Below are 144,179 nucleotides of genomic sequence, written 5' to 3'. Positions count from 1 at the left end.
GGGGGCTCTGTGGTTTTGCTGCCCATCTTCGTTGTTACATTCCAGATATGGAAATATATTCTGACTGGAGCAGATTTACTGGGGCATTCGGGAGAGAATGACTGTTTTGCAGTTGGTGTTAAGGGTGAATTACCATATAACATGCACGGGAACTATGGAATGAAATATCCAAATGTATGAGCGCCTCTGTTTATCCTTACAAACACACTCTAAAATATTACTTCATAAGAGGCTGCAAGAAAGAAGCCAGAGCAAAAGGAAAAAACAGAATCATCCATGACTGTCAATTAGAAAGTGATGCAGTACGTCAAAAAAGTAGACTTTATGAAAGCCAATTATGCACTGCAGTCATTTATGCATAGTACCAGCTTGTAACTATTGCTATATGTAAAAGGATAGCAAATAATTAACATAAAACTGGTTAGTTATTACTTCAGCCTGGAGCCAAACCATGTTATAGTTGATTTACCATAAAGGCTTATCTGCACTCGCACCGTTCCCACCCTTGCTCTGGTACCAGAGCGGCTTCAGTTGCGGTAACAACTGCAGAAGCTCTTGTTCGACCAGGCAGGGGCATTTTTACTGCCATGTGGCCTAATCTGGTTGTGCAGTCATGTGTGCACAGTGCAGCGTACGGATGTATGTTTTACAGCTTTTCCTTAGAAATGGCTTTAATATGCACGCCAACAGTCAGCATATAAAAATAATTTCCATCGAGTGATTTTGGGGTATAGAAAAGACAGATTTCAAGGCTTGTTATTATGCTACTGTGATGGGCTTTAAAAAGGAAACATTTTTCCTAGCATGTTATAAATATCTCATCATGCCATTACAATCACAGGCTAGGAAACTATCACAGCTACACATGAGAAAGGCAACACTGCAGTAATATAAAATCTCTCACTCTCTTTTGTTTTCCTCATGGAGAGCTGCAAGAAGGAAAACCTGCTAAAGTCCAGACATTTTCTTGCCCTTTTTTTAAAACCAAAATTGCTTGTTGTTTACGTTAGAAAGTGAGGCTTTGTTTACGGTGTGTTCTGTGCTGTGAAGCATATGGAAATACAGGCAGTCCCTGCTTGAGAAGGCTCCTTTCTCACTGAGCTACTCCAAGGCTACGTATTCACAGGGGGACCCAGATTCAGGTTTGGGTGACTAACCCAACACACGCACATGTCTCAGAGGACTCAGGCATTTGAAAACATAAGCCTAAGTTTCTAAAAGTAAGCAAGGAGTTAAACAATAAACCATATCAGGTAGCCTGTTTATTACCATATGGCTGTTTCCACTGCTGTTCTCCATAAAGTCGTGCCAACACTTTCATTTTAAACACTGTTTTTCATTAGTTTATATAACACAGCTGTAAATATTTTTTCAGGCTGAAGCTCGGCATTCAAAGTCACAAGGGAGAAACTAGGAAAAAAACCCCATCCCTGGCTACGCTGCTTTTGAATGATATAAAAGTGAAACTGCTGGGAGTGTTGCATGGGATGGGTATGTTCTACTCAATAAAAGCTTTGGATTAACAAGTGGAGGATGTACAAAGCCATCTCAGCAGAAGTCCTCCACAAGGCAGCAGTCCTGGAAAAGGCCAGGGAACGGGCCTGTGTGTTGAATCTTGAACTAGAATGGAAGAGCTCAATAAACAAAATGCCAATATAGTAATGCTGAAGGAATATAATTAGTCACCACGTTCTTGACTTCTGCTCTCTGTTATTTCCATTGTAAACATGGATCGTCTCCATCAAGCATGGGGAGAGCTGTGGATACGATTGTGTGTCCTTGTATAAGTAACACGGATCAAAGATCTGATCACTGAGGTTGAGATCATACAAGACAGCTAAGCCATCTAACAGCCTGGTAGAAAACTAGCCTCTTTTTTTTTTGGCCAGCCTAGTTTTCTGCCAGGTTAGTGAGCTTAGTCACTCCGGTGAAGCCTCCAAATGCTGGAACCAACGCAAGTGAAATGGCCGGAGCAAAGACCCTCTTCACAGCACCTGTTGACGTAGCTCAGCCCCTTTGCGTGACCAGCCTGGGAGCATCTTCCAAGGGGGACATCTTCTCGGTAGCAACATTGAGCAGATGCTTCTCCCTGCTTGTCCTGGAGTCTGTTCCACCTCTCTGTTGGGCTGGCACAGCTGTTTGTGCAGCCAGGTGGTGAACTGCACCGGGGAACATACATCGTTTTGCTGGGTTATTTCCTAAGGTGGTTTACTGCATGGTTACACAAATGGTTGGGCTGGTGCAGCTCAGGAGGCTGTAGGGAGGCACGAGTGATCATCTGATGGGGACAGGGTAAACAGCAACTGCTTTAGCCAGTCCAAAGCGGTACTGACACCAGAAGCCAAACCACGGGCTCAAGTTATTACAGTTCTTTCCATTGGCTTCAGTGAACAATAATTAGTGCCCCTATTGCAACCCCAAATCTCGGTGAGAGTGAAATCAGTGAGCATTTTTTTCCCATGATTTCAATGGAATTGCGTTTAGAGTAAAAAAATCACTTAAGTTTTGATGTTGTTTGTGAAGCTCCCATCTAAGGGCATTTGGAGCGGGTACTAAAAGGCCATTTGGGTAGCAACCCATAGAGTTTTTCCCATTTCCTGGCTTATTCACTAGCTTTATGTCATTATTGATACTCTAGAAGAGCAGCTATTGGTCTCTGCTGTGACTAGGGATGATGTAAAATAATATGAAAGTAAGACCCTTCAATCTGAACCAAAGGAAAAAAAAACCTGTGGCTGATAGAGGCTCTTGTGCGTCGGGCTTAGCTGAGAATGCAGGCTGGGAAAAAAGCACTGGATGTCTGGGACATGTCCACTGAAAGGAAGCATCCAGCCCTCCTCTTCCCCGTGCTTGGCCATGTACTCCGTGCTTGTGTAGCTTTAGCAGTTGTGCAGAGAAAGTCCCATGCTGGCTCCCCTAAAAGCCATCATGGACTTGCCCATCTGGGCAGGTCAGTACATCCATTAAAACCCCACTTGCATCAAACCAGAATGGAGAACAACTCTCTAAAATCATCGAAGGAGGTCCAACACCTGGGGATTAACACAACGTGCCCTTTAGGCGTGTAGCTCATGCTTACAGCAGGATTACTAAAACCTCACTTATTTTTGGCTTGTTTTGGATCTAGGTGCCAAATATCCAGTGTAAGTATCAAAGTTTTGGCCAGGAACTCCCTAGGCGTGGCGATACCGAATGATAATTCCTGCTCGAACCTGCGAGGGTTTGGCTCTTTGAAAGGAGCTTTCAGCACCCCTAGGAAAAATCAGAGGAAACAACTTGATGTCTCTGGGAAGAAGATTTGTTTCTCAGTCCCTACATATGAAAAATGCTTATAATTACACCTAACCTCACAGAAAAGCTGTGAAGCTTAATTAGTGCATGCAAAGCCCATCAGTGTGTACACGGTGAAGACTGTTGCCCTGGCAAGGGAAGGGACGAGGTGGCCCAATAACTCTGCAGTGAGTCAGTGATGTTACCTAATCCATAGTACAGCTGTGCCACGCAGGATACTTGCTATAAACACACTGCCTTATCGCCTATTTACCAGGGAGAACTGGTTCAGCTAAAATAAGAACAGGAATAAATCTGCGTCCGACAGCACCTCAACCTTACCTCTGCTTATGCTCCGGCACTCTCCGTCCTGGGTGAAATGAACTCGAGAGGATTTTTTTTTTTCCTTGAAGTATTAATTACTTAATTGAACAAAATGAGGGAGGGTGGAAATAACCCAGAGAAACGTGGTTTTGTGCAGTGTTTCAACCAAAGTTTCCAAGCTGAAGTACAGCAATAAATGTCAGGGACCAGCTGCTTCCTTTCTTATATGAGTCCATGTGGAGATGGTGATTCCCTCCAGATTCCCCCTTGGGAAACACTGGCTGAGAGCATTATTTACAAAAGAAATAAAGGATGTCAGCAAACAGAGGTGGACTTCATATTTTTCCCTTCTCATTTTCCCCTTTCCAATCCACCAAGTGCCGTGGCTTCATTCATGGAACTCATAAAATCATTCGGCCCGCGGAGGCTCTGGTTCCAGTCCTCTCTGAAGTCATGTCCTGCTTCCCACCATCACGCAGGAAGGAGAATGAGGCCAAATGTTCAAAGCATAGCAGAAGGGTTCAGCAGACGTTGGTTCTCCCTTCACCCTGTCCGTAGGGACACGTTATGTGTCCTGTGGCACATCAGTGTTGCTCATGTGTGATATGAGGATGAGAGCACCTTGTCACCTCTGGAGGATGCCCCGAGTTCCTTAGTGCTAGGTAAGTGGGCGATCATTAGAGAGAGATGCTTATGAAGTGCACAACCCCAGATATCCTAAGATTGCAGGCAATGAGGGCTTTATGTATTATTTTGACGATTACGTGGCACTTATATTGCAGGAGTGATAAGACATGCTAGAAATTGTACATACTGATAGGGAAATATAGTCTCTGTCACTAGGGGACACTTTTAAAAGATAAAGGAGATGGAGCCTGGGGGAAAGTAATACTCTGTCTTACAAACATATACCAAGGAAATGATGAGAGCTCTTGCACACGCTTATAGATCACACCCAGGGAAATACACTCGTAGCAGAATTGTTAATCTTAGCTTTCCTGCTTGGTTGTGTTTTGTTTAGAAATCCAGTTTTTGAGTCAGGAAAGGCTATCAGAGTCAAAATGATAGAGGGGGGAACGGGCTAATTAGTAAGGGGATAAGAAAACTAAAGGAGATGGGGATAAAAAAGGAACAGAAAGAAAGAAGGTGAGTGCAATAGGAATGGAAAAATGTATCAATGGAGAACACTAGCACGGGGAGATGACAGGGTGCGGAGTTAGAAGAGCAGCATAAAGCAGGGACAACTGCCATTGGTAGTTTAGGAAAAGAGTGAAAAATAGCCAAAGTTTTAAACATGTGTAAATGTTGGGCTCAGGAGCTCTAGAGGCATCAGAAAGGAACCGGTGACCACTGGGACTGAGGCAGGAATGCTACCCGAGCAAGGACAGAAGAGGATGCTGCCACCCCCCTCTCACGCTGCTTCCCCATCAGCACCCTTTCATTAGGTCTGCTCTTAGAGTAGTTGCTCCTAAGGCCACCAGTCTTGACCCGAGCAGTCCTGCACCCCAGTGCTAAGAAATGTGCAAAATACAGAGTCAAATCTATTTGCAGTTGTCCTTCATTTCAGTGAAGTCCCAAACTAAATTTGGGGCTATGTTTGGGTTTTAAGAGGAACTGATGCCAGGGTCAGGCGTTTCTTAGGTGCAGTCTTCCTCATTTACAAAAAAGCTCTTCAAAGTCATGTCTCCCTGAGCACTGCAAGAAAGCCAAACCTGCCTTCCCAACACCATTCCCGACTCTTAGTTTCTTCCTTACTTCCACTAGAGATGACACATCACCCCTTCTCTGATTTTTTCTCCTTTCTTTCCATTTCCCATGCACATGCACCCTTCAGTCTGTAATCGGTCCTAAGAAAGCTCTTTGGCACGCAGGATGATGCCTCCCACTCGCAACACTCTGCAACCACACTACCCCTTCAGCCGTGTCATCGTTACTGCTGCAGTGCCAACCGCCGAGCAGGAGCAGGAAACCGATCCACGTTTAAAGTAATGCTTTAAAATTGGGAGAAGGGGAGAGAGGGAGAGAGAGGCATGGTTATTTTTAACCTGGATCAATTCCCTTACCCACTTCATGCTGCAACCTCATAGACAGTTGCACCGGTGGAGCAGGCAACGGCAATGAGCTGGTGGCTGGGGAGTGTGTGCTGCTGAACCTTCCTTGCCAACAAGACAAGGGTAGCATATGCATGTGCTCTGCTCTGCTCAGCCCATGACGTGCCAGCCAGTGGCTTCTGTTGCTAACACCTCAAAAATGTACCCTTCATTCCTCCTTCCACACAAGGAGTTCAAGGCAGCCAGCAGCTGGAGGTGAAAGCTTTTATCCCTGCAGAAAACCAGGGGTGTATAAGCTCTACATGACATTGTTTTAGCTGAGCTGTTGGCCTGTCACACAGATGAGGATCTGCTTGACTGTGCTGACTGCTCTTACAACATTATCTCGAGTTTCGTGATATCAGGTGATGTTGGTAGGGGCCAGCTGTTGGAATCAGATGACCATATGTGAATCTCAGCTTTCTTTTTCCTTTCTTAAAGTAAGCTCGTGGCAGGAAAATGAGGGAAGCCTGACAGCATGACACAAAGGCTGAAGCATTTGAAGGCCCATAAAACACGCTTCAAATGTACACATTTTGTAAAATCTCATTATTTTTTGAGGCTTGATTCATGACAGCTGAATCCTCGGGACTGGCAATATTCATATAATGTAAAAGAGCTATAAACATTAAAGAAGTAAAAATGCACAAAGCTTCTACATCACCCACCAGCTGCAGCCAAGCTATGCCTCATCGGGATTTATTGCAGCATCCTCAAGCAGAGCAAGTGGTGAAGTGGTACTATTACTTCTGATTACGAATGGACTGGGTAAGAGCATCGGCGCTATAAACACCCCATTATAGAATGGGCTGCACAGTACAACACCTACTATATTAATAACATTCAATTCTTCAGTTTTAAAAATAGTGCTTTCAGGAAGAAAAGCAATTGCATTCTAGTCTGACACCTGAAAGGAAATGTGGGAAGGAAATAACTGTAACTGGCACAGCTAATAATGGGTTATGATGTTACCCTCCTGGGAACCGGGGGGAATTGTCCTGCACTTTAGACGGGAATTAGCCTGATTTCTCAAACGTAAATCTGTGTTAATCCTTCTAAAAGTTAAAAAAAGCCCAGGTGAGCTTTTGGTTCCCATGGAGCTCCTCTGTGCCATTTTGACGGAAGAAAAGGGTCAGAAAGCTGCCTCCATGGTTTGTCCGAATGTGCATCTCATACAAGGGAGCCAGAGACATCCCTGCCATGCCCACGCAGTCTCTCCCTGCCTGCCAAGGGCAAGAAGAGGCTGGAGCAACCTGCCCTTCGGTAACCTTTTCCTAATGTAATGGTCCCTCGAGGCCTTTGGCAACTCAAAGATTAGAGGGCTCATCTGAACACAGAAGCTGCACCAATTTAACTCATACCATGGCTTTGATTTGCGTTCCCAGAGCCAGTTCAAGGTGCCTAGCTCTCTGTTCCCATCCCTCTGCCAGAGGTCTGTCCCTCCCAGCAGAGCTGGTGGCCCTCGCTGCGGGTGCTCATCTCAGCTGCTTTTGTGCAAAAAACTGGGCAGTTTCCCATGCACCTGCCTCCATCAGCCACTTGTGGGGGGACGCTGGACTTTCTCCCCAGAGGAGCTGGGCCACGGGGAGGTTCGGTTCTGCCAGCTCACTGTGGGATAATGATGACCAGCACAAGCGCGGAGTAAACACCTGGGGTGGGGACTCCTCGAACGTAGCAGCGAGCGTTGTCAGCCTTTGTCAGTCAGCATAGCTGCTTCCACAGCCCCAGGGAGTTCAAACCCTCCTCTCCCACACCCCAGCAGCATGCCCAAGCCACACCGCTGTGGGATAGCTGGAGGAGAAGGGGACACTCTCTGTCTCATCCCATGATTTATTATCTGCTGATAAGAAAGAAATCAAGATTCAGGCAGAAGGAGCAAAGAGAGGCCTTAGATATCACATCCCACTGGTGGATCTCAAAGTGGTTTTGGAGGTAGATAGTTTTATACCCATTGCATAGACACTGCACCAATAGCATTGAGTAGGTGGTTGATTTGCTGAAGGTCACCTAGCAAGCAAATGACAGAACTGGGAAAAAATGTCACCTTTCCAGTGACCCACTCACTTCACGACAGTGCCTCCAACTAAGAACCTCTCTGGCAGAGACAGACCATAGTTAAATTCTTGCATATTCCTCCCATCCACTGGGCAGGCATCAGATTTGAACCGAACCTGTCCTATCTCTGCCTAGGCCCCCTTCCACCACACAGATCATGCACAAGGGGCCTTATATGACCGCACTTGCACCCATACACCCGCCCCGGAGGAGTGTGATGGGACGCATCCAAGCTTCGAGATGCACCATTTTATCCAGGCTAACGTGGCATCTTCGGTTCAACTGATGCAACATTACACATGGGCTACAACGGAAGCCCCCATGACCTCTGAGAAATAAGATAGCTGAAGGGGGGCCCAAAGGTTTGTTTAAACCTTTGTCCCCTCGCTTTTTCAGACTAAGTAGTGGATTAGCACAGCTGAAGATCCAACCTATTTTTTAGCAAGTGTAGATTGAATTAATCTGTCTTAACTCCAGTTGTATAATGAGAGGCTTCTTTAATGGCAGGAAGTCGGCTGTCCCCATATTCTTCCCTGAGACAAAAGTTCTGGGCACTGCTAGATGAGAAAATAGCTATGGCTTTTTCTAAAAAGCCAGTGAAATAAAATCACTGGAGGAAGTATTCCAAACCCCTTCAATACAGCAAACTGTGTGGGCAAAGCAGTACAAGCAAAGATTACACCATCCCCAGAAACAACCAAACAGCTCTGTGAAGGTAATTACCAAGTATGATGTAAACAACTGGATAGGGGTATGTGTAAACACTGCTGCTAAACCAGAATACTGAGCATGTTATCCTGGAGAACAGAATGAGAGCATTTCAAGGCATATGTTAATTCATCAGCTCTCACCATTATTCCTGATCACAAGTGCTTGCGTTTCAATACTGTCTTGGGAAGCTGTGAACATCAAAGCCCAGAGATGCACACACACACATCCAGGTCCACCAGCTCTGCTAGGGAGGTATGAATCTCCAGCAAGCAGATGATAACAAATAGCAGGAAGCCCATGAAACTACATCTTAAGCCAGCTCTGGGAACGTAAATCAAAGCCACGATTTAAGTTACTTTGATTCAGCTCCTGTGTAGAGACTAGAAACTGAAAATCAAAGTGGGGCTTGGTACCTTTTTCAAGGAGGTAGCTCCATGGCCTAAATGAAAAGAGTTGGTAGCTCCCTCAGAAGCGCGGGTCCAAATCTCAGCCGAGATGTGGGGAGAAGCTCTTTTCTCTTTTCAGAGCTGGCTACACAAAGGAGTTTACTTTGAAGTGTGGTGTCGCAATGTAATTGCTTCATATAAACTAGTATGCAGGAGCAGTCTCCAAATGAACACACAGCTTTTACTTCCTGAGTCGTTGTTTCTGTTTGGAGAAAGGGAGGGAGGATACTTCAGCCTGTACAGTGAGCTGGGACCCCATGGTACCTGGTGGAGCTGCTGGGCTGCGGGATGGCTCCCGTGGCACCCGGTGGGGCAGATGACAGGGTGTAGCCAAAAGTCACTGATTTCCACCCAGATGTTCACACCGTCAAACCCCTGTGATTCACCTTTTGGGTGGTATCATTGTTCAAGTTCCCAACAAATCACTACAAACAAACCAGCTCTCCCCAAGGTAACTGGGCTGGTAACTGGGCGTAGGTGGCAATCAGTGTGGGGATATTTGGCGTGTCAGTGCTGGACAGCTGCGAGTTTTCCAACCAGGCACAACTCTCCCACGTAATTTTGGCTGCCATTTTTCCGGCTTCCTCTTCCTCGCCAGCAGCAGTGCCAGAAGAATGAGGATGCAGAGGAGGAGCAGAAGGAGCTCAATATGGCTGAGCAAGGTGCTCTCCTGGCAGAACTGCCTTTCAAATGTCTTCCCTCCTCATCATGCGCTTTCCATCCCCAGTGGGAGAGGAGTATGCTGTGGGCCACCACTGGCCCACAGGACCTGCTTCAGGGTGCGAAGAGGCACTTTTCCACAGGCGGTTCACCTGAAAGCCACCACATCAGACTGCCTACTCAAAAGCAGACAGCCATCACCATCCAGAAAGGTGTCATCAGGGCAGCATGTGAAAGTCCCCAGGTCCTGAGGTGTTGTTATTGTCACCTATGAGGGTCCCTAATTTCACTGGCTTGGCTGGAAGCACAGCCCTTGCTGCTGTTATCCCTGAGACAAGGCTTGGAGTTAATAAATACAACCAGCCCCGGCCTTGACGGGGCAGACCGCACAAGTGCAGGATCACTCCTGCTGACCTGGGCCAGTCCCATCTCAGGCTACACCACTGGTGGTATGTCAAACCCTGCAGCTTTCCAGTAAAACTTCATCTAGGGGTTGTCTGCTCTACTTCAGGCCTTGTGAAAAGCTTACAGAGGTCTTGGTCTTTACAGTGTATGCAATTTACCAGATTGTCACCTGCCTCCACTGCTGAAAAAAAAAGAGGACTGCCATCCCACGTAAAAGTGTCATTAGCAGTGCCAGGGTTTCTCCTTTAGTTTCTAGAAGGTCCTGTCTGCACCCTTGCTGCATGGCTAAGATGTTGGTGGGACACCTGGATCATAGAAAAGTCCATTTAATGACTGCAGGAGCAGCAACAGGACAGCAGTGCAGTGCAGCTCCCCATCATCACAAGTGTACGGAGACATCAGCTGGGCTTCATGAGCTAAGTGCAATCGGTCCACAGCTATAACTGCCCCCTCACTGCACCAGAAAGAAAGAGGGACTTGCCTTGGCTGGGGAGCAGAGGCTCAGATGCTTCTAGGCTGTCTTAGCAGCCCGTGTCGTGCACTCATTAAAGTGGCAATTTCCAGAGCATGCATCAGACAGCCCTCCTACACTGATGCTGAGAGCAACACCTTGGATACAGGCCTGACATAATACTAGGAATATTTGTCATGATTTGTGGTACATAGCATCACTGGTACAGTGACATGACCTGCTGAGCTGTGTGGGACATTTCCTTTGCTATGAGGTGCGAGTTCTGCATGCTCGGCAAGCCTTTATTAATTTTAAATAGAATGGTGGATGTCAATTAACTATGGGAGATATGTCAGTGTTTGTTAATGCACTCTGTACTCCTTTATTAATTTTTCATACCGTCATGAATGTGAGTCTGCTTGGGGGAAACATCAACAGTAGCTCAGCGCGTTTCCCTGCAGGGCCCTGTGTTAGGAGGCAGGAGGTGGAGAAGAGGAGGAGGCTCTGTATTATTGCTCGGTGAGATTTTTTTTCTGAGTGCCTCAGTATGAATGTATAAAACTGTGGAACTTGTACATAACCAGTTTGAGTGCCTAAGTGCTGGCCTGTGGGGCTTCCCTCCCTGCCTGCAGCATCGTTCTACAAGCTCTGTAGGCCTTTTCTAGGTCATGATCAATTTTATATATTGGACTACATGTTGGATAATGCTGGTGCGTTACAAAAAAATAAAATTCATCTTTAAAATTAAGACAAACATTAGAAAAAACCTTTTTTTTCCCCTGTAAAGTGCAATGCTTTACTGCTGTGCAAACAGAGCAAAGGCAAGGGGGCTAAACTAAAGGACAAGGGACATTTCAGTATACAGAGCTGGGAGCTCTTGGCACATTGTGGAGAGTCTTCCAGTGTGTGTGACCAGCTTTCCCTATCTAGGAATCTTGGGAACTGGTGTGGCATGGCTTTGTAATCTGCTCACAACATCAAAGGTGGATCCACCTCCGTGAACCATTTTTGCACTGGTTCTTTGATCAGGAAGAGAGCTGTCTTGCATTCCCCGGCCTCTGCTCCTCCCAGAGCATCACGCTCCTGTCCTGCACATTTCCGCATTTCTCAGAGCTCAAATGAGGTCACCAAACATTTCCTTCTTTGTTTTTCCCTTTCTTCACTCTCAGGTCCTCTCAGGTTGCTTCAGGCACAGATCTTGTAGCGTCAGAGAAGTCATGGGCAGACTTTATCCCTTCCCCACAGCAGCTGAGTTAAGGGAAAGGACTCGCTGCCCCACTCTCAGGTGCCACCCTTGGAGCCTTGCCCCACTTTTGAGAAACTCATGAAATGGTGAACGCTTCCCACCTCTCCTCCCACGTGATTTCGGACCTCAGAGCAGGATCCACAGCCGTTGTGGGGAAGGGGCAGCCGCCTCTGCCATAGGGGACGTGCTGGCTGCAGTCCAGCTGCATGGGGGTGCAGTACAGACTGCACTGCAGGACAAACAAAACACGAGAGGACAAGAAAAGCGGGTTTCTACAAAGGTTGGGGGGAACCCACTGAGATCCATATTTCTGTTAGATCATGAGATGGACTTGGCTGACGTTCTGCTCGGCTGGTAAGAGATAGCCATGAATTTGGGATCCCAGGGGAGGCAGCCAGGAGCTCCACACTTGGGGCATCTGAAATGCCATCTACCTCCCTTGCAGCCCTGCTCTGAGTCCCAACAGCCTTTAATGCTGCTTTGTGATGAATTTGAAGACTAGTGGAACCATGTTGAAGCCTTACTAATAGCACTCTGCAGTGTATGTCCTACTTCGACTTCCTGCAGTTCTTCTGATAGAGAAATGCCACTTCAAAATTGTTAGCAATAGGAAATGCTCATCTGAGTTTTATATGGTTTTGCACTGGCAAAGGTGGTCTGGCTGCAGGCAAACAGGGTGCATGAGGATTGGGCACAGTGATAGGGTGGTGGGAGAAGGAGGCAGCAAAAAGGATGGGGAGCTGGCTCTGAGGCAGGCAGGCTCCCTGTTGCATCCCATGTTTGTAGGGAGGGAGATTGTAATGTGGGGTTGTTCCACAGCAGCATAAACCAATCTAAAATGGGGCTGCCATGGGGTTCATCCTCCTCTCCAGCCATAGCTGTACTAGCCTTGCACACCCAGGGCTGGCAGGGAGCCAGCACAGGGAGCTGAGCTGGCTGAAAGCTAACACCATGGGGAAAAAATGATGAGTCTTCAGACAAACCATCTCCCTTACCCAGTCACTGTGTCGTTGCACTGGTGCCAGTGCTGGTGCCAGGGGTGGGAGTCAGGGAGGATAGCTGCAGCCCCAAATTACATCAAATTGAGGTCCAGCAGAGTTGTGTCCCAGCTTGGAAGACTCCTTGAAAGACATCTGGCTCCTGGCCAACTTCTTCCTTCCTTGTCCATCCAATGTGCAGTGTGCTGCCAAAGAGGTGCTCTGTTCTCAAAGGCCACAGGTATCTTAATAAATCAAATGGCTGGGAGCTTCTTCCTTGGCCCTAAGGGCAAGTGGCATGGCTAAACTCTCCTCATCCATCCTGCCTCTTGGGGAATGGTCCCTGTATTGTTCATATCCCCCAAACTGGTCTGGACTGTAGTCTGGAGCCAAAATCATGCCAGGGAGTGCCCTAGAAGCACTTAAATGGCATGACAGTGCGATGGGATAGCTCGGGAGGGTGGATGCTAGAGTAGGGGATGGCTCACATGCAAGGATCCAGCTGCCGAGGACCAGCTGCAACACAACGTGGAGATATGGGAGGAGGCCCACAGGGAGCCACTGGCTGCCACGGGGCAACTTATCCTGAAGGGTTATTCAGGGTCGTCTGAGATGCGATGCGCTCTGTAAGTATAGACACCCCCAGGCCCCAAAGTAAATACATGTCTGTAAAAATACCGTGCATTTCATCAGTGACATTGCTGTAAGTAACTGTGCCTTTCAGTGTTGTGAAGTGTTTGTGTAGCCCAAAGAGACCCAAGAGATGCTGCACAGCCTGTTCTGTAAGGGGCTTTGGGGCAAGACCTTCAAAAGTCCTGGCCGCTCCACACTGATATTTAAAGGTCAGTTGTATTCCGTAAAGTTACCTCGATGGGCATGGTGGAAATTTGTCTTGCTAATCAACTCACAGATTCGCCCAGCTGACAACTGAAAATGTGTATTTCCAGCAGTTCAGGGTAAGATCAGCTGCAAAAGCCAGAGCGTCTTTTTCTGGGTCTCCCACCCTCAGCAGTGAGGGCTGCATAAGAAAGGCTTACAAGTCTGCGAACGGGGCTGGAGTTGGAGTAGAAATGTGCTATCTTGGGTGAGGAAGTTCTGCAGCCTTAGCAGGTACAAAATGTAGCAAAGCCTTATTTTAGTGAGTGAATTCCCCAGATGTGCCTGGGAACAAGTCGATTGACTATGAAAGATCTATTTATCCACAATCACTATTTAGAGTAAAACTGCTCTTGGAAGTTTTGAAGGCACTTTCGCAACAGAGGGCTTTGCCCTGGTGTCCTTGGCCAAAAATAGTCACTTCTCTTATTTTTGTCATGCTAACATATGCCAGCTGGCTGCCACCCTCCATTCCTGACGCGGCTGCATTTCAGTTCTGTTGTTTATGTAAAGTTTGTGCAGTGTGATTTAGGGTCCTTTGGGATGAAATGTACTGTGTAAATATAAACTTTTATTTCCAAAGCCTTTCTGTAACCGTTAAGGACCTAATTCATCCCGCCAAGCAGGGGTTCACACCAAGAGTTGGCCGAAGAGATGCGGCTCCCAGCATCTTCAGGTTCTGGAGGAAGCTTCCTTGAGCAACTTCTGGAAATACCGCAGTGCTGCTCAGTGCCCCAGCACTCAGCTTCGGTTTGGACCAGGATTTTGGACGTCCAAGTGGAAGGGTTGTTTGAATACAAGGGTTTAGTTTGGCATTTTACTACATAAACTTGTTGCTTGCACACAGATTGGAATCTGGATTTGGAGTTTTGCATGTTCCTTCACACTGGGCTGTAGGATAGTTTGGATCCGTCTGGCTAATTTACCAATTCAGCTGAGCAGGTGATAAAGAATAGGGTGGGCTACAGCCATCTAAGTGCTTCTTTTTCAACATCATTATAAATAAAGACTGAGATTTAATTTTAGCAATCATCATGACAACTCCTTCTCCTGCTCTAGGTCAGATACCCCTGTAATTGGGAATAATGTGCAAATTTACTGCTTTCACAAACAAATCCGGTCCTGCTGCGGAATTGGGAGAAGTAAATCTGGTCCCGTGCGATTATATCTTGCCATCTATGACAAGTAGGGGCCTATCCCAGACTCTATGCAACACATATCCACAACGCACACTACACAATACAAAATGCAACATTTGCAACATAGCAAAGCAAATGATCTACAAGATATAGCTGCCTATTTAAATAGTGTCCTGAATATTTATCCATAGGAATTCCTGCGTCCCTTCAGCTGCAGAGGGAGTGGAAAAATGGGGGCTTTCTAATATGGCTGGAAAGGTGAAGAAAGTAAAAAAAAAGGTAAAGGTAAAGTTTGCAGATCCAGGATGGTAAAGTCAAGGGTCCAGGATCACACACCTACAATACCCTTCCAGCAGTTTTTAATCAGGGATCTTCAACCTCCAATGACTGCAGCAGGAATGACATTGAACAAGAGATTTCCCTTAGTTTTTAGAAGCCACAAAGCATAAAGCAGAGCTCATGTGCCTTAACAGCAGGTGAAGTTGAAATTTCACCTGTGCCCAGCCAGCACCAGCTTCTGCCAGCCCAGGCAGAGCCTGTGACACAAAAGCCGGTGTCGATGTTTGCGAGTTGGTAAGCAGGAAAGTTTGCAGCCTTTCAGCTATGCCTCGTGCAGCTGATTCAACTCAGATGAATGTCTCTGCCTCCCAGAGCAGCAGTGGGGGGCAAAAATGAAAGCGGGTATCTTTCTCCATGAGTCTCTCAGCTTTGCAATGAATTCAGTTTCCAAACATGCGATAGCAGCAGCACGTACTCTCAGGCTGGGCCTTTCATGTGCACTTTGTATCAGCGCCACAACTGCCAGAGCATCAGGAAAGGGGAGCTGCCTCAAATAGAGGCTGCTGAGGATGTCCTTGTCAAAATGCAAACATGAAAGGAGACTTGTGGGCATTTGTCCCCAGGCAAATGAAGACCAGAAGGAACAGGCTGACATCCACGCTATGCCTGGTATAAAATGCTGGGGGTTGCTAATTAGAGGAAGGAGGTCTGCTCTGGCAGCCCTCCTTGCTTCAGCAAGTGCTGCTGAACAAACACCTGTCACCAGCAAAGCTCCTTGTAAGCACTGGGATGCCATTTTGGAGATCACCGGATGTCTTTCTCAGACAGGCTACTGGGACTTCACAAAGCAGGCGGGAACACTGCACCAAGAATTAAAACCTGGAGCTCCTGAATTTACAACAAGCAGCAAGACTAATCTGGACATTGAACAGGCAGAGTAGATATAATCCACCTCTCCAGGCCAGAGCTATAATCCTCCTTCGTATATGGGATGGTGCACCTCTGCAGCCCACTCCAGCAGAGCCCGTCACCCTCCTGGAGAACAGACTCACCCCTCGTACCTGTCTGAAGGCAGAAGAGACCATCAGAGAGAAGAAGTCTTGGCAGTTGTACATGACACTACTCCAAGCGAGGGCTGTAGGCAGCACAAGACTGAGACACTGGATTTAGCTTAGAAAGTAGAGACTGCAAGGCATTATTTGGGATTAGGGTTATTTGGGATTAGGCGCTATTAGCAGTAGGCATTTTGCTGATGGTGTGTGTGTGACACCAGCAGGTACTCACCTGCTGGGTGGGACAGGGCCAGTGACCATGGGGCAGGTCCCACCAGGCACCCCACAGCCTGCGAATGGCCTGACTCTTCCCCACCGAGACAATGTCCTGGAGTACATCAGTTCTCTCCTGGCTTCGTTACAGCTAGGTGACCACAGCATAGACACTCTTTCCAGGAGAGCTGGTGGATCCATGAGAGGTGCCACTGCACCAGGAGTCCTCAGGCCAAGGTGCGAAGGAAAGCTCAGGGTCCCTCGGAGCAAAAGGAGGGATTCTGGCGATCTCTTTGCAAGCCAGTGTGTGTGTGCACACAGGAGGAGGTACACCCGTACTGTCCACCTTGCCCTCCTTTACTATGTTTTTGCCTTCCACCCTCGTCACTAATACGTCAATCCCCTACCCCCACCTTCCCACCACACGTCCCGATTTCCTGTGCAGGATCCCAGATCCACAGCTCCTATTCTCCTACTACTCATCTCCCCTAGGACATTTCTGTCCCTGGTCCAGCTCCCTCATGCCCATCAAACCTGGATCAACCCCATCCCCACCTCCACCTGCTGTCAAGTCCCACCAAAGTCCATGCGGGCTCTCCTTTTGCAGCCTCCCTGGACCCGATTGGATTCCCACTGGGCTCCTGCAGCATGTGCTGGGAGGTGAGATCTGCTCCCCGTGTTACTCTCAACCAGCAGCACACAGTGTCTCTCTTGTTTTCCCCTTGCAAATTCAGGGAAAGAGGGAAATTATTTGATTTTTCAAAGGTGCCCATGACTGTTTGAGGCTACCTGATCCCAAGGAAGAAGATGGAAGTGTTCTGCACCCTTCCCCAAGTTCCTTTTTGTCTCCGTGCCCACTACAGCTGCACCAACCTCACAGCACATTAGCTAAAAAACAATTGCTGCAGAGGAGCTTAGGAGACTATTTTGGGTCCAAATGGATGAGCTCAGAACCAGTGAGGAGCAGGAACTGGCTGCAATGGTGATGCTCACAGACCTCCAGGACTGGGGTGCCTGTTGGCACCATGCTGGTCCTTTTGCTCACAGGCACTGTGAAATGTCAACCTGGCATTAAAACAAAACCAAAAAAGTAAGCATTGACGGAACCCTGTCATATCCAGAGAGAGCTGAAAGACTGTACTACATATTATGCCCTTGCTGCTACAGAGGTTGCTTCTTCACTCATGATGAGCACATCACCATCACTGAAACACAGGACTGGTGCCAACGTGACACATTTTTAGTGGAAGTGCATGCAAGGGAAACATCTCTCTTAAAAAAACCCTCTTCTTCTAAAAAAACCCTCCTATTCTCCCAGGAGCTCTCATAACTCACTTTTCCTCCGCAGGATCCCCTCTCCTCATCACACTCACAATGTTTTCAGCTTTTTTTTCTTCCAATTTGGCAAAGAAAAGTTCATTGCCGTGTTGCTATTCCAGATGCGAGAGTTAGGGCAGCAGAAGGTGCACCACAGGCTGGCCAAGGGGCCGTGGTGTGTAGTTTGCTTATCTCTGGTATCAGCTGGGTTTGGGATGAGTCAAGGAGATAAATTAGGGAACAAACAAGTGGGAGAGCGAATAGGCCAGTCGGCAGCGTGGCGAGGGTGCGTCTGCCACTGACTCAGAGACCTAGTCAATGTCTTATCGTTCCTCACACCTTCCAGCTCCAGCACCAAACCTCCACAAGTTCTCATCGGGGGATGAATTCCTCCTCCTCCTCCTCATTGGGAGCACGCACTTGAGCCCTCTGCATGGGAAACACCCATGTCTCCTCCATGTGGCAGAAACACCCAGCCAATGATTACACACACTGGCTAATGGATGGACAAGTGTATCCCAGCCGGTTGTACCTTGATACATAATGCAGATACATTATCCCTGGTTGCAAGCGGTATCAGCAGCCTAAGGAATGATTAGATATATTTTATAATGGAATTAGGAGATTGTAAGGGAAATGAAGCCTCAAAGGAAGAAGTTCAGACATCCTGAAGAAAACAAGCAGAGGTACTTAGGAGGATGCATATTATGCTAAAACACGAGTCCATCAGAGGCAGCTGAGTCCTGTGTCACAAAATGAAATGATCTCTTGGTATCATTCTGATAGAGCTATGAAGCTTCATCTGAAGATCTGTTGTGAAGGCTAGAAGTCAGGTTGTCAAAGGAGTCCCCTTGTCCTGAGAAGAAAGAGACAGGATGAGTGCTGCCCCAGTGCCTTGCATGTGAACCTTGTTGTCTAGAAGGGAGCTGTACTGCAAGACTCCCTAGCACCAAGCTCAAGTGGGACCCTCTCTGGCTCCTTGGTGGAGCCCATGAGCAGCTCCTAAGGCTCTTTGTCTTGTCCTCCTCTTTTTCTTCACCTGCCCTCTACGGCACTTCACTCTGGACCGGGTTATGGTGGTTGTTAGTGGTTGCTGATCATTTCAGACAGCCTTTTTTCCTCCCTCAGGGCTTCTGACCCCTCCCCATCCTGGACCTGGCTATAAATGATGTTCCTTCTTCCTGCCTTGCCCCAACTTTTGTTCTCTCTGTTCTCTCTTCCTCTCTCATATTCTCCGAAGTGCTTGACATACATCTTTCATCTGCCTAGAGTGGGGTCCATGGGTATGCAATGAGCACAGAAGCTAATTAGTGACTGATGCCTCAGGGTTTTAATTTGAACCTCGTGGTGCAGCCATGCCTTGAATGTAAATAAGGCACATGCTTTTGGGTGAGCATGTGGGGTTCTTTGAGAGCTCTTCAGTGGAGACCAACCTGCTGCTCAGGCCCAGGTGTGACCTCTGCAAACAACCTCTGAAATACTCAGAAGACTTACTGTGCGCTACTCACAAACTGTTTTGAAAACTTCCCTCACTGCTCGAACTTGCAACAAATCCCATTGGGAACATCGGTGAGCTACTTGCAACTGCACACATGCGTGAAAATTGTGGAATTTGCTATGAATCTTTAGAGAGGGAGCTGTGGGCAAATTTGGAGGAGATGGTCAAGCTTTCAGATGGCCAACTGGCATCCATTTCTGACCTCCCCCTCTGGCCCCTATTTACTGAAAGAAACTGAGTTTAAACAAAGGGAGTAAGATCAAGGAAAAGATGCTCCTAAAGCTAAGTTATTAACATTACAAAGAAAATGAGACTCAAATCAAAATCAAATAAACACATCAAGATGATCTCAATAATCTCAACACAAAAACAGTTAATCCTTGTAAACGTTAAGAAAGGCTCTTTGGGAAGCAGCTGTCCCTTTGGTTACAAACATGCTAAAGTCAATTTAACATAGAAACTGGAGCTGCTTAAATAGTTTAGTTTTGAGACAGTACTATCTAATGTTCATATCACAGAGCCAGTTATAAAGCTCCCGTCTTAGATTTCCGTTCTTGCAGAGTGGGTAACCCTTTCCTCCCCTCTGCAGGCAGACTAAATGACAGATTTCAACAGAACAACTCTAATAAGCAGAATTTTGACATGTCTTGTTAATCAGAAACTATCTAGGGCAGCGTCGAGGGCTCTAGATTTTTTTTAGCATAACATACTTTTTCTTTATGAACCAACATTTAATTCTAAGATGTTTTCCTCATAGTGCAGATTTTAGGGATGGACACATGCATGCAGGCACACAACAACACTTTCATGACATAGCACAAAGTCTAAGAAAGTCCAGACATTTCCTAGACATTAAACACAAACAGCAAACATTGATAAAGAAGTCACTTCCCAGAGGACTGTTTCTGGAGCTGCAGTCACAGAGGCAGCAGATGTCCTCTTGGCTCAATGCTTCTCATGAACAGATCTTGTTTGGGAGCTGGCAGGGAGGCAGGAGGCAGGGACAACATGACCAGCAGAGTTTTGACTTCCTCTCTTTAAAATGACTGTGCTTGGAGAGACTGGAAAGCCAGTCTTCTCTCAACAGGCTCATTGACCGTAAAGGTGAGATATCCCAGACTGGTCCTTAAGGTTTGTGAACTTTGCTTACTCTGCCTGATGACATCTTCCCCCCCAGCCTGCAAGCAAATCTGGTGCAAGGCCTGACTTGGAGCTACCCCAGATTTGAACTTAGCAAGTGGCAGGTCTGGAAAAAATCCCATTTACATCCACAGAATAAAAAGTATTTGGTGCCTTACAGAGCAGACACTGTATGTCTGCAGACATTCCCCTGAGTCTTCATTCCCCTCCCTCCCCCTGTTTTTGTAAATAAAAAATTAAATGCACAAGATGTTTCCTGAAGATTTTGGCATGGTCTTATCTGGATTAAAGGTCTCATGTCGACTCTGTTGCCAGCTTATAGAAATTTCAACACAAAACTATCCTATAAAAATAGCTGCTTGCCAGGGTTTGTTTGTTTTCTTCCCAACCATTGCTTGACATTCACCCATCTGCAAACTCAAAAATAAATGTGTACAATTTATTACTACTGTCATCATTCTTCTCCTTAAGAAGGCAACTTATAGTCATCATTCTATTTTGGAAATAAGCTAGAAGTCAAGCAGTTTGTCTCTTGCACTCCTTTAGGGTAGTGAAAACCTGCCAGTTATTTCTTTGCTGACTTGACTTCCGAGCAGTGCTGGGCAATGCTGCCTGGTGCTTCCACAGCTGATAACAAAAACCTCATGTACCCCACCAAGAACAGCATTTGTGGTATCCCTTTGGAGAAGGGGTGGCTGTGAGGTTTCCGAGGGGCTGGGATCTTACTATCATCCCCCGAGGAGACCGGTCTGGCTGCAGGGTGAGGGGACAGGGAGCAGGGGCTGAGCCCCGAGAGCTTTGCCCCAGGGGGATGCTGCGCCCGTCAGGGTGGCAGAGCCCTCGCCTCCTCTCCCCATGCTCGACCCTCATGATGGGCACTAAGAGCAGCATCACCCCGCTCCCCATTTTGGAGGAAAAGGAAAAGTGTTGTGGTAGGGGAGAGAGAGAAGGAAGACGTCATGTTCTTCCCTCCCCAGCCACCTTCACTTCCCATTTTTTGGAGAAGCAGTGATGATAGCACCGCTCCGACACCATCATTAGTTTAGAGTAAATAATAATAACAACACGTATTCTGTGTGCTGGACTTCTGTGCCCTTGGCCTTGCCTGGCAGAGAGAAACCCTTGTTCCTCATCCAGAGAGTTTGGAACCTGAGGGTGAATGACAGTGGGACTGGGAAGACCCACTTTTCTCTCCTCCATCGCAGACTCACTTTGAGATAAGGACAAGATGTCCAGAGCTGCAGGGAAACACCCAGTTCAACTTCCTTTGAAAACCTGACCCTAAACCTTCTGTGCCTGAGCTCTCAGTCTCGCCGGTTGGCGATAAAAGTACTTCCCTACACCACAAGAGTCCTGTCGAGAGATGTATTCAAAACTGAGAAGCACTCAGTGATGGGGCAACCAAGTCCCTGTGATAATAACAGAGAGCAAAATGCTGCGGGAGGAGCCATCCTAGCATGTCTGACTGCTTTGCTAGCTCTTGGTGGGACAGGACCACCGTGCGGATGGAAACTGGGACCTTGCTGCCGCATTGGCTTTGCAGGGGCACAAGGAGCTGAAGGCTTTGGCCAGGCGAAGCGAGTGGCGGGAGGTGAGCATCGCCCGGGGCTCACAGCACCGGCAGCCCCAGCGAAGAGGAGACAGGCCCATTGCTTCCTTGCTCCAAAGAGGAGGGAAAAGAGAAGATTTGGACCCAGTCGCCTGGTATAAACATTAAAGGGATTTTGCATGCTTATATTTTTTTCATCAGAGACAAATTATGCTGCTTTGGGTTGCCATGGTTTCCAGTTTCCCTGGTTACCCCTCGGTATGGGGTGGGGGATGCAGGAAGATGGGAGGGAAGGAGGAGCCAATTGCAAAGATCCTGAACAAGGCAGATGACATCAGCAGGCTTTTTTTTCCCTGGGAAAAAGAACAAAAAGGCAGAATGGATGTCTCTTGGCAAAGACGGTGGCTGTGTTTTGCGACCTTTGATGTTTTATAATTCAAAAAGGGGAAAAGACTGCGCAACAAAATTAATCGTCAGTGAAAACCTACAGCCCAGTGTTCAATACTTCCTTAGACTTAGAAACAAGAGGATCAGTGGGGAAGAGAACCACGATGCCGAAGAAGAAATCACAGTGATGGGAGCGCCTGGGGCCACGTGCAGGCTGGCAGGCAAGGCCAGGCTGCCTGTACCGGCTCTTACAGTGGCCAGGCAGTAGAAGAGCATTGATGTGACTCCGGCTCCAGAGAAAGCAGGTCAGCGCAGCTCTCCTTGCCAGCCCCATCCTGCTGAGCCTCACCCAGACCGTCCCCTTCCAAAAATCAAGAGGACAATGGATACAAGGAGGGCTTCCTTACAGGGCCAAGTCCCTAGTCCTTAGTGAAACCCCCATGTTGTTTTCAAGCAAGCAGTCAAGCTTTGAGTAAGGATCAAACCAAGCCTGCATGAACCCTCTTTATACAACCGCATGTTTCAGTGGTTGGAGAAGAAATCCAATCTGATCCCGGTGGCAGCGCGCCAATAATCCTCTCACCTTTCTCTTAATATCCTGTGACTTGGTGATATATGTCAGGCCATTTAAACCCCAGCAGCGGAGTTCAGGTGCTGTACCAATTATATCGAGTGGACAGGGAGACACGCTAGTTGAACGGGAAATAGGTCAGGGGAATGATTTAACTAATAAATTATATTAATGAAAAGTTCTTTAGAGAGCCATTGGGTTTATAGTTCTGCAGAGGAGAAGAGGGTCAGCAGGAGACAGGAGAAAAATGAGAGTGGGTAGTGAGAGGACTTGGCAATAGACCTGGGTAGAGCAGGGAAGAGCAACGAACGGGCAGCCAAGGAGATGGGAAACAAGAGGAGTTGAGCACATCTGCTTTCTCTGGCATAGACCCAACTGTACTGGGCACTGAAATCATCTTCACATGGCACAGAGATACTTGGGCTAGCTCATGTCAGGAGGAAAATCACTGTCTTAACTGAGCTCTCTGCCCAGGTCAAAATAGGCAGTTTCTCATCAAGGCTAATTAGCTGGGATACGGTGTCTCACCAGCACAGCAATAACCGACCTCCAGTCCTGGCAGTAGCTCTCTTAGACCTAGCCTGGGTGTCTTTAGACAGCACTGCATTCACCACATAGAAATATCTAATGGGCCTGTCCAAAATCCACTGATGTGAAGTCTTCCCGGCACTGGGCTTTGAATCAAGCGTCTAGTCTGGCGTCTAGAAATAGAGTTAGCAAAACTGAAACTGTTGCCAGGAACACATAGTATCCTTGGGTTGCCTTCATTAACAGTTCAGTTTGAAATTATTCATAAGGACTAATTTGCTGTGCTCTGATTGCTGGGGTTTGGAAATGCAGGGGAGGGTTTCAGCAAGGGGGGAGCAGAGATCCTGCTCCTTTCTGCAGGGTCCCATGGCTGTATGTGTTGCACCTGCAGATAAATCAAGCCAAGGCACACTTTCAAATGGTACTAATGGCAATTCATTAAATGTCCTACAGGCAGTGCAGGGCATTACTGGGTGTTGGGCAAAAATTACAAGGATGAGTAAACAAGGTACCTTTGGAGTCTGGTCCCTGCCTGTGATAGCAGAGAGGTAACTTCGAAGTTATGTTGTTATCACTGCAAATGAAGACCTAGAGATTGATGACATCTGATTTTAGCTGTTTTGAAGTTAGATGACTGTTGTCAGCCAGGGGCATAGCTCCACCTGTGTTGAAGGGAGGAGGGCAGCTGGGACTGCGCACCTCGGAGGTGTCCATCTTGGGCACCTTGCATATAGGGTGGGAGGAAGCCTCTCCTGGTGGTGCCCATTTCTCTCCACCATTTTCAGACAAAGCCCAGCCAACTGATTTCAGTTACCTGACTTCTGAGTGGACCACGTCAGGTGTACAAGGCCCACCTGTACTGTCTGTGATGGCTGTTGGCAATGAAAGCTGTGTCCCCTGTCTCCAGAGCTCCTGCTGAATGTGCCCGGGCCTGAAACCCCTCCTGGCAGCTAAGGACAAAACCGCTCCTGGTGGGAGATGGGCGCAGAATGGGACACCTCCCCACAGGGGAGGCATTTTGGCCTTCTGGTTTCTCTCTGCCAAACAGCATCCAGTCCACAGAGTTTATTGCAGGTTGTGGCTGAATTTCATTTAGGGCTGATGCCGAGCAAACCACAGAAACAAGGCCTTTATCAGAGCATTTATTTTTGTAGTGAGATTTGAAGAAGTTTTACAGTACTAGCAGTTTGAAAAATAATCTTCAGTATTCATGAGATGTTATAAATTGGGGCTTTTATGTATTAAAGACAGGGCAATAAATGCCAAAAGGGATTTATTGGTTATTGCTGCTCTTAAAGGGTCATTAAGAGTTGTAAAAGTCTAAAAGGTAATGGGGAGATGTTGTAAATGCTGTAAGTGAATAGAATGAAACAACATGATATACTCGTCAGCTGAGGTCACTTCCTAATAGTTTATAACCCTCCTCTAACCACAAAAGAGCAGCCTGGGTTTGCCCAGCCAGGCAACTGAAAATGCCCATCAGTCACTCCAGTTGGGGTACTGGGGCATCCTAACCAGCACCTTACTGACTAGTGTCCTGAGAAAGCCCAAGCCTATAGAGTAAGCCTATATACCATGTGGGGACTGGTCTCTGAAAGGGCAAGTATGGAGCACAGGTGTGCATCATATGTGGGACAGCAACAAGGGCCGTTCTGAGCAAGGCACTAAAACAGTCGTGTGGGAAAACAGACCTACATGCCCTGAATCTGCAGCTGTGTTGCAGACAAACCCCATCCTCCTCTTAAATGCAAAGGGAGTTTTGTCTGAAATACTCCTGCAGGACTGCTGATGACTTAGCAACACTATTTGCTTTATCTGCCCTGCACACAGTGTCTGACCAATGAGTCCCATCAAAATTTAAATGTGAAAATGATTTTAAAATGAACACCCTCAATTCCCACAGCTTATTATAAGCAGAGCTGCTGACAGCATCTGTTATTAAGGTCTCCAGCATGTCCCATTAGGAGCCTTGTTTTCTGTTGCTTGTGATTTTGTCAAACTTGAACTGAAATTTTTTATTCCAAAGCTCTGTCTCCTGTTGAATTACTGTGGAAAATTTCAGGCAGATCAGCGCAGCTGTGTCCAGCTGTGAGGCTAGAGGAAAAGACATGATTCCGCCTGTGTTAAAGTAAGACACCGGCGACTTTTTCTTTGAGGAAGCCTAATTTCTCTATACTCAGAAGTCTGTCATGGCAGCGTTATTTCTTTTCGGTGATCTACTTCTTGCAATTTCATAGGAACATTAGAGAAATCTGGTAAATTATGTTCTCTGGGAGAAAAATAAATCAGCACGTACCCAGTCGAAATGCTAGTGCATCACACCTGACTTCCCAGGGCAATCCAGCCCAAGGTGGCCATGACTTTACCTGCAGTTACAGGTGGGATGTGCTGTCGGTCCAGTGAGGACTAGATGCCAGAACTAAGGGGAAATGGTGATTTTAGGTCCCTAACGCGACCTGTGAATACAGCCGAGAAGAAGAAACCGCTCGATTTGAATGTGGAGCTGTGGGAAGTTTAGGGCCTGATTTATAGGATATAGGCAGGATAAATTGCAGGAAGGAGGGAGAGGAGGTTTACACAAGGGCAAGGAATTGCAGATGGAGATAGACTGTCTGTACAGGAGACTTTGAATTTTGCTGGTGAGTCGGGTGGGCTTCACTGTGATAGCACCCGAGGGAATTGCCCTTGGTTTTTTTTCCCCATTCCCCCGCGCAGGTGAAACCCTCACCCTCCTCCCCCTCGGGAGTGTTATTGCAATTGCCAGGTCAAACATCTGCAGATGGGAAATGCCGGGGACTCCCTGCACATCTTCTGTTTTTCTGAGCTACTCTAGTGATACGATCATATGAAAAAAAACCCGTAAGAATAAATAGCTCTGTTTTCAAAGCAGGGTTTGAAGAGTGTACAGTAAACATGGGCTGGGCACAGCCACTACAGAGTAACCAAACTGCTCATCCTGGGCACCGGAGGAGGGGAAGACACCAGTGGGTGATCATGTGGCTAGAGATTGTATCATAAATCATTCGCCTCCGGGAGACAAATGATGGTTGAGTAAGCACCCTTAATTTTGGCATTTCTTAACTTTCAAGTGTTTTCCTTTGCAACCCAATTGTGTTTTCAGCTTCTGTGATACATATGATATCGTGGCACACTGCGTATCAAGACACTGTAGACTGTCTCTGACCTAGTAAATGAGGCACGTCAGATTTATTCCCATAACAGGACTTGAGCAGGCACACTGCAGACCTGTTCTCTGCAGCAGATGAGCTAAGGAGCTTGGCATTTCACCTGGCCTTAATTCCCCCAGTCGGCGCAGACCAGTCAAGGCTCCTTGTGGAACCTGATAGAATGCAGAAGCTCTATAGAGCCCAGCTTGGTTAGTAACTTATTTGCTCTGGCAGGTACTGAAGCACCTTGAAATATCCGTTTCACACGAGTAAACTAATCTGAAGAGGATTAAAAGATTGGCTGGCATTTGGGCAAATAAGATGGATATTTTTTTTCCTAGTGGGATCTATGAGTCATCTTTTATTTGACTAGTCGGACAACTTTCAGATATTAAAATACTTCTTGAAAATACTTCTAAACCCTTTACTTATTTTAATCAAAAGAGCATTGTTGTTGATTATACCTGGTTTTAAAAGCTTTTCATTTTCTGGTCAGGAGCAAGTACAATGATGCATTTTACAGCTTAACTATAAAACACAAGGAATAAAGAATTTCTAAACATCACATGAAATGAGAAGTTACTCTGAATTATTCACAGAACACTCACAAATAAGGAATTTATATAGAGAAAATAGGGACCACTGTGCATACTCAAAAGGGAAGAAGTTAATCAGTGAAATAGCATGAGCGACTATAACTGTAAACAACATTTTAAAAACCAGTAACAGTATCAGAGAAGGCTTCTCAGACAAATATCTTGAAGCAACCGACCAATCATGACATTACTCAGAAAAAATCAGGCAGTTCCCAGCCCTGCAAAGGCCTCAGCAAATTATCAGCATCCTTAGAGAGGATAACCTCATTTCCAGGGCACCGCTGAAAACAGACAGACAAGTTGGTTTTGTTTTCCATTTTGTTTTTGTCTTCTTGTTATTGTAAATGGTATGCTGTTGTTTTGGTTTCCAGTGCTTATGGTTAAGCTACTTATAAACAGCATGACTGTAACTTCACCCATGGAAATGATGGTGGATTTATTTACAAGATATTCATTTGCACTTGTGTAATTGAGTGGAGAATTCTCCTCTGACCTGCGTGTTCTCGACTGGCATTCTTCCTGTTTGCTTGTTTTTAATTACTTCCAATATGCATAGTAATGCTCTTAATAACTTTGGTCATGAAATCTACATCTGCAGTGGGCTTTTAATTTACAGCTTGAATGTTATTGTTTTCATTTTCTTCTTTCCACTAACAAAGCAGCTACTGATGCTTCAGATGTGATCAGAGGATTTAAACATTCCTTTGGTGTGCAATGGAATGCTCGCTGCTTTACCAGAACCTTTCCTGGAGTGAGCCAGGAACGCACATGGGTCAACGCCACGCTTGTACCGGTCAGTACATCACCCACTGACAAGCCCTAAGCATCCTTCTCCAAAAAGCCTAGGCGGGCCCTGAGTTAAGGTTACTATCTGCTGAAGCACACTGCAAAAGGAAAATAAGGAGCCTTGTTCTAACCCATATTCTTTTCATCAGTTCTCCTTCTTGACTTCCGCATCCTTCTTTCCCTTTTCCCCAGTTAAAACAACCTCACAGCCTTCATGGAAAGCAACCTACCACCTCTACCCCAAATCCTGACTGTGCTTGTTGTTTCTTTGCTTACTCATGCGGCAGTATGGGTTTCATAAATTACAGCGTAGCATGGAGCCTCCCATGCACTAACAAACCTCACATCAGGAGATCAACTCAGAAGTCACGATAGTAGTATGTTGGGGATACATTTGCCTTCATGTTTTTGAGTCTTTCCAAGTTTCTATCTAATCACGAAAGTTGGGAATTTGCTTTTTAAAAAAAAAAAAAAACAAAGCAAAACAGAAAGATAACTGAGATTCTTCCCCAGGCACGTGACTTCTGGAATGTGACTTAAAAGCAAAACATAAAACAAATATAAAGCTTTAGAAGTCATGAGAAGCAGAACCACTACAAATACTAATTTGTGCGTGGCATTTATTGTGTTACACAAGTAAATAAACTCTGAGGTCACATAGCAAATAAGGATTATGACAGATGATCTACACTGTAAAAAGTTCTAGGTTTGGTCCAGATTTTTAAACATAAACCAAATAATTTTCTGAGAAACTATGTTTAATATACATGCGCTTTAAAAGCTCTTCAACTCTGTGGTACTATGTGGAGTAAAAAAAAATCAAACTGTATTTACATACAGTAAATGTGCACAGCGATGTGTTTTGAAAAGGACAAGAGTTAATAATGCATGAAGGGTGCTACAGGTGGAGGTGGAAATATTGGCCTCTGGTTGCTGAAAACTTTTGAGATGCAAAGGGAGTCACACAGATTTAACTGTTAGCTTTCCTGGGAGGTTTTTCTGGGGTTTGTTGGTAAAGTTGTGATTCACCTTATTTTTAGTTGAAAATACAAAAAAAAAGAGGTTTTCTGGAAAAAAAATGAAAGAAGTGTTTCAAATGAAATAAATATTAGCTTAAAGAAAAGAAAAATTATATTAAAAATCTACAAATTTACATTTATTTACATTCTATATTAAATTAAAAATTTACTGTAATAAAATATAATTAATATCTTAAAAATAAACTACTGAGAAGATGTTAGTAGAAGTTTTGTGGACTTTTTTATTAATGACATACTAGATGATCCACAGCATAAAATCTCCTTTTTCTCCTCTGTTCATCCTATGTATCCGTTACCTTCAATCTGTGCTTCTTGGTGTTAAGCCTTTTTCTCTTTCTAAGTCCCACAGTTGTGCTGCTCGGGCAGGATTCATCTCATGCACCTCCAGCTCTCAACGCGGCTACGGCAATAGTCCCGACTCCAGCGAGGGGCGCTTGCCAGGTGTGATTCCTCACACCTCCCCTAGCCAGCTCTCTCAGGATGGGATGAATAGCCCCCAGGAGATGTCTTTCTCTCTCCATTAGCTCAGCTGGAGCTGGGATGATGAGCTGGAGCCGCATGCCAGGCATTCAGATGGCTGGAGATAGGGGAGAGGAATTCCACCCCTTTTCCCAGGATTACACATCCTGGGAGGAAAAGGAGGAACCAGAACAACCAAAGAAGAAATCTGATTCCTCTAGGAGCTGCTCATGAAAAGCAGTTAATCCAAGCTCTAAAAATGGGGCAGAAGTATTCATTTGTGTCTCACGTTAAGCGGCCCACATTTATAAAGCAGTTTAAAAGCGAAGGGGTCCACTCCCCTTCAGAGAGCAGAGCTTCCATGGGAAACACATTTTGTGGTCACTGCCACAGGGCATCGGATCAGGTATGACAAGAGCCATTAAAACAATAAATCATTACGAAACTAAAGGCCGGTGCTATTGGGAATAAAGAGAAAAGAGCACAAGACTGGCTAAATTCTGCACTGATCAGCTTAATACAAATTAAGTGGCAATCTGAGGGCTAACGAGGATTCAGCGAAGGTCAAAGTTATCCCACAATGGTTGGCATCAGATGGGGCATGGTGTTTGCTAGGTGAGAAAGGCTGCCCTGTCCTTCTCTACCCTGAACCTGTTTGTGGGTAAATACATTAATTCAACGTCCCAAATGACTTCAGTATTTCAGACTACTACCTTGACCCTCAACTGCGTCTTTCTTGAAGCCTTGTTTATCAGTGCTAACGACCTATTTCACAGGGCAAGTCTTCATCTTGGCTGATATACTGTGCTCTCAAAGGCTGATGTAACAAGGGTCGCAAATGTCTTGTCACAGATCTCTTCCATCCTCTCTAATTCCCATGTGAAATCAAGTTGCATGTATCCTAGATTATATACTGCCGAGCAAGGAGACGGCGTCTTGGCACAAGCACGTTTAAATCCCCCAGGTGCAGGGAAGGAGAAACAAAGATTCATTACAGTAATAAAGTTTCAGCCTTCTAGGGATGAGGTCAAATGAGAGCAGCAGAGCTCTGGCAAACAGGAGAGCAGCATCTTATGTACATGTGAGCTATAAATAAGCCTTCCGACGCGTGTCTGTTCAGCAGGGTCCATTGAGGGAAAATATCCACCTCATCACTGAACATTTCACAGGGCAAGAAATGTTCATTGGTCAGTGCTGTAGAAGTAGGATTTTTTTTTATCTATCTGAATTTGCTTTCTTGGCTTATTTACCTTTGAACCTGGCCAGCAAGTTATGAGTCCTGACAATTTCTGTATGTCTAATCCAATGGAAAAATGCTACATATTATTGGTGCACTTAACAATTTTGTATTTACTGAGAATCCTTTCTTTGTAATGATGGAAATTCAGTGTTTAGGGCAGGAACTGCTCACTGCAATCAAGTCTGGAAACTGCAAGAGTGCGTGCCAGAATGCTGCCCACTTCTTTCAAGTCATTGAAAACACGCGTTTGTATTAATATGATTACATTATCACATATTAGTATGTTTTTGTTACAGAGTAAAAGCTACTGATAAAAATGACAAAGAAAACTGAAAAGTACAACTAATATCTAGATTGCAACATGTTGCTATAACATTTCCAAGAAACAGGACCCTCCTGGGAGCGGTGTAGGTGGCGTTCGCTCACCTCGGAGCCCCAACATCTCTATCAAATTGCATTTCCCTGCCAGAGCCAGCCTTAATTTAGACTCTGCTCTCATAAGACCCTGAACTCCCTCCACTGCTCCCTGTTGCGGGCACAAATGGCAGCCAGAATCTCCCAGGACTGGTCCCATCAGCCCCTTGCGCCTCCATTCAGTTCAGCAGAATTACGTGACATACGCATTAGCTTGGATTTAGTTCGGTACTTCTCCAAATGCCAACTGCGGAAAACAGGGGAGCGGAGGAGGAGGGAAGAAAACTCCGCAAGCAAATGTAATACCCGCAGGCCAATACTTCCATTAACCTTTCTAAGGAAAGGCAGGAACACTCGTTTTCTAGCAGTCTATCAGTTTTCTCCCCATTTACATATGTACTCTTTGCCCTGGCCATAAAGTGTCTAAACGAAAATTTATTGCAGGGGACTGGCTATTGATTTGCAACCCTGCACATCTGGAAGACATGAACAAAAAAAAAAGTCCATTCTTTGAACTAATGAAAATTTAAACTCTAGCATATAAGAAATTGTTTCAGGATAAAATTAACTGACATTTTGAGTACTCACCATCTACACTTGGTTTTAATTTATAATCAAATCCTGTTTACAAAACTCATCAGAGAAGTTTCAGTGATTTTGTGGGACTATTTGAATTCAGTGAAGCCACGTTGGGCCCTTACAGCAATTAATTATACTCTCCTGAAGTATATTCCAGGAAAGGGTTACATTTCTGCTTCTCAAGATCCCTGATGTCAATGGGATGGATACCGTAGTCTCTCTTGAGACTATCCGTAATGTTTTCTGTGAATGAAACGAGCTAGTCCATGACCAAGCAATTCAAGTAAACTTTCTCTCCGGGAGGGAATCCAGGTTTCCTCCTCTGTCTCTTTGTGTTTCGTTCCTTCGCATCTCTGCCAAAAATGACAAGTTCAAGGACTAAGCCTAAATTTCCTGTCAATTCCTGTCCAAGTCATTGCTGTTGACATCCCGACTCACTGAAGAGGAAGGTATTATCTGCCTCCGTCAACAAACATCATTCTCTTTGCAACTCCTAGGGCAGGACCAAACTCTTCACCTGTAAGGTCAGAGTTACGTAAAGCTGGGAAGGATATTTAACAAATGACTCTAACATGATGTACACAGGAAAAAGTAGCGCGGTCAATTAAGCTCAACCACAATGCCTGGTTTCCCCAGATTCTTCCATCACAGAAACCACGTAAACATTTGGCACTTTCACTAGCAATATGCACCAACACGTTGAATGTTTGCTCATCTGAACTCTCATAAATTAATCTCTTCATAAATTGCTCGTTAATGATAGATCTCTCCTCCACCTACCATCTAGGCTGTCTGTTTTACCTGTGCAGAAAGCACTTGCATCATCAACTCAAAAATGCCCAGAAAGGTTTACAAGGAAGCAAAGAATCTGCTTTTGTTTTGAGATGACATTGTATTCAGATGAAATGTCAAACTTAGCCACTTTTTGCTTGAAGCAAACCCATGGCTTTCCTTCCCTCCCTCCACCTGCCAACGTATATTTGCTTCCTGTGTAAGCACTGCAATAAGGTATCACAGTAACAGCCACTATAACACCAGTAATAATACCACTGATAATAAGTATCTTGCACTAATATAGCACCTTTCCTCTGGGGATCACACTGGGCTTTAAACAAGCCATGTCGGCATCTCCTCCACAGATTCCATTTGAACAGAATAAGCTGAGATCCCTGCCTAGCCAGCTCCTCTCTCTCGTGGCATTGCTCCCTAAGCCCCCCTCTCCATCTAAGAACATTCATTCAACGCAGTAAGGTTTCATCCAGAGCTAGCTGAATGAGCTATCGGAGGTACCAGAAGAGGTATAACTACTTTCACTGGAAGCAGAGCACAAATTCAAGTGCGGCGAGTGTTGCAGCAACGCAGCTGTGCTGCTTTCTGCACCCAAGGTTTGACCAACTTTCTGCATATCAGACGGTGGGACTCTTTGAGAAGAAATATGTAACAGCAAAAATGAGTCCAAGGTGAGTGGCATAAGGATGGGGAGACTTCAGATGGAGGAGGAACAAAAGAGCCAAATCATGGCTCGTATGCTTGGGTTTGTTACCCCAGCTGATAGAAATGCATCTGTCGGGAAGAGGAAGAGTCAGTCTGCAAACAAGCTAGCGATATTCTAGTAACATCATGAGCTTTGACACATGGGGTAAATCATTCCTCTCCTTCAGACGACCCAGTTTTATCACTGGATCAATCTCTCATCTTCATTAATTACTATTGAAATTGCAGGCAGTAATCCATTTACTGTAGTACAAGCAGGAAACAAAGTATTCAAAGTATGATGAATCAGTGCTTTAACTAGCCCAAACACGATAGGCAAAGCTTGCTGCCGTCACTGGTGATTCCCCAAGAAAAGCATTTATGTAACTGTATAGTTATGCATAATTATACAGTGATGCATGTCCTGCTTACGTGTTAGGTCTATTTGTTCTATGTGTTTTTCATAATGCCCCATGTCTCATAAAAGCAGTTATACAGACTGATGTAGGTGCCAGTAAAAGTAATAATTTCAAATGCAGCAGTTTAATTCAGACAACTCCAGGCTTGGGGAGCACCAGTTCTGGGAATGAAGTCAAAGCCCGGCAACACTGACCAGGAGTCAAGAAAAGCTCAGGGAACAGAACTGCCCCTCCTAGAGGAATCACACCTCTCCGTAACAAACTGCCTGGCCTACGTTTGCTCCTCGGAAAATTGCAGCTGGGATTTTCAGAGCTGCCTGGGAGTCAAGAATCCGCATCCCAGATGGAAGTTGCACCCTACATTAGAGTGCGACATGTAGTCCCATCCACTTCTTTTCCTGCTGTCTAGGAAATCCTAGCAGACAACAAACAGTTCGGTAGCTTGGTAATAGCTAATCTGCCTGGTTGGAGCATGTTTTGCCCGTGTTGGAGTCTGTTTCTACTCACTCCACTGAAAAGCAGCACCAGCTGCAGAGAGCTGCTTGAGCCCAAGACATTTTAATAACACTGGACACAACTCTTGAGGAGGGATCTAGTGTCTGCTTAGTGTTAGGGCTATGAGTTGTATTCCTGATTTATAATCTTCAAGCATCAGGCCAAAATCCTTTCTGCTTAAAGTTGGAAACCCATCAAAAGCAAATACTGCCCTTCCTTCTGCCAGCAGTAACATGGCCGGACAAGAACATGGGGCTAAGGGTGGGAGTCGCTGTGTTGGGATGGGGAGATGTGTCCGACTAGTGCATTTAGTAAGACACTAAGGCACAAATACATTAAAGACTGCATTGCACCAATTCACTGAAAAATACTTATATAAAAAAAGGCCAGCATGATATTCCAAGAGCAATTTGCTGGATGTGATCAGTCATTCCTGCTGATGCCAGTGCCAGGGACGGGGCTTCAGTGACTTCCAGTCATGCTAGCCCTGCCCTGCAGGGACAACATGGTGCCTGGGAAGTGACCTGGATTCTAGTGCTTGTTTTGTACCAGCTGAAGCATTTGCTAAGCCCTCATCATCAGCACCTGTGCGATGCCACCAACTGCACTGTCATCGCACAAGTGTCACCGGGGACACCACTGGGAGTCGGGGAGGCTGCGCTGCTCGTGGCCAAGGAACTGATTAACAGTGATGACGCTGCACGGGGAGGCGAGGGGCCAGGCTGCCTTTCCGTGTTGGCAGGGCAGGCTGTGGCAGGGAGCAGCACCTTCTTCCTCAGAAATGCAGCCCCAACAGCCAGGCTCCAGAGAGAAGAGAGCCTCCAGGCTCCGAAGTCTGCAGGGGATGGTTAAAAAAACAAAGGCCATCAAACCCAAGGGGAGGGAAACAGGGGGAAAATACAGCTTTGACCAACCGTAGAAAAACAAACACAGCCCTGACCCGGCAGAACTGATAGTGAAATCAGAGACACGAGCTGCAAGGAATGTCGTCATAAGCAATAAAAAAACAAATTGTGGTTTAGTAAGAGCTGACCAGTGTCCTAGGCGGCAAAGCGTGAGTCAAAGGAAGTGCTGAGCTGTGAGTCATCCACCTCAAAGGGCTTTATCCTTGGATAAAAGTCAAAGAGACAGCTCAGGGAGGAAAAAGGAATGCAGGAAAGAACAGAGGCAATGGCAGAGCACTGGGCCTCCTTGCAGAGCAGAGGCCAAGCGGAGGGCAAGGCTGCTATCGGCCAGTTACACTCCCTTATAGCTATTTCTGGCCGGGCACATAATACACTGCGTGTTACAAACACAAGGGCCAGGCTCCTGCCCTGGGGAAATTCGTCTACAGCACAAACAAGAACTAGAGCAGGAGTAGAAAGAGGGAAATGGTACAGAGAGCAAGTCACGTTGCTAAGGGTGGGTGCATGTGTTTAAACAAACAAACAAATAAATAAATAATAAGTTTTTTTCTCCTGTAGTCTTTTTACCATGACTTTATTACTGATATAGTGCTCCACAGGCACTTGGGCTGGAGGAGCAATACAGCAATTAGCCAGCTGACGTGGCTTGGTCTTATGAAGAAAGATGAAAAGCGAGAAACTAATACAGAAAATTACAGGTCAGATAAAGGCAACTGTGATAAGGATCAATGCATTTTTGGAGGTGAAAACACAAAGAAGGGTGAAGAATTATTTAAGGTGGTACAAAAAAGGGATGGAGAAGATGACGGGATTGTTAGAGGGAAGTAGAAGAGAAACTGGACAGGATGAGAGGCTGTACAGCATCATGCAAATCTAAACACAGGTTGATTTATGAGTTAGTTCTAGATTACAGGGAAGATCAGGAGTGACGGGAAGAAGTAAAGAAAATGAACACGCAGGATCTCATGCTGCTTCAAGGACAGTATTGGAATATGCATCATTGAAGACATGGTAAATACAAGAGGCAGGGTAGAAGAGAGAACAGGGAAGTGGTCGTGGTAATCACATCAGTAGTGCCTTCCATTTCGGGGGCAGCTGCTAAAAGGGGTAAAAATTACAAAGTCCCCAGCAGAAATCAAAACATAGATTTACCACCAGAGGATTGAAGCAAAGAGAGAACAGAGCCAAAGTATGTTTCCATGTCCGCACCTCAGTTTCAGTGCACAAATCTAAATCAGCTCCACTGATTTAATGGATATTAACCGAGTTTTACAATGAAAGCAGGTGACGATAGAACCTGACTCACTTATATCCTGGGCAAGGCAGGCAGGATCTGAAGTGATCAAAAGCACTGGAAGCTGTGCTGAGATAAAGTAGGAAGAGAATTAAATAGGTGAAAAAATCCCAAAGGTTCTATATGGTTCTATACGGTTTGCGTAGTTTAATTTTCTGACTTCTTAGGTCCAGTTTTAAGTAATGCTTCCATATTGTCATTATCCCCCAACATCCCCCCACTTACTTCCTTGCATTCCCCATATCAGGTGGGAGAGCACAGTGCAAAACTTTGGTCCCACAAACACTTATGTAGGCAATATTTTTTACATCCTGGTAGAACATATACAGCTTTGGGGAGGGAAGGGCCTGAAATAATTAAAATAAGCAAAACCTGGGGATACTGATAATCCAGAACCATAAGTTAGAAGCCAGAAAATTAACTCCACAAAAGGCTGAAATTAGGAGAACGGGTGAAATATCTGCAGTCTCTACCTGATTATTGAAACTAAACTTCACAAAAATTTTTAGGCGTGGGATCTTTAACATATGAAAAATATAACTTGGTTTGTTTACAAAATAAACAAGTACACATTCTTTACTTTTGAGTAATGACAAATATGCCCAGTATTAATGCTTTATACTCAGGTACATCTGTGTCTGTTTGGCTCCTGACATCTCTAAAAGAGAGAATGAAAGATTGCTAAACTAGAAAGCATGAATATCGCGGACTTGTAAACAAAAAGGAAAGTTATGTCTGTAGGGTTTAGAAATAATATGTAAATAGAGAAGGAATGCCATCATGGAGATACACGATGCATGTTTGTACAGAGAAAGCTTGGAAAAAGAACACAACATCCCCATATTTATTCATTGTAATGTATTACAGCACAACGTTTAGGGCACATTATAAACTGCCAACTGAAATAACTTTCAAATAATATTAGTTACAGAAAGCATTTTGGAAGATTGAAGCGCAGCAGTAATAACATTTTCAACATTACTCTCAAAAATATTTCAGCATATTCACTCTGGGAGAAAGAAACTTGCATGAAAGATGATTTTTGGTTCTCCCACCTTCAAATGTGCAATTTTTCCATAGAAGAACTTGGAAAAAAATGAAAATCAAGTGAGCAGGCTGGATTTTTCACTTCTCTGCTATCTGTACAGTTGTGCACGTAAATAACTTGATGTGCATTTATAGTTCTACTGAATTCAAGGTGTGGGATGACCCACATGCTGGAGCATAAGTAGAAAACTGGAGTTGCACAAGAAATGTGACAAGGTACAGTATGAAACAGCAGGTACAAAGAAGGCTTAAGAAAAACAAAATTTAGAGCATAACTGAGCAGTCATTTGTTTTATTCCTGTCTATTAACTGATAGTCCGAGTACAAATATTTAAAATGATTATTGTTGTTTTGATTACAATGATTATTTGTGCTTATTCCAGTAACTTAGAACAGAACCAAGTAATGAAAAAAATAAACCAGATCAAAACCAATTATATTAAAAATGCAATGAATAATTTATGGATCATTAAAAACATAAGCAACTCTTTTAACTATCCAATAAATCAACAATTGCAGAAGTATTTTAGATTTTATTAAAAAATCCAGGAAACTTATAAATCTCATTTTACGCTCCAATAGGACACACAAATTGGTTTAGTTTTTCCTTGCAGCTGCTAGACAAGTAATCAAATCAATTTTCCAGCAGTTGATCGGCCATTGGCCCAACTGCACGTCAGAAGGCATGTCAGAAGACAATGCGGTCCCCAAGGGGTGATTTCCACAAACCTCTTCAATAGCTTCTCCAGTGGTTTGCTTCTGAGAGGTTTAAATAAGCCCAGCTGCTCTGCTCAGCGATGCACTCCTGCAGCGGACAGGGCCGGCTGCCAAGAGCTGCTGGGGTCACAGCCTCCCGACCCAAAATCGAGCCCAGGCAGCGCGGCCCTTGGCAAACCGTGCCTGGGGAACTCCCTCCACACGCGTGCGCGCGCACACACACACACACACAATGAGATGCAGACAGCACAGATCCTGGCCACCTCTCAGTTATTTCACTCTGGTTATTTCTGAACTATTAGTTAGCAAATGTCCGGGTGTCTTCAGCAATCTTTCAAGATTTGGTCAATACCATCCTGCTCCCAGAGATGATGATCCTAATCTGACAGTTCACGTTCAGGGCAAGACTCCCTCAAAGGGTGGCAGAATTTAGTCCAGAGCACTTATGCAGGGAACGATGTCTGCACCCTGGTACTGAACCTCAGTGCATCTTTACACACATGCCCCAGATTATTAGAGAGAGATCCCCCACCTTTGACATTATAGGTCTGACCTAAGATAGAGAAAAATCTAAGATGATTTAGCTAAGCATCAGATCTTGCCCCAGCCCTCCAGCTTTTGCTAGACTACCTCTGCCAAGACCGTGGTCCTATAGACTCTGGAGCTTCTCAGCATACTTTTAATACATTGGGCCTTATACACCACCTATTAAAGAACTCACCCTGACCATCTGATGATGAGCGGTGGTCAATCCCACATGGAAGGCTAGCCTGTAGTGCAGCTGTGGTCTGTTGAACAGCTGCCTGTCAACCGAAGCCCATGCCTGTGGTCAGTCCATCCCCTAGAGCTGTAGCAAGACATTGGGAAGGAGACAACATGGTGCTCCTTGGAAGAGACGTGCTGCTTGGGAGCACCTTTCCCCCTGGGCTGGGTCCTGCACTAGCTGTCTTGATCTTCTCTCTGCACAGCAGGTTTGGGCAAGGCTTGGAGGTCCTCCCCAGCCCTCCCCAGGGCTGTGGCCAGCCACCAAGACACACATTCCCTCCGTGGTCCAAGCAGCCCCCTCAGCCCTGATCTGGTGCCCACCGCAGAGATCTGCAAGCGGATTTGGGGCATGGCAGGGTGAGAACTTCTGTCCTTGACAATCCCAACCCAAGAATCAAGGGTGTCTGCAGTGGCAAATGCAATCAGTATCAGCAAGATTCCTTCTTAGCGGGACCTCCTGAGGTGTGTCCCCAGGCAGTGGTCAGGGAGGGCGCCAGCCTTTGCCCTGGCCTGGCATCCCATGTGCAGCACAGAAGTAGCTTATCTTGCCATAGCTGCAAAATCAGGGGATTGTCATACTGCAACAAACCCAGCTCCATGTATATAATCAGCTCAGCTTATTGTCATGGTCAGAACTCGGGACTTTCACCACCAAAAATCCAAGCTGCTACTGCTTTGGGGTGAAATATGCTCTTTCTCACAGCATCACTACTTGTGGATTGGTGCAATCAAATGCTGTGCTTCAGAGACTCCCCAAAATGACAAGGTCTTGACTGGGGGAGCCCGTAAGGGTTCCTGCAATAAGTAATGTAGGAGATAAGTGCCGTTGTAGCCACATCATCCCATTCTTTGCATCTCTTCCTTGGACTCCCATCTGTTGTCATTTCAAGCATAAACTACATATCTTCATCTTAAAGATCCTTCATCACCAGTCCCGTCCTCCTAACTTAGCTACTAACACTAATTGCATCCATCAGTGAACGTGCTGGCTTCCCCAGCTCTTTTGTTACGTTACAGAAAACACTTTTCAATGCTATCCTTTACGCTCCGAAGGCATGCCCAGCTCACATTCACAAAATTACCCATCCCTCCAAATCCTTCTTTTGCCAGGGTGCTAACAATAAGCACGATAATCATTAGGTGGCTGGTATGCTGAAATGCCCACCTATTCCACTGCTTAAGGATGTTCCATCTCTTCCTTACACTCTTTCGCTGGCCTCCCTTTATCCAAACACAGCCCATTTTCCCAAAAGCAGGCTGTAACTTCATTGGGGGTGGGGGCATCCTTTTGTCCTGCATTTGTACAGCCTCTGCTACAGCAGAGTGCTGGTACCGTGCTCCGATAGTTCATCATGATGCAAAAAGGAGCCCAAAGCAGGCGTGCCTCAAGGCTCAATCAACCACTTCTCACACCAGGTCCTCGCAGCTGGCCCAGAGTTTTGTGCATGACCATCAAGCCTGGACTCTCCAGGCGATGCTGCACAGCTATATTTGGCAGCTAAAAACCTGCAGGGTTGCGCTGGGCACGGAGGGCGAAGCTCTGATGCTACAGCCTGAGCGGGATGCCGGGAGGAAGACCTCCCCTCCCGGGGTGGGAGGCTCTTCGCAGAGGGCAGGTGGGGTGCCGAGCGAGCGGCTCCGACAAGAGATGCTCTGATTAGGGCCCCACGGCCTGGGTGGGCCCCTCTGAAGTGGCAGGCTTGCCCACCCCGGAGGCATCCCGGCTCTGGAGCCGGGCTGGCAGGCGGGGGCGGCAGGGAACTGCACTTCACTGCCCGTGTGACGCTAATTTGGAGGCTGCGAGGCGGGGTGGGCTGACAGAAGGCCGCAGCTTCGCGCCTCCCGAGCGGGCCGGTGCCGGCTGCAGGGGGAGCCCCTCTCCCCCCCCGCCGGAAGCGCGGGCCGGCCAGCCAGCCAGCCGGCCGACCGCCTGCGCCTCGGTACGCCTCGGTACGCCGCGGCTGCGCTCCGGCCTTCCCCCCTCGCTCTGCCACCACAGTTCCGCTGGAGAAGGCGCCCGACGGCGGGAGCAACAGCAGGGCGGCAGGAAGTGAGGGGCCGCTGCGCTCCGCTCGCCGTGTTATGCGAGAGCGCTCCCGCCCCCGGGGCAGACGAGAGGCGGGCGACGGCGGCAGGAGCGCGGGCGGGGCGGCGTCGCCCCGGAGAGAGCGGCGGGGGGCCCCGGCGGCGGGCGGCGGCCGCAGGCTGGCGATGGAGGAAGGTGAGGGGGGCGGTGGCGCGTGTGTCACCCTTATCCCCCTCCGCCGCCGCCGGCGGGGCGGGCGGGGCTGCGGGTTGCCCTGTCCCGCGCCCGGCGGTACCGTGTGACGGGGCGCGCGGCCAACGCGCGGGGCCGCCGCCGCCTCGGGCCGCGGAGCTGAGGGGGCGGGAAGGGAGGTCAGTGTGGCCCCGACCGGCGCCTGCCGTGCCGGGCTGGGGCCGGGGGCCGGGGGCCGGGGCCGGGGCCTCTTCCCCTGGCGCAGGTCGGCAGTGGGCCTGCGGCTGGGGCTTGCGGTTTTATGTCAGGTCCGTGCCGGGATAGTAACGCACGTACGAAGGTAGAACGCCCGCCTGCACGACACGGAGCCGGCCTCCCCCGGCAACGCTGGTCCCACCGCTGCAGCGGCTGGTGGCTGCGCAGGCTCAGGCCAGACCGATCCCTCCTCGGCGGTCCCCTCGGGCCCCGCTGACGAGACCTCCTCTTCCCCGCCCAGGGCAGCCCATCGTTTGCAGCACCAAGCGGGAGGAAGCTGGGTGGACGGGAGCCCAGAAACTTGGGGTCTGTTTCTCTGCCCTCGCCCGGTATTGCTTCTGTGCAGAGCACCCCGGGGCAGCGTCCATCGGCTCTGTGGATGCCTCCGTGAGTGTGCTTTTCCGTTGGCATCCCTTCCGTTTCCCCGTTTGTATGTTTTAGTCTGTCTCCTCTCTCGTTTCACTTTTAGCCCCACCCCCGATCATTTTTCTCCAGGTCTCTTTTGTGCTAACCCCCTTTGTGGGGACTGGGACATGGCATCTAGTTTTCTTGGGGAAATCAACAGAAACATAACCGTAAGTAGGCACCTGGAGAAACGCAAGAGCAAAATAAGCATATGCGATACTGTCCCATGGCATATTCCAGCCTCCCAACTGTTCTCAGCTGGGGGACTTTCTGAGCTGGATGTGGTTTCCGTGTATTTAGTGGTCTTCGGCTATTTGTCCTCCATGAATGTGTCCTTCTTCTCTTGAATCTATGTAAACTCTTCATTTACAGAACATTCTTTGGGTAGGAGTGATCTGCATGAAGGTGATGTGCGATGAACTGGTTCCTTTTAGCCTGACTCACTGGGTTTGTTTGATAACTTCTTGTTCCAGTATTAGAAAAGAAGGTGAATCACTGCTCTCTATTCAGCCTGTTTGTGCACTTCACTGGCTTGTAGACCTCTGGCATGTTTCCGTTGGTCATCTTCTTTTCCAGACTGAGGCATCCTCACTTGCTTCCTTGTTTCTCGTATGGGAGCCACTGCACACCTTTGATCATCCTTGTGGCCCTTCTCTGAACATTTCCCAGCTCTACTTTGTCCTTCTTTAGATGAGAGGACAAGAATTGCAGACAGTGCTCAATTTGCATGCGAAAAATGGATTAATATAGCGGCACACAGGAGCAATGAGTTATGCTTTTCTGCAATAGATACACAAAATAAGTGGAACATGTTTTCTGAACAAGAGTTGAAAAAAATATACTGGGAACTTACAGGGAACTAGAAAGCAATCTTGGATGAAAAACTGCTTGCTGGATAAAGAGGTACTAGAGGCTGTGTCATCAATTCAAAATCCTAGATTATTTTTAGTTGTCACCTTGTTTGACTTTCATTTCACCCCATTTAAAGGATTCATAGAAGTGGAAACAGCATTTTTCTTGTTTGAGGCAGCTGCAAAAGAAACAGAAGTAGCATGCTTGGATCTTTCTTTATTACTGCTTTTGGGGGGAATCTGTTGTGCAGTCTTCAAAACCGAGGTGAAGATCATTTGCCTACAGAGATGTACTTGTTTCGGAAATAGAATTTTAAATTGTTCTTTCTTTGGGAGTCTTCTATTATTGCTGCTATCTCTAGGTTTTATGTGTGTTACACTTCCAAGGTAGATCACTTATCTGCCAGAAAAACAAAATAAATGCCTTTTCCTCCAGTGTTCTCACTGCTGTTGCTTTGGTCATAACTAGGATGACAAGGGCAGACAGTTGTCTTTCCAAGCACGTATCTGCCCATTCTGGTGATCTAATTTTTTTCCCCTCATTTTATTTTGTGTGGTACAAGTGATTTTTAGTTGCAGTGCACTCGGTGTTTGCATTGCTGATTAACTTAATATACATGACATGAAGAGGTACTGGTGTATATTTCATTTTGGATTGACATAACGGTAAATGCGATACTGAATGCCCTAAATCTTGTTTTGTTTAATATCTTTCCAATTCTTGTCTTGTTTAAGAAGGTAGACATTTTCTGTTCATTCCATGAAAAATGTTATCATTGAGATCTTGGTTTGCTCAGGATAATTCATAAATTGCTTTGAAAATCCTGTTAAAACACACATACAGGTGTCCCGACACAGGCAGACACCACTTTAAAGGTTTATTTATGTTACTATCTCTAGTTTCTAACTTTTAAAGCTAACAGTTGGGAGTTAAAAGTAGACTGATTTAGACCTGAGGTAATATACAACCAGAGTAATTAAAAGTTTTATTGTGGGATGTGAAGATTGACACTTCAAGTTTGAAGTTGAATGGCTTTATGAAAGAGCTGGTATAAGTCCAGAGGAAATCAGTGGCTACAAAATTTCAAGCAATGTTGGACGGTAGATCAAACTGGATAGCTAAAAATTCTGGAGCATGCGTTACAGTTAAACCTTGTCATCACACATGGATGTCATCTTTAATATAGTAACTATAACAGAAACTATAACAGATTTTTTGCAATTAGTCTTTTTGTATGGAGACTTGCACTCTGTGAATTAGCGTCATTGCCTTTCAGACTATAAAATAAAAGGGCCAGGGCTTCAAACTGCTGTTGTTTACAGAAAAGTTAACAGAAGCCGAAGAAGCCCCCAGTCTTGTGATATGATCTGTGTGGCCTAGCAGACTGGGCTTTTTAATTGTATGTTAGACTAAAAATTCATAAATCTGCTTAGTTCCAGTAGATCTGGAAGCAGGAAAAAAAGTGACGTATTTACTTTATAAAAGCTTTCACGTATGAATAACAGGCAGCTCAATTTAAAAGTAATGGGACTAGCCCAATCTTTGTATTACGGTAATGTGCTTGGTACACTACTGTACCATAGCAGGGTAAAACCAGGATGAGAGTAGAATGAAATTGGCACAAATTTCTCCCAGTGTCTGTATCAACTTATCTAAACTACTGCTTTCCTTCATTTGTGTAATACGTTCACCATGGAATAAACCAGTTAGCTTCCAGTTTGGGTTCTGGGTAATCCCAGAGTATGGCCTCAAGAGAAAACTATCAGATTTTCTAAGGAATAACATAGGAATTGATTTCTGTATTGTTACATTGTTATTTTAGTTAGGCATATGAAATACTTTAATTCAGTCTTTTTGTCAAATATATCTGCTGTGGGATTGAACCAGTAGCAATAACTGGCTGTTACCTGCTGCTGTGTGGATTTCTCAGAGTGTGTTTTTAGGTATTGTGTTGCAATAACTTAAAAAAAATGTCTTCAGGGGCAGCAGACCTGCGACAGAGAAAGAAGCAAAACTGCACAGAATCTGACAAAATGGCTCCAGAGGAGAGAAACAAAGAAAACTCAAAGCTGGGAAGATCGCCAAAATGTAAGCTACAGAATTTTTAGCCAACTTCTGATTTTTTTTTTTCATTATTCTTTTACACTTTACGGGAAGATATTTGTAGCACAGTAATTTGTAACAGACTTATTTTGAATTAGGTTTTTGAATGTTTCAAGAGAAAACAGGCATGCACATTAGAATTCTCTAATGACATTTTATGTATTGCAGAGTGAAATGGTAGTCCTGGATTGTTTCAGGTTAGGGGGGGAGAGGCAGAGGGGTTAAGAATCTTACTGTTGTTACTATTTGAGTACAAATAAATACTTCAATTGCGCCTGGAATGATCTTTCGGTTGGGAAGCTGAAAGGCATGAAGTAATGGTAGTGAAACAAGAACGGACAAAAGTCCTTACAGCTTTTCAAGAAACAGAACTAAAACCAGGTGTAATTTTAGGCAAGTGCTAAAAGTGCATACTAACTTGAGGGAGCTACGGGTGAAGTAGACACCCATTGAATGAGTTTGGTAAAATTCAGATTAGTTCCTTCCTCTTATATTTGAAAACAGAACAGGGAATTGAATGTCTCAGTATTGATGTTAGATGTGGTATTACCACCTCTTTCTGTTAATGTCTTTAAGAAGTTTGTGGTGTTTTGGGTAAAATCTAGAGTTTGCTTTATTTATTTGGAAGACACTTTTTCTTCTTGGAATTCCTTTGAAAATGAAGCTTACTAGAATGGAGAGAAATTTGCAGGGTAGCATGTGAGTATTATATCTGAGTCCTATGAAGCAATGGTAACAACTGGGAAAGAAAACTGCAGGACAGGAATAACAAACCAGTTCTCGATATATCTGTACTGCTGATGGTGTGATAATTCTGATGCCAGTAAGGTGAGAGTTGGGGTTGTTCATCCTAGAGAAGAGAAGGCTTCGGGGAGACCTTATTGCAGCCTTTCAGTACTTAAAGGGGGCTTATAAAAAAGATGGCGGGAAACTTTTTAGCAGGGCCTGTTGCAACAGGACAAGGGGGAATGGCTTTAAACTAAGGGGGGGTAGGTATAGACTAGATAGAAGGAAGAAATTTTTTATGCTGAGGGTGGTGAAACACTGGCACAGGTTTCCCAGAGAGGTGGTGGGTGCCCCATCCCTGGAACCATTCAAGGTCAGGTTGGACGGGGCTCTGAGCAACCTGATCTAGTTGAAGATGTCCCTGCCCACGGCAAGGGGGTTGGTCTAGATGACCTTCAGAGGTCCCTTCCAACCCAAACTATTCTATGATTCTGTGATTCTATAAGTTTACTTGCTGTTTAGAAATGAGTCATATTTAGGGCATACTGTTTGTTTCTAAGTCCTCTGGACTATTTTAGCTTTTTCACTGTCCCTTTTCAGATATGTTAATTCAGCGTTTTGCGAAACTTTTCTTTGGCTGTCTTGCGGCAGTCACTAGTGGAATGATGTATGCTGTGTACCTCTCAACATATCATGAACGGAAATTCTGGTTTTCCAGCAGGCAGGTAAAGAAAAAAGTTAAACTACTGAAACAAAAGTCAAATTATGTCCTTGAAATCAAATCTGATCCATGTCATGTTGGAACTACTTGCTTGCAGAATCCCATGTTGTTCTAGTCAGGCCTCTGTCTTTGGTATAGTCTCTTTTTTTTGTTGCGTGGGGGTTTTTTTCTTTTATTTTTAAGTGTTTCTCCTACTAACAGTGGCCTTGTCTTGTCATGCTTTTATATGTTTTTCCATGCCATCCTTTATTGTTGAAATACCTTTCTAAAATTTGGAGAAAAAACTGAAGCATACTGGGATTGCATAAGCTAAACAACAGGAATGTATGTTTTTCTGTTGTGGGTTTGTTGTTTTTTTTTAAAGAACTGTATTATTTAGTGAAGTACGGAAAGTTGAATGAAATTCAGGTTTGTGAATATGAAAGGATCCTGTGGATCTTGTGCTGACTTACAATGTGGATTTGAGTTGCTCTGATTCCAAGCATGTTTGCTAAGTTATAGAGAGCATTATATACTTGACAGAGGTGCTGTGAAGATTAATGTTTTGTGGAATACTTTGAAGATGTACAGTGGAGTCATAACCATGTGCTGTATTACAAAACCAGTCTGTCTGAAAATATATAGTCTTCTATGGGAAGAGATTGCAGGAGGTGAATTTTTTTTTTTTTCTAGGAACTTGAACGAGAAATTACATTTCAGGGTGACAGCGCCATTTATTACTCATTCTATAAAGAACTGCTAAAGGCTCCTTCCTTTGAAAGAGGTACAAAACCTGTTTGTTTTATTAACCTTGAAAAGTCCTGTTCCTTTTAGAGACAGTAAAAAACTCCTGCAGACAGGGGAGGCTGATTTTACACTCTTATATAGGTATATCAGTCAGATTAATTAAAAACTGCGTGCTGACCTAACTTTTCAGTGCCTTTTAAAAAACAGTATTTAACTATCCTGTATTCCAGCAGATTGCCTTTAATCAATACTCTGGAATAGGATTAATATTACTCTCATAGTGCCTCATATGGAAGTTATCATTAGGTTTGCCTATGCTACATAGGGGCTTTTTTGCCATTTAAGCATAATTGATCTTTAATGGGGGATGGAAATGACTGTTTTCCATACTCTGTCGGAAGATGGAACAGTTTCTGTCAAGAGTTGATCTGCTCAATCCTGTCCCTGCCGGAGGTTTCTACTCCTGTCAGCTATGATGAATAGATGTTGATAAGCACTGAGCAATGGGGACAGAAACCAACAGGAAGAAGAATAAACTGGGCGGCAATGGTCTCTTCTCCCTTTGCGCTCCTGCTTTTTACCCTGCACTGGCTCTGGAGCTCACTGACCCCAGGTCCCTAAACCAGCAGAAAACTAAAGCAATGAAAAGAAGGTAGAATGCTTTCATGCTAGTTTAGTGAGTTCAGAAGGGGAAAAGGTGAGAACTCCAGGAGAGAAGAGGGAGCGAACAGCCCTGTCTCGCAGTGATCAGCCATTGAATTAGTTCAGTCCCCTTGTGAAACCTCATCCGAAGCCAGTTAAACTTTGCAGGTATAGTTTTATTGGTTGAACAGTTTCCCAGCTGATGTGTAGCTCATCAGCAATATATAATAGGTCTTTGGTACAGTCAGTTCGTCATTATCTCTGGGGAGATTACCCATGCGGTGGATAGATGGACTGCCTCATTCATGTATGCTGCCTCTGCAGACAGATAGACTCACGTGTCTACTAGGTATTATGGGGGTACCCAGTTTTCAAAGGTCTATCATAGCTGTGCTGAACCCAGTTATAAGTCCTGCAAGACCTGGTTTGGCCTGAAGAGAACCAGCTGCAGACCACACACCAAGATATGCTTAGAGCTGGAAACAGTAATCTTGTTTGGCTGTTGCATTGTTGTTGAGGTTTTTGTTCCTTTTTTTTCTCTTTCTCTAATTTGGATTATTTTTCCTCTTCCCTCTATTGTCCTAAGTAATGACGTCAGTTTTTTAATTTTAATATCTCAGAATGATGTATCCTTCAAGTACGCCAGCTTCAATTTCATCTCAATCCCATACAAAGGCGTATTGTGTTTAGTGAGTGATTCTTAGAAGTCTCAGAAACACAGGGCTGAAAAGGGTGATGAGGCCATCATATCTGACCTCTCTGCGGAGACAGGTTTAATACATCCTGCTCATCCCTGTTAGATCTTTGTCTCACTTCTTAAGAACCTCCTGTGAAGGTGATCTGTAGGTAGCCGGTTCCAGAGCTGCATCAGTGTGTTGCTGAAAAGACTACACTTCAGCTGGTTAGTTTTGGGCCTTCTATTTAAAGGCTAGATCAAAAAAAGGTAATAACTTTGTTGCTAAATCAGTAGGGTGGAATGGCATCTGGCACATAAATTTCTCCTTCCTTTAAAATTGGGAGTGGTGAATCAGTAGCTTTAATGATGAAATCTGTTTCCCCCTACCTCTGAGTACACTTTCACCTCTTTTAAGAACAGCAATAGTAAGTGATTCCAAGAATAATATATTTTTTTTGTCTATAGGTGTTTATGAGTTGACACACAACAATAAGACAATATCACTGAAGACGATAAATGCAGTCCAGCAAATGACTTTGTACCCAGAGTTGATTGCCAGTGTTTTATATCAAGCATCTGGTAGCGAAGTATGTGCATTTCTCCTACTTTCTGTGCTTTCATTAAGGTTGTGTATGTGTGTGTGTATGAGACTTTCTATGCTGCATACAATAAATACATGCAATTTTTGTTGAATTAATTGAGCTAAGCCTCTTACCAGATCCAGGTTTTCCTCAATTCTGATCAGTCTCTGGCATAGGATTTTGGGGGTTTATATGCGCTAAACTTTTCTGTCTGTTATTCTTTACTCCTACAAACCACTTAGAAATGTGGAGAGTATCTGTGCTATCCAGTAAAAACAGGAAAGTTAGCTCCTTCGGAGTACAGAAGTCTGTTATAGTGGTACCTGTCTCTACCCATTCCTGTATAGATAAAAGGGAAAAACACTTTTGTAGATAAACCTTTTGTCTCCTTCTGCTCTACTCAGGCTTTGTTCTGCTTACGCTGCATACTTGTGTCCTCTCTCATTTATCTTTATTTTTTATTATTTATTTATTTAATATATGCTTCTCTGTGTTTGGAACCATTTGCCACATCTTTACTTCTCCAAGTTCCTCCCCTACATAACTTCTTCCAGTAGTCCTGTGAACTTTATAGCTCACTGCAGTATAGATTTATTAAATCTGACACATACAGTGTTCATGCTAAAGCAAATACAAAAATCATGGCACTAGCAAGCTGAGTCCTGACGTGTGCTCTTAATTCACACTGCTTTGTTCTCCCTGAGCCCAAAATAAAAGCATGCTCAGTACTTTTCTAGAATAGGGGCTATCTCTTACCTGTTTGTAAAGCACCTAGCACACTGTTAGCAGTATGCAAATAGTAAATAGTAATCATTTCCAGCTTCAGCTCAGTTGCCGCTATGTCTCTTCGTTTTTATTTGTAATTTCAGGAAGTTATTGAACCAGTGTATTTCTACATTGGTATAGTTTTTGGACTGCAGGGAATTTATGTGACTGCATTGTTTGTAACCAGTTGGGTTATGAGTGGGACTTGGCTGGCAGGAATGCTGACTGTAGCATGGTTCATTATTAACAGGTAAGAAAAACATCTTTATACAATCTAGCTTGTCAATAAGGCATTTTAAAATATTAGAGCGGATTGAAATGCTTTCTATTAAACTTTGTGTTCTCATTGTGAGAGCAAGCTCTTATGCTGAATAAAAAACATTTCCCAGAGTTGCACTGATTCTCATGATGCTTTTATTAATGGAAAGGCCTCCTGTTGTCCAAACCATCCACGCTGCCAGTTGAACTGACTTTATGTATGTGTGTGAATATAGGAGTATTCTCACACAATTCCATTTTGCAAAAACATTCCTCAGAAGGTTTTGGTTTTGGCTGGTGAAGAATTAAAACAAATTTCCGAAGTTGCTGTAAAACAGAATTGCCCTCTGTGGCCAGCTCTAAGTATTGTGATGGTTGTTCTGTTGCTTAGAAGGAAATGACCAAGTGCATTTTCCTTGTAAAGAGTCTTTGATATTTTTCTTAATCTGCTTTTTGTAGTGGGTTTTTGCGCAAAGTGGAATCTTCTTAGATGATCCTGATCTCAAGATTTTTTTATTTTAAAACGTTTCACTTGCAAAAAATGTCCCTTCCCTTTATGAAACACCACAATAATAGGGAGCCTCGTTTGGGCAATGAGAACTTGTGTTCAGGTTCCTGGTTTGTCACCAAGTAGCTCTGGGGCTTTCTATGAACTTGAGAGCACTTGAAAGAAAGAGCTATGGAGGAGCAAAATGTTAGAGATATACCTTTAAAGTTGAACTGTTGGGAAGCGTCTTTTAGGAGTGTGAAGTCATCATGACCAAATCTGTGATTAGTAGCTAAAAATATTGTTCATCAAGCTGGTGTGAACAGTGGAAAGTAGGAAAAATGGTGAATAAATCTGTATTTTTTTCAACAGCAAAGAAGATTAAACACTGTTAACAAATTGAAAGGTCCAGTGGTTTAAAAAGCTCCAAATACGCCTCTGTAAGAGGCTTCAGAGGTAAAAATGAAAGGTGACGCTTTCAAATAGCTAAATGATAAAGGAGCTTGAGGCTCCTTTTTAAACGCATAGTAGACACAAAGAAGACTATGTACCTCTGAAACTGATGCCTTTGATCACATTTGAAAGTGTGACTTGTGCTTCTAAGTCACTTTAGCACTTTTTAAAACTTTCTCCTACAGCTCTAATTGTGCAGATACTGTCAAGTCATTCCATGAGAAGATCCTGCTGCTCTTCTGGCCCGTGCTCCCCATCCAGCTTTAATCTCTTGTTTTGCTGGGCAGAATTTTCCCTGTAGACAGAGTATCTGCTGGTGCTGCTGCTACGGGGGAGCACTACTTTGGATTCTAACTATGTTGTGCTCGACCGCCTAAATCACTTATTTAAAACATACTGTATGAGAACTGAAAGGAGTCTTTTCTCGCAGCTACGAGCTGATTTTCATCATAATGTGAAAAGCTGCTGTTACGGCAGTGGTCCCCTGCCTATGGACATAAGACCATTTAGCACTGCTCCTGGCCAAAGAAGGCTCCATTGTCACAGTGCAGGTTGGCAGAAGCAGTGCATGGTGCATCCGGCTTGCACAGTGTTGTGGTGAGTCAGAAAAGGCTGGAGGTGGACACTTTTTGGCTTCAGTCCTATGAACGCCACCTAATAAGGAGACCTGCTGAATAAATGAGTAAAGATTGGACCTTCCATGCTGATATTAAATTTGTGACCTGTATCAGTAGCAAAATTGTGTCAGTATTACTTTACACCTAATAGGTGTAGTTTGCTTGCAAGGCCACACTGATAACTAGAAGTGACATTTAGGCTTTCCTTGATATTTTTGTTCCATAAATCTTACAATAATTTTGTTTGTCTGTACTTTATTCTAGGACAGATACAACAAGAATTGATTACTCCATACCATCAAGGGAAAATTGGGCTTTGCCATATTTTGCATGTCAAGTAGCAGCCCTCACAGGCTATTTAAAAAAAAACCTAAATTGTTCTGCTGAGGTAAAGCAAAATTAATTTCCTAATAAAGAGTTGCTGGTAGAACTGTGCTCTAGAATAGTTACCTCTGTCACTATTGCCCTGCTAGGCAGAAAACAGTAGATGTTTTGTTTGTTCTTTTCAAAACAGCCACTTGGATTTCACCTAGGCATGTGCAGTTTTTGCTGAGCGACTCATGCCCTGCCCTGTTATGCCCCCATGAGGGTTCAGAGAGAACAGTGTGGTAATGAGCTGTATGCTGTCTTTTTAAAATAAACTGATGCAGAATTTTTCTCACTATGTAAACTATTTTGTTGTTCTTCCTGTTGCTCGGAGAAGATGGTGGTAACTTCCTTTCCCTGTGTCTCTGTCAAAGATGTTTCTTCTGATTGGCTTTAAAAGTTTTTGAATGTTTCAGTAATTACTTTCTTCCATCTGAGAACATGTTAAATATGTCTGCAGTCAGTGTTTTAATTATTTCCTAAAATAATAACGAATTTCCATGGTTTCTGTTTTAATGACCTCTCAGTTACTTGGTGACAGAGATGCATAGGTATGAAATTAACACCTTTTTTGTTTTTCTCTTTTTCTCTAGAAGTTTTGTTACCTTTTGGTGAGTGCTTCAACATATACCTTCATGATGATGTGGGAATACAGTCATTATCTCCTGTTTGTCCAAGCTGTTTCTCTTTTTCTGCTAGACAGCTTTGCCCTGGCACAGACAGAGAAGGTATTAGAACTCTTCAACCTACTGATAGTTGGGGACTTAAATACAGCCTCAGAGGAGCCTGCCATACATACTGCTCAGGAGCTCCAAAGGGCGCAGACTGAGTGATGACTTGAGTGTCTTGCAGCCTGGGTCCAGCTGAAGTGCATGTCATTTCCATTGGCAGAATAAAATGGCTTTAAACTCACTCTCTTTTGGACTACTGTGTTTGGGACAGCTTTCCTAACAAAAGGTCAGAAGCTAAACAAAGCTTCTGAGACCTGAAACATCCTTGGAGAACTGAAAGTGTGATGAATGATACTCAGTCATGCATCCTTTTTGGCCTAGGTGCCTATTCTTCTCCTTTCCCTATTCACAACAGGGTGGGGCTGACCAAAAAACTGCTCTGGTGGCTCTGTGCAGTTAAGGGGCTCATTTTCACCCTGAATGGCCTGCCCTGTACTGATTTAGCCAATAAATAAGCTAGACAGATGCTGAAGACCAATTGATTTTTCAGTACAAGAAAGTATGTGAATTTATTCTGCAAAATGGTTCTTAGAAATGTTGCATTTTTACTCTGCCTGTTGCAATGGTATATATGCTACTTCGTACATGTGTGCCTTCTAGTTTTATTAGATATAACTTCCATTTCATACTGCATGCAATACTAATTCGTCACCTCTTCTTTCAATTGCTTTTTTTCCTGTTCCTCAGCAGTGGGAGATGTTTGATCTATCTTAGTTCAAAGCAGGGTCCTTAAAATGTAAGGGAGAAGATGGGTGTTTTGGTAAAAGTCTAAAGAATCAAGTGTCAGGGTTTACAAATCTGCTTATCAATTAGTAAATAACAGAAAATATCAGTAACAGTCTGTGTATTCCTGAGATAGGTTAAATGAACAAGTTATTGAGAGGGCAAGGAAAGCGCATGTTTTTACAGTATTCAGCTTTTCCACACAAATTGTGTGTTTTCATACTGTTGCATTGTGGTTACTGCTTCACGCTGCATCACAGTGAGGTGTTACAGAATGGGGACATTGTAAAATACTACTACCTTTGGCATTTTTACAGAATTCATGTGAAGTAATTGTGCACTAGTTACTGAGGCTGACCAGGATCACTTTGATGTGAAATACTTTACAGAGCCAAACGGTACCCTGCTGGATTCATGAGTTGGAGGATAGAGATCCATTAATCCCCTGACAGAGGAATGGAGTGAGCTATCTACTGCTCTAAAAAGCAAGACATATATCCACTGTAATTTTATTTTATTGTGTTTTATTTTTTCTTCAACAGGTGCATGAAGTATACAAAATCTACTTGTTTTCTCTCTTCTTGGGGTACCTTTTGCAGTTTGAAAATTCAGCCTTACTAGTGTCACCATTACTGAGTCTTGTAGCAGCTTTAATGCTTTCTAAATGCCTTCAGGTAACTAGACTCTCCTCTAACTCTGAGTGTACTTTTTATTATTTAAATTGAACTCCAAATGATATGGCATTCTTAAAATATTTTTGCAGATGAATATGAAAAAAGGTACATTTATGTCAAGATTGCTGAAAATAATGTACATTTATTTGGTACTTACAATAACAGTGACACTAAACTTCTTACTAAAGGTAAGATTCCTCTATAAAAAGTGATTTGAATTGTCAAAATCTAAATGGCAAGTTGCAGATGTATCTTGGAAAAATCTTTTGAAGTGTTGCTTATCTTATTGATCTGAGAGTTCATAGCTTAATTCACAGCAAATTGGAGTACTAAAAATTGAGTAATTTTTTATCTGCATGAAAAGTCTTTACCTAACAACTCAAGCAGCTGGTTTTTGTTAGGGTTTTGGTCTTTTGGGTTGAGGTTGAAGCATAGTATAGAAATACTCCTTAAATCACACTTTAGCTATTTCATAAATGTGGTTTTTGTTATAACTTGGATGGCCTCTACAAACTGGGCTGAATATTAAAACAGTATTCTTGTGCAAGGAGAAGACCTGGTAGCCAGGAACAGGTATGAGTAGTCTCAGGGTAGATGTTAATGTTCAATTACATTTCAACTAGAGCATGGGAACAGAGACCTTCACTTAGTGTAGGAGTCAGCTAGGAGCTGAGATTACACAATGGGATTTTAGCCTGGTCTTGTATTTTGATTAGCAACTCCCTCTTGCTGGCTCTAGCCTTTTACATAATTTATTGTGCTTTTCCTCTATGTCTCAAACTCACCCTGGTTGTGTTAATTAACAGTGTCAACTTAAAAATAAAGAACCTAGTGAACCCTAAAAAGTTTGAGAGAATGCTCAGAACTGATTGTTTTCTTGTGCCATTCAGATTGGCTAGCCTTGCTGTATGTCCAGGAAAATAAAACCTAACCTTGAAAAATAAGAGTTAAATTACGTAGACAGTACACAGAACTTTTGGCTGCTCAAACAATTTATGTGAAGATTACAAATGCTCGTAACTTTTGCTAGGCTGCAGTCCTATTGTTTAGTGGAGCCAAACACAATGTTCTTTGGCTTGCTTGGGGGTAAGTCCACGCCCGTTTTTCATGATCTTTTTTACACCATTTGGTAGTCTTTTGACGACTTGTTGACAGCTTTTCACTTGCCTCCTGTTGGGGTACATGAATGAAATTAAGGGAATGATATTCTCAAGGAAACCCTAAAGGTAGATTTATTTAAGTGAAGATTTACACTACTACACTGGTACCTTAATTGGCACACTTAATCACATTTGTTAGTTATAACCAAATCTTGAATAGTTGATTGTTCCTTGCCATTTTGTAATCTGAATGAAATGACTATGTTAAAGCTGCTTCCAACACTTGACAAGATTTTTCTCTGCTAAATTAATTTTCAGATGTTTGTTCCTCATAAAGAAAATGAGCATTTGCTGAAGTTCATTGAAGTAAAACTTGGCTTAAACACAACTAAGTAAGTTTTTAAACTCTTTACACCTTCCAAGATGTCCAAACTTCTGAAACTGCTCTGAGAAGTATAAAATTTAAATGGCTTGTGAGAATTTTATAGAGGAGTTAGGGAAACAGTTTCTATTTGTCGCCTGGTTTTAAGATTGAATTAAAAAAAGATGCGTATACAGAATTTACTTAGGATTTTGAGGTTTCTGAGGCACCTCAATATTTTTCATGCCTTGGGGTGAAAGCATTTCATAGATTTTTGTTTTCTTTTGACGTTGAAGAGCAAAAACTTTCTGTACCCCATCTAGTGTTTCTAATGAGACTTGAAAGCAAAGATAATAGGGTAAAGGTGGTGGTACTAACTTCTTATAGCCTGGAAAAGAAAGGGCTCTGAAAAGAGCCATGAGCTATCGATGCTGTCTCAAAACAGGGTTGGGTTGTGGGGTTGTATTTTTTGTTTTGTAAGAATAACACCCCCAAAAAAAAACCTGTATGTCTTGGAAGAAATTAGGACAGGGGACAACTTAAAAGTCAGAGGGAATTGTTGTGATTCTAAGAAAAACTGTTTGCATCTGTGAGAGCTGACTGTTGGTCTACAAGAAGAAGACATCATGGCTACAGTTTTCTGGAAAACTTCAAATGGAGTATTGGTAAGGACTGGGACGCCTCCTGGACCCAAGCCAAGACTTGTAATTCTGTGCAGGAATTGGGACTCTCTCCTGGGAACTGCATCTCTCTTACAAAACTACTTCACAGCCTTTCCGGGGAAGAAGTGGAAAATGACATCACACATAATTGAAATTGTTGAGGAATTTTTGGAAGACAAGATGTAATGACATTGACTAAGACACATTCTTTAACACACATACATGCACGTTCTTAAGTGTTTTTGCAAGAAAAGAAAGGACTGCTTCTGGTCAGGATTTCAGTTTATTCAGCTACCAGGTATTATAGATAATTTTTTTTTTTTTTGATCCCCGGGGACTTGCTACATGTTACTTTCCAGGCTGTCAAACTCTGCAATGAAGCCAGTGATTGAGACAAACTGGGTGCAGCTACGCCTAGAAAATTGTGTAACTGTGGGTTGGAATTACGGTTTGCAGCACAAGAGCTTCAAGATCTGTCTTTTAAGGCCAGTTTGGACATGCCCAGCTGTTAATCTTTAAACTGATTCTGTCTAATTGAAAGTGGTTCAGTTCTCTAGTCTTCCTTTGGGGGAAAAGAAAAAGAAAAGAGGGAGGAAAGCAAAACAAATTAAGGCAAGAATGCATTCACAGCATCACATGCTGCACCAATTCCAGTTGAGAATACACATTGATAGTGCTTCTTGGCAGAGTATATAATCTTTCTGCTCGTTAATTGAGAAAGAAGAATGATCAAATGGGTTCGGCTACAGAACTAGAATTTCAGCATTAAGGATTCTATTCTTGGCAGTGCCTCGGGCTTGTTTGTGATCTCAGATGACCACTTTCCCTTCTTCATCTCCCTGTTTGGAATGAGGACAAGCATACCTTCTTGCATCAATATCTCTAAAATCTTAATTCACTGTGACAACAAAGTGCTTTGTGGTCCCCATAATGGAGTTATATGGGAGGTTGGGTTTTTGTGATATAAAAGAGTTGTAGTCTGGTCTCTCCAGATCACAGATTCTTTTTTGGAAGATAAGCTTTTGACAGTTACTCTAAGGAGTACTTGCAAAGCAGTTTCAAATGATAAAAAGATAACTTTTCAAAGACAAATTTCAAATAGTTTCCTATGACATGAATAGGTTAAACTGTGATTGGTTGTGTGCTGGGTTTTTTTCTAATCTGTGGGGTATTATTGTTTTTAATGGGATGTTTTTGCCTTACTAGGAATTTTACAATGAATTGGCTCCTTTGTCAAGAATCTCTTCAGGCACCCTCCCAAGACTTTTTTTTGCGACTAACACAGTCATCACTGTTGCCTTTCTATATTTTAGTATTAATTATCTGCCTTTTTTCTGTAACTCAGGTCATTTTTAGGAGAATTTGGTAAGTATCTTATTTATACTGAAAAATAAGAAATTAAAAGAGGTTCATGGATGTCAAAGTGAATGGTCATGGTGTTTGTTGCTTTGAGTTTGTTGCACCATTGAGCTTGCCAGGGTGTGAGCACCAGTGGAAAGGCCCACCAGAGGCTCCTAAAGAAAGTCCTTTGGTGACAAGCTTCTTGAGCATCTCTCCAGTCAAGACAGGGAGTTGGCATTGGTTTGTTTCCCCATAGGTGCAATTCCTGCAGAGCTCTGGCTAATGTTTTGTGATATGCTTATGTCTCTTCCCATTGTGAGGGAGAAAGATGTTTTGTCTGTTTTCCCCTTACAACAGCAAAGTTATCTGATTGTTGCTAGAGAATTTGTTTCTCTGTTTTGGGTTTGGGTGTTTTTTTTCAAGTTTATATACTGTGAAGGATGACATGGGTGGAGTTGAGAGGATTTCAGATTTCTAATGCTTCACTGTTTTTTGGGTTGTTTTTTTTTTAAACTCTTGTTTACTGTGATAAGGTCCATCAGCCTTTGCTGCTCGGAACAGAGCTGAAGTAAAACTGCCTCAATTATTTTTAGTTTCACAGTGATTCACAGTTCCCTTGAGAGAAGGGGTAATGGAGCTGTCTGTTTACAGACTAAGAATAGCAAGACTGTAGATCCTAGCGTAACTTGTCTTGGAAACTCAATGGCTAGGAAATTATCTTTTCCTGGTAGAAGATGAATGGTGTAACTGCTCAGGTATTAGGGCAAATGTCTCACTTGTCTGCAGCAAAAATCAATAGATTTTTTTCAAGGACTAAGACTTCTAATAGATAAAGATTATATTGCTATAAATGAAAATGTTTGTCAAGTTGGATGTGTGATAGTATATTCAAAACAATGAAACAAAATCTTCCGATTTTTTGCTAGTAGTTGAAATAGCTATTTACTACTTTGTAATGAGCAGTGACTCCAGTATGACCAACAGCTTTTTAAAGAAAAGCTTAAAATAAACCTTCTCCCCCCTCTTTTTTTTTTTTTAATTTATTTTGAAGCAGTTAATAATCTCAAATATTTTTCCATTTGTCATGAGGCTTATTATAAAATTGTAACCTGAAATCACATCATGGTAGAATAAAATGTTATCTATTGTGTGCCTTGCTGTCTCGTTTGTAGAAAAACATTTGTTGTAAGATTTTTGGTTATGATTTTTATTTATAATATATTACTGGAATTTATAATAATGTGACTAAAAACTGTTTTTGTTGGTTTACTTTGTCATAAAATGGTATACACAATTATCGTCCTACAGATTCCATAATTCTTCACCAAGCTAATGATATGAAGAAACTTAGAATGCATGTACAGCATGCTTCATCTAAATGTTTGCGGAGTGTGCATGCTCTTAAATTAGACTGTCTCTTGTTGCTGAATTACCTCAAAATAGGATTCACGGTCATAGGCAGTGATCCCATTGTATTAATTCACAGCCATTGCTCCAGAGAGGTTACAGTCTAAAACAAGGGACAGTGGGTACTGATAGATCATTGATGAAGTACAAAAACCAAATAAGCAGTGCAACAATATTGTATGATATGACACAGAATGATCTCAGTGTACTGCTGACTTAAAGGTCATAAAAGTATTTTTATTGGCACCTTTGCCTGAGATAATGTCTGAATTAAGTGATGTCTCGTTTTCTCCAACTGCAGTGGTGAACCACTGAAAGAGACAGTTAAACTTGAGGATGGTCGAATTGGAGAGAGGCCAGAAATAGTTTATCATGTAATTCACACAATTTTACTTGGTTGTCTAGCGATGTGTTTGGAAGGGTAAGTCTGATTTTTGATGTATCTCTTTTGAAAGCAACAGAGAGTTCCTAACTGGACGTGATACACCATTCACCCCTTTGAAATTCACCCCTTTTCAGAAATGTATTTAGCATGTAGTGGTACGAGTTAGTAGGGGAGATAGCAAAGATAATTTTGACTATAAATTGGATACACGTATATGATGAGTTGTGCTCAGTCTCTTTAACATGTTTTCCAAGCTTTAATGCAGCCAAAATCCGAGACGTTAATTGAAGCAAATTTTAATCATTTTCTTTATGGTATTTAAGTGTAGAACTGCACTGTAATTCTTTTAGTATTGTATTCTAGCAAGTTCTTGTGTAGTGTTTTGATGAACAGTGTATGTTCTGGAATATTGGAACGTGGAAGATTTCTCACCTATCTTCTCGTGTCTAGGCTAGCGTGAAGTATACCTTTGCTTGACATGCTAAAGCAGTAGCAAAGCTGTTTCAAAGGTATTGTGTTAGTCTTTAAAGCTACAGAAGCTAATGTTGGGAAGATGTTGTTGTTCTAATCTCGGCTCTTAGCTAAATCAGCTTGAAGGTGGCAGACTTGTGTTTGTATTACGCTCATCGTCCTAAAATCTGAATATTCACAAATTCTTAAAGTGAGCAGACTGTTGTGTTACCATGTAGTTGTCTTGTCTATCCTTAAGAGGCAGACAATACCAGCAAATCGTAAATTGTTTATTAAATATTTTCCTTTCCTTTCTTCAGGAACTCCTTTATAGTACAGTGTCTGTACAGCTTTGCTGAATAGCTGCTTTTTATCCTTGCTTGGCTGGAAAACCACAACAGCCAAGTGACTTTACTAGTCTCTTTGTTTTTCTTTCATCCTCCCCTGAACTCTGTGAAGGATTTTGTCATCTTTGACCTTGGATCTTGCTCCTACATCTTGCAGCAGATAATCAGGTGCCTGCTCTTCTGCTAGAGATTTCCTTGGTTTACCCTTCAGTGCCATCAAATTTGATCTCAGATTGCTTGAACATCCAGACTGTTTGACATATGAAAAAAATCTGAATGTTTTTATAAATAGCTTGAATACAGAGGCATGCAAAGAGTCCCAACTAAGTTATTGCAATGTTTTTCAGAATGAAATATCTATGGACACCTTATGTTTGCATGCTTGCTGCATTTGGTGTGTGCTCTCCTGAACTTTGGATGACACTTTTCAAGTGGCTTCGACTGAAAGCTGTGCACCCGATATTGCTGGTGAGTTGCTGTTGCCAATGTCTTGGGAATTACAGCTAGCAAGCAACTTTTCAAACAACAGTGACCTAAGACCTATAGAAGAACGCATTAAAAGAACATGTAGTTCTGTGAGCAGTGGATCTCTCGTAGTCTGCTTTTTCTGTGTCTTTCATTCTTAATATCACACTTTCACATATTCTCTGGTACCTGGTGATAAAGTTGTGTTCACACTACAGCCTTTCCTCATAAGAAGCAAAGCTGTTTTCATCTCTCTCTCTTTCACTCATCTGTTTAATTTCTTTTAACGAATCTTTGAGACCTCAAGCCCTCTGTCATATTTAGTTGAGATTGGCCAAGAAGGTCAAGCGCTCTGTAGGAGGAGTGCAGGAGAAAAAGTACAGGCATACAGGCAAGCTTATGTAGGTAAGCACCGATATAAGCCTTGTTTCACTAGGAAATGAGGCTAAAAATGTGGTAGTTAGGTGTATTAATTGCTGAGAATAAAGCTGCATCATAAGAAAAGGTATGTGGAATTACTTTGCATAAGATTTGTTTATGTGTGGCCGTTACAGAGAAGTGTTGCGATTCAAGATGAGCTTGTGCTACAGTGCAAACAACTCCCCCCGCTTCCAACCCTGGCTTTATTCTTAATATGCTGAGAGTTGCTTTGTGCAATTTTTGGCAGCTTTCTGCATTAATTTTATTAATAAAATAAGGATAGGATATTACTTACCTTAATTTTGAGAGGCTTATAGGAATAAATATTTTGTACTTAAACAGAGATTCACTATGTCACTTGTGAAAATGCCATACACTGTTACATCAGAAACATTGACAGTGTTCTTCCATTCAAGGAGTAACAATATGTTCATGTACACGGTAAACACATTCCTTTATATACCTCATGTTTTCTGCTATATAGACCTGCTTTATTACTGTTAACATAGTAGATATGTTAATAGCTTATTATCAAGAGAGTGCCTTCTGTGCACTCCTTACCAAATGTTTCCTGTACCACACGAGCTATTTTCTTCTTTTCACAAAGCGAAAATTTTATCAGCTAGAATGATGGTGTGCTGAAGAATGGGTTTCTGGGGTTTGCATATCAATATTGTTAATCTGAACAAAAACATCAACAAGATCAGAGGTTTGACATGCTTATTTCGTACTCTTTTTCCTTTCTCAGATTATCTCATTTTCATTTGTATGTGAGAGGTGTTTGCTTTTCTTCTGTTCCCTACATCATGTGCACATTGCATCATTGTTATTGGAGCAGTAATTAACCACCCCTAATATTGGTGGTAAAATTATCGTGGGTCAAATAAGTTCTTCCATGCTAAATTAGGCAAATTCTTGTTTGTGGAGAGCCTTTTGCCTTGTAGAAAACTGAAGTTTCACCTACTGTCATTCCAAGATTTCAGGCATAAATGTAGTCTACTATATGAGCAGAATCAACAGATAGTCCAAGGCTGGGGAATGGAGAATGGTCCATAATCCATTTCTTCTAATGTGTGTTTTCTAGGCTCTTATTCTGAGTATGGCAGTTCCCACAATAATTGGATTCAGCTTGTGGAAAGAGGTAAGAAAAGTACCTTTGTTTTTTTTTGTTTTGTATGTAGGCACAATATGAGTCAAAATGATGAGCAAATATAATGAAATATACTTGGTGAAATGAAATATATATGGTGAAATAAAAGCTGTCATCCACTGAAAATATGTTTTGGTTTGTTGTTGTTGTTTTTTTTTTTTTTAAACAAAACTGTTTACATTTTTCAGTATGAGGTATTTGACAATTTAATTTGTTAATGATCGCTTATTGTAATTAATAAGTGTTTAAATTAAATGAAGACTTTATTATATTCAGCTATTGCGCTTTGGATATATAAACTGACTCAAGAAAGAAAATACTGCCAAATAAAAACTCGGGATATTGAAAACTTTGTTGCTCCAATCTTGGTTTTAGTGAGAGGGAGTGAGGTTAAATGGAAGTAAAATTATGGGAGGCCATACGCAAATAATCTGTTTGAAAAGCTCCCATCAAATTATAATGGAGTTAAATCCTTCGTGCAGAGCACTGTGTAGAGGTACGTATATACTACAATACAGGGAAGAAAAGCTACAGATGTTTCCATGTTTAAAATAAATACTTAGTTCTTTATTGCAAGTCACAGACAGACTTTATAAGTAATTATTTTTTAAACTTCTGTAAGTGCAAAAAATATGGGAAATATCCTATAAAGTATAAGCCTCTACTATACTGACATATCTTCAAAATAGTTAGTTTGAATAGTTTTATAAGAATTCAAATATTTATTTTTTTAAACAGCATTCAAATATAAAAGCCAGTCTTGACCAACAGTATTTGAACAGATTTTGTAACATCTATCTTATAATAGAAATTTTGGTTGCAATGTAATCTGACTCTTTACACATTTCTGCCAGAGCAGTAGATATTCTCCTGAAAAAAAAGCTACAGTTGCTCAAAAGACTTATGAAATGTATTACAATAGAGGAAACTAGTTTAGTTGACCAAATAATTCTTTTTCAGATTATTTTTTAATAAAAGCAGTGTGGGGGTTTGGGCTCTAGAGGGCTTCATCCATTGCAGATCCAGCTTCTGCTTTTAAGCAGTGGTGAACAGTTTGCTCTCCAGGTTCATAACTCATTCCTGAGCTTGGAAACTTTGATTAATAGTAACGGGACAGTGCAAATGCCTTAGGCTCTTAATCCGTTACCGTGGCTATAAATGGCTGAGTGTACAGCTCAGCATCTTTCTGCTTGGCTGCCTTCTGACTCAGTCTGGCATAGTCCCTCATCTAACTAGATTTTTCTAAGGGCTCTGATTGATAAGTGAAGCTGGTTCTCCTTGGGGTGGCAGCAGTAGTTCCTCTTTCTGTCGTCTTCTGTTCCAGGGACAGTTCAGGCATATGTGTAACAATACTGCTACAGCTTTCAGCCCTGGTACGAACATATGGCAGCTGTTCTTGTGCTACCCTAACATGTCTGGTTGTAGACTGCTATCACTTGCCAGCTGAATTGTCCCAGTAATGGGGGTGGAAACTCCACAGTTAAAAGCAGGCTCCCATTTCCAGCTGTCTGTCCACTATGGCTGTCTCAAAGTAAGTTGTCCCTTTAGTCTGGCATAACCTGTGAACTGTATCCTTTTCAAAAGAGCTGGCATTCAGTAGCTTTCACTTAGCATTTACAACAGCATGAACATCCTCCAGCCTCTCAAGGCTGGCCAGCTTCTAGTCATGCCTTCTTCCGATAAATGCTCAAAATGGCTCTAGGACTTACAAAGTGGCTGAACATGAGCCGGCAGTGTGCCCAGGCGGCCAAGAAGGCCAGTAGCGTCCTGGCCTGTATCAGAACTAGTGTGGCCAGCAGGAGTAGGGAAGTGATTGTGCCCCTGTACTCGGCACTGGTGAGGCCGCACCTCGAATACTGTGTTCAGTTTTGGGCCCCTCACTACAAGAAGGACACTGAGGTGCTGGAGCGTGTCCAGAGAAGGGCAACGAAGCTGGTGAAGGGTCTAGAGAACAAGTCTTATGAGGAGTGGCTGAGGGAACTGGGACTGTTTAGCCTGGAGAAAAGGAGGCTGAGGGGAGACCTTATTGCGCTCTACAACTCCCTGAAAGGAGGTTGTAGCGAGGTGGGTGTTGGTCTCTTCTCCCAAGTAACAAGCAATAGGACAAGAGGAAACGGCCTCAAGTTGCGCCGGGGGAGGTTTAGATTGGACATGAGGAAAAATTTCTTCACTGAAAGAGTTGTCAAGCATTAGAACAGGCTGCTCAAGGAAGTGGTGGAGTCCCCATCCCTGGAGGTATTTAAAAGTTGTGTAGATGTGGTGATTAGGGACATGGTTTAGTGGTGGACTTGGCAGTGTTAGGTTTATGGTTGGACTCAATGATCTTAAGGGTCTTTTCCAACCTAAATGATTCTTTGAGTCTAAAATTGTCCATCTTAATAAAGGACCTGTTTTTCCTTCACCCCCCAAACTTGACAGAATAGGGAAGCTTGGTGCAGGCTTGCAATCTGGGCTGGTCTCAAGGAGTTGGCATTCTGTCTGACTTCCCAGAATCCCTCCTTTTCCCAAAATGTTTTTCAAGAGCATAAACTGAGATATCCTACTTCATACAGTATAGTGTACTTTCCTTCACTGCAGTGATCAAAGTAAAAGTCAGAGTAAAGTCCAGGGCAGATTACCCACATAATGCTCTTCCAGGAAATCTCTCCTTTCCCACTTGCACAGCACCTTTCCATCAAGTCACAACAGTCCAACACACCCTGCTCAAGCAGGTTTACCATGAGAGATTTGTCAGCTTCTTGGTTCAGTGCCCTTATTTATATGCATTTGAATATGAAAACCTGAACTATGGTTTTGATGCATTTAAGGCCAGTTAAAGGTGATGAACGTTGTTGCCACATGGGGTTTTTTTCTCTTTTTTTATTATAAGTATTCTAATAAAATAGAGAGAGATGAGAACTTGTGTTTAACATACTTATTGTGGAGAAGGCCTCCTGCTGTCAGGTGAGTATAAACAGTGTGTTTTGCAAAATATTCAAACAAAAATACCAATCAGGAGGGAAAACTCAGATGAAGCCCATTTCTGTTGTGTTATTTAAGGCCTTAATGTAATGCGATGCTCTATAGATTTTTTTTTTTTTTTTTTTTTAACTCTAAGTAACCAAAAATATGTTTCCATCAGTTTTTCCCTAGGATAATGACAGAGCTTTCAGAACTACAAGAATTCTATGATCCTGATACAGTAGAACTCATGACATGGATAAAGTAAGTATGAAGACCTACATTTCTATTTTAGTTCTTTATGTCAGTGTATATTTATCTCAGCATTTTGTGGAGCTGCCTCTATGAATCTGAGTTTTCCCTTGCTAAGTCATTACATGATGTAGCAGAAGATGGGAGGAGAAATGTGTATTTAAAGTTTGGTATTATTCCCATGGAAAGAACCAAGAATTTATCATTGATTACAAAAGGAGAAGATCCTGAAAGCAAATCATGTTTAGTATCATTACTACACCTAATTTCCAAATAAAGGTGGACATCTTAGTACTTGGTTCTTCGCACGCTAACTTCTCAGTAGATTAGAGGATTCATGTTTATTGTAATTCCATGGGGGACAAACACTGAAATTTTTATGTGCATGAGCCAGTAAAATGAAATGCCTGAATGTGAGGATTTAGAGACTTCAGTCAAGAAACATGCAGTGTAACATGTATGATTCAAACTTCCCCTTTGACCAGAAGGCTGGAAAGGTTCTTATCTGGCTGGCTAGGCAGGACATAGCAAATACTGACCCATGTTATATAGTTCATACTGAGCCATATACGTAGCTAATACTGAGTCAAGTTATTTTCACAGATATATTTTTCTTCTCACCAAAAGTTTCAGAACTGGATTCTGGCCTCATTCAATCTAACTTTGAACTATGTCATTAGGAACTGCACTTCTCCAAAAGTTAGATCCCATGTGTTCAAATAACTTACTTACCTTTAACTGTATTTTTTTTAGAATATTATTTTCTGTATTTATGTAGTCTTTAATGTCAACCTGTTCATCTTCAGAAAAGATAAGGCTGGTAATTATGGTGTTCCAGCCAATTTCTTCTTTCTGTTAATAGTAGTGTATGTTGTTTGTCACTGCTGTAGCTCTTCAAGGCAGCAAGTGGAATAATGCCAAGTACCTAATGGCTTTTACATTAGTCTGCATATATTACACTTCAAGTACATAATTAATCATGGTGAATTGCATTGAGATTCACTCAGCTAAGAGCAATTTGACTACTCTTATTTGTAGCAGCTGTTCATATTTTTAATGAAAATAAGGATTTTTTTTCTTAAGGATATATTTAGATATCCATATTGGAATTTTAATTGAATGTCATAATATATTTTCTTAAAATTTTCTCTCTGATAAAATGAATTTATTTTTAATTTTCTCTGCAGAAAAAGTTGCCCAAAGTCTGTAATAAAGTGTGACAATGACTGTTTTCTTTCACTAATGCAGGGATACAAATAGTCAAAAAATTAAGCCAAACCCAGAAACATAATTACTGTAGATGTTATTCTGTGTCATGACACTATTTACTCTTAAATGATTAAATACATGGTCCTAGAGATCAAATGAAAATAATCACAAATCTTTCCCTTACAAGATAATATCATGTTGTTCCTCCTTCTACCTACCCTCCCTCCCAAGCTTGCTTTGTCACAAGTCAGCAACCATTCAGAAAAGCAATAGTTTGATCCATTCCAGGACCACTCTGAATGGTGCTCCATGGGTTGCAAGGAGGGGAGGAGAACGGCCATCAGCCCTTGCCCCAGCAGGAGACCTTCCTTGCAAACTCCATCTTGCTGCAGGTCTGAGCTTTTCCTGGCAAGGAAACTAGTGCCGATGCAGCATTAACACCAATTGTAATTAGACACCCAATGATATCTTCACACACTCCAATTCATACCATAGCACCTTAAAAGATTCACACAGTGTTTAAAATTAAAAGCATTTTTTTGAGAAATGCATGCTGTACTCAGATGTGTATGTTGATGTTGCTTTTGCAGACGACAGGCTCCTGTGGCTGCTGTGTTTGCAGGCAGTCCACAGTTGATGGGTGTGATTAAGCTTTGTACTGGATGGATGGTGTCGAGCTTGCCTTTATATAATGATGATGATCTTCTAAAAAGAAATGAAAATGTGAGTATCCAATTCCATAAATGTGTGTGTATTATCAGTGATTTATAGACATCATGTAAGACTGAAGTGCCTGATTGAGATGTGTGGGAGTACTGTAAATGTTAATGCTCCAAAGAAGATGACCTTGTAACACTCCTCATGACACACTCGTTTGCATTGCTCTTTGGTGCCCCCCAGGCCACCTGGTAATGCAAATTATTTGTTTGGTGCCACTCCCACTACATGTGAGCGGCATTCCAAATACTGCAACCCCCAAGTATTTAATTTATCACTGATTTTTGCATTGCATGAACATGTTTTCTTAATTTATAGATTTATCAGATCTATTCAAAGAGGTCAGCAGAGGATATTTATAAGATACTCACATCTTACAAAGCCAATTTTCTGATTATTGAAGATTCAATTTGCAATGAAGTGGGACCTGTAAGAGGATGTAGAGTTAAAGATCTATTGGATATTGCTAATGGTCATGTAAGTAACAGTAAGAAAAAATGAATGTTTGAATGCTTAAATAATTCATTTAAAAAGAGATCCTCTTATAATGCTGATCTTACTTTTCTGATTGTAATTGACATGTAGACAAAGACTCATAAATTTTAAAAGTGATCAATTAAGTTTTGGTTTGTCTGTTTCTTATACACCTGTAATCTTACCCCACACTATTCTTTAACTGTCCTAATCCCTCCTAATACGTTAGTATCTAGTTGTGCTGCTTTTCTGCCAATCATTAAGTACCATTTAACTATATAAAAATGTTTAAGACTGTAACACCTGAAGAGGTTATTACAAAAGCAGTAAAGCCCTGCCTCAGAGGGCATTCTTTACTAGCTTTAAAGATGAAATATTAAAATGGATAAACTCAGTTCTAAAACTCTGCCTGGGACGAGGACCAGCCTGCATTAATTCAGTACAGCCTCTTTGATTGCAACTGATGAGGTTACAAGTCTATTCGGTTCAGTCTTGCAGATAGGTTAGCACTCCAATGGGTAGTTTAAGCCACAGCTGGCAGAAAGATTGATTGAATAAACTGTAGAGTTATGAAGAAATCCATGAATGCTACTTCAGTCCTTGCCATGCTGTGTCTGTTCTGAATGCTGATAGTACTGCTCTTGCTGCTGAAGTGGGGAATGGGATGGGGTTTATGAAGTGATCTCATTGCCACTTGTTCATCTGCTTCCTGGGAATCCAGCAAAAGCTTTTTGACTTTATAAAGGCAGGAGTGGCTGTAAACACACTTAGGGTTTGGTTGCTTATTCTCAGGTCATCAGGAAAGAGGGAGTCACCAGTTACGTCTAAGCAACCACAGGTTAGCTTCATTTAGCTGGTTTTCTAAGAAAAAGAAATTAAGCATCTGTTTGACATTACAGCCTGTTGTGTATTAACTATACCAAGTTATCCTTGGTTTGAATGCCTTTTTTTTTTTTTTTTTTTTGATGGGGAGGATACATATGTTTCTTGTATATAGTCTTACATTCCATTCTTGGGGAAAAATCCAAGCTGTTCATCTGTGTTAGGTATTTTATAAGCTCTACTTTCGATGATACATGTTTCAGAAGAACTTGTAATGCAAGCATTTCATTTCTGTAGTTGCTTTCATCTGGGGGAGTAATTATAGGGGTGATATGTTTTTAGGGGATTACTCGTTAATTTCCCCAGGAATCTACAACTGGTGTCAGTTTCACGTGTAGGTTTCCTGGCCAGTTTATCCATGGAGGATATTGTCTCTGTTTTCTGTTAACTTCCTTACCATTGCTGAAATTCATCCTTTTTCTTTCTTTGCCTTGCTGCTAAAATCATGTATGCCATGATTATTCCATGTTGTAACCAATATACTATACCATAACAGTGTGTGTGTATGAATAACCTCCATCATTGATAATCAGCACGTTATCTCTCAGTTTCTCTCAGATCTGTTTCTGCATGAGTAAGTTCCTGTTCCCTCTTCACACTTAGGATGTCAGCTGGAACAATTAACCACAATTTCAGGATTCCATTCCATTCATACCCCTGCATCTCTCATCTCCACGCTTCCTGCATGCTTCTCTCTCACACATAATCCTGATCTCATCCTAACTTCAGCAGCACAGTTTTACTGTCAGGTTTTTAAGTTTTTGTTTGATTCATATATCAGAATGAGTTTCTTCCTCCTTTAATTCTAACACCCAGTTACTCAACAGTTCATCCTAAGGAACACCTCCCAGTCCTTGTCAGAGTGGCTGTTGTTTGTGATGATAATTTCAGTCAAAGGGGGGGGGGAACCATCAAAAGACAGTATCCAATGCAAGGAACCTGTCTTTGATAAATGCCACACACAGCACTGTCAGTACACAAAAACAGTCATTTACTGTTTTTGTGTAATTAGGATTGCCAAAGTGACAAGGGTTATCCTATTTATAGTGGAGAGATTAAGAAGGGGAAAAGAAGATTCATGATGAGAGATTCAGTTAAAATCTGTTCTGCTGAATCTCTGTAGTCTAAATCTGTAACAAAACAACTGGTATATGCATTTAAATGTAGACAACTGAGTGTTCAATATTTTTAGAAAAAGATTGGTTGGCTAGTAATGAACATCACTTACGCTTCCTGTCTGTGGCTGAGTCTGTACTGGGTTGGATGCTAAAAATGTTAGTTGTAGAAAAAATACTGGAATGGCCCACAGGAATAAAGTATTTTTTTCAGAAATTTGACATAGTTTGTTCCTGAAAGTTGATATAGTATGTTGTCTCAGGAAGCTTTGAAATAAAACTCTGTTTGCTTGCTAACAAAAATTGTCTAAGTCCTATTGAAAAATTGTCAAGACTTTCCAAACTAGTGGAAGCTAGTGCATATGTAGTTGGAGACTGCAGCATTTACTTACTCCCAAAGTAAGTGAGACAGCGGACAGGCTGTTATGCTGTTGACAGGTCTATGGATGTGTTTTCCAAATTGCTGTGTTTAAGAAAATAAGTACTACTTTCTATCTTGGACTATGACCTATAGTCCTAGTCTGATATCTTGTTTCTGACACCGGCTGAGAGCATATGATTATTGATAGGGCAAGACAGCAGTCTGTTGCTGAAGGACTGTAGCTCAGGGGAAATATCTTTGTGTTTGGTAGCCACCGATAGATTTGAATTAATTTGTCCTACCACCTTTTTTTTTTAAACCCATGTAAACTTGTGCCATCAGAAGGAGTAGCGAAGGGATTTCTTCAAGGATATCAGATAGTAGATGCTGAAACGCACAAGCAATTTGCTTCTAAGTCAATTGGTTGGAATTTATAGGGTGATACGTCTGTGTGTCTTCAGTCTTTATTAGGTATGTCAAACTTACTTGGCCTGGAAAAGGTAACTGAAAATTTCCTTCCCTACATAGGTGGTATGCTATGTGCAGGTCAGGTTTGAAGTACTGGGTAAATGGGGCATGTGGATAATTTCTACTGCCGTCATTCTTTATTGTATGAATAAAGTACACTGGTTTTAATGTCTGCTATCCTGACAAAGGTATTAATTTACCAAAGCTATTTTAGATGGTTAAACAGATTATAGGGGAATATGTTTTCAGCTTATTGGAATCGTACAGTATGAAAATTAAATGTCTATCATAAATGAAATTCACAGAATACAGAAGTAAATTAACTGTACAGAATTACGTTCTGTAACCACTTATCTCCAGTATTTTAATTAGATCTTCTTCTTTTCTGACAGGTGGTTTGTGAGGAAGGCGACAGTTATGCCTACTCAAAATATGGACGATTTTGTCATGAAATCAAAATGAACTATTCTCCATATGTGAATTATTTTACTCGGGTATACTGGAATAGATCCTATTTTGTATATAGAATCAACACTGTGATATCCTTCCAGTTATGAAAAAGCATGCAAGCTTCTTTCTGAGGATTGATTGTGAATGAAATTCAGTTGGAAAAGTTCCTTTTGATCAAGGAAGTTATTTTTGCAGATACATGTGCGCACATGCAGTGTATTGACAACTTTATTTTACCAAACTGGAATTCTTTGAACTACAGATCAACAGACAGATACCATCCTTGAAGGAAATGGGGAAATATGTCAATTTTACAGTCTCTACAAAGTGTGACAGTCTTCCATGTTTTTGCATTTTTCTTCCCATTATAAATCATCTTAATCTTCATGTAAATGAGATTTCTAACTTTAGTGTTAGAGAGCTGGTGTGGGTAGACTTCAGTAAACGCGGAAAAATTACTTAAAGAGCTCATTCAAGTCATACAGCTTTTATTTTCTAGCAAGAAAGCAATCGGTATCCCGAGTCTTTTCAAGTAAGTGTTTGGGGTTTTTGTGTTTTTGTTGTTTTAATTCTTCCTGTCTTCCACCGTAAACATTTCAATGTTTATCAAACACACATTCATACAACTTATGTGTAGCTATAGTGTCTGTATAAATCAAATAAGGAAGATTTTATTTAAACAACACTTCCATAGATTAAGGCACTGATCTCTACATTGTTAGAGACACGTTGGTGGAAGTGCTTGGACATAGGCCTAGCAGTAGGAGTTGACAAGGTCAGATCTTCAGTTTGGAAAGAACTTGTCTTCAGGATTTTTCCATGCTTAAATGTGCATGTGTGTATGCATACGTGTGTCGTAGCAGCCATCAGAATGGGCCAGTATACAACAGTATGCCATACTTGTTTTTAGACAAGTGTAGCAGGACAACTAGGTTTGCTACTGAGACTTCTGCACTTCTGTTTCACCCTCTCTGTGTGCGTGCTGGTATATATGTGTGTGTGTATGGGGAGGGATGGGTGATACTCATTTCATTCAACTTACTATGTGATAGTTATATTAAAAGAGTGCCATAACTGTAATTTAAAACACTATAATCACCGCCATTTATAAATAATGGTACAGTTGTTCATAGCTATTTTTATATCAATTATGCAACTACACTGAGATCTTTGAAAATTTGGGAAAGTACTCTGCAATCTTGCTTCCCTCTACAATTTGTCTTCCTTATATGACCCCCTTTGCCTCTACAACTATTTTTCTTTACAAATTATCTGTTCATCCTGTTTGTTGCTGGCTGATACACTTTCAAGAGAACAAATGATGCTTTAATTCCAACTCTGGGCCTAATCCTGGTGTTGTGAATGGAGGATCCAATAAAAGGTAACGGTAACTTTGCTTACGTAGGTGTAGCTGAACAAAAAGCCAGGACGTAAGTTTTGGAAGAGGTTACTCACCTGTTAGGAGTTACCTGCCACTATGGATTCTTGTAACACCTGGCCCAGAGACCAGTCTATCAGGCACGTGGGAATGATTCTTTGGAGCCCAGATGTCTTTAATGAAGGATCTGGCATAATAGGATGAACCTTCAACTGAAAAATCTGCAGACCATTCTGCAAATAAAAGCTGCAAAACAATCCTTACCACACTTGTTGATAAAATGCAAATTCAGAGATTTTTAACTCTGAAATTATTAGGAACTGCAGCATGTTGGTGTATATGCGTGATTCCTATCTGCTCTATGCAGGTACATTTGCTTACTTTACACTAACCGGTAGTGCTAAGATTTTTTTTTAAAACCTATTATCACTATTGGAGTGACTTAAAAGAAAAAAGCTTTATTGTTGTAAAAGTCAACATGTCTGTAATCTGTTTTTTACTTTCAGTTACATTTTTAGGCCTACGAGTCTTGACAAGATGTTAAATTATGCATTTTATTTGAAACCAATGTTCAGACAAATCCATCAAATATGCTGGATGTGATCAGAGAGAAACATTTATCAGTATAACCGAGTTACAAGTTAAAAGTAAATATTCTTTCTGGGGATACAGACATCGTGTTGAGGGTAGTGTGTATGTGTGGCCAAATGCAGTCTGCATTTATTTGCTTATGGACAAGTGCATCTGTTTTACTGCACTGGACTGTTTCAGACTTTTCAATTACCGTATAACAGCAGAAACTCGTGTATTAACTTGAGCTATGGCACGCCTGCAGGAACCTTCTCTGTATGTGCTAGTATGGATGTAGATGTAATATTTGGAAATAAGTTTAGAGTTCCTTATACAATTTAAGTTTGTTTGAATCACTGTCAAGGAATTATATGTCCGTGTGTCAGTCATTTACTCGCCTGAAGTTAATCATTCATGAATACCATTTCATAACAGCAATAAGGTATTCCAGGTAGCAAACTTCAGGGTTACAACCGCACTTGGGTGGATGAAGTCGCATAGCTTACGGCTTCATGCCTTAGACTGCCATGCCAAGATGCAATATTTAACTATCCTTGACTGCCTGTTGTGTTTTACCACAATGCTGTATGTATGTGTTACCACATAGAACGTAGTTTGAATACTTACATGTAGAGCACACATGTTAAGAAAAACACCAACGAGGCTATCCGTACATCTGAAGAAAACTGTCTTGTAGCACGTTGGCCTTTATACATGTTTAAACGAACATGTCGAACTTTATTTGAACTGTGACATAGTTGTTGTTACTAGTTTTGTCATAGTTTTTAAGATGTATTCTTGATACTTCAATTGATTCTGCTTTAGGAGAATCATTTAAGATTTTTACCTTGCTTTTTATATTAGAGAAAATTGTACTGCAGCACCATTGGCACAGCAGCCTTAAGTAACAGAAGGAGCCTTTTATGTGGGAGAAACATTGCTGCTGTTCCAGTAAAAAGGCATCATTTTTAAAATGAGTGACTGGAAGAATCATATCTTACAAAGAAAATGATAAGCTTTAATTTCTTATCTAGCTATGAATTAGCAAAAATATTATTGTCTATTCTGATCTCCACCTTCTGTGAAAAAGAAACAGTAAGTTTCATGATATCCCTCAGGAGGACAATAACAGGGCATAATTACATCAGACTTGTACACACAACCCTCGCTTGGTTTTCAACCAGGTCACAGGTTTAACTCCCTGAAAGGGCTGGGGGAACGTTTTGCAAATCTTGCTCTGTTTTGCTGTAGAAGTTGCAATTCAGTTGAAACATGTGCCTTGCAAGCTTTTATTAAACAAACAAAAAACTCAGTTTGTGTTTCTTTTTGTGAAGATTTTTTTTTTTAAATTTCTGTCCCTCTGATTTGTAGAGCTTTCATTGGGTCTTAATACCCCTGCCTCCGAGGATGCTTGTGCAGTAAGTGGTGCAGGTAGGATGTATGCCAGCCATCTGATTAACAGCTGTTCACTGGGAAGAATGAGAATTTGCACAGTAATTCGTGTTGCTATTTTGCTGGCTTATTTCCTCCACATTTCCAGTTTCTGATATGCTTGATCTTAGGAAATGCAAAAAAATTACCTTGAAAGAATAAATTGAATATAGTATTTTCAGGCACTCACCTGTTACCGTTAGACTTGTGGATTAAAGTTTAATCAAGCCACAGCTAAACTGACATGTACAGTTTTGTCTTAATCTTAAAAAAACACTCTTTCGCTTCATAAATTACCACATGCTTGAACTCAGTTGATCAATTTGCCAGGAGATATCTGAGACTAATTAAGTAAAGGCATTTCAGAACATAAGCTTCTACTCATATTATTTAAAAAAATACTGGTTTTATTTCTTCCAAAATAAATGGAAATACAATTTAATACAATACAATCTTAAATACAATTTCCATTGGGGGGGGGTAAGGAGGAGATACACAAGTATGGAAGAAAGAGGGCCAAAAGGTTTAACAGGCATTGAAAATCCTTCAAACTATTTGCTCTGGTGGCATTACTGTTTACTGAAAGGTGGAAGGTTAGGGACCAACTCTTGTTCTTGCCACCTTATTTTTACAAAGTCATCTGCAAATGTCCAAGTCTTGTGACCCTTCATCAGCTTTCCCATGCAATTCACATGAATAGGAGCTGCAAGATCAGGTCGCAGGGATTGTAAGCTGTCATTGAAACACTTCTTAGTGACTGCCGTTAACTACGTATAATGTATTCTTTAACCAAAAATCTAACAGGAGAAAGCGTAGGCCGTTTTTGTGAATGCCTGGGCACACGTGTCGTATTTGCATTTAGAGAGGTCTGTTTTACTGTTGTGATTTGGAGATGTAATGAGTGACTTCTGTTATCACTAATGGTGGTTGAATCTATAAATCTCCTAAATATTGACGGGCAGGTGGACTCTAGAGTATGATGGTATTAGAGATGAAAGAAAAGCTGAGTTTATTCCAACACAAGCAATATTTCATGTGAAATAATACCTCAACATAAATCTGTATAATCGTGCCTCTGGTACTCTTTTTAAAACTTAACTTTAGGGAGAAAAAAGAAAGTGAAAATTCTAAAACATGCAGTGTGTGTTATTTTAGTAATCATTTCTACATCATCGGTACAGCTAAAAAGACGGTATCACCATTGTGTTGCTGCACTCTTACTATGCCAAATGCAGGGCTAGCGATGCTTCAAGGTCTTCTGAACTGTTTGGTACCTCAACTGGATGTTTAAATTAACCTGGCAACGTTTTCGACTTCAGTGCAGTTAAACGTATGTCATTCTGCCTTTCAAGTGATGGTTAGGGTTACCTATTTATTTGGTGGAAAAGAGGTGGGTGTTTAATGCCTTTCAGCGTTCCAAACTTTGTTACTTGAGTAATGCAGAAGAATATTCGTGGTGCTTTACTTGTTAACAGTGACATTTAGCAGTAGTGTGTATGGCATATGGAGGTATCTATGTGCAGATATATAATAACAGATCTAAGGAATCCAATTCCTTTTATCCTGTTTGTTGTCTTGGACAGGTTTTTTTATCAAAATAATGTATATACAGTAAATATTTTGCTCTTGTGACAAACTTTTGCGGGGGGGGCGGGGCGCGGATTGTAATAAAAGCCAAGTCCAGAAAGTACGGATTGTTTGGGACACAAACCCTTTCATGCTTTCTTTTGAGAAGTCTGATACCCTTTCGCAAAAAACATGTAGTTCATAATGAATTAACCTCCTTCCTCTGTTGTGGTAATAAAATGATTTTTTTGTATTCTGTTGTATTATTTGCATATGCAATTTTCAGTCAAGTGAAGAACCGTACAGCATAGCTCAGATACCTGTCTTGACGGGGCAGCATAAATACTCTTCCAGCTCTTGAGGATTAGCAGCCTGCTCAGGCTGGATCCGTGTGTCATGCTGACTGTGACTACCTGTTGCGACATACTGGTATGAGGGTGAGTGGCAAAATATGAGGTGCTTCATACGGAATTACTGAACTCTGACTTTCTCCCTAACGATCCTCCTACAGCAAGCATGTCACCTGGAAATAAATTGCTATGCAACATCAAATGCTTACTGACTTTTTTTTTTTAAATCAACTAATGTATCATCTGTCTTGAATTTTTATAGATCATGATTACATGTATTGAAGCCTTCTATCATCTTATAAGATATTATTAGTAGGAGTGAAATCTTTGAATGCAGACTACTTCGTAAGAATTTACCGTATAATGATATGAAAACCTTGACATTATTTTAGTTAAATTCTAAAGATGATAGAGATACCCGATAAAGTGCTTCTCCAAAAATCAATCATACAGCACCTAAAAAATACTTATTTACATCTTTAATTCTTACTGGGTTTGAACAACTCATCAGACTGCTTCCTTTTAGAGCAGTCAGGAAACAAGCTTAATTTTAGAAAGATGAAATGCAGTGATGTTGGAGTATTCAAGTTTATCCATGAATTCTTCAAGCACCCAGGCTTTGTGATTGCTTAGCTGAAATTGGAATGGAGCTTCATGGCACCAGGAAATATATGTTGGTGTTTGTGTACTCTTAGAATCATAGACTCATAGAATCATTGAGGTTGGAAAAGACCTCTAAGATCATCGAGTCCAACCGTCAACCCAACACCACCATGCCCACTAAACCATGTCCCTAAGCACCTCATCTACACGTCTTTTAAATACCTCCAGGGATGGGGACTCAACCACTTCCCTGGGCAGCCTGTTCCAATGTTTCACCACTCTTTCAGTAAAGAAATTTTTCCTCACGTCCAATCTAGACCTCCCCTGGTGCAACTTGAGGCCATTTCCTCTTGTCCTGTCGCTGGTTACTTGGGAGAAGAGACCGACACCCACCTCGCTACAACCTCCTTTCAGGTAGTTGTAGAGAGCGATGAGGTCTCCCCTCAGCCTCCTTTTCTCCAGGCTAAACAACCCCAGTTCCCTCAGCCGCTCCTCATAAGACTTGTTCTCCAGACCCCTCACCAGCCTCGTTGCCCTTCTCTGGACACGCTCCAGCACCTCAATGTCCTTCTTGTAGTGAGGGGCCCAAAACTGAACACAGTATTTGAGGTGCGGCCTCACCAGTGCCGAGGACAGGGGCACGATCACTTCCCTCCTCCTGCTGGCCACACTCTTTCTGATACAGGCCAGGATGCCATTGGCCTTCTTGGCCGCCTGGGCACACTGCCGGCTCATGTTCAGCCGGCTGTCAACCAACACCCCCAGGTCCTTTTCTGCAGAGCCTTCCTACCCTCAAGCAGATCAACGCTCCCTCCCAACTTGGTGTTGTCTGCAAACTTACTGAGGGCGCACTCGATCCCCTCATCCAGATCATTGATAAGGATATTGAACAAGACCAGCCCCAAAACTGAGCCCTGGGGAACACCGCTCGTGACCGGCCGCCAACTGGATTGAACTCCATTCACCACAACTCTCTGGGCCCGGCCATCCAGCCATTTTTTGACCCAGCGCAGAGTACACCTGTCTAAGCCGTGAGCCGCCAGCTTCTCTAGGAGAATGCTGTGGGAGATGGTGTCAAAGGCCTTGCTGAAGTCCAGGTAGACCACATCCACAGCCTTTCCCTCATCCACTAGGCGGGTCACCTGGTCATAGAAGGAGATCAGGTTGGTCAAGCAGGACCTGCCTCTCATGAACCCGTGCTGGCTGGGCCCGATCCCCTGGTTGTCCTGCTCATGCCTTGTGAGCGCCCTCAAGATGAACTGCTCCATAATCTTCCCCAGCACCGAGGTCAGGCTGACAGGCCTGTAGTTCCCCGGATCCTCCTTCTGTCCCTTCTTGTGGATGGGCGTCACATTGGCAAGCCTCCAGTCGTCCGGGACCTCCCCTGTTAACCAGGACTCTTCCACGTCTTTATCCTAAACGGAGATCATGGTTACCAGCTGTGAAATACAGAATATTCTATTATATATAATAGAATTTATATGTGTCTATAAATAGGTGTATATAAAAATGTGTATATGTATTTTATGTGTGTATATATCTGTATGAAATATATATTCTGATTATAATCAATGTTTGCGAGGTGTTAGGTAAAATTACTGTTGGTTTGGGTTTTTTTTTCCCCCTGAATAGTAGGTCTATAATCTGTTTCTAGGACCTAGTTTCCCAGATTTGCCAATTTTTGCTGTGACCCAGACTAGCGTACTTCAATTCCTGTATGCTTTCAGACTGCTTAGGGAACAAACCTCACAGACATTTTTTAATAGTAATGAGATGAGATGCATCTCATTATGAATGAAATTGCGTATATAGAATATACAAACGTAAAGCGATATAGAGTAATACTGAACTATTCGGTAGGTTATAACACACCAGCAATATATACATTTACCTTCGGGATTTTGAGCAGCTTTACAATGCCATGGAATTTCTTCTTGTTTCAAAGTTTTGGCTGTGATGCCTGCTGTCAAGCCTTGACTCCTGATGGTACTATACTGACCGGTATAGAAAGACCAAAAACATGTTAAGGCTGATTTTTTTTTTTTTTTTTTAACACTGTTGCAATAAGTACCAGCAGATTCTGTAAGATAAGGGTGAATATAACATGATGCCCTAAGCCATTCTCCCCTCTGAAGAAAGTTGACAAAGGACGGGCAAGAATGCAGCCGCCTTCTCTTCACTGCGTCATGTTACGCTGTCTGAGAGCCTGAGCGCAGAAGCTGTGGTCTCCCCGGAGTAACTGTTGGATGCTGGAAAGAGCGCGTGTGGTTTCCGTGGTTGATCTAGCCTCAACTCTGGAAAATAATACAAAATCACTGCTGCAGAAGTGATTGACCCGTTTATGCAATTTTAGAAAGGTACATTAAAATCAAGTCTTGTTTTCATTTCATCATGAAAACTTATTTCTGAAACACATGCTAACGGTGTAATTTGCATCTGTTTCAGCATTATCAACACCTGGTTAAATGCTGCAGCTTTTTTTTTTTTGCTTTTTTTTTTTCTCCTTCCAATTTGGCTCATTTTACGTTGATCTGAGCTGTAGTCTGAACTGCTGGTTGCGTTCGAGGGACTTCTCCCAGCTGCGAGAGAGGGCCAGAGGAGGGCTGTTGGGCTTGCTGATGGTTTGGCCTCAGGATAGCAATTCTTAGACTTAGTGGTTGCAATTCACAGTCCTCAGTTCACCAGATAAGGTTTGCTAGAGAAGAATCCTAAAAATAAATTTCACTGTGATCCTTTGGCAGTAGAAGCTGACAGTGTCCTGAAAATATCTAAGGAGCTTATTTAATTAATTTATATTTATTTCTTTTCTGTGTTGTTTCCTATCAGAGCCAAGAGCCACCTCTGCTATCCTTACTCAGGTCGCCTCTCAGATTAATGCTGTATCAGTCTCTCTGTGGTTTCTGCTTCAGTTTCACAGGAAGAGTCAAGTTCCTTTGGAAAATAGGGCTACACAGAAAGAGCCATACCTTTTTCTTGGCAGTGTCCTGAGAAGGAGATGAGGTTGCTCCGGAATGGTCAGTCTTGAAGCATTTCAATATTTACTGTATGTGTATACATATGTAATACAGCTTTTGAGAGTTGCTTACCATTCCTTGAACTGTTTAGCTGCCTGTTGATCCCTGATGAGCACGTAGAGTCAACTGTGAACAGTCGAGAATTTTTTTCCTAGTTTTCAAAGTAGTTACTAGGACAGAATATCATCCACTGACCCTAAAGAGCCCCAAACACAAGCCTGTGCTTTGACTTCCCCAATCCCCGTCAGCTGAACTGGAGCTCCCTCCCTGCCCTCAATTCCAGAAGAAAAATGGTTTTCATTGAAAAGTCTGATTGAGATGTTTAGTTTTTTCGTCGATACTTTTCGTATTCCCAATAAAATAATGCAGTTTGGTCCTTTTGTTGTAGCTTGAAAAAACATCTGAACAGCCCATTATAAATAAAGGCAACCCATTTCAAAACATGTATTTAATGCACATATAACTGCCTGACACCAGTAAGAGCAGTATTTCAGCCATGCCTGGCTGGGATGCAGTCACATAATTTTAGAGCTGGTAATCACAGTCAAGGTACACCTCAACTGTGTTTGCATCTCTTTAAATTGTAGGGTAGGATGTGTGTCCACAAGTGTGTGTATATATATCTGTTTTGTCATAGCACAGGTTTTGTGCAATCAGATGTTGAAAATAACACAATTGTGCTAGTAAGTATCCACGCTGGCAAGGTTTTCGCTGGTCCTGCTCTGTAAGGTGGGCCCTAAATTCCGTCAATGGGAGTGACGTGCAGCAGAAGCCTGAATTTACATCACCAAAATGATGTGTTAACGAGCGTGTTAACAATACGGGGGTTCATATGTGTGAGGGAGTACTGTGAATAAAATCCAGCTCGTGTCTTGACAGGCTGTAGATAAAACTGTGTTTCTAAATGTGTGCGTGTGAATGTAAGAGAATAGAAAGGGTAGCGCACCTTGTAATGTAGGTTAAAATTGAGCACTTGATTTTGAGAGGATGTAATTTGCTTGTTGAGAGTTTGTGTGAGGCCAGTAGGACACAATGCATTTCAGAAGAGGGTACGTTGCGCTGTATCTCAGGACTGATCTAAACTTGTCCTAAACGGAATGCTCGTTCGGGTGGTCTGGCTGGCTCATTAAGTATTGTAAGTTTTAAGTGGTGTCAGCTTTCTAGTGCCTTTGTGAGGCAGGGAATTATTCACACTTTATTTTTACGTAGGGCACAAAGAATAAAGGTGACACACTCAAAGCTTGCTACAGCATGTTAACCATGGATGGATCTTGATGGTTACTTTCCTGTTGTTACTGGTAAACCATTCCTTAAAAATACTTGGTTTTACTTTTTGCCTTCCCAGTCTGAGATCTCACATTGTGCCGGTTTTTAGAAACGATCGTCCCTTCACCTGAGGGTAAAAATGAAGGATGACAGCTTGTAATAACGTGATGTGGTCACCCAGTGATCACCTCTCCTTAAAACCGGTAATTCCCCAGGTGGCAGAGGTGCAGATCTAGCAGTTGGTTGTCACCTTTGACTGTTGCCCGTAATATTTGACTAAAGCTGATTGAAATGGTTTCTGGCTTTCTTGAGCAAAGCTTCACTTCCAGCCTAGATACGTTGTCACTGAAGTTACAACACAGCTGGCAACAAACACCCCTGCCTTGCTAACAGCCTTCCAGTAAAACTAGCAAACCTGTGTTCAAAACAGCAACAGGGAGCATTTCTAATGGAAAAATACTAGCACGGTTTGACCAGCTGGATGTGGAGGCTCGGCAAAAGGCCGTTCCTAAGCTGTTACCATCACTATGCGAAGGGAGGTACTGTTGTTCTTGTTTATTACCAGGAATGGAAGATGCTGGGACTTGCGCTTGGAGCGATGAGAAAATGAGTAATGTTTGGTTGGGTGAGTAGTGGGGAGTGATTGGCATTGGAGTGGTCTGGCTTGGATTCGCGCTTCCATCGATCCCGTTATAACCAGTGCAACGATTCCCACGCCCAGATTGTTTTACGCATGTTTAGCAGACTGATGCATTTGCTTGCCTAGTTCAGAAGGACCATTTCAGTATTGCTCTCAAGAGCACCACACGCTACTCTTTTCACAAAAATATTTTAAATGCGGTAATTGATGCTATCATTCATGTATTGTGCTGAGACATGTTTTGCTCTTCCCCCTTCTGCCAAAAATGCATCTTCCCTGAAGGAGCAGCAACCTGTATATACGCTCTTGAGAGGCCACGCTTCCAAGACAGGCCCTGCTCGCATCAGAAAAATGTCTGCTTGGTCAAAACTATTTTTCAATGATTCAAGTATCCCAAGGCCCTCTCTCCTTTATGCAATAGTGTTTTCCCCTCTGTTTCTTTCACTGGTTGCTCTTTTAGCTTGGCTGGAGTTTTTCACGTACGCTCTGGAAAGCAGGAGGTTGCCCGTTGTCCCCGAAGTCGCCCCCCGCCCCGGGAAGCACTGCTCCTCCTCCTCCTCCTGTGTCCGCCTCACTCGCGGAGGAGCAGGAGGGAGCATCTAGACACGTTCCACGCAAGCGGCAGAGGAGCCCGGAAAGACAGCTCTGGAATGGGGGGAAATTAGGAACTTGCAAGGAATTGCTACGCGCTTTGCCACGGACGGGGCTCCGCCTCCACCCACGGGGGAGCGGGCTCGCCGCGTCCCCGCCCACGGCTCTGAGTGGCCGCGGCGGCGCGGGCGGGCCGGGTCTCCACGTGGCGTGGGTGTGCGCGGCAGGAGTGAGGCGCAGTGCCGCTCCGTGGGGTGCTCCGCTCCGCTCCGTTCCGCTCCGCTCGGCGGGATGGGCCGGGCGCGACGGGGCGGCTGCGGGCGGCTCCCGGCCCTGCTGCTGCTGCTGCCGCCGCTGCTCTGCGGGGCGGCGGGGCTGGGGCTGGGGCGCGGCGGCGCTCCCCGCCTGCTCCGCTTCTCCGGGCAGGTGCCCGAGAACAGCCCGGCGGGGACGCGGGTGCGGGGCTTGCGGGTCCCGCTGCGGAGGCTGCTGGGCCCCGGGCAGCCGGCCGGGAAGTGGGCGCTGGAGGGCGACGGCGCCTCCCGCTTCTCCATCCAGCGGCGGCCGGGCGGCGGGCGGGAGCTGCTGCTGCTCCGCACGGCCGAGCGCCTGGACCGGGAGGCGCAGCCCGAGTACGGGCTCCGGCTGCGGCGGCGGGCGGGACGGTCCCCCCGGGAGGCGCTGCTGCGGGTCCGGGTCCTGGACCGCAACGACCACCGGCCGCGCCTGCCGCCGGCGCGGCCGCTGGAGGTGGACGAGCTGGCCCCGCTGGGCACGGAGGTGGCCCGGCTCCGCGCCTCGGACGGCGACGAGGGCGCCAACGCGCGTCTCACCTACCGGCCCTGGCCGCCGGGCGCCGGCAGCCCCCTGCTCTTCGTGGTGCCCCGCAGCGGGCAGGTGCTGACCGTGGGCTCGCTGCTGGGGCTGCGCCGGCTCCGCCTCTGCGTCGCGGCTCACGACCACGGCCGGCCGCGGCCGCTGCGCAGCCTCGCGCGGTGCCTGCGCCTGGCCGTGCGCGGCCGGCGGGCGGCGGCCGGCGGAGGGAGGCGGCGGCGGGCGCGCTCGCTGCCACCGTCCGAGCGGCCGGCGGGGCCCGGCTCCCGGCGCTACACGGCCCGCCTGCCCCCCGGGGCGCGGGTGGGCGACGCCGTCTTCACCGTCCCGCGGAGCCGCGACCGGGCGGCGGGCGGCTGGTTCGAGCTGGCATCTCCCGGCGCCACGCCCGTGGGGGTCGACAGAGCGTCGGGGCGGCTCTACCTCCGGCGGGAGCTGCGAGCGGGCGGCCGGGCGGAGGTGCTGGTCAAGGTGCACCGCGGCGGCGGACGAGGTAGGGGGCCGGGCCGGGCGGCGGGAATGGGGCGCATCTCCCGGCGGCGCTGACCCGGGTGGGGCGGGCCGGGGCGGGTCGGCCGCGAAACGGCCGGGTGGGGATGGAACCGCCGCGAAACGGCGGGTCGCCCCGCGGGAGGGGGCACGCTGAGCCGGCACGGCCGTGCCGGGCACTTGTCACTCGAGGAGATGCGGCTGCGCTGATGCCGCCCTCGGCGGGGTGTGGGGAGCCGCGGGCGGCTGTGGGAGCTGCCCCCCAGGCTGGGTTTGGTGACGTGGGGGTGTGCCGGCTCTTCTCTGGTATCGCCTGCACAGCTTTCACCTCCTGTCTTTGAAGGAACAGGTGAAAACGTGGGTAACGGTGTTTTGGTTCTGTTGTCTTGTAGGGCATTCCTGCCACAGCAGGTTCACCTCTGTAGGACCAGAGGGGTCTGCACATGGGTTAACAAGCAGTTAAAGCTTGTTAAAAAAGGGGGCACATCACAACCGACAGCTTGCCTTATAGCTGGGGGAGTTCACAGAATCAGAGTTACTAGAGAACCTCTTCAGTTCACTGTTGTCCTCTGTGACCTGGGAAGGGAGAGGTGACGTTGCCCTGGGGATGCATGCTTACAGACCTACAGCTAAAGCCCACTGTGCTTGGAGATCCCTCTGCGACTGTTTGCTGAACCCCACTGAAGTGATGCTGGAAGTCAGCTACAGCAATGGCAGAGCAGTGCATGGGAAGGGAAAGAAGCTGTTGCACAATAGATGTCGGTGGGCTTGGGACAAGCAAAAAATAAAAAAAAAAGCCTGAATCTGGAATCATAGGAGTCAGTGTAGAGAACGAAGTGGAGGTAACGTTATACCACTGTGTAAATCCTCAATGCATCAACAGCTTGTATACTGTATGTGCTTCTCCTAATAACAGCAAAGAGAACGTTAAACTTCTTGAACCGTGTTAAGCTTGAGGTACGTTATGGTTACTAAAGCCATCCTTTCCATGTGTTACTTTCATCTTATTCAGAGTATTTGATAGTGTGTTTGTAACCGTAGCTCAGGTCTCTGGTAATGTTACCAGTTATCATTTGCTTGTATTTTGTTGTTGTTGTTTTTTTCTTAGATGTTTACCACTTCATTGCAGGGGAAATGTTTATAGTTTTCTGCAAATAGTTTTTACAGCCTAATGCTCAGGAAATGCAAAACATAGAGCTGGGAGGAAAACAAATGTGTTGAAGCATGCCGGGGGCTGTGATCTCCTTTACCATCCTGCACTGTGTGCGGTCTGAGAATCCCAGAGCCGCCTGTCTGAGAGACTTATTCTTGCAGGAATGGGCAGTGTTATGCAAGTGAGAAACATTTAACATAATAAAAATGCTGCACAGTATTTCTAGGTACTAACTTTAAAGAAATCGCCCAACATTGAAAGTAGAACTTCTCATTCAAGCTAAAGATGGAATTGGAAAGGTGACGTGTTGCTTGACTGTCTTGCTTATTTTTAATGAAAGCAAACAACCTTGTGAGCAGTGTTGTACAAACAATTAATCATGTTGTCCTCTCCAGTCTGGTGCTGTACAACATGTTTTTACCACTCTCTATGCGCTGATAATGTATTGACAAGAGATGAGCCTCAGGGAGAAAGGAATTCGATGATCAAGTGGGACAAGGTCATTCAGACACTCCTTTAAGCTACTTTTAAAATCAAAACTATCTCATAACTTTGTACAGTAACAAACTTGGGATCTTTTTCTGGCTGCTTATTTTACAGGAAGATGATGAAACAGTGGGAGGCTTTGAGCATCCTTTTTTTTATCTGAAGAAACCTGGTGAACTGTCTAAAGCCAAACAGAATTAACTTTGGTTTGCTCCTCATTTCTCCTTGTGCCTCTTACTAAATATAATTAACAGCGGGTCACATAGTAATCAATATTATGGAACATGTGCCAAACTTTTAATCCTCTCATTAATTGAAAAACAAAACTATTGGACCCTTATCAATTGCCATCTCTTACGTAATAGTCGTGAATGGACTTAGGCATTTCACAGGTGCTGCTTCTCCAGTGAAGCGTGTCTTGGGGTTTTGTTTTTTTCAAGAAAAGCAAAGCTTTTTTGGCACTTAAAAAAAATAATAATAAAGGAGGTCAGATAGTAGCTTAGAGCATTGTTTCTTGCAACTGTAGTCCTAGGAAGTCAAGGTATTCATGTACACGATTGAAATACTGAAATAAGCTGAGCGTAGAGTACGGTAACTATATGAATCCTACCTGTTGCTCAGTGGTACTCATAGCAGTGATGCGTATGGGGCTGCCGTCTGTTCTGTGGGGACACCGTAGCTGGCACTGTGAAAATGCAGTTCTCCCATTGAATATACACTTGGTACATGGACTGTGCATCGCAAAGAGGTTTGCACAACTTCTGTGAATTGTCTTATTTACCTACACAAAGCGGTTAGCATCTTCTTTAGGAATCTGGCAGGTTGCCTCCGTCTTGCTGTTCTGGGCTCTGCATGAGCGCAGCTGTGGATTTGGGATCTGGAGTTCAGACAAGACTCTTACACAAAGATAGGCACTACTGACCCGCCCTTTCCTCATCCACATTTTCTTCTGGGACATTTAACATCCTGCAAACACTGATTACGCCATCAGAAGGCAGAGGAACAGTGCGTAGCCTGAGCGTGGAAGAGCTGGGAGAGGTGGGGAAGGGTTGAAAGGGCTGTAGCTCCCTTTCCCTTCCAAGTCTGCCTCTGTTCATGCACACCTGCCCACACCTGCAAGCACCTACAGAGGTTGTCATACTTGTTACCGACTTACACAGGGTGGGTTGTGTGCAGTTACACAACTGTTTCCTCTTCCTCCACCGAAGGCCGTCCTTTCTGTAGCTGGGGTACATACTGGTGCACCCTGTGTAGAAGCTTTATGTTTAGGACTTTGTCTATCGTGTTTCAAAAAGTGAAGGAACACAATTTCTTACCCCGTGCTTTGACTCTAGCAGACTTTCAGCTCTGTTTTGGTTTTTTAATCTTAAGAGCCTACCACAAAGGTCTTACTTGAGCACACGCTGCATTGGCTTGGAATAGTGAGACCCACTGGGTGATTTCCATGCTCCTGCACACACTGACACCGCAGATACAGTCCACATGCAATCAAACTGAAAACACGCTTGGTAAGAAGTCGCTCCATAGTCTACAAAAGGTTATTTTTCTTTAACGACAAGGGAGACTCGAAAGCCCAGCAAGACAAATCTCTTCCCCCTCCAGCATGTCTGCAGTGCTCTGAAGAGTAAGCTTGAGACTAGCAACCCTTTAACTCTGGGATGCCCTAAGACATTGAAGTGAGGTAAACGCCAGCAGTTAGTTTACGACTGAAATGAATAAAAGAGTTGTAAGGCTGTTCAGTATTTTGGAATGTTTTGGAATTGAGATGGATCTCTCGTCCCCTGTTCTCGTTCAGGTGGGATAACAACTATTTACTACTGTAACTGAATTCCAAGGAGGTAGGTCTTAAATCTGACTGAGGAGGCTGTAGCATAATGCTGTTCCTCGGGTATGGTGTCTTATGGTAGAATATGATCAGTATTGAACCCTTATGACTCACTGGAAGAAAACTAAATTTTAAAAAGGCATCTGTCAAATCTTGAAATTCCTGAAAATAGAGCCTAGACTGCACACGGAGACATTACGTGGTTTGAGTCCCTTGCACTTTCTTAAAAAACTTCCACCAGGATACCTACTGGGAAAGGAAAGCCCTTCAATCCACATAATACAGCTTCTGTAAAAACTAACAAGTAATCCATATATGTTGGCTATGATTTCAAATCAAGATATAGATTAGTTTTTTTTTTTTATGCAGCCAGAAATGGCCCATTGCTTCCTGGCTCCCCCTGACATTTTTAGAACAAAATAAATCTGACTCCAGAAACAGAAATCTGACCTGGCAATCAGGTTTGGAGGTCATACTATATGCTGCTTTTTTTTTTCCCCCTCCTGGTATCAGACTGATTAAAACCATCTGTGGATACCATTGCTATGCCTTCAAATTCAGGTGCCGACAGAGAAAAAGCTTGCTTCACTTAAACCATGAAACCGTTTTAATGGCCAGGGATCATTAGACAAAACAGCAAGCTCCAGGATGAGGGTTATTGTGTTACGCTGTCTGTATGTATCTTTGGAAGAATCTTACTGTAAAAAAAAAAAGATGTAAAAATATATAATGACCCAGAGGCAATAAATAAATGGTAAGAATGTCTGATAAAGTCTATAGCTGAGAAACCAACAAAAAGCTTAAAAACTGAAGAGGTAAATGCAAAGTTTGTGTTCCAAGTATTCTTAGTAAGGTACATAAGAAGCTATTTAAATGATGAGAAAGTCTTTATCATAACAAGTTAAAGAGAACAGGAATAGGAGACCTTCAAAATAAAATATTCAGCCCTTTATTCTTAATGTTAACATCTTAAATCCTTTTATAAAGTCTGTGATTTCATATTTCTGAGTTTTCATTATATTACAAGAGCAGGAAGGCATTTAAAAATCTGTTTTAGACCCAGATGAAAGCTGTACCATGCCAGAAATATCCCTACATGCTCTCAGTGTTGTCTCACGCTCCAAGAGCACTGTGCGGTGTGCAGCAGGGTTTAATTTTTGTGTACAGGCAGGAGCTGGCTGATCTGCGGCCGCCTTTTCACACCTGCATTACACATGGGAGGCCCAAAATTCACACATACCGTGTTTGCACAAGGAGTTTGTTCATATAAGCATCCCTAGGCAGACGTGCATGTAGCCTTCTCGTTTGGGAATATGACTCTGAAGTGGAATTGAACTTGCTCCCATTCGTGTATCTCTGATGGGCTTTGAAAGCTGTCCTTGCTGGAGAGCGGTGGTGGCTTCTCAGCGGGCGTTTCGGTGCAGGCATTAGTGTTTCCTTGCTAAAGCAGTCAGACCCTGACTAGTGCGTATCACAACAGTACTGGAGTTTTAGCCTGAGCAGAGAAGTTGGTGTGCTAGTGGAAACTGTCCAAAATTTAAGAGAAAGTTAAGCAGAAAGTTTAAGAAAAGCCTTTGAAAGCTTGACCTTAGGAAGCGGGCTGATGGAAAGGACTTGGGGTCCTGCTCCTGTAACTATATGCTCTTCCCTGTCTTGCGCGTTGCTGATGGAAGGACCTAAAAGCAGCGCTTGGTGACAGCAGAGTAAAGAGCAGTTTGTGCATACGACTACGGACGCACTTGCTTTACATCAGATGGGTTGGCTGAGCTTTTGAGTGAGTAAACAAATGCTACACATATGGAATAGACATCTGCTTCGTGAGAGAGAAGTAGCAAAGCAGTGAGGGATATGTCTGTGGAAGGGGAAGAGGATCTGTTTAGAAATTCAGTATATAAGAAGAACTGGAAGGTAGGCTATCAGCTCTACCTTTTCATTTCTTAGGACACAGCACAGGAACCAGCACACTGCTCCTTTGGAGGCTGCTGCTCCGGTTAATCCAAACGCACCTCTAAATGCTGCTGTCCACCTTTACCAAAGGTGCACGTGCTACTGGGTTTGAGGTGCATCTCTTACAGTTGCATCCAATGGTGTTAACAAGAAATATTGCTACAGCTTTTTTTGGCATCTCTTTGTACATATGAAACATGCTATTGCTGCTGAAAAAAATACTGATATTTTGCTGGTGACGATAAATTTTTAAGTGTTTGGAAAGAAGTTAATATACTCAAAGTATGGTCACAGGAACAGCTCTTATTGCATAAAGCCTCAGCAAGCAACTTTTATTTCAAAACCATTTGAACAAACCTCAAGAAGAGGCTTACTTATGTTAAAGGACAATGCTGACACAAGAACAAATGCCTGTAGCTTTTCCGCAGAAAGACTGGGACTGGAAGCGAGGTGATTCCTAACCACTGCAGCAATCGGATTCTGCCTCCTAGGAAGAGGATCTTTTATGCTCCACACAAACTACTTTAAATTTAATAAGTGCCATTTTAATGAGGAAGAGTAGGTGCTGTGTTGCGTGGGACAACGGGAAGGCAGAGGCAGCGATTGGGAGCTTGTCCAGTCGTAGGCTCCTCGAAGGATGTTGGGTTTCTTTAATGATGCTGCCCTTATAAAAAATGTTTAGGAATCTTCCTAGAATTTGTGACTATACGTTTTGAGCCTCTTTTTTGTTGGCAGACAAGAGACCTTGCAGGTAGTTTCACTTCAGTGACCTAAGTACAGTCTTGGAGTGTGCTGTATCACACAAATATCTATTTTGTCTGTATTGTTTCACCTGCTTTGTGCAATATTGACCAGAGAGTGGAAGATGAAGTTGTGAGGGATGGAAACAAACCCAAAGAACATGCCTCTCCTTCCTATCAACAGTAAAAGCTGAACGATCTGCAAAGAGAAGCAACTTTTAAATGCCAAGATTGCAGCTGTGTCTTACAACACTTTCCTCCTTAAAAAAAAAAAAGATTAAAAAAATCCCCCAAATGTCCTCTGCGCTGCTGACTCCTCAGCTATTCTTACTATGTCAGCATGGTCTGACTTCCTCACCAACTGACATACCTGCAAATAATTATGGATTGTATAATATTTAATAGCATCTTTTAATGGTGATTAGTAGGTTGTTAACATGGCAAGCTGTAGTAAAAAACTTGTTTTATGAAGAATCCTGTCATATGGAAGCTTTTGAGATCCTGTAAATAATTGTACTTCCCACCTTCTCTGCAGTGCTGTGAAGGGTTCCTAATCCTCGTGGTTAGGTGGTAATGGGCAGCTGTTGGCAGATACAGTGGATTTAAGGGTGGAGGCAAAGATGCTACTTCTGTAATCACAGGTCTGACAGTGCTTCAGAGCCTTCCTCTGGAAACAAACAAAAAAATTGAAACATTTTAAAAACTAGAGGATTACACCACAGTCAAGCTTTAAAGGCTAGGGCAGGATGATGTGGTAGAAGAAAAGATACAATGGATTTTGCAGTCCTGTTCCTGCATCTGCCTGAAGCCTCTCCTGTGATGTACGGACATCTGCCTGTGGAGATGTCTTTGCTGCCCAACAAAGGCCGTAGGTGTCTCAGATACCCAGTGTGATGGAGGTACCCGCTGTAGCTTTGCATTCCCACAAAAAGTGAAAAAATTGGCTGAAGATTTGTCTCTGCTGCCCATCTGTGCAGTAGCACCTGCAAATGCCTTTTAGCTCTGATGATCCCACTGGATAAGTCTACAGGTGGTATTGAGGTAAGCAAGACCTTGCCTCCTAAAATTGGAGAGGTGGTGTATGAGTAGAAAACATGTCCAAGTGCTGGTGTATATTAAGAAACATGTCATGAAAATAATGCAAATGGCCTGTCGAGCTTGCTGGCAGTGGTTAACCAAGGAGGGAAAACTGAAACCCACCGACATAGCTTTAGATGAGGCAGTTGGTACAGTCGCATTGCCCAGCTGTTCTGTGGCTGTGGGCTGTTGATCCACAAGCTAATGTAGTGGTTTGTGGGCTTTCAAGGGAGTAAAGAGACCTGTTTCTGTAAATGGGATAATGAGGATATTACCCTGCCTTCAAGACATGGCCCTCTCTACTTAGTCCAACAGAGTCCAGTTGCTACACTAGTATGTCACAAGGGGATGTGATACCCCTGAGCATTGTATCCAAACCTTAGGAGTATTTTTGAGAAACCGAATCTGTTAATTAACAGAAACTTCACCCTCAGGAATCTCTCATCAGCGTTTGGGGTGGAGCCGACCCATCATTTCCATGACAGCAGACTAGCTGTACTAAAACTGCCCTGTACAACTTTTCTTACGGGAGTTGGAGAAAAGAAATTCAGAAAATTAAGGCTTTAGTTCTGGAGGGGTGACCTGTGCCATGAAGGCTCTCCCCGCTGCGAGAGCTCCTCCTTGCCCCAACACTTCTCCCAGGAGGCATGACAGCACGTGTGGCAGCTGGGGCAGACGCATGAGCATTGTAGGCATTGCTGACCGGTCTGCTCGTCGAGACCAAGCAAAAGCTGCTTTCCCTTTTCCTTTCCCTCAGTGGGCACCCTTATTTGGGATCCCCCTCTTCTGGACAGCTGCTGACTTTCATAAAGCTTGAGGAGCAAACTGGCTGCCAGATTCAAAAGCCACTTGGGCAGGAGAGAGGGGGCACAGCGGACAGCGTGACTGCGTAAATATCACTTCTTTAGGCTAAGAGGCATTTCTAAAAGTGAAGATGAACTCTGGGTAAAGATTAATTACTGCTATAAGACATTTTGTTGGAAGTTTAAACACTCTTAAGTAGATTATTCCTACGTATACTTTAGTTTTGGGGGAATTTCTGAAAGGCACAAAAATACACATGGAAGAATTTTCATGAGGCATGTCCATATGTGTTTTAATTTTTTTTCAGATTCAATACCTCAGTGTTTGTAGGATGCTGTGTAGTGGATGAGGACTGGATTGCAGGTGCTTTGAGGACAGGGATGTTTTAGTGTTAGTTTATGAGATGGGTATATTGGGTCACACAGTGACCCAGTCTTGTCTGATCCTCAGGTAGTACTGGAGTACGTGACTGACCATAACTACAAAATAAAGACTGGAATGTTCAAAAGCAGCTTGAATTTTAAGAATATCTGTTGTTAGTCAAGGATAAGTTAGAAACTGGGGCACCAGTGTGTCTTGCAACCATAGAGCATCTGGTTATGAAAAAGGCTGATGAACTGGTGTTTATGATTTGCGAGGTCGTTTATGCGAAGCTGTCTTACAAAAACTGAGTCAGAGAAGTGAACAGTGCTTGAAAGAAAAAAAAACAAAACAAAACCAAAAACCCAAGAAAAAACAACCAAAACAAGGAGACATTTTCATCTAGTATCATGCCAGTATTCGATGACAGTAGGGGGAACTGGTTGTCTATAGCTTTTGAGGGGCGTACAAGCTGCTTCTCAGTGCTTCAGCCATCATGCCTGTGGTTTAAGTAACTCTGCTGGGGGATTTCACCCCAATTCTAGTCCTGTTGACTCGCACAGGTGTCAGCGATGACTGCCGGGGCTTTTTCTCTGCTCCCCCAGAAGAGCAGGAGGCCTCGTCTCTCTGTCTTCTTCACTGGAGCCTCATCAAGGGGATGGGGCTGCTAGCTAAGGGAAGGGAAGTGTTCATCACTGTCAGTGGCTTATCTTTAAATCACTCTGTGTTGGGGTGTGAAGCACAGTATCCTTAAACTCTAAGGATTACAGTTTCCAATTAGTCTTGTGTTTTCTCTTGTCTTCCTGCACAAATCCCCTTTGTTTTCCTTCCCTTGATCTTTCCTGAAGCTCCTCGGATCTGTCATACGTTTGGGAGACTGGAGTGTGAGCTGCACATTGTAACCCCTGGTGACTGTAATGTTAAACATAAAAAAAAAAAAGAAAAACATTTCTTGTGGCAAGCAGAGAGTCTGGTCTCTGCTGTAGATCTCAGAAATAGGTGCTGATTCCCCCATCCCCCACGCTGAAGTGCGGTGTTAATGTGGGAACACATCATGTTGCTGGTGTTCATTGGGATGGCTGCTACCTGCCGTCATGTTTTTGTGCAAGCTGCTGCCCGCGAAGCATTTTACCCTACTGCCTCCATACCTGCCCTGTCTGCAGGGGGCTCTGGAGCCTGAAGGCAACTTAAGCCTAAATAAATTAGTCCTTTTTTTTTCCTTTTGCTTCTACCAAAACACGCTGATCTTTTCATAGTCTTCAGTATATCCAATTACATTTAAAAAAATTACTCTTGAAAATTATAATTTATAAGGAAAACTGCAAATTTATAGGACAAGCATTTATGGGACTTCTAGGACAAGTTATATTTATATGTATGTATATACACAAGATGTTTTCTATCTCAAATATAATTTTGTATGATATTTGAGATAGAAATTTATTAACTTATTCAGTGCATCAGATGTTTTCTGGCAATTACATTCTTTTTAATTTGAGGAAATACAGGTCCTTTGAAACTAATTTTGTGTTTCAGTCCTGAGGACGACAAGGGTTTCTTAGCTGTGATAGTAACCATTTTTCAGGTGTGGATTTTCTGGTGAGGGTTCAATAGCGAGCCAAAGGTCCTGTTGTCTTGCCCTGCCACTGAGGGATAACAGTGTGGCCTGACAGTGCAAGGAGGGGCTGTGTGGGCATCCCGCCTTGATGTCCTATTTCAAGCCAGGTACTTCAGAAACGTCTTCGCATACCATGCTGTCTCTTTTACATTCAAATGATTCATTTTGCCAGAGGGGATATAAGCAAAACATAACTAACGTTTTTATGCACATTTTTTACTTCTCAGCTTCCCAACATTAGTCCCATCAAACCCACATCAGTCAGTGCAGCTCTAATCCTCATCTCAGGAAAAGAAAATTACTTCTATCATGTTTCCTCCTTCCGTTAAGGGAGGAAAATAAATGACTAAAGGAACACGGAATTGATACAAGCTTGCAAGAACAGCCACTTGCAGTTTAAAATCCTTTTCCAGTTCTTCCTTTGCTTTCATGCTCTTGTCCAAGGATGGCGCGGCTATATCTGCTCTGATCTGCTCAAGTGTGTTTAGCCCTCAAAGACAGAAAGCTAGCAGCTCTTCATTGCATGGATGGCCATGTGGTGAGTTCCCCCATCCTTGCACTTGCTACGTCCTAACCCTTTTACTTAGGTTCCTCTTGGCTGGTGGTTGGTTGACATCCCTTTCATGCCATCCCTGACATGCTTTTCTTATATGTAAACAAGGGGTAGAGCTGAAGCCTTGGCAATATACTGGTATCTCAAGCAAAACTTGATTGATCATACCGAGACTCTTTTTCAAATGCATGATGCAGAGGCCAGATGTTTCATCCTGGTGATAATCTTGTTTCACAGGCTATAGAGCCTGGTTTCCTGATTATTTCCTTCCTTTCAGTGGATGATTCATATTGACAAAATGTGTGAGCTGTAACATCACTGGGTGATGTTGCATTTTGATTTAATAGGATGCTGCGGTTGTGTCAGTGGAACAAAATAAAACACTATTGATTTCAGAGGCCTGATCTGTTAATGCCTTTACAGTTATGGCAGTTGAAAAACCAGTGCATTGCTGGAAAAAAACCCTACTTTATCAAGACTGTTTTTGTTTCACTGACTTGTTTCAAGTCAATGCAATAATTTTTCATAGTATTTGATTGCCATGTGTCTGTAACACCTTAAAATCCTTGAGTTTCTCACACCTGGTGCCTGTGCAAAGAGGAGACAGCTACCAGAACAGAAATGTTTGTACTCCTGAGTAGCAAAGGCTCGAAGTGCTTCTTCTGAACAGCTTTTTCTGAATGATAGGGCAGAATAGTGCTGTTTGACTGGCCTCCGGTTAGTCTCCGGTGCATGTTCAACCTGCTTTTTTTAGACCTGACCTTTATAACAATCTTTTCTTCATAGAATCATTTAGGTTGGAAGAGACCCTTAAAGTCATCAAGTCCAACTGTTAACCTAACACTGCCAAGTCCACCACTAAACCATGTCCCTAAGCGCCACATCTACACATCTTTTAAATACCTCCAGGGATGGGGACTCCACCACTTCCCTGGGCAGCCTGGTCCAATGCTTGACAACCCTTTCCATGAAGAAATTTTTCCTCATGTCCAATCTAAACCTCCCCTGGTGCAACTTGAGGCGGTTTCCTCTGGTCCTATTGCTTGTTACTTGGGAGAAGAGACCGACACCCACCTCACTACTTCCATTCACTCTCTGCCAGAATTAGAGCTCTGATGTCTGTATGCAGATAACCTGGGCTGTTTTGTCAGCATGCTTGCAGGTTGTTTCAGTTTAAGTTTTGTTTACTTGCACAGAGAGAACAGCTCTGCTCCTTCAAGCCCTAAAAGCAGAAATAGATGCTGAGGGGCTGAAGGAGTGAGCCAGGTCTCAGCTGCAGAAAGATGTTCCACCTGATATCTGAAGTTTATTACCAACTGCTGTTGTACTATGACCCTCCAGGTTTGGCCTCATCCTGTGTTTTTCCTTTCATGTGTGGTGCTGTCTGTTTCTAGAGTGGCATTCATTTCTTCCCTCACTTCTTACCTTTAAGCAAACACCAAAGAAAAACACAAGGTCCAAAGAAAGTTTATGCTAGAAATTCCCTCAGGCTGCTGGGGAACGAGTGACACGTGAACATGTAAGCTTCAGAAATCAATGAGATGCAAAAGCTGAAGGGCAGGGGAATTAAAGCATGATGGAAAGGAGTTAACAGTCTTGCTGGTACCGTGCCCCTGCCTAGAGGTAGGCTTTGCTATAACAAAGTGGTTGGTGGCAGATACTTGTCTAGTCAGGTCCTAAAGATCTCATTGATGGATGATCTCTCACCTCTCCAGCCGCTATCAAGTGCTCTGTTATCCTTATAATTCAAAAATTGCTGGGGGATTCCCCCCACCCCCTAACATCTAATGCAAATCTTTTTCTTAGGAATGATAGTTTGTTACTTTTTGTTTCATGGGGTAGGGAACAGCGACTGACTTCATGCATCAGTCCTTTGGCATCTTGTAGCACTGTTAGCATGTCCCTTGCAGTCTCCTGAAAATCTCCACATCTTTCCACCTTTCTTGACTGTCCTGGTTTCGGCAGGGATAGAGTTAATTTCCTTTCTAGTAGCTGGTACAGTGTTTTGGATTTAGGATGAGAACAAAGTTGATAACGCACCGATGTTTTAGTTGTTGCTAGGTAATGCTTACACTAGCCAAGGACTTTTCAGCTTCCCATGCTCTGCCGGCTGAGAAGGCTGGAGGTGCACAAGAAGCTGGGAGGGGGCACAGCCAGGACAGCTGACCCAAACTGGGCAAAGGGACATTCCATACCATGTGACGTCATGCTCAGTACATAAACTGGGGAAAGCTGGCCGGGGGGGGCCGCTGCTCGGGGACTGGCTGGGCATCGGTCGGTGGGTGGTGAGCAATTGTACTGTGCATCACTTGTTTTGTGTATTATTATTATTATCATATTATTATCATCATCATTTTATTTCAATTATTAAACTGTTTTTATCTCAATCCACGAGTTTTTCTAACTTGTGCTCTTCCAATTCTCTCCCCCATCCCACCGGGTGGGGGGGAGTGAGCGAGCGGCTGCGTGGTGCTTAGTTGCCGACTGAGATTAAACCACAACATTGACAGGCCATGTTTTCTGGTTGTGTTTTTTGCTCTTCTCTGGACACTTGCCAGCTGGTCCACATCTTTCCTGAAATGCAGTCCCCAGAACTGGAACCCTGTTCACTGGAACAGGTTACCCAGGGAGGTTGTGGAGTCTCCCTCCTCAGAGATATTAAAAAGCCATGTGGACACGGTCCTGAGCAACTGGCTCTAGGTAGGCCTGCTTGAGCAGGGCGGTTGGACCAGATGACCTCCAGAGGTCCCTGCCAACCTCAACCATCCTGTGATTCTGTGATCTAAGGCTTTGCTAGTGTCACAATTTTACCAAGGTTCAGTGAGGACTGCATATGAGCCGGCAGTGTGCCCAGGCAGCCAAGAAGGCCAATGGCATCCTGGCCTGTATCAGAAATAGTGTGGCCAGCAGGAGTAGGGAAGTGATCGTGCCCCTGTACTCGGCCCTGGTGAGGCCACACCTCGAATACTGTGTTCAGTTTTGGGCCCCTCACTACAAGAAGGACGTTGAGGTGCTGGAGCGTGTCCAGAGAAGGGCAACGAGGCTGGTGAGGGGTCTGGAGAACAAGTCTTATGAGGAGCGGCTGAGGGAGATGGGGTTGTTTAGCCTGGAGAAAAGGAGGCTCAGGGGAGACCTTATCGTGCTCTACAACTCCCTGAGAGGAGGTTGTAGCGAGGTGGGTGTCGGTCTCTTCTCCCAAGTAACCAGCGATAGGACGAGAGGAAATGGCCTCAAGTTGTGCCAGGGGAGGTTTAGATTGGATGTGAGGAAAAATTTCTTCACTGAAAGGGTTGTCAAGCATTGGACCAGGCTGCCCAGGGAAGTGGTGGAGTCCTCATCCCTGGAGGTATTTAAAAGACTTGTAGATGCGGTGCTTAGGGACATGGTTTAGTGGTGGATTTGGCAGTGTTAGGTTAACGGCTGGACTTGATGATCTTAGAGGTCTTTTCCAACCTAAATGATTCTATGCTTCTACGAGTCTATTTAAATACACATTTCAGAGAGGGGGGAGATGAAGTTTTTGTAAAAGTCCAGAAAATTATTGTAAATTTGAACAACACAAATATTTCCCCTGACATGGTGTCCTGAACTCAGTGAAATTTATTCCCTTGTCTGTCTTTTTTAAAGCATGAAGTCCTGGTTTAGGGCTGACATTTTGACATGGTGGTGGTTTTTACAATTCTTACAGCAGGATTAGGACTTTGTTATTGATTGATATTTAACACTTGGATCACCTACATGGGACAATGTTAAGGAATAAGCCGTATAATTATAATTCTTTGAAATCATTCTCTAGGTTTCAATAAATGGGAAAAATGCTTGACTAGATATTCATCTCTGCAGAAATTAGAACTGCCTGAATTAGACGAATGAATGAACAAAAATATTTTTTAATGATGTATGCCTACAAGCTTTCATTCTGTTACTTGGCCCTAGCAAAATGACACTGCCTATAGCTGGGTTAATTAAAACATGTGTTTCTCAGCCCTCATTCTTGGCTGTGGATAAAATACTGACCACAGTATTTTACAGCTGCTCTTGTGAGTCACTAGCTCGTGCTGAGGGTTGTGCCTTGTGTTACACTGAGCCATACAGAGAAAAAAAATCTTAGAGGAGCATGTTTAACAAATGTTCCCATGTATGCAATGTTGGTACATTAGAAAACCAGAAACCACGTAATCTAAGAATTTCCTCTAGCTAAAGAAACCATGTCTTAAATTATTTTACATACTTTAAAAAACCCACAAAACTTCAGTGAAGTCTTTTCTCTCCTGGGAATGATTACCTCTGGTAAATTTGTCCAGCACGTATTTTTACTGTGGGGTAAGGCTGCTCGTAAATACAGGTCTTGTGTGTCAGCAGATGTCTCTATCTGTGTGTAGTCTTATATTTAGTATCGGATCCCTGAGGTCCACAGTTAAAAATTGTTTGGAATGTCTAGCTTACTTCTTGCCTTTAGTGCTGGTTTTGTCCACGTGCTGCTGTCCTCTTCCATCCTATGTGAAATGTGGCCTTCCTGAAGGCAGAGATCAAGGGTTTCCTGTATGAGACATACGTACACCCAGGTGGGTGTTTCTTTTCATAGTGGTGTAGCCCTTCACAGACCTGCAACCTCAGTCCAGTTTGTTCAAGCATGTGATCATATTTTATCAGGCAGACAACGTGCATTTTTCATATGTACTTTTCTACTCCCCCCTTTCTACATTTAGTTTCTTTTTTTAATTTGAACTTATTTTATATATTCAATAATATATTCATTTTGATTTGAAGTCAAATCTCAAGGCCACCTCTGGAACACAAATGTGCTTAGGAAAATTTCTTCAAGAAGCTCATATGTACTTTTAGCATCTGTTAGCAAGTTGCTGTGAGTTCAAAAGGTTTAAATTTAGGTGTCCCAAGAGGTAAAAATACTGTGATTAAATCTCTACAGGTTCTTTGCAGTAGAAGGTTCCTTCTCTTTCTTCTCTGTGGACAGCCCTTCTGCATGTCAGGGGTTCACTCCTTTTACTGGGCTGGCACTAGCGGTGGCACAGCCACCCCAGGAGCAGATCTGGGGTGATCCCAGGAGTTGTTCCGCTGATGGTCAACCCTGCTACTCAAACGCCCTCAGACCATGCTATCGGTCAGAGATCAGGGGGGATCTAGGTCAGACACTCAGTGGTGTGGGTCCTTCCAGGCTGCTCCCAAGTCTGACAGTCCAAGGTTGCGCAGATGCAATCGTCTGCACCAGTTGTTGTAGGTATTGGAGTTCACTTCTTAGCCACAAAACAATACAGGCACAGTCAACACATGTGCCGTTTTTCTCCAGGGATTCAGGTAGAGGTGCTTGCTCCCAACCCCAGATCCTCCATGCCCAGTAGAGAGCAGTTTGTGCTGTGCTTCCCCTGCCAGTACACAGGGCTTGCTCTCTCACTGCAGCTGCTGGCTGACCTGCCACTTCGCTTGCCTCTCCCTGTAGAAGCAAAGCCCAAGGCTTTGCCTTGGGGGGGTTCCATTTCAAAGGCCATGTTTCACTCACCTAAGATGCAACCAGATGGGATGCTGGGGGCACAAGGGGAAGGCACATATGCCTTTCCTTGAATATCTGGTGGTTTGAGAAAACTAAACAAATCAGTGTTGGAGCGGGAAGAATTTTAGGGGGTTTTGATTGCTTACCATTTCCACTGATTTTTAAGAGAAATATTTTAATAAGCCCTAAACCTGATTTGGTAAAGCTGGCAACATTTATGCTGAATTTGTTGAAAATAAAAAGGCCAAATTTCACCTGAGTCTGGATAAGTACGCACTTAAAACTGTGTCATGGCAAGTGGTGTAACTGACATAGTATTTAATATGCATATCTAACTAATTAAAAGCTATTATTGAAAGTATTTTTATTTAGTTGTTAACTGCACTTAATACACATCGAGCTGCCAAACTCCATATCTGTACTGAATTTTTTGTGCACGTGATAGCATGAATGTGATGGGCAATTCAGTTTGTTTACAGATACTAACGGATAAGATCTTAAACATTCCCGACTAAAGTTTGTGAACAAGTTGTCTAGAAATCCATGCATCTTTTGCAGATAACGACTGGTACCTCTGCCATGTGACACTCCTTGCCCCAGAAGAGGAACTTCTGTCCTGGGGCATGTACCCATACCCCTACCTGGCACGTGTCGATCCAGATGCCCGAAAAGGCACTCTCATCTACCAGCTTGTCGCATATTACAGTAACAATGAAAACACCAGTGCTGGGATAACTTACACACTCATTGCAGGTAGGTCTATTCTGAAAAAAAATGGTAAAATTCTATTAAGTTAAGTTGCAGATTTTTCTTAACAATTTCCCATTTTATCATTTCGTTCATAGATTTTTCCCTTGGGGAATCATTAAAGATACAGCAGGCACAGCAAGTAGAAGCTGGAGGTGCTTTAAGTAAAACAGTTACGTGGATGGGAATCTTTCTTGCTGCCACTTTCTTTGCTTTACTTCTATTTTGAAATTGATTGCAGGCTTACTGTTATCTTAAGGCTCCATTTCTCACCTGTTCTCATCTCTTTTACACTGCACTGGTCAACAGAGCACAGTGTGAGTGAAAGATAAGGTGCAAAACTGCAGAGGAAAAAAGAAGTGCATGCAAGGACATAGGTAGATGATTTGAGGATAGCTTACCTTAAAATAGTGAAGATGCAAATGTTCTTGCTATGGGGCATTTTTCAGACCAGCTTTGTGCATATATTTATAGGTGGTGAAGAGCGATTCCGAGTAGATAAGGATACTGGCATTATCATGACGACTGGCTTGCCTTTGACGTGGAACAAGGAGTACATGGTTACTGTGGAAGCCACCGATGAGTATGGCAACAAAAGCCCCTATGCCTCCATTTCTATCCTGGCAGGCTCCCGACCTCCACAGTTCACTAACATGTCCTACAGTGTCTTTGTCCCTGAAAATACTCCAGCAGGAGAAAAGTAAGTTGTACTTCGTTAGGTGAACTCCCTCCCTACAGTCTGAGAGGAACTTCACAGAACACAATAAAGTGAAATTTTTGTGTTGTTGATTCTCAGGGCTATGCGTATGTGTTTGCCTGTTACACTTTAAAAATAGCGTTGTGTTTTCTAAAAGAAATGGTGCCTTTTCTGGTGTTTAAGAGTCTCCAGTGTGGCACATGGTGTAGTCTGGGATGCTGGAATTCTGCTGAAATTATTATTTTAATGCTCTTGGGATCTTATTGCATTGCATCGTGAATTAAAACAGCCAAACTCCTGGCTATGCATCTCCTGGAGAACTTCAGATATAAATGACTGCTTGAAAAAGACTGCCTTTTAATTAACCAGATTTGGAGTTGTTCGTATCCTGTTTGACTTGTATTTAAATTTTTAGAATGGCAAGTCATTGCCAGACTCTTGAGATAACAACGCCTGTGTGAAGTGCAAATAGATACAGCTAAGTCTCCAAGGGGCTCTGCCGTTGTGTGAAGAGTAACTAAGCCAGGCCACAGTGGGGAGATGCTGCCGAGCTGGCTCTGGTTTTATTGTTACTGTTCAGCTGCTTGAGAGCAATATGGGCTTTTAAGGCACCAAGTAGCAGGTGGAGCCGTGCCATAGGGCCTTTAAGCAGTAGGAAACCTCAAAATAAGCTGATGAAGTAGGAAAAACTACTGGAGATGTGCCACTTACCCCTTAAAAGAGACTGAATGAGGAGGAGGAAGAAAATTTGTCTCCTTCGCTGGAGCTTTCACTCAGATGGGCTTAAAGTATAATGTCACTCTGGCCAGAGACTGCTGTGAGAGATGGAGCTTCAAAGCATAAGTGACAGCAGGGAGGCAAACATTCATTTCGCGTCCTGCCAAAGTGGACAGCAGGGTCTGGAAAGGCCCTGTACTTCATGGGTTTCCCATCCATCTCTGAACCAGTTCCTTTTCTGAATATACAGCTTCAAAGAAAGTCAAAAGTGTAGTAGTTCAGTAATCTCTGTAACTGAAGCTGAACCAGTAACTGCTGTCAAGTATTTGGAAGGGTACAAAGGGGAAGAAAAAGATGTCTTCGTGTTAGTAAGGGGTTGAAATGGGTTGTTATCCCAGCCCTTCTATGTCAGAGGATCAGTTTGGTGAGAGAAGAGAGGGTAGGTGGGCTCCCTGTAGCAGGGGGATGTCCAGTCTAAATACAAAGCTGAGCCCAGCATTGACAAAGTGAGAGATTCACCTTTTGACATCCTCATCTTCCTCTTCTAGGTGCTCAGGAGACAGCTTTTGTTATTGTTGTTTTGAAGCAAAGGGTTATTCTCTCATTCTTTACAGAGTAGCAGTTGTTGAGGCTGTTTCTTTCCAGAGCCAGCCTCTTTCGTACACTCTGCTGATGAACCCCAGTGGGCTCTTCAAGGTGAGGCAGGAGAGCGGAGAGCTCAGCCTGACCCACCCCGTGGACTATGAGAGTGAGCACCACCTCTATCACCTCTTACTGAAAGCCATGGAAGTTGAGAGTGCTCTTAGCAGCGTGACTGAGGTATGTGGATCACTTTGCTTCCTACCTACTGTCTCTGCAATCTTTGTTACCTCATTAGCAGGACCAGTTACACACAGGGATAGCCTAGAAAACTTGTGAAGATGCTCGGGAGGGAGGAGGCCTTATGGTGCAGGCAGAAGGCTGGGCTCTGATCTGGGCTCAGATCTAGGCTCTGCGAAATACCTCTTGTTATTTGTCTTTGGCTTTGCCTCCCATCTGCTTGGAAGTGGAGGAGATAATACTTCTATGTGTTACAGGAGTAGCTTGAGAAAAAGTTTATCATCAGAGGTGTAAGGATGGGACAGCAGCAAAAGCAATGACTGCCCAGGCAGTGTCCAGAATGAGGTGCCCGTTTTCCTAAGTGTAGAAACTAAAATCTCCTCTCAGCCTGTCTTTTTGTCTCAGGTCATGGTCCATATCACCGACGAAAATGACTGTTCTCCTGAATTCCAGTGCTCCATTTACAGCAGAGACAACATTCCCGAAACCATTCCTGTTGGCACGTCTCTACTGCAAGGTGAGGACCATCCCGGTACCTTTTGTTTCAGTCTTGCCATGGACCTGCTGACTTGTGTTCCATGTTCATGATTCTTACCGTGAGGAAGTGCTGTCTCTTCCACAGCGAGCACTGCCTTTGTAAGATGTGGATGGCAGCCTTCCTGGAGAGCTGTAGATGGCTTTTAGATATCCTGAGAGTTGTGTCTTCAGGTGAGGACCACTGTGCTGTGTCACACAGCTGTGCCCAAGGAGGGATCCTGTGGTATCCCAAGAGCAGTTAAGGCAGCTGACAGGCAGTGACTTAGTGGATTGCCAGAGCTTGTTTCCTTTAAATCTTGTGGCTGTCTTTTAACTCATCTTGGTCATCTGGTCATCTTTTTGTGTCCTGGAAGCAGCTGCAACTAGTTTTTCTTTTCTTAATGTGTTAAGAAAAAAAAAGTTTTTTAAATGGGCAGCTAGTTTTATCAAATAGGTATTAATGCTGTATAATTGACTTACAAAGTGTTAAAGGAGAAACCTTTGGAAAGCCTGTGAACTTTTATATTTATGGTTGTGGCTTACTAGTCATCATTCCAAGTTTGTTGTGTTTAACATGGCCACATATCACTTGCACATAAAGCCTGAGTGCACAGACAACATTTTTAGAGGCTAGAATAGTATCCTGTTGAAAGATTAGAGCTGTTGGAAATAATTTTAAGCCCCAAGTTCCAACCAAAACTTCTAGGTCACTCTTGAAATACTGTGGTTGCACAAATAAGGAGTGAAATTGGATGATGCTGCACCTCTTGTCTCAGTCTTCAGAGTCCAACAGACAAGGAACAAAAGTCCATTCTCCAACCTATTTTACTGGTGTCAGTTAAATGCCTTCAAAGATGTCTCGAGATCTGACATAGTCTGTCATGATGTGATGCATGCCACAGGTGTGTTCTGCCTAAAACTGGGAGAATGCTTACAGGCTTGCTGTAAGTATTCAAACTGAAAGTAGGGGCCGGTACTGGGGTAGTAATGGGAACATGGGCTGAGACTTCAGGAGGGTTATGAACCTTGTGAGAAATAGGTAAGTGCCAATGCAAGACTTAGCAAAAATTTACGTGTCTAAGATGTGTTTTTTGAAGACAACAATGTAAATTTCCTGAATTTGAAGCTGAACACATGCAGGTTGCAGTGATGATAAGAAGCTTAGCTTCCCTTGCATAGCCACATGCTGGTAAGAGGGCTGCAGGGACTGCTAAACACTTAGCAAGAGAGTTCAGAGCTTGCTGTAGCTCATTTTTTGGTTTAATGGCTCTAGGGAAGAAATAAGTTGATCGGAATGATCAACTCCCAAAACTCCTAAGCATGTGATCTTCCTTAAAGAGATGTATGCTCTTCTCTCCAGGACACTTGTAAAGCTGATCAAAGCAAGCAGAACGGCAAAGCTGTGCAATTGCATCCCGTTTGGTTGTCTTGCCGTATGGGGCACATTTCAAGAGAAAGAGCCTTCTTAGAAAAGAAAATGCGAGGTGGAAGTATAGTGACAGTCAGTGAAAATGGGTGGGTGAACACTCACTTGGTATTGAAGGGCTGAGCAGCGTTGGTAGTGGCTGCAAGGAAGCCGTATGTGCAGTCACCTGTACCCTGTGCTGGATGAGTACTGTGCCACTAACTCTGACTGCCAAAGCAAGTATCGGCCTCAGGAAAAAAAAAAAAAAAAGCAGCTCTTACCCTGGCTATAGTTCCTTGAGGGGTGAGATGTTGCAACCTCAGAATGTCCCACAAACAAAAATAAATGCAAATTTGAGACAGCCTTTGCCATTCTGAGGCTGACTGGCTTGCTATCAATGGCAGTGAAAAAGATCGTGTGATATATGCCATTTGTTAAAACTGTGGATGATGTAAATGTAGGTTTTAGTTGTTAACCATTTTTATTTTAACACACTCTAAGTCTGGCTTGTGTCATGTTTGTAGTGCTGATGCTACGCTAGTTGAGTCAGTCTGTCTCCTTAGTCATTACAGGCAGATTTATGCTCACTGCATGTGCTTTAAGGTGTCTGGATGCAAACAAGCTATGATCTGAAAAGCATGGAGGTATGCTCTCAGCAGGGGTTAGCGTACTCCTTCAGCTGCACCACTGTGCCAGCAGAGCAAGGCTTAGAGTTATAGCCGGCAACTTTGTGCTAACATACTAGGCTTTGAGCTGGAGTTAGCTTGCACTAAACTAGCTTAGAGCATGGGTAGAGCTAGCACAGACCTGTTTGTGGTTGCTATATGATCCTCAAAATACCTTTGCAATGCAGATCAGTTTGCAGGATGGAATGAAATGGAAGGGGAATGGAATTCCCAGTTGCTGTTGGGAAGTAAGGCACATCTTTGTCATGTACAAGTATCACGTTCCCTATTTGCCAGAAACATCTGGGGGGAAAAAAGTATGATCGTTAAGCACGTAAAATGTATTTTTGTGAATGGTTACAATATCTTGGTAATGACTCTGCAGATTAAATCAGAAGTTTTCAAATCAAGTATGTTTTCACTTTCTGCATCTCTCTCTAAAAACAATACTTGACTACTAAATTTAACCGTTTTAAGCCACTTTCATTTCAATCTTTCTTGAGGTTTTAATATATTTAGGTTTTAAATACAGCAAGAGAGTGATTAACTCTAAAGCCCTTGCCTTTGTAGTGTGTAGCACACCCAAACATTTATTCACAGTAGGATTTTGAGAGATTTTAAACAAAATGTTACAACCATCCTAAATGTCCTTTTAAACCCAGATGAGTAACTTTCCACAGGCAGAGGTAGTTGAGTTTTTTGCAACTAAGTAGCACAGCATTTCAGTGCGCTTTTTGAAATCGTTCTCTTCCCCTTTGAGGGGAATTAAGCCCTTTGAGTTAATACTCTGATAATGATGGGTCCTTGTTTCTTCGTCTCATTTTTGGATGACGCTGTAGCTGTCTGCCAGGGTGTCCATGCACTGCAATCACTGTTCTGCTTCCAAAAGGCTGTGTACTACCACAATGGCTGCATCTGCATCCTCCTGGTAGAATAAGGAGTTTGTTCAATACCAGGGTGGGTGTGAGCGCAAGCCTCATTGTTTGGCTAGAAAAATGGCAGGGTAATTAAAGAGGTGAGCTCCTGCTCTTAAAAATCACTTTTGATACTACACTGTGAGCTCTAGCTCTTTGTTCTGCTGATTTGCTGCTTCTGAGCAGATGGGACACCCAACGTACTGAATAAACACTTGCTGGGGAGGAATGTTTAATCACTTTTTGTACCTTGAAGTGCCAGGTAATTAAAAAGTACTTTAGCTATAACATAGCTGGGAGCTAATTAAATTTGAATGGCATCCCTGGAGAGAGTGAGGACACAGTTTATGACTGATAATGTTCTACCAACATGCATATTGATTGTGCGGTAATTACCAGTGTTGACTGCTATTTGTACAAAGCACGTTGTATAGTATTGGGGTCACGGCTCTCTTGCAAACCCGCCTTGCTGCGATCAGTCGGGCTGGGTTGGAGGAGGGGAAGAGTTGTTTGGCTTTTTCACTCCCAGCCTCCTGCTGAGTTCCCAGACTCTTACCACAAAAATAAGGCTTTTATGGATAAAACAGATTTAGGTGACATCTGTTCTCAAAAAAAAAAAAAAGAGTATCTGAAGTTGACTTGGTAGGAAATGGCATAACCAAACCTCTTCTGCAGCATGACCGTTCTGCTAAACGTGTTCTCTAATAGTGCTTGCAACAGACTGCGACTCTGGCTCCAACTCTGAGATCACTTACTTCATCCAGAGCACTGATTTTTCCATCACGCATCACGGGGTCATCAATTCTAACCAGAGGCTGAACTTTGAGCGAGCAAACCATATGTATGAGTTTGTGGTAATAGCTGTCGATAAAGGACAACCCCCTCGGACAGGGACGGCGTCTGTGCGGATTCGAATGGCCAACGTGAATGATGAGGCTCCTGTCTTCTCCCAGTCCGTGTAAGCCAGCTTGAACGCCTGCTTTGGTTTTCACAGATGCTGTTCATACGTGTAACCTTAACAACACTCGGCTAAATGGTAACTTGTTGTGCTGTGCAACTATAAGTACCAGTGAAATTGAGGGGTAATTTGTATGAAGAAAGGCTTTATAAGTTGGCCTTTCGTTTCTAGATTGTATAAAAAAAATACACCAGTTGTGATACCAGCATATTAACTTTATATTTATAGAGAGAGAACAGAATGAATAGAAGACCTAACTCTCTAGGGAATGATTTTGACTGTGTTGACTTCTAGGTCTCAAAGTGATTGTCCATGTATAAATATATGATAGATAAAGACGGTCTTATGTTAGCAAACATTAAAACTTAATTTTATCATCAGCAGATTGTATTGTAAGCTAATTTCATGAGGCCCTGCTTGTTTAAAATGCCTTCTTTCCTTTCCTGAATGAATATAATTTCTATTTTTTGCACAAGTTTAAAGTATGGACATGTTTTAAATACAAAACATGCATACATTTATTTACAAAATGAAATACTGTTTTACATTCATCTCTGTAGTATCTGACGCTTTCCATTAGTATACAGGGATATAAGAAACACCGCATGACAGATACCAGTCCTTTTTCTCATCTTTAGGAGACAAGTGATCCTGGTTTGCAGTGCAATGTAGTATGGTGCATGTTGATATCTTCCAAAAGATCCTTGGAAATTACGTATACCAAAAGTGCAGGATTACAATCCTAAAATACATACCTTATGCTGGACAAAGATGATCAAGTCTCATCTTAAACTGATTAAAGATTCCATGATTGCATGCGCAAAGCTTAAAAAAATTACATTCATGATTAATTTAAAATCCTTGGCTGATGGTTAACATGGTGATGGTTATTCTGACACTAAATGTGCTGCCATTGCTCCCTTATGTGCATCAGTTACAGAACTTTCCTTTCGGAAGATGCTGGTCCCAGCACCTTAGTGGCTACTGTTCGGGCAAAGGACCCTGATGGAGATGGGCTGCTATATCTAATTACAGGAGGCAATGAGGAGGGCAACTTTGAACTGGATAGTCAGAAAGGTACGGAAAGAGGTTTTAGAACACAGTTACTTACTGTCTAATCTGTATTGACTCTGCTTCACCTATGTGTCAAAAATCATAAGAAAGCACCATATTTATATAATCTGCAAATGGGGATGTATCAATGAGAATTAGCTCTTTGATATGATGGCCTTTCTCCAAATATCAACCAAAACTTGGGATCCTGGGCCAAGGACTGTGCAGTCTAAGATGACTGATTCCTATGCTTTGCAAACAAAATACAAACTGAACCAACAATACAGTGGCAGAGAAATGCGATGCCCACTTGATTTTGTTTGTTTGTTTACACGGTAAAATAAAATGACACTTTATGCTTCCAAATTTAGGTATCATTAAACTCCGCAGAAACCCACCGCCCAACCTGAAAGGGCCACAATACACACTGAACATCACTGCGATAGATGACAATGCCTCCGGGGGACCCACCCCTCTCAGCAGTTTTGCTGAGGTTATTGTGGGAGTTAATGACATAAACAACAACAAGCCTGTCTTCAGAGAGGTAAGATGTCTTTCTGCAGATATTCTTTTCCCATCCATAATTTGGGTTATAGACTCCTCTTGGCTACCGGTGATTGCCGGCGGGCTGAAGGGACTGTGTTTGCAGTGCAGAATGAATCTGTAAGTGAACACGCAGCCAGCTTTCTTCATACTTTGAGGGTATGTACTTCATTCTCCTTTTTTCCTTCCTCTCCCTTAGAGCTTGATTTCTTTGTGAGTATAAGTAATAGAAGTGATTTTCTTCTGAGTTCTTCTCAGATGTGCTGGAGAAAATATTGACACCGTGCAGCAAATTCATGTGGCTCTGTGTAATATATGGGGTTGGATGTTTGGGTTTATTTTTAGTGCACTTACTACAGTGACAGCACCTGGGTTCTGGAGAATCAGCCTCCAGGCACGTATGTGCTACAGGTAGAAGCCTGCGATGCAGACCTCGGTGTCAACGGAGAGGTGAAGTATGGGCTCATGCACCGAGATGGAGCTTCCCTAGGCTTCAGCATTGACCCAGACACAGGTCAGTAGCTTTCAGGTTACTGAGATAAAATGAAAATGCCGTTGTATTGTAATGAGAATGCCACTGTATGAGTGTGTCCATGTGGGTTCATGCTTTAACAGTGTAACTGCAGGGCTGGTTAGCTGTAACAGCTTATAGAATAAACACTGGAAAAAGTTCAGAGTATATGGATAGCCATGCACATAGATTAAATTAAGATTATAGTGATTTAAATGACAAATTAAGTAGGGAAACAAACCCCAGTTCAATAAGACAAAAAGCTATTCTGTATCAATTATCTTCCTATAGGATCAGGTGTAGTTACAAAAATGCAGAGCAGAAAGTGTCACTCTAACAGCTTGAGTTTGTTCTTCCCTTCAATGTGGCCACGGTTTATTTCTCATCTCATGCACAAATAGGAGGTCCAGTGCAGTGCATATAGAGTCAAAACCCTCATACCAGAACAGGGCAGTGATAGACAGTCTTGCTGCATTTCAGATGAAGAAGTTATAAAAGTCGTTGATATTTCTATAGTCAAAACAGTAAAATGGGATATTTGCATGTCCAGGACTGTGCAGGAGACTGGAAGGGCCTACAACAGAGCAGCAGAATCCTGGTTCCTAGCATAGTAGAGACATAGGTCTGGAAGTGGCCTCAAGAAGGCCAGTTTGAAGTCTCCCAACCAGAAGAAAAGAGCTGAGACAGGGAGAGACTTGGTTAGTAGAGAGGAAAAACTGAAAATTTGGAGAAAATTGTTTGATTTATGAACTGAGCTATGTGATTCTACCCAGTTTTAATCTGTTCAATGAGGCAGCCTCCAGCTCCTGTAGTAGACATGGCTTTGGTCACATCACTTGTGCCTTCTGTGGTGTGACTCTTCCCCAAAGTAATAATGAGCTGTCTTTGAAATATTCAGTTACTTGGACTATCACTGGAGTAAACCTAAGAGAGGCCTGTCGGTGCGGAGGAGAAAGTCCTCTGCTCCATGAGGAGTGAGATAACAAGGTACTTGGACTGAAGCTCCTTATCAGGGCAGCACGAGAGAAAGCTGTTGACTGCTGGCAGCATGTGACATGTGAGGAGAGGAGAGACAGGGGAATCGGAGTTGGTCTTGTCCAAGACACATGTTGCAGGGTTGGTGTGGATTAAGCTTGACGGTTGTGCTGCATGCGGTCAGAGCTTCCTCTTGTGCAGGAGATGTGCAGGTCCCTTTCTGCAAATCCAGTCCCGAGACTGTGACACGCAGAACAGGAGGTGTCTGTGTTCCCAGGAGTCATCACAACCACGCAGAGTTTTGACCGGGAAAAGCAGAGGGAGTATATGCTGTCTGTTACTGCTACCGACCAGGCACAGGAGCCACTGATCGGCGTGTGTCAGATCACCGTCCTTATTGCTGACGTCAATGACAATGATCCCAAGTTTGAGAACAGTCGCTATCAGTGTGAGTGTTTCTTAACTACCTGTCCCAGTACCGCAACATGAACCTGGTTAGTAGTTCCTTATAACAGTGGTCAGGTTTTCAGGTGACCAGTCTTCCTTTGCTGCCCACTAAGCCAGTTACCACTTAATCCATCGTCAGTGGAAATATGCAGAATTGATCAGTTCTCTTTATTCATTGCAATACTCTTAAAAACATTGACAGTCTTCACTCCTACAGATAAGGCAGATCTGGTCCCTTCCCTTTGCGGCTTTTCCCTGCCCAGTTTTTCTGCATACTGAATTTTTACTTGATGTCCCAAAACAAAACATGACATCCTAGCTGGGAATTCAGCAACCCTATCTAGAAGAGCAATTGTCATCTGTGTCTCTTTAACACAGCACCTCTGTTCGAATAGGCTGGAGTGGTATTTATCTCTTGTCAAACAGCCCGAAATCCTTGGCTTCTAGCCTGCATTTGGCTGGGAGCCCCAATGCCTCCTGTAACTGTGCTGCTGAGCTAGCTTTTCCCGTTTGTCCTGGTGCCATTCCCTTTTTCATCCCCACATGACGTACTTTTCATCAGTCTTTCCTTTAATTTTACTTGATGCTCCTCCAGTAGAATCCTGCACTTCAGTACACTTGAACCCTCTACATTTGATGTCACCCACAAATGACGAGCGTGCTCCCTAGTTGCTGCACTAGAACAGGCCCTTTCTTGCATAATTGCCTCAAAATGGCAAAAAAGGGTTGATGATGCATGTGACAACAACTCCATGACACTCTAACACTTACTATACCATCCCTACTGCATGGAGTTAAGCATTTCTTTAATGTCTGTTTTGCAGGCAGATTATAAGATGCATGGCTTAAATCAGGGATTTGACTAACATCCTATTGCAGAGGAATAAAGAACCAGCAGTTTCCAAGAAGAATAGAAACCTATGACTAATGGCATTTGATCTTGTTAGAGAGGAAGCTATTTTTAATTCTGTGACGTACGAACATTGATTACTTATGTATAGATGCTGGAAAAGTGCTATGCGTAAAGTGACCTCATTATCTGCAGTTTCCCCATCCCAAAGGGCTGCCTTTGCTTCAGGATGACATAGAGTTATGCCAGCAGCAAGCAGAACTACATGAAATGAGAGAGTACGGCCCTTCCAAGTAATTTTGTATTTTTTCTTACAATGCGATTTAACAGGATTTGACTATAAAAGCATAAATTTAAACACAAAAAAGGATGTTTTGCAGTGTTTCTTAGCAATAAATTCCATTTTCATTAATCTATTTTAGTGCCAGTAAATCTCTTCTGAGAGTGGCTTTGGCTGTTACTGACATATCAGGGACATGAATCCTAGGTCAATTAAATGTCCTGGGGGATGAGGGAAGCTAATTAAAGCTCAAATTGTTGTTCATGGAGCAAGCGGTTGTGGTGGTTTAAGGTTTTACTGCTCTGCTGCCACAGACTGTAGATATTAAGGGAGAAAACCAAAACAGAAAACATGACCACTGCACTTTACAAATAGTATGCAATTCTGATTGTCCCACGCTGAAAATGCTAAAGGAGACACATACAAGGGAGATCAAAGATATGAAATGGTTTCTGAGCAAGAAGTGATTAAATAGACTGACTGGGTTGTCTAAACCTAACTGTGATAGCCTTCCCACTGCCAGGGCCATTTCAGTACACTGAGCTGATGGAGTCTTAGTGCATGGAAATGGCTCAAAAACACGATCAGGCAAGCACCCATGGCTGCTTGGAGGAGGAATTGGGACTGGATGGCTGAGGATGGAGGGAAGAGCAGGACCAAAGTCAGATCAGAGCAATCTAAAGACTGGGGTGTGGAAGAGAGGCAGCCAGCAGGGATGTGATAGCTTTCTATCGCATATATCCACAGAGAGGAGGGGAGTAGGAAATGATTGCTCACAATTTCCCATCATTTTGTTGGTGTACCTGCCAGGAATCAGGCTTTAGGAAGACAAAATGAATTACTCTTCTGTGCAACAGGTACTTCAACTGTGTGACTCTGCCACCAGATTTTTAGATGATGATTATAAAAGCGGGTTCAAAGAAGGATTGGTCTGTCTAGGACTATGGGCACAAAGACACCACCTCTGTCTCAGGTGGATTGCTAGGAACAGGGAGTGAGACCTAAGGAAAGGGGCACGTGTAAAATGATCATTGCCCTTGCCCGGGGCAGCTTCTCCAAAACACTGGGGTGTTAGGGGCATCTTCACCATGACCTGAGTCTTCATGGTTTGCAATTACCTACTGCCTCCCGCTGGCGATGCTGCTCACATTCAGGATTAATTCAGTTCACACACAGTTCCTTTTGATGCCAACCTGCTTTTATCAGCAGCTGAGCCCAGCAGCCTGGGCTGTGATCTGAAGCAGTGGGCGTGCGGGTGGCTGCGGGGTTTGCCAGCGCTGCTGTGGAGAGGCACGAGTGCTGGCAGCGGCGTAGTCAGTAAACCTGCTTCACCAGCAGCTTGCTTAACAACCCAGTGTGTCAGGGGAAAGGGAAGGAGAAGCTAAAAGAGAGCTATAGACACTCTGTTAGTGATGATACTTTATAACCTGCCTCATTACAGAAACTTTTAATCTCCCATGAAGGGGACTATGAGGTTTTACAGGAGTATTTCTATTGCACACAGCCTGGTAAACCAGAGCAAGACTTGCTGACAATACCTTTGTCTTTTCAAAGACTTCCTCAGCGAAGACACTCCAGTGGGGATGAGTTTCCTCCGTGTTGCAGCTCATGACAGTGACCAAGGTGTGAATGCTGCTGTCACATACTCAATGTTAGAGCATCAACTGGAATACTTCCAGATCAACCCCAGCACAGGCTGGGTATACGTGAACCGCCTGCTATCCCAGGTAATGCTTGGAAGAAAGTAACCTCCGACCCCTCAAATCCATTGTAGAGGGTTAACTGCAATCTCTTGATTTGTACAAAATGGTTTGCAAATATCCTTGATCTTCTTCCTTTCATAGACAACACGTGTTAGTCGCTATATTGTAGCAACAGATGGAGGGAACAGAAGCAGCACTGTGGAGCTGACAGTAACTGTCACTAATGCACTCAGCCAGCCGCCCCGGTGGGAGCAGAGCAGATACTGGGTAACCATCCCTGAAAACACCATTCGTGACACCAAGATAGTGGTATGTTAAAAGTGCAATTACTTCCCTCCCTCTTCTTTTCATTTCAGCTTCTTCCTCTGTTGTGCTCTGTCTCCATGTCAAAAGTACGTGGATGCCCACTCTGCAGCCTTACTGCATTGTGCTGTTTCCTTATCACCCTTCACAGCTGTGTACCCTGTTAGTGTTTGTCAGTAGTACCTGTTGCAGAATAGGCTGGCATTTCAGCTGGCAGCAGTTTTCCCAGTGAATTCTTACACCAGCGGCCGTCAGGGTGCTCCCACAGAAGCAAGACCCATGCCCTGCCTCTGTGGGAAGTCCTTGAGTGTTCCACCAAGGGTCAGCTCCTTACTGAGCACTTACTGCTCCATCCTCAGTGGACCGTGCTGCCTGCCTGCATCTTTCCTACAGCTTTTCTCAGTTTAGCACTACAGCATGGAACGGCTGTAGTTTGCTTTGGGCTCTTCTAACCCAAACCAATTCCTTTTTAACCTATACAGACTTATTTTTTAAGGATAGTCTCTTCTGTAAATTGCCAGATAATTCCTGCCTTCCTCCTTCTGCATGTAATATCCAAGCACTTGCAAACAATTTAGGTTTGTCTGTATCTTGCCTGGTAAAATGTATTACTCAGTGGAGAAACGGTCTCTTTTTGGATTGCTTTTGTTTTGGAAGGAGGAGAGAGGAGGGGTTTACTTTAGCCAGTGATGCAGTTCTTGCTTGGCACATTTACAGGCAGGTAAATTTACTGCTGATTAAAGACCTGCATCAAACCTAAATGTTGTAAAATGAAACTCAGCTCTGTAAACTGTTTCTCTTTTGTCTGTTAACCAAGTTGTACAGGCATGTATGTTCTTGAAGAACATACAAGCATGTATGTTCTTGCCATCAAACTGAACATTTAACGCTTGCAACCCCGTGCTTCATGAACATATGTGGTGGCTCTTTTCTTCTTCAGACCATCAAAGCCACATCCCCTCTCGGTGATCCCAGAGTTACATATAATCTGGAGGACGGTCAAGTTCCAGAGACTAACATGCCAGTTCGTTTCTATCTGAAGCCAAACAGAGCTGATGGATCTGCTTCTCTTCTAGTCGCTGAACCACTTGACTTTGAGACAACTAAGTTTTTCACCCTGACAGTCCGGGCGCAAAACGTAGCAATGACCCCCTTAGCTTCCTTTACCACTGTTTGTGTGAACATAACAGGTGAGCTTTGCTGCTGTTAGAACAGCTCAATATTCTTGTTATTTTTAGTATAACACCATGAATCAAGGTAACATCCGTGAAATGCCAAGCCACCTAAGAATGCTTTGTGCGTTTCTATACTGTAAAAGGAAGTTATGCAGTCATTAAAAAGGTCTGTTTGAGACAATTTCTAAGAGCAACTATAAAATGAGGAAATGTGATAATGCAAAAATAGGCTGTGTGAATGTTTATGCAACACTAGTGCCTGCTTTTATAAGTGTAATTGCAAGGATTTTCTTTTGATAGGAGGAAAAATCTAGTTAATGTCCCCAAGCTATTGAAAGGAGACGAGTATTACTAGAAATGTTCTGTGCTGTAGAAAGAGAAATAGCTCAGATAGATATCAAACAGAAACTAAATCTGTTTAGGGGTTGTTGTTACATTCAGAATTCTCTATTTAACATTGAGGTTAAAACTGTAGAAATGAAAATGCAAGGGTCCTGACAATAGGTACAGTTTTCAAAGATTTGATCCAACCCTCCTTATAGTGGGATCTTTTTGTAAGGCTCTACTATAGATCCACATAAAACTATAAATCTGATTTTAATCCCTCCTTTTTGAAGCATTAGTGAAGTTACTTTTGATATGTAGTCATTTAGATGAAAATATGAACAAGTGAAGTCTCCAGCAAAAACATTTGTCTCGCTCACCACCATGGAAATGAGACACCTAAGTGGTAACTTGAATGGGAATCCAACTTCCCTGCTTCACTTTATCGCAGCATTGTCCTGTCTTCCAGAGTCCACCAATGCAAAAACCCTTCAGGTTTGTAGAGCGAGAGTGCTCCAAGTCAGGGTCTGAGCCTCATTGTAGATTATGGACCCTGTCCCAAAAGATTTTTCCTATAGTGCCGTTACCGGTATCAGAATTTGGCAGAAACTTCATTTTGCTCACAAGCAAAAGTCCTTTTTCAATAACTTAGTATTTCATACGAAAAAAAGGTTTGCACACATATGTATGCATTAGTGGGAGAAAAAAGCAAGTTAAACACCTTTAAGACAGAAATAACCACCAGAAAGTTTCATATGCAGAATTGTCCTTTATTTTTATGCACAAGCACACAGAAAAGGAAGTCTTTTACAGCACCTTATTTTCCTTACCCTGCTCAGTGAATTTGCTGAAACTTATCTCTAACAAGACATATTCTCTTCTATAAAATATGAAAAGAAAAAAGCCTGTTAGAAAAGAAGTTTTCACAGACGATTATGCATATAAGAGAGAGAGAAAATTGGGATTTACGGCAGCCCACATAGACAACTTAAAAAAAAAAAAGTAATTTAAGACATTGGTCTTTCTTACAAATAGTTGTGTGTCAGAATCAATGGAGTCATGTGGCAGTAGTAAAACTAAATGTGTGCTTAAGGGTTTGCAGAATGAGATAATAAGAATTTTGTCTGCTCTTCATAAAGACAGATGGATCTGAGGAACTGTCATTACAGCTCCTCTGTTCTGGCACTGTGCCACAACACAGGAAAATGACTTTCTTAAAATGTGGCTGTAAACTGTGAAAAGTGCAAAAAGATACAGGGACTATGCAGCATTTCTGAGTTTAGTCATCTTACAGACAAAGAGGAACACCAGACTGATTTGTCATGGGTTGAGCAAGAGGACGTGATTCCAGAGCAGTTTAAATGGATCCGAGTCAGTGCTGCCATAGTTCTGCTCATCCCTTGTGCTTACCTAGTCCTACACGGCAGTTTTACGGAGAAAATGTGTCAGAAACTTGCCCTTCAAAACACTGGACATTTTTTCCAGTTTAGGTCTCTACAGGGGTCAGGCAAGGAAGACAAGCAAGAGCAGCACTGATATAAGCTTAATGTGGCTTTGCCTTGTGCCTCATCTGACCTGACTGCAGACGGCCGCTACAGGGGCAGCCCTTCCTTTCCTTCACCTGCACAATCCCACCACATCCCTTGTGTTGGATCTGGCGATTACACAGCTGCAGAGCATGTCAGTCACAGCTAGCCCTTTTCTCTCCAGAAAGTCAGTCTCTCTCAGGGCAACAAAATGAGCACTGTTGACACGGGGCCACGTGATCCAGCTCGTGGGAAGGGGGATCCCATGGCTTAGAGCAGGATGACAAGAGTGGCAAGATCAGCATGCTTCCTTTGGACATTGGCCAGTAGTTACATGAGGGGAGGCTAATGTGCAACTGTGTCCTAAATAATCATTAGGTCCTATGGCCTAACGTAACTCTGGCTATACTGTCCTGCAAAGGCCAGGAAAGACTGTTTTACACACGTTCTTTGTCAACTCTGCAATTTTAATTTCCATTGTATGTTAGTCAGCCCTTAATAAAATGCTGAAATTAACTACTGCTGTAGATAACCAGCTCTTTACAGACTGTGGATGGAAGGCCTCCTGGTCCTGGCATTCGTGGACTTACTATAAGAAGATAGCTGGTCAAATCATTAGCTAGTATCTTAGCTGAGATTAGGCCACTGTCTCCCAGAAACTGCTCAATGTCTATAAAATGCCTCCTGACAGCTGCCATGAAAATGGGAAGACCCAAAGCAGGATTGCTTCTTACTATGAACAATCTGAGTTCTTTCTCCAAGCAAAATTACAACTGTGGAAAAAAATACAGTAAAAAAAAGTCTTCAAACATTTTCTCACCATGATCCCCATCACCTCCTTTTGCAGATGTCAATGATAATGTTCCATTCTTCATGTCTTCTAACTATGAGGTGTCTGTGCCAGAAGGAGCTGATGTTGGCAAATCTGTGGTTCAGGTGTTAGCTACGGACTTGGATTCTGGCCTGCATGGAGAGGTTTGACCTTACATCCAATTCTTTTCCTCCCAATAGGCAAGTTTTAGTATTGTAATTAGTGAGAGTGCGCAGACAGCAGATGACAGGGTAATGAGCCACAAACACTTCTTACAGCACTTGTCAAGCATTTGTCTAACATATGCCTGATGTGCATAATATGGGATGCAGGCAGAGAAGATGCTGTTCACGATCTTGGGATCCTGCATCATAGCAGCTCATCCTGATCCAGCAACTGTGACAAAATCACTGCTGCGTGATTCTCAGGGTTGCTCCCATGACAAGTGGAGGTGGCTGCAGAACATGCTTCCAAACTCTCGCCTCTTCAGCTCATTATTTAATTGACCATCAGTGATTGTGGTGTCGTGGTTTAACCTCAGCCAGCAACTGAGCACCGCACAGCTGCTTGCTCACTCTCCCCCCACCCCCCAGTGGGATGGGGAAGAGAATCAGAAGAGTAAAAGTGAGAAAACTTGTGGATTGAGATAAGAACAGATTAATAATTGAAATAAAATAGTAATAATAATAATAATAATAATAATAATAATAAAAGAATATACAAAGCAAGTGACGCACAATGCAATTGCTCACCACCCATGACCCATGCCCAGCCAGTCCCCGAGCAGTGGCCCCCCCGGCCAGCTTTCCCCAGTTTATGTACTGAGCATGACGTCACATGGTATGGAATGTCCCTTTGGCCTGTTTGGGTCAGCTGTCCTGGCTGTGCCCCCTCCCAGCTTCTTGTGCACCTCCAGCCTTCTCAGTCGGTAGAGCATGGGAAGCTGAAAAGTCCTTGACTTAGTATAAACACTGCTTAGCAACAACTAAAACATGGGTGTGTTATCAACATTGTTCTCACCCTAAATCCAAAACACAGCACTGTACCAGCTACTAGGAAGGAAATTAACTCTATCCCTGCCGAAACCAGGACAATGATCAGTTAAACACGGCCATATAAATATGGTCAATTAAATAACATTGCATTTCACCATCATTGGTCAAATGGTTGGTCAAACCAACATTTGACCATCATTGTCATAATGACCCAACCCTAGGAAAAAGCAGTGTTATGAAGGAAACTGCTCATTTTCTGTGCATTTTCCTGAGCCTTTTCCAAAAATCCTACTAGCTGTTCTGGGAGGGAACTCTGACTACTAGAGATCTGCTGTTCTGTAACTGTCATTTTGCAACTTCTGAAGAGCAACCTGTGTGGTAGAACTGCCTGGCGGTGCTCTGGGCACGATTTGGCGGTGGGGGTGGAAATGTTTTTTTCAGAGGAGGAAGCCAAACCTTTGTTAAAGGGAAAAATGTGGATAGCTTTCATCAGTGGAGGTTTTAATTTATTCAGTCCTGTTGATCGAGACACAAACTCTCAGTTAGCCCCATTTTTTTTTTAATCAGAAGCACAGTGGGTTGCTAGAAGCTGGGGAGACACCAGGGAAGATGTCATTCCATACATTCTCTGTCCTGTTATTCATGATCTTTCTTAACTGCTCCTACTGGCCACTGTTGGAGATTAGACACTGGGCTGATGGGCCTTGATATCACTGGTACAGATGTTCTTCTGTTTAAGAATTCTGGTTTTTTATATCAAAATGGGCAAAAGACTTAGAAAAATTATGTCTAGGTGAACTGTCTTTCTTCAGAGTGTTGCTACTTTGCAGACAGGCCCAGGAGGCTACTGGGGAAGGGGGAGGTCACAGCACTTGGACATACAAATGAAAGTGGAAAATGCAACCTCTCTTAACTGTTTCCTATTTAGGTTCACTACTTAATATTGAAAGATGCTAGTGAGGATTACCAATTCTTCACCATTGAGCCTGAGACAGGAATTATTTCTACTCGTGCATCTTTTGACAGAGAGAAAAGAGCCTCTTACTTGATTGAAGTTCAGTCTCAGGACTCTTCAGAATCTGCTAGACCTGGTGTTCATGGGCAGCCCAACACAGGTAAAACTAGTAAGGAATTATATATTGGGTAAAAGATATCAGAGATTGGGTTCTTTAACTTTTCTAGACTTGGGGGGTATGTGAGCTGTCTGGAATATGACATGGTATTCCACCTCTGCCATTTCTAGTACGCATGTTCTTCTTGCATCTCCTTCTTAGACACAGCCTACATAAGGATTTTTGTCAGTGATGTGAATGACAACGCTCCGGCATTTCCTCGGCCAGTGTATGAGGTCAGCATAGACGAGGACAGGGATGTTGGAAGTCCTGTTGTGACAGCAACAGCAGATGATGAAGATGAGGGTGAGTGGACCTTTCTAAGTTCTCTTAGTGTTACTGTGTGTTGTGTGTAGTGCTACTTCCTTCATGGGCAAACAGATCTCTGCATTCAGGAGATGAGTAAGCATTTCAAGCATTTGTAAAAGTGAGGAGAGAAGTTCTGGGCACACAGGAGCGTTTTCTTTTGTTAGGTGCTCAGGCTCGCAGTGCAAAGGTTAAGCTAGCTGGCAATCTCTTTAGGGCAGAATGAAATCACCTGGAGTCACAACCCTGCTGTAACTTCACAAGAGGTAACATAAAAACTCACTCACTCCTGAGCATGTGCTCGCTTTGTGCTGACTCCTGTGCTTTCCAGATCTCCCTGGGAGTCAGTTTTACTTACTACTATTGCAAGAAAACCAAACCTGTGTGCTTTTTGGTGAGTTAGTGGGTTGAATATGCTTGTGGAAGAATCTGACAAGCAGTGGACAATGGGGCATGACATGGCCAGAAGTGAACACAGGGAGAAGGCAGGAATAAGGCAGAAAAAAAGGGAAAGCTAGACCTTCTTTTTGGGCTCACATTTACATCAGCTCTGATGGTGTGACACTGCCCCTACAGTGTGGTGCGACCAGATGGGCTGAGCCGGTCCAATATCATGCACCACCAGTCAGTTCCTGTCTTTGCTTCTGCTGCGGCTTTTTTTCTCCTTTCATGAGTTGGTCCAGCTCAACTTGCTGGAGTAAAACAAACCCATTGGAAAAAAGAAGGCAAGCTGGTGTGTTGGTGACAAAGCCCGAATTAGCACCAGAGGAACGTGTTGCTGGGAGCAGGTGGGAGTTGACCATCCCTTTCAGTAGCAGTGCTGTAATGCCCGTGCCTCTTAGTGCCCATGATGGAGAAGTAAAGAGGCCATTTAAAACCGGCTGCTGCACTTGAGAGAGTTTGGCAAAGGCGACTAGCAAGTGATGCTCAAACTCATGCTGCAAAGGTAGCCAATCTCTTCCAAGCACTAATGTTGAGTACAGCCTTTTCACTTTCTTGCCATCCATGTTGCTCTAGTCTTCTCATCCACAGTTGACTCACAACTTAAAATGCTGAATGTTCTTTCTACTCCTAGCAGTTCACCTGTATAATTTGGGAAATGACTTTCTATCCTGGAATGCAATGTCATGTATTTTTTTCCTTTTCCAATAAGTAAACATGAAGCACCAAACAATTCTATTTTTCCTAAACTTTTTGCAGCAATCAAACAACTGCTGTTGTACAGGTGGAATGTTCTGAGACGAATTCTTGCTCAAAATAGAGGACTTCTGTTATATTTTAGCACCATCAAGTGGTTAAAAAAAAAAAGTTAAGGAATATTGGCATTTGAAATGGGAGGCTTAGGAAACATTGAGCAAAAATAGCTTCTAGTGTTTTAATAGTATGTTACCTTTTTATTATTGTCAAATGAATGCACAATAAATTAGAGACACACAATTCCTTCATTATCAATAAACAGGTGCTTGTCTGTGACTGCAAATGATATTTGTAAATATAAATGCAGACCTAACCCCCGATCTACCATACACAAACCCTTCAAATTACATACATGGATCATTCTGTTTGTGGCTGTGTCTACGTTTTATCTCCCACACACACTGTAACAGTCTGGGCAAATAAGGTTTCTCTTGGCTACATGTCCACTGTGTATAGCTGGATTGAGCATTCAGAGAGTGGACAGGCAGCGGTCATTTGCTTTCTCTTGTAGGTGCAAATGCTAAACTAAGGTACCAGATCACATCAGGAAATGTGAAAGGAGTTTTTGATGTGGAACCTGAGGTTGGAACTGTCTTCATTGCTCAGCCTCTGGATTATGAACAAGAACAACGTTATGAGCTCCAGCTTGTAGCTTCTGATGGAAAATGGGAAAACCACACTCTTATCATCATCAATGTTGTCAATAAGAATGACGAAGCACCAGCCTTCACTCAGAACGAATACCAGGGCAGTGTCTTGGAGGAATTCACAGATCTGCCTGTACTTGTCCTAAAGGTAAAGCAGTTTGCACAAAGCAGAGCAAAACCTGACTTTTTGTTCTGGTCAATCCCATCCATTCACACAAATCCAAAAAGATAGTTTCTTTAGGGTGGGTGAGCCCTGGTATTAGCATTTAGCTAGCAACTTTCTGAAAAGAAAAGAATAAAGTCTGGTTGAATTTGCATGATGGACTTGCTCCCTTGACCAGCATAAATAACAGTTGGACTCGATGATCTTAAGGGTCTTTTCCAACCTAAATGATTCTATGATTCTAAATGTTGAAAAATGTGATGGCTTTCCTTTACAAAGCAGAGTTAGCGTATTTTGAGTAACTGTATAAGCATAGCAAGGTTGGCATGTTTACCTCTTGCATTTAAGTCACAGACTCTTTGGCTACATTTATACTACCAAATAAACATTACCAGGGATTGTTCTTTGACTCTGGAACTTGATCATCTTCATCGTTTTGTTGTTAGAGCAGTCCCTGGCATGAGGACTGCTTGGTTGGTCCAGCTAGCAGTCTCCCAAACAATCCCTGGATGCAGATCAGGAGCTGGGCATTCTCTCTGGCCTGTGCTGATAATCAGCTTGGATGTATGGCCACACTGTTTTTGCAGCCTTCTCTTCACTCAGAGAGAAACGGCCCCTGTTTGCCTTTGTATTCCAGCTCGAAAGAGTTTCACAAGAAACATTTGCTCAGCAGATCTGTTACTACTTCCACTTGGTTCTTCCTCCAGTTATTTCCTCTTTCCAAAATATACTAGAAAGTAGAATATATTAGTCTGTTTAAACATGATCTTTTTGTTTCTCTAGGCTGTGCATGATGTTTGTTGAAAGAGTACGTGACTTGAATGACTCAAACCAATAAATGTTTGCTGTTAAAATGCATGCTATTTATTTAGCCTGCACAATACCAACTGCCATCAATAAAAGAACAGTGATTTCCCCTTTTCTTTTACATAAACACTTACCTGCTGTGGCTCGTTCCAGGTTTCTGCCACAGACCCCGACCAAGCGGCTGATCAAAATGCCATTAACTATTCCCTGCATGGACAGGGGGCCAGTAGTGAATTCAGCATCAATGAGAACACGGGCGAGATCAGCGCAAATAAAAGATTAGATCGTGAGAAGCGATCAACGTGGCGCTTTCTTGTTCTTGCAACAGATGAGAGCGGAGAAGGACTGACTGGCTTTGCAGATGTGATCATAGAAGTGAGGGATGTGAATGACAATGCACCCCTTTTCCTCTGTGTGTTGGATGGCTGTTTCATGGGCCACGTCCCTGAGGATTCTCCAGCAGACACTCCCGTCATGGAAATGACAGCAGTGGACCTCGATGACCCAAAGGCTGGTATGAATGCTGTGCTAACATACAGCATCATTCAGAACGTCCGAAATGAAATTAATCTGAACTTGTTCTCAATTGACTCAGTTAGCGGCACCATCTATACAGTGCTCGGGTCCCTGGATCGGGAGAAGGAAGACAAGTACCTAGTAGTGGTTGAGGCCAGAGATGGAGGAGGGCTCACTGGGACAGGCACCGCCACTATTTTGGTGACCGATGTAAATGATCATGCTCCAGTCTTCCTGCAAAGGATCTACACGGCATTTGTCTCTGAGAATGCGAGTATTAATACTGAGGTGGCAGTGGTGTCTGCTGTGGACAGAGATGAGGGAGAAAATGCCATGGTGACGTTCAGCATCCTTGATGGCGACAACGACCACAAGTTCTCCATAGAGACAGATGAATTCAACAACTGTGGGTTTATCCGGCTACGAAAGCGGGTTGACTTCGAGAAGCCTCATGAAAGGGTGTTCAATTTGACTGTGAAAGCAGAGGATATGGATTTCTTCAGCATCGCTCACTGCGTGATCTATGTGGAGGACTCCAATGACCATGCTCCTGTCTTCTACCCTCAGTTCTATGAATTGGCTGCACTGGGGGAAGACACGCCAGTTGGCACCAAAGTTGTTCAGGTTTCTGCTGTTGACTTGGATTCTGGCCTGAACGGAAGGTTTTCTTTCCACCTGCTAAACAAGTCTGACCCAGGTGGCCAGTTCTCTATGGCTAGTGATGGGTGGGTGGTGGTTGCAGGACTGCTGGATCATGAGGCAGTGACACAGTACCAGCTCATTGTCATTGCCACTGATATGGGGCAACCCCCTCTGACTGGCAGTGCCACTGTTTTAGTGACTCTGCAGGATGTAAATGACAACGGGCCAGAGTTTGAGGCTCATTATAACCCAGTGGTCTGGGAAAACACAGCCTCTCCACAGGTCGTCCAAATGAACGAGACCTCTACATTGCTGTATGCTAAGGACCGAGACACTGCTGCTAACGGAGCACCTTTCTCCTTTCACCTTCTCAGTGATTTCGATAGTCTGACTAACTTCAACTTGCAGGACTTCCACAATGGAAGTGCCTTGCTCACCGCGCTGCGTACCTTTGACAGAGAAGTGCACAAGGTGTTCTACCTGCCCATCCTGATCACGGACAGCGGGATCCCGCCAATGAGTTCCACCAACACCCTGACCGTGAATATTGGGGACCAAAATGACCACCCGCATTCTGCTGGCTACATGGAATATCTCATTTACAGCTATAATGGTAAATCACTCCCTGATGCTTGCTTCCAAGTGTGACAGTAAGGTCAAAGGAGCAGCTGTGAGATTCATAGGAGGACTCTGTCCTGTTCCACATAAGCTAAGATCTTAATAGAGGTGCTACTGAAGTTTGCTTAAGCCCCATTGGAGAGCAGTAGGTGTGTGGGGCACAGGACTCTGGGCCACTTGGTTTGTGGAAGAAACTAAGCCAGCCTTGAAAGAAGAGCATAGCTGGCTGCTATTCCATGCATGTTTCTATCAAACTTGAGTAATGGTCTCTTGTTTTCAGATGCAGTTTTCCAGCAGCATTAACATTTCAGGGGGAAAAAAATTAACAAAATTCATAATGTTGCTAAGAAGTGATGAGTCTGAATGCTGAGAACCTTCTTCTTCCTCCTTAAATCTTTTTTCTCCTCCAGATTGAATTCAGTTTTAGTGAATACTCTTAAGCTGAACTCATGTGTAAACTTCCTGAGACATTCATATAAGCCTTCAGCTGACAAATGCTGTTATGGGGGAATTTTCTGTGAATGTTGGCTGCAGGCAGCGCAAGAAAAGCCACCGTTCCCTTCTTGCTTTGGCAATTAGCTAGCAGTTCTCTTGTGGTAAGCCCCACATAATAAGCCCAACAGCAAAATAAACCACACAGGTAAAAAGATTTTGGGATGCTTGCATCCATGTAGGCTCAGGTCATTCCTTCCTCTTCTACTCTGCTGTGTATCCTATGGTTTGATAGCACATTAAATAGTCTATTGTGGGCACGCTAGAAACTACTTCTGTGTAGATTCTGTTGACTGTTTATTTGTACTGAAACGTTCTGCCTGTTGTGTGCTCGCTTTCAAGTTCAGCTTATTGTAAAGTTGAAACCAAGTCTGGTTGCTATTTGCTGAGAAAGTCTGCTTGCAGCCTAAGTACCAGATCTTTTCATTAAGCCTGAATTCCCTTTTAGTTGCCTCTTTAAAGGTTAAACTCATCCGTATTGTTAATTTCTGGGAGGGACTATTCAAGTCTTCAGCTCTTTGGTTATTTAAAATATTAAGGAGAGACCGAATCAAAAGGCTACTATCATGTTGTATGTTACATTCATATAATGTGGGAGACAAACACCAGGGCATCCTGTACACTGTCTCCCGCAAAATATCCAATGAATGTTGCCACAGTTGCAGGAGAGGTACAGTTTTCTCTCCTTTTTGCATGCAGTCCCTCACTTGTCAGGGTTTGTGCTGTTCCCTTTCACAAGGTGAAGTCCCACATTTTTTCCTCTTTGTGTATCCTTGATTCTTTACTCAGTAGATATACGAGTTCAGATACCTGTGGATCTCTCCTTCAGAAATAGCTTTTGTAAAACAAAAAAATACTAATTTGTGAGCTTTGCTGAGAGGATGCAAAACCAGCAGAATACATGCTGCTTTCCATCTCACCCCAAAGTCTCACCATCTACTCAAAATAAGCCTGGTTACTGTATTTTGGACATCCTCTCTATCTTGCTGTAATTTCATCCAAATTGCTATTGGTTTTTACCCTTTATAACCTAGTCAGCATTTTGGTTGTTTATCCTGCCAAACCCCAAACCCTGCCTAAACCACTCTGTAAGTTGGTGGGATACTGCAGCCAAAATAGTGAAAATTAGTAATTCCAATGTTGTTTCTGAGTATCTCTTACATCTTTCCTTAGAGGTGGCTTGTCTTTTTTCCTTCTCGTCTGCTTTTCATTGCAGCCACCTGCTGAATTAAATCGCTGTAGCCATACAGCAAACACCCGATAAGCAGGACACTGTGTGGTATTTGCAGACTGGTGCACATCTTATCTCAAGAACCATCATAACTACTTCTGAAGAGGTTTTAGACTTAAACCAGTAAAACTTGAATGGCCAGCCTGTTTGTGTATGTGTGAAAGATCTGACCATGCCACTTATATGCTATGTTGTTTTAGGTATCCTCCCCATGACTGTACTGGGCCAGGTCCATGCCCCTGATGATGACGACTGGGATCACAAAATCTACCAATTTGAAGGAAAAACATCAAGGTATTTGGAGAGAAACATGGAAGTTGGGTGAAACGTATGGAAATCTTGCCCACACACAAAAACCTAAAAAGTATCTAAACTGCCTTTTTTTGAAAACAAGCGTGCAAAAGCATTTTGTTGGTTAGATGCTTGTGTGTAGCTCTCCAAAAGCCCTTCTGAGTGTGAGGCTGCAGTAGATAATGTTGTATGCCAAACCGGTCTGCTTCCTGTTGCTTGATGGGCTAGAACACCATTCCAAATTCCTGTTCACAGTCATACCTATAATCAGTATCAGCAAGCCACAACAGAAAAAATACCCACTAACTTCCATCCTCCTTCCTCCATGCTGCTGGAGAGTTGATGTTTCTGTGTCACCACTAGTTTTAAGACCTTACTTGTATTGGATGTATTCATACCAAAGTGTCTGGATTGTGACTGCGGTTGAGATGTACATGTGCCATTCGGAGGTTTTGACAGAGGTGTCACTCTCAATGAATGTATCTAAACTGGGAGTCTGCACTGTTTCCAAAGTTATGGTTATAGTAGCCTGAGTCTTCCTACATGGTTCCTATGGCATAAAAGCAGGAAGAAACCTTCTTGATATACTGGTGAAGAGTCATTAGGAGCCAACAGAAGGCAATGTAAAAAAGTTCTGTTCTGCCCTGTCCCTTCATGAGGGAACACATCTGCTTTCTTTGATAGCTTTCCCAAAATAAAGTGGATCAGAAAAAACAGCGGCGATGATAATTGCTACTTAGCTTTTGAACTTCTCATAGCTTGTTCCTTGGCTTAACTCTTATTACAGGTACTTTAGCCTTAATGATAACTCAGGTTTGCTGACTATTAAAGAAGGAACCCCACCAGGAACATACAACATAAGAGTCAGAGTAATTGATGAAGTCTGGCCAGATGTTGTCTCAACTGTAAAGGTTATAGTGAAGGAAATCAAAGATGATGCCCTTCATAATGCTGGTTCTATACGAATAAAAGGTAAGCAATGGGATGAAGTATGTTAGGATCGTAATACTGAAATCTACCTCTTTCGTGTTACTGGTGTGTTACTTAGAATTCTCATGCTCTTAAACATGAGATGAGAGTTAATAGTTTTCTAGGTAAGGGTTTGAAAATGCATCTTTGTTTGTATGGTCCTCTGACACTGTATGTGAAGGTACATCTATGGAGAAAAAGACAGCAAGAAATGCTTGTCTGATGGAGAAGACAAAGATGCAAGATTTCTACACCAACTTTTTAACAAAACAGCAATTTATATTTCAGAAAAAAATTAATTTGAACAAGTGTCTGCCTGAAATTCATCAAATGGTTTCAGTCTTTGTGGAAAAGTAAAATCTTCTTAAACATGTTTCTGATTTAAAAGAATGAAAAAAAGAAATTAATAGGAGTCAAAAAGCTTGAGAACACAAACCCTGAGCAGAAGCCAGCATGGAAAATTTCAGAGCCTAAAAGTGAGAATACTCCTGAGTTTGCAGTTGAGTGCATTTTCTGCAGCCTTAATATTATTCTGTGGTGCTCCTCTCTTATTGCTACAACAGTTGCAAGATACGTGTTTGTCAGGTTTTTAACTTTTATTACAGATATCACTCCAGAGGAGTTCATATCCCAGTCCCCTGAAAAACAGAGTAAATACTACCAGATGAAGAAGCTGCTTTCAGAAATTATATCAGTCCAACTCGAAAACGTTCACATTTTCAGTGTATTAAATAGCACAAGTCAAACCCAAGGGGTTGATGTTTGGTTTGCAGTTTATGGTCCACCCTATTATAAAGCAGAAAAACTTAATGGCAATGTAGCAGCCTCCAGAGCATGGGTAAGTATCCATACTACGTATGAAACTAAAGCATCTTCTCATTGTGTCTATTCAGATAATATCCATTGCCTAGTGGATGTGCGTATTTAGAATGACTGAGGGAGTAATTAATGTGTGAGAAAAATGGATCATTTTTATCAGTAAACTCAAACAGTCCTTTAGCACTTATATTAAAAGCTTCACATATGAGTGTTTTAAAAGCCAGCCTATAAGTACATATTAAGTCACACAAACACAATGAGCTTTTAGGAAAGTGAAGTTGTTTTTCCTATTGGAAAGACTGTTAAACTCTGTATAAAGGATGTGTTTGGCTGTTGCCTTTCTACATGGTGTCTTAATGTTTCAATTTATAGCCTTCTACACAGAAATGTTCTGTAGCTGAAACTCACAAACCAGTCAAAAGTTCCAACTTTCTAAGTTAAGAGGGCAAAGCAGTAAAATAACCATTCTCCAGTGGAAAACCAGATTGGAAATGTGCATTGACAATTTAGTAAAGTTCCCGCCCCTCTTGCAAAAAAAAAGTTTTGATCAAAGTTAAATGACTCACTCTGTTGGAAATGTGTCTGTTGGTACACAGAGGCTGAAATAAGCGTTATTTTAGAATCAGTGCTGCAGTACCAACTCACTCTTGCCAGAAAAGGTATTTCTTCATTGCCCAATGCCTGTCCACCCTTCCCAATATTTTTAAGACAGAAGTGCGAATTAAAAATACAGATCAGATGCTATGTAAATAATCCATCACAGCCATCAGAGATTAAAATTTATCCACTCAGCTTATGATCAATATGACAATCTTTTTGTCTTCTAAGTGCTTACTCACACTATAATTGACTTATACCAAGGCTTTGGCCTTAACAGATGCCAGGCTGAGCTGCCCTTGGTGGGATAGAGCGAGGTAGACGTTGGAAGGAAGTGGCACAGCAACTAATATTGACAATAAATAAGACTTGGGCTTTTCATGGCTGTCGTTGTGAGCTTCCTCTCTGTGGAAAAGTCAGATGAATGCAACTAATTGTTCTCCACAGCTGGAAAAGATCTTGGATATAAATATAACCCAGATTGGCATTGATGAATGCGTGACTGCAAACTGCACTCATAGCAGCGGATGCATCAGCAGGCATGAACAGAGTCATGTGCCAACAATAACCACAGCTGGAAGCATTTCACTGGTGTCTGTGGCAGTCCTGAGTCGTGCCCTGTGTGGTTGCGCAGCTCGGGAGAGTCCTCATCTCTCCTGCTCCTCATACCAGACAAACCCTTGTCTCAATGATGGCACATGTGTGGATACTGATTTGGGCTACAGGTTGGTAAAGTTTTGTCTGGTGTGCAAGCAAAATGCTTCTAGCTCAGTCTCCTCAGTAAGGAGGAGGACTGGAAGCTTGGGGACATGTCACTGCATGTCTTCTCGCTGTGGCAGATCTGAGTTTTGTTATACTTCACGCACAGGTCTTGCAAACAAACCTCTATTTTCAGGTAGATACTTAGGTTCATCATAGTCTCCGGGAAAACCTTGGGAAGTTTGTAGGCTGTACCGGTTCCTTTAATATCATCCCGCAAAATGCTCTTCTTTTGTGCAACCTACCTTAATGTTGTTAAACACTTAAATCATGTCACTTATGTCACTTAATAACCTCTTCCCCACATTCCTTGCCTCATTTTTTCTCCAGAAATGACATCTTATAGACAAAATAGTATGAAGGTGAAAAAAATGATGAGACTGTAGTAGCTCAGAATGAGCCTGGTCCCCTTCCAGAAGGCAAGACTTAAGCATGTTTGCTTAAAAACGGTCATCCCAACTTAGGAAAGCAGAAACAACTAGCCAGCCTCTTCTAAGAACCCTTGATAGGGGTGATAGGACTCAGAATGAAGCTGCAGAAGCCCTGGTCATAGTAAAGATCTGCGTCTGACATTGCTGCTCAGATGTAATCAGCCAGGGAAATCTTGCTGCCCAGAAACTCTCGGTAGGCTCCTCCACCTATCATTTGCTCAACTCTGAGGCTTCTTTACTTCTGCTCCATTTTTAGTGGTTTTTTTTGAGTGATCTTTTTCTGCATCCTACCCCGTCACTCTGCTCCCATTAGGTACTAGCAATCTATGGGAAGTAGAAACTAAGAAATAGGGGCCCAGCTGTTCTCCCTCCCTGTCCTCCTGCCCATTTCTGTTGCTTCTTTAGTTTCCCCCTTACCGTTTTTGTTATTGTCATGCCATGATAACTCTTTTCTACAGAATCCCCAGAGTATTAAGGAAAGAACCCCAAGCATCTATTTTTGATAGTGTAAAGGAAATAAACCAGTAAGTAGCTTGCAATAAGAGTGAAGTTATCAAGATCTATGACTGTCATCCCTTTTCTCACTTTTTCTGGATCGTATTACCTTCCCACAGCCTTCCTTTGCTTTCCCTGTCAACATTATAAAGTCTTTAAACAAGCTGATAACTAAGCCTAGTGAAAAGTGGGTTTCTTATCTTTGCTGAAGAGATTAGAGGTTTTCAGGTGCTTTGTATATTACAATGTCTCCATCATTTGTTCACAGAATTATTCTTGCATAGACATATTATCATTTAGAACTAAAGCTAAATTGTGTTTGTACAAACAAGTCAATAGGGAACATTTTATGACGGGAGTTTTGCTAGTGCTTAACCCGCACTATGGCCTAGGCAACATGGGCCCCTGTGCTTAAAGTGGAGAGTCCTGCTGTGGGAAGAGCCCTTCATGACTTCTGCTTGGATGGTGGATTTTTGCTTTTATTTATTTTTTTAATAGATGCAAATGTTCTGCAAATTTCCATGGACCAGACTGCCAACAGACAAAACACAGCTTCAGAGGCCATGGCTATGCCTGGTTCCCTCCTCTTAAGCCTTGCTTTGAGAGCCGCATCTCCTTAGAGTTTATCACTGAAGTCGCCGATGGCCTTCTGTTGTACCACGGACCAGTGGCACGAGGGCAGCCTGGAGAACGGGAAGATTTCCTTGCATTAGGTTAGCAACCTAAAGACTATTTGTTCTTTATGTTTGTGTGAAGGTGAGATTCTACTTACAGTTGATAGGGTTTTTTTAAAAAAAGGTTCAGAAAGTTACTTTTGGAAAATAAGGAAAATGCAGAAAAATTTGCGAGTATGCCCAGTTTGTATCCTGTGTCACTCTGTTAGAAGTTGGATTTTTTTAAGCTGTCTAAAGAACTCCTCCAACTAAAATCTAACTGCAACAGTCGTTTCAACTGAGTTTGAGTGAGAACATGGTTAGTGAGTATCCAATAAGAGTCTTTCCTTTGCAGAGCTCTCTGGTGGTGTCCCATCGTTGACCGTGAGCCACAGCTCTGGTGACCTTTTCCTGCAGCTGTCACAAAAAGTTAATGTTGCAGATCGCCGCTGGCACAATATTAAAATTATAAATGATGGAAAGGCAAGTGTAAATATGGACAATCCTGTGGAAGCACTAATTCATGTACCTAGTTATTCCTTCCAAATCCTTCCTCCCTTCTGTAGAGCTCTTATCAATCAGTCTTCCATCATCTCTGCAACAGCAGGGATTGAAGTTTGTCAGCTCGTCCCCTCAGTCTTGAAGCAGTGAAGCAGAACAAGGCCTGGAGAAGTCTCGTCCAATTTTGAAACTGGCCCTGCTATTTTCTTTGTTTAATGATCCTACCTATCACTTAGACTACAGAGCTGTAATAATCCAGGGGCTAAATGCTTCCTGGACTGATGGAGTGAAATATCCTTAATTTCTCTGAGCGGGAAACCCTGCCTCACCAAGTGACTTTAGACATGCAGCACAAAGGAAATAGATATGCTTTTGTGTAAAGGGAAGAGCTTGCTGATGTAACACTGGTGAAGGCATCTACTAGGCTCCCCCTTCCTCTCCCCCATAAGACAAGCTGGGGGGCATGTCAGGATCTGGGATGGGGAGCCTGGCAGACCATCTGCTCTGCTAGATTATCTCTCTGGGTTCTGATTTGGCAGAGAACTCCAAGAAAATCCCATCTTCCCTCTGCCGTGTCAGTGACTTGGCATGGTCATGATAGAGTCAGATCTTTCTTTTGTGTGGCTCCTTAGTTATACACCATGTGCAATAACCTTCCAGATTAGTATGTGGAAGTATTTTATTATTTTAATAAAGTTTCCTGCACTGTAATTGCTAGTTACTATCCCCCCTTCTGCTAAGTGAAAGAAAATGTGTAATTAAAATGTATGCACGTCCCCCAGATGCAATTGTTTTACATAATGCTTTTCTCTAGAAAGTGAAGCTGATTCTTGACCACTGCGTAAATATCTCGGTTAGAGACAATGACAGTGTTGTTAAGAAGATCTCCCAAATGGATCTGTCTGCCTGTGAAGCCTCTGAAGAGACTGTGGGATCTCAAAGGTAAAAAAGAAACAAAAACAAACAACAAGAACTGGAAACATAATGACTCAAAAGAGCTAAGGAAAAAGGGGGGAAAAGAATTCAGCCAAGCTGCTGTATTTTGCATGCCACTAATTCTTTCTTTCCCTCCCTTCCCTTCAGCATGAGTAGGCTCTTCAGTGGCCATCAGCCCCTGCAGCTGGGTGGAGTTAAGAAGACTTTGCCTTACCACGATTCACAAAGGCGCTTCAGAGGGTTTGTTGGCTGCATACGCAATGTCATTGTTGATAGTAAGGTAGGGCTACTAAGACCAGTCTTGGGTTTACTGCTGTTAACTATAGACACCTGATGTGATGCTTCTCTTTGTCCTTTTCCAGGTCTATGATTTAGAGCACCCTGCAGAGTCTTTGAACAGTGCTCCCGGCTGTGTCCTTACGGATGAGATGTGTCAAAGCAGTGGGATGGCCTCCTGTGGCGTCCATGGCAAGTGTGTTGGTGGTTGGGATTTCTTTCACTGTGACTGTTCCCCAGGATATGCTGGACCAGCCTGCGAAAAAGGTACTGCAAGTTCTAGGGTGAAATTAATGGTGAGGATCTGTGGGAACAGCATCAAACATACTGCTTTAAATTTGCCATGACTTTGAACTGAGTAGCCTAATAAGACCATGCTGTACTCTGAGAGTGATTTCGATCTGCAGCAATGTAAAGATCCTTCTAACTCTTGTTGAATAAAGATAATGTCACAGATGAGGGTCTTGTTGAGACCTGCTTTACTTTGTAGGGGAGGCATGTGGTCAGATGGGTTGTTTTGTCCTTTTCGTCACAGCATCTTATTTCTCAGTGGTGAAAGATGAAACATTCTGCATTGTGCCTTCTTCCTCTGATCATACTGATCACAAAATGTAGTTTAATGAACATGGTACTATTTGTCACCTTGCAGCGGTTATAAGAGTGATGAGGTTGCCAGCTTGGTATGTTCTCTCTGTGAAACCTGGGGGCACAACCCTCAAGTCCTTAGGCCCAATTTTCCATCTATAAAATGGGGATAATTGCATTTGCCTGTGACAGTCACTGGAATGAATTGAAGGTTGTGCAATGCCCCTTGATTACAGCAGTGCGTGCATGTGGGGACATAATATCAGGCTGGCTCCAGCAAATGTGTTATCCTGTACAAAATCAGCATGAAATATGTATCGGAGAACAAAAGCATGCAAGAGTGGATAATCATAGAATCATAGAATAGTTTGGGTTGGAAGGGACCTCTAAAGGACATCTAGTCCAATCCGCCTGCTGTGCGCAGGGACATCTTCAACTAGATCAGGTTGCTCAGAGCCCCGTCCAACCTGACCTTGAATGGTTCCAGGGATGGGGCATCCACCACCTCTCTGGGAAACCTGTGCCAGTGTTTCACCACCCTCAGCATAAAAAATTTCTTCCTTCTATCTAGTCTAAATCTACCCCCCTTTAGTTTAAAGCCGTTCCCCCTTGTCCTGCCGCAACAGGCTCTGCTAAAAAGTTTGCCGCCATCTTTTTTATAAGCCCCCTTTAAGGACTGATAGGCTGCAATAAGGTCTCCCCGAAGCCTTCTCTTCTCTAGGCTGAACAACCCCAACTCTCTCAGCCTTTCTTCATAGGAGAGGTGTTCCATCCCCCTGATTATTTTTGTGGCCCTCCTCTGGACCCGCTCCAACAGGTCCATGTCTTTCTTATGCTGAGGGCTCCAGAGCTGGACACAGTACTCCAGGTGGGGTCTCACCAGAGCAGAGTAGAGGGGCAGAATCCCCTCCCTCGACCTGCTGGCCACGCTTCTTTTGATGCAGCCCAGGAGACGACTGGCCTTCTGGGCTGCGAGCGCACCTTGCTGGCTCATGTCCAGCTTTTCATCCACCAGTACCCCCAAGTCCTTCTCAGCAGGGCTGAGGGAACTGGGGTTGTTTAGCCTGGAGAAAAGGAGGCTGAGGGGAGACCTCATCGTTCTCTACGACTACCTGAAAGGAGGTTGTAGCGAGGTGGGTGTCAGTCTCTTCTCCCAAGTAACTAGCAATAGGACGAGAGGAAACGGCCTCAAGTTGCGCCAGGGGAGGTTTAGATTGGACATGGGGAAAAATTTCTTTACTGAAAGAGTGGTTAAACATTGGACCAGGCTGCCCAGGGAAGTGGTTGAGTCACCATCCCTGGACATATTTAAAAGACATGTAGATGTGGCGCTTAGGGACATGGTTTAGTGGGCATGGTGGTGTTGGGTCAACGGTTGGACTCGATGATCTTAGAGGTCTTTTCCAACCTTAATGATTCTATGATTCTATGATTCTAATCCCTTCATCCCCCAGCCTGGATTTATACTGGCGGGTTGCCCTGACCCAGGTGCAGGACCTTGCCCTTGGCCTTGTTAAACCTCATGAGGTTCACACAGGCCCACTTCTTGAGCTTGTCCAGGTCCCTCTGGATGGCATCCTGTCCCTCTGGCGTGTTGACCGCACCACTCAGCTTGGTATCATGTGCAAACTTGCTGAGGGTGCACTCGATCTCACTGTCTATGTCATCAATGAAGATATTAAACAGTACCGGTCCCAATACGGACCACTGCGGGACACCATTCGTCACCAACCTCCATCTGGACATTGAGCCGTTGACCACTACCCTCTGGATGTGACCATCTAACCAATTCCTCACCCACCGGACAGTCCACCCATCAAATCCATACCTCTCCAGTTTAGAGAGAAGGATGTTGTGGGGGACCATGTCAAAGGCCTTACAGAGGTCCAGATAGACGACATCTGTAGCCCTTCCCATGTCCACTGATGTAGTCACTCCGTCATAGAAGGCCACTAGGTTAGTCAGGCAGGACTTGCCCTTGGTGAAGCCATGCTGGCTGTCTCAAATCACCTCCCTGTCCTCCATGTGCCTTAGCATAGCTTCCAGGAGGATCTGTTCCATGGTCTTCCCAGGCACAGAGGTGAGACTGACTGGCCTGTAGTTCCCCGGGTCTTCCTTTTTTCCCTTTTTAAAAATAGGGGTTATGTTTCCCCTTTTCCAGTCAGTGGGAACTTCACCAGACTAATAATGAAAACCTCGGAGACATTGTAAGAAAGGGCAAAATTTTAGCACAATTCAAAAATTTAGCAAATAAATTATTTAACTCCTAGTAGCCCACAGCCATGTTTAGGGTACAGGGGAAACACACTTCAAGTTGGCTCTATCTTCCCTGTCTTAATACTTTCAGCAGCCATTGCTCTGAAGTAGAAATCAGAAGTGAGTTACAGGTGTTTATTGGGACTTTACCTGCCCTGTATCTGCCTTCTCCCTCTGGGTACAAGGTACAAACAATGGGGTTGATCGTAACAGTCTGTAATGAGCACCAGTGCCCCCTTTGGGGGTTTCGTGTAGTGTTGGAAGAGGATTAGCCCCCTCAGTCCTGTAGTTTGAATGAGGTACAGGTGAGGATGAGCAGCAGTGAGCAGTTGGGAAGGAGCACAGGTGAGCTAGCATTGAATCAATGTGCTGTGATTAATAGACACGACTGGTGGTGTATTACACACATCCTTTCAGCTCTGTGCGCTTACTTTTCCTTCTTGTATACGGAACAATAATACCCTATGCAGACAGCCAGACCCTCTCTTCCTTTCTCCATCTGCCACACAAGACTTAAAAGGTGTGACAGTAAATTACTCAGCGGAAGCTCTGTCTGTCCAACAGAGTGAGGACTGGAATTGTAATTGGCATGTTCTAGGCCTGCAGCCTTCACTGTTTAAAGTATTTATAATGACCACGGAAATGGTTAATATAGTTCAGTTATTTGTATTAATGTTTTGCAGACAGATGATACTGGTTTATAAACATCTGTCTAGATTTAAATCTTCTTCTGTTTTGCATTATCTTGGGATGCCGGTTCACAAGCCCAACTGCTGTATTGGCTCCTACCCCTCACCACTGTGGGACAAACCAAGTGCTCAGAAAGTAATTACTCGAAATCTGTAAGTCATATCCTGATGTAATAGATAGGAAAACTTTGATTGGTTCTAGCTTCTTCTAATATATTGGGCTGCAAAATGCTGGTGTTCAGCTGATGCTTTATGAATGGCTGAGCCATGCTCGCAGCAAGGAGCAGGCAGCTGGGGACAGGAATCACTGTAGTGTCCCAAGAAAATCTATCCCTGCTCATCAGTTACAGCCTGTAGTTGCAGAGATCATGAACAAGAGAGAACAGTGGGCTAGGAAGAATAATATGAAGGGAATAAGCTAGAGGAGAAAAGAAAATATGCTTTAAGAAAGAAAAGAGAGAGCAGAAACAGTGAGAGGAAAAGAGAATGCAGAAATGAAGTCTCTTGATCATTTAATATTTCGTGTCCTGGGAACCAGTCTAAGTGCCCCAGCATCAGCTAGGCAGTTCTTGGATTTCTACTTGCATGACAGTGACCTTAGATTAGCTGTTGGCGACCCAGCATTCTTCCTGTCTAGTCACTAACTTGGACTATATCTTTATGTGGTAAGAAGAAATTTCTTTTTTCAACTAAGCTGTGCCCAGAACAAGCAGATCTAGGATTGCTGTCAGGTAGCGAGACTGAAATGGGTGCCTGCCGCATAAGAGCACCAGGGTCTGGGTGGTTTAGTGTTTTTTGATTTCCACAAAAGTGCAACTTCATCACACTCTCTGCTGGACAGCTGTCAGATGGATTCCCCAGGATGATGGGGAAAGAATGAATTTCCGTGTTTTCCCTAGTTAAGATAATAAACACTGACTTAATCTCTCTTTGTAATGAAAAAAATTACATATTACAACTTTTGATTCTGTGCCAGACCCCAGGCTTTCTCTTGTGCCAACTGAAATGGGAAGTAAAGTCCATATTTTCTAACAGTGCGGGTTATTAACCACAGGACTAAACTACTGAAAGAAACATCAGAGTCTCTTTTTTTTGTCTTTAGATCAATACTAACTACTTTACTGGAAGGTATGCTTCAGATCTTAAAAAAAAATAAATATAGGAGTTATTTGACGCAGTGTAGGAGTGATTGGGTAGAATGTGTAGCTTGTAACAGACAGAATGTTAGAGACATTATCTAATTGTCCCTTTCCTACCTAAATTACGTATCCTTTGTTTGTTCTTTTTCTCTTAATTCCCTGGGGGGTGGGGGGGTGCTTTCCGTGATGCTTCATTACGTTGTCAAAGCTTCATAAGAACTAAAATTCTGACATTCAGAATTGGTTAATTCTCAAGCAGTACAGATCTGAGGGAGCAGCAAGTTCTGAGATTTTTGCTTTGATTTTGTGTGTTGTGCTTAGTTCTTCCAGAATGGGCTTTTGGAAGGGACAGTTGGATCCATTATGAGCTGAGAAGCATCCTCAGCACTCGCAGCACTCAGATCCAGCTGATGGTGCGCACCCGTATCTCCCACAGCACCCTTCTCAGCTTGGCCTCTGCAGATTGGAATGGATACATCCGACTGGAGGTGAGCAGTCCAAAAGCCATTCTGTTTCAGTGCTCTTAAATTTGTCATGGAGTACCCCAATAAGAGAAAAAGATGCAGTTTCTGATTAAGGACACTTATTCTTTCACGTAATAAAGAGCAAGAATTTTCCACGTGAGGGTAACTATTCTCATTTGTGTTGTCCTTCTCAGTATTACCCTTTCATAGCATAGATTCTAGCTGTTTCACTGCAAAAAGTACAGGTGAGTGCATGTGATACACGTGAATGGAGAAGATTGTTTTGTCCTGTTTGCCTTTTCCCATTGCTTCTATCTGTCTCCAGCTATAAAACTTGTCTCTATGTTTTTGTTGCCGTTGAAAAAGCTGTCTGGATTATATTAGCCAGAGAGAAGCTAATTATTCCAGTTGTAACAGGAGGGTCAGCTGGGAAGACTTAGAGGTAGACAGCAATAGGGAGAAGATTGATAAAAAGGCTCATCTGAGTTAGAAGAGAGAGCGGCCTGTAAAGAAAAAAAGCTGATAATCCCTGGACTTGCTGTTTTCTTGTGGTAATTTTTATCTGGGAATAAAGCACTTAAATGAAAATGGTACTCTTGTTTTTTAAAAACTCAGGTCCATTTCTTGAGGCAGGAGAGTGTAATAACATTTAGAAGTGCATTTCTGTTATTAAATATCTTTATTCTTGTCTTCTAGGTGGTTGAGGGTTTCTTTAGTGTTAACTTCAGCTTGGGGGACAAAAATCACTCTTTGAGAATGAGGACATTACGTATAAACAATGGCCAGTGGGTTCTTCTGACCATGGAGCGCTACAACAACGAATTTACCCTGCGCGTTAACAGTGGTGGAGGTGATCAAGAAGTGACCTCTGTCTTGGGTACAAACAGATGGTTTGAAATGGATTGGGCAAGCATTGTGCTAGGAAACCGCTTTCCCAATCATTCAGAGAGTGATTTCCAAGGTACGTGATATGATGAGCTCCCAAAGGGAGGCAATTAAAGCCTAAAAGGGGCATCTTTGAGTGTATTGGAGAGTCTAAAACCCAGGTAAGAATTCCCATGGTGACTACTATGCCCATGAAATCCCATCTCCTCTACTAGGGAATTCAGAGCTCATGTTCAACTCTCTATTTGCCATTGTATCTGGTCCTAGTGAAGATGTGAGATTTCCTGTAGATATTGGAAGATAGCACTTCAGTTTTTTATTTCCCATGCCAGAGTCCCCAGGTAGGGAACTCATGCTGTGATCTTCACTGCCTTTTTGCCTTGGAAGGGTTTAAGGAACAGACACAACACCTCCTGGTAGGAGGAGAAGGATTTGCAAGGCAATTCACGGCGCGCTGTCCATTTCCTGCGGTGGGGTGCTGGGACTTAGAGATTGTGGCTCAACAGAAGACAGTTTTTTCCATTCTGTCACTTCTCATTAGGCCCACTTTTAAGACTATATTTAAATCTAAATTTATTTAGTGGAGCTGTTCTGGTTCATAGCACAGTTCTGCTAAATCGTTGCATTGGTACAACCAAGCTGTCCTATAGAAGTATTGTCAATCTGTAGATCAACCAGGGCACACAGGCATGTGTCCTGTAGCTCTTCTTCTAAAATAAAACTGATAAGCAGTATAAGGATCTTTTTAAAAAATATTTTAAGTTTTTTACAATGCTCTAACATCTCCTGCATATGTACTGGGGGCAAGGCTTGAGGTGGGGATGTTGCTAACTCAACGTATTTCTCTGTGTACTCCCCTGCTTTGATGCAGGTTGTATGCGTGATGTCCAGCTGAATGGCCATCCACTTCTTGTGGAGGGCAAAAGCACGGAATTTGGCTTTATTCTGAGGCGGCAAGGTGTCACGATGGGATGCCATTCCAGTGCCTGCAGCAGCCAGCCCTGTTACAGCCCTTTCCTTTGTGTAGACCTGTGGAGAAAATATGAATGCCGGTACATTAAGCTTTTTTTTTTCATCCAGGGGTGGTTGGGAAGCTCTTTCTTTCTGCCTTAGTTCAGGCAACTTGCTTCTAACAGTGAAACTCTCTGCTGCTGCTGGTAAGAGAGGGGCATCCCAAGGACAAATCCTGCTCTCCATCTCATCTCCCAGCATGGGCCAAACTTGCTTTTTCCTGCAAGTCTGATATGGAACCTATTTACTCCACCATTTCTTCCATGGTGAGAAGATCACAGGCCAGTGAGGAAGTGAAATGCCCTTTGATAAAAGGTGGATTGCAAAAGCTTTGGTCTCTCTTTCTCTGTGTGACAATATATATATTCTGATATAGTATATACATATATTGTGTGTGTATATGTATGTATAAAATACATATTGCATATACAATATATATTTAAATGTATTTTCTGTAAAGAAGTTGAAATTAATCATACTTTGTATGAAACAATGAGACTTTCAGAATTAGACTGTCACAAAACTGGATTCTAAAATTGGCTGCCCAGGGCCAGAATCAAAGCCTACCAGCTGGTATCCTACACAGTTAGTTCCTTGGAGAAGATCCACTATTTAAGGAAAGTTTTCAAAACATATATTAAAATATAAAAATCAAAATACAGGCATTTCTGCTCAAAAAAACCAAGCATACATACACACAGGACTGGGAGAAGGTGTCACTTGCATTCCTTCAATTCAGCCAAAATTTGGCACTTCTGAGGCCTGGTGATTCATTGCTGAAAGAGGCTGTGTGCCTCTTTTTTAAGTGTGCCTTGGGACACTGCTTTCTTCAGTCTACTTCTGAAAGAACAATATGAAGAACATTTATTCACTAGTATTTCTCCTTTGGATTCCAGAAAGCAGATCTGTGCTCCTCACAGCATTCCTGCACAGCCTCTCCAATTACATACCAGAAAAAATCACTTTATCTTCCAATTAAAGTACTAAAAGACAAGATGGGTCATTCTGAGGAGGTCACTGACATCTCTTTCCCAAAGGCCCAGATGAACATTGCAAAGCTTATACTAAGTGCTTGCTAACCCCATTGATCTCAGGCATCCATTTCCTTCTAGGGGTTTTGAACATGACTGTAGAAAAAGGGTTAGTCTGTTCAGAAGCTGACGGATCCCTTTTTTAAGGAAGGAGTGAAGCTCTTCTGCCTATCTTCTGGATAGGGAAAGCAGAACATATGTGCATGTTTTCATAGCCTACTAGCTCACTGTGTTAGAGTTTACATCTATTTCATACTCTCAATGTGGATTTGTGGTTTGCTTGAAAATACTTTAATTATTGGCTTTAAAGAAATAGTAACAAACTTTGCACAAACCAACATACAACTCCAGATGCTTTGCTTGCCTGAAAGATATCTTCTGCTTTTGTTGTTCAGGTGTCCAGCTGGGAAAGTAGAAGTGACTGACAACCTTACAGGGCTCAGACACTGTACCTCATCACCTTGTGGACACTGGACCTGTAGGAATGGGGGTACCTGTGTGGCTCAATCCCCAGACAAGACTACCTGCCAGTGCCCCAAAGGTTACAGGGGAAGATGGTGTGAAATTAGCCAGATGAAGGCTGGAAGGCCCATTGGACTCAGCTCTGGCTCAATTCTGGCAATCAGCATGTGCCTCCTTGTCTTCCTAGGTAGGAAAGCAAGTACTTTTTTTCCTTCTTTTTAATTTTGTACCTTGGTCCATTGAATCAAGTCTGCTTTACCCTTGGATGTTGTGATCAGTGTTTCACTTTTTCTGGACATCACCAGTTGGGAGTTCATTTGAGGATGCTAAGAGGCAGGCATCAGCACGTAGTTACAGTTTACTTGCTTTGAAGCCAGTTCAAGCAAATTTAGGACTTCTCTCTTTCACAATCACTTATTTTCAATCTTTCTTAAATAAAAGCTTTCCGTCTATGTGTGCAAATCTGTGTGCAGCCACCTCCATCTGAAACCCCCACCTGCCCTGAGCCCTAACATTTGTATTAGGTAGGACCTACAGCTAGTACGTGCTATTCACATATTAGGAAGGCAGAGATCTTTCTCTAGAAAGTTTATGATCTTAACAGGCGAGCCTCATTAAGAGTGTGGGGCAGAAAGAAATGTTTACAGTGTGTCCAGTTTCAGGTGCACTTTGGCCGAAAAGTTAATAACACCATAAAACTGTTTCTCATTGATAAAGAAAAACTGCATGCACATCTCAGAATAGCAAAGAGTCCATGATTATATTACACTTGTAACCTTCATTAAAACAGTGTTTTACTTACTTTGGGTATCTTATTTACTCAGGGTTGGTGAAAGGCCAGAGATTGGCCAAAATTCCTTCTATTTAAATGGATTCCTTTAGGTAAGTAAAATACCCTTTTAATGAAGTTTATGATGTAATATACATAGATGATTCTTTACATTCCTGAATATAAGTTGTTTATATATTAACAATTACACATCTTTTACCTGGGAAATTGGTTGTCAAATTAAGAGTTGATTTAATGTCTCAGGAGTCATATAACTACTTGTTTGTCATGCATATATGTCATGTGTCATATGTCATATAACAAATATGTGTCTTTATTTCTTCCAGCACTCTTGGTCTCCTACACGGTGTGGAGTCAGTGGGGAAGTTCAGGGTTTCGGAAAGGAGGAATTTACCACATTCCTGAAGAGCGTGAAAGCTGGGAGGATGTTAGAGAAAATGTCTTCAATTATAATGAAGAAGGAGGTGGAGAACGTGACCAGGTATGATGCAGCTTCAATCCAGTCTTTGCAAATCCAACCTCTCCTCACCTTCCTTTCCCAGACCTTTTATTTAACTTATTGTCCTTATCCAATTGGTTTTTTTGTTTTGTTTTGTTTTGTTTTTTTAACCTGAAGTACTCTTGAGTGGGAGGCTTCTATTTCAACCCAATCTGTATCTTTCACGATGCTGGTCATCTGTAGCCACCTTTGAGGGAGCTGCTCTGGACACTGCATTCTTGCTTTAGCTGAAGACTATCATCGCAAAGGGATTTGATATGATCTGAACTTAGCCCTCTGAACTAGGCCCTCTCTTTTCTTCAGTTTGCAGAAAACTCACAGAATCCAGTTTTGTGTTGCATTGAGTTTTAAAACATTTTTGGAACCTGTTTCCTTTTGTGTTGTTTCTCTCTGATATTTGCATTCTTTTTTTTCCAGAATGCTTACAATATAGATGAACTGAAGAAACCTCTCCATACCGTTCCCTGCTTCTCCTTGAGGGCAGCTGCTCCACACTCCAGGACACCCACTGGCCCAACAAGAGACTCACTCTCAAAACATGCACATCAGAAACAATCAACATCAGCTGTCACCAGTGTCCCAGACTTCAAGGAATATGTTTCTCAAATCATCTGGGATGCAGACAATGATCTACAGAGTCTTCCAGCTGACACTATTCATTTTTACTGCTTAGAAGGACAATGCTCTCTAGCAGGGAGCCTTAGTTCCTTAGACTCCATTAGTGGTGATGAAGATCTAAATTATGATTGCCTCCAAGAGTGGGGGTCAAAGTTTGACAAGCTTAAAGAACTCTATAAAGTCTCAAACAAACATTTGTAACCAGAGTTAAAGGAACTTGAAACATTGCCATGACATATGGACACTACTTTTAAAAATGTCCTTTTTTATATATAAGGTACTTAAATTGATGCAAGTTTTTAGTTACAGTAGTATGATATACTCACTTTTCCCAGAAGTGATAATCCGAACAGTCTTTTTATATGCGCTGTACAGTTATTTAATGGTAGAAGTGCAAAGACTTTTAAAGCATGAATTTTCTTGAAAACTTTGGAATGTAGGATTTGTATAGAGTAGCATTATAACATCTCTTTTTATTTGTGTAGACCACAGTGACTTACTATAGAATCATAGAATGGTTTGGGTTGGAAGGGACCTCTGAAGGTCATCTAGTCCAACCCGCCTGCTGTGCGCAGGGACATCTTCAACTAAATCAGGTTGCTCAGAGCCCCGTCCAACCTGACCTTGAATGTTTCCAGGGATGGGGCATCCACCACCTCTCTGGGCAACCTGTGCCAGTACTATAATTGTCCTGGATGCAAGAACTTGAATTATTTTCTCCCTACTATTAATATGATTCCTATCAGGTGGGTAACAATGGGTAGGGCATTTTTTTTAATTGCATTCTGCATTAATTTTAGACTGTGAAATAATTATTACAAATGTTAAATATAAAACATTTTAAATTTCTGTTTTTCTTGTCAGCTTTTGTCTTATCCTCCTAAACTGTAATCTCCCCCGACATCACACACACCATCTCACTCACTGTTACAAGCTGCCCAACCATGTGAAACTTTTCTGTCTGACCCTTTTTCTAATTACCTGTAAAGAGGGGGAAATAGTGGAAAGATCCTAGCTGTGAATAGCACTTTGCTGACGT

The 144,179-nt window shown here is 43.2% G+C and overlaps 2 protein-coding genes across 7 annotated transcripts; both read left to right on the top strand.

Moving 5' to 3' along the window:
- The first annotated feature begins 40,662 nt into the window (after window positions 1–40,662).
- On the top strand, window positions 40,663–75,713 carry DPY19L4 (dpy-19 like 4). 6 transcript variants are annotated; one of them, XM_076329397.1, is made up of 20 exons: window positions 41,382–41,440; window positions 41,549–41,628; window positions 44,291–44,398; window positions 45,740–45,864; window positions 46,533–46,623; window positions 48,370–48,491; window positions 49,355–49,500; window positions 51,330–51,453; window positions 52,025–52,159; window positions 53,428–53,559; window positions 53,649–53,747; window positions 54,978–55,051; window positions 56,889–57,047; window positions 58,732–58,851; window positions 59,960–60,080; window positions 61,582–61,638; window positions 64,769–64,851; window positions 66,639–66,771; window positions 67,084–67,242; window positions 70,458–75,713. In XM_076329397.1, the coding sequence occupies exons 3-20, from the start codon at window positions 44,344–44,346 to the stop codon at window positions 70,620–70,622; spliced, it is 2,100 nt and encodes a 699-aa protein (XP_076185512.1). In that variant the 5' UTR covers window positions 41,382–41,440; window positions 41,549–41,628; window positions 44,291–44,343; the 3' UTR covers window positions 70,623–75,713. The 6 variants fall into 6 exon arrangements, with proteins under 6 accessions (XP_076185509.1, XP_076185512.1, XP_076185513.1 ...); XM_076329394.1 differs by lacking the exons at window positions 41,382–41,440; window positions 41,549–41,628 and adding an exon at window positions 40,663–40,801; XM_076329398.1 differs by lacking the exon at window positions 41,549–41,628.
- Window positions 75,714–82,215: 6,502 nt separating this feature from the next.
- LOC143157341 (neural-cadherin-like) lies at window positions 82,216–143,485 on the top strand. Its single transcript, XM_076332166.1, has 33 exons — window positions 82,216–83,251; window positions 99,878–100,072; window positions 100,541–100,766; window positions 102,095–102,299; window positions 102,705–102,816; window positions 106,508–106,757; window positions 107,692–107,834; window positions 108,182–108,354; window positions 108,699–108,867; window positions 110,117–110,287; window positions 112,971–113,143; window positions 113,261–113,428; window positions 114,363–114,612; window positions 117,295–117,422; window positions 119,182–119,368; window positions 119,528–119,671; window positions 121,380–121,663; window positions 122,639–124,256; window positions 126,185–126,278; window positions 127,063–127,247; window positions 127,850–128,082; window positions 129,108–129,385; window positions 130,844–131,058; window positions 131,354–131,481; window positions 132,314–132,441; window positions 132,583–132,715; window positions 132,798–132,978; window positions 137,702–137,868; window positions 138,541–138,805; window positions 139,601–139,781; window positions 141,167–141,420; window positions 142,350–142,504; window positions 142,940–143,485. The coding sequence occupies exons 1-33, from the start codon at window positions 82,216–82,218 to the stop codon at window positions 143,339–143,341; spliced, it is 8,631 nt and encodes a 2,876-aa protein (XP_076188281.1). The 3' UTR covers window positions 143,342–143,485.
- Window positions 143,486–144,179: the final 694 nt, after the last annotated feature.

The sequence above is a fragment of the Aptenodytes patagonicus genome, chromosome 2 (genome assembly GCF_965638725.1).
Source record: "Aptenodytes patagonicus chromosome 2, bAptPat1.pri.cur, whole genome shotgun sequence".
NCBI lineage: Eukaryota > Metazoa > Chordata > Aves > Sphenisciformes > Spheniscidae > Aptenodytes > Aptenodytes patagonicus.
Note: the sequence above shows the minus strand (reverse complement) of the source record. Positions and strands in the feature narration are given on the sequence as shown.

Bases quoted from the DNA above. Each gene is read 5' to 3' on its own strand.
- DPY19L4 (XM_076329394.1), top strand. From the start codon at position 40,663: ATGCGAGAGCGCTCCCGCCCCCGGGGCAGACGAGAGGCGGGCGACGGC. The intron at 40,802-44,290 runs GTGAGGGGGGCG...AAATGTCTTCAG, and splicing joins CAGGCTGGCGATGGAGGAAG to GGGCAGCAGACCTGCGACAG. The intron at 61,639-64,768 runs GTAAGAAAAGTA...TGTTTCCATCAG, and splicing joins GATTCAGCTTGTGGAAAGAG to TTTTTCCCTAGGATAATGAC.
- LOC143157341 (XM_076332166.1), top strand. From the start codon at position 82,216: ATGGGCCGGGCGCGACGGGGCGGCTGCGGGCGGCTCCCGGCCCTGCTG. The intron at 108,355-108,698 runs GTAAGATGTCTT...GTTTATTTTTAG, and splicing joins ACAAGCCTGTCTTCAGAGAG to TGCACTTACTACAGTGACAG. The intron at 113,429-114,362 runs GTATGTTAAAAG...TTTCTTCTTCAG, and splicing joins TTCGTGACACCAAGATAGTG to ACCATCAAAGCCACATCCCC.